The 144,179-nt window shown below is 36.1% G+C and overlaps 4 protein-coding genes, 1 long non-coding RNA gene and 1 other non-coding gene across 11 annotated transcripts; 5 read left to right on the forward strand and 1 right to left on the reverse strand.

Moving 5' to 3' along the window:
* The first annotated feature begins 24,902 nt into the window (after nucleotides 1–24,902).
* LOC111021960 (Cyclin/Brf1-like TBP-binding protein) lies at nucleotides 24,903–71,146 on the forward strand. 5 transcript variants are annotated; one of them, XM_022299097.2, is made up of 21 exons: nucleotides 24,903–25,162; nucleotides 28,699–28,759; nucleotides 28,923–29,030; nucleotides 29,176–29,257; nucleotides 29,462–29,537; nucleotides 29,670–29,755; nucleotides 29,853–29,929; nucleotides 43,208–43,264; nucleotides 43,358–43,470; nucleotides 47,828–47,922; nucleotides 47,999–48,085; nucleotides 48,951–49,031; nucleotides 50,744–50,917; nucleotides 51,001–51,147; nucleotides 57,440–57,515; nucleotides 57,621–57,736; nucleotides 64,246–64,326; nucleotides 65,956–66,093; nucleotides 68,012–68,101; nucleotides 68,555–68,608; nucleotides 70,539–71,146. In XM_022299097.2, the coding sequence occupies exons 3-21, from the start codon at nucleotides 28,969–28,971 to the stop codon at nucleotides 70,773–70,775; spliced, it is 1,929 nt and encodes a 642-aa protein (XP_022154789.1). In that variant the 5' UTR covers nucleotides 24,903–25,162; nucleotides 28,699–28,759; nucleotides 28,923–28,968; the 3' UTR covers nucleotides 70,776–71,146. The 5 variants fall into 5 exon arrangements, with proteins under 5 accessions (XP_022154789.1, XP_022154790.1, XP_022154791.1 ...); XM_088125017.1 differs by lacking the exon at nucleotides 24,903–25,162 and adding an exon at nucleotides 25,477–25,540; XM_022299098.2 differs by lacking the exon at nucleotides 28,699–28,759.
* A 4,013-nt stretch (nucleotides 71,147–75,159) lies between these two features.
* LOC111021963 (uncharacterized) lies at nucleotides 75,160–80,241 on the forward strand. 2 transcript variants are annotated; one of them, XR_002602913.2, is made up of 2 exons: nucleotides 75,160–76,489; nucleotides 76,656–80,241. It is a non-coding gene; the product is annotated as an uncharacterized LOC111021963 (long non-coding RNA). The 2 variants fall into 2 exon arrangements; XR_015791947.1 differs by having other exon boundaries at nucleotides 75,160–76,425.
* Nucleotides 80,242–84,844: 4,603 nt separating this feature from the next.
* On the reverse strand, nucleotides 84,845–85,669 carry LOC148210969 (uncharacterized). The gene has a single exon (XM_088125259.1). It carries the CDS (start codon nucleotides 85,562–85,564, stop codon nucleotides 84,845–84,847), a length of 720 nt encoding a protein of 239 aa, XP_087981385.1. The 5' UTR covers nucleotides 85,565–85,669.
* A 4,186-nt stretch (nucleotides 85,670–89,855) lies between these two features.
* LOC148210970 (small nucleolar RNA R71) lies at nucleotides 89,856–89,962 on the forward strand. The gene has a single exon (XR_015792057.1). It is a non-coding gene; the product is annotated as a small nucleolar RNA R71 (small nucleolar RNA).
* A 9,279-nt stretch (nucleotides 89,963–99,241) lies between these two features.
* LOC148210971 (uncharacterized) lies at nucleotides 99,242–99,727 on the forward strand. Its single transcript, XM_088125260.1, has one exon. The coding sequence runs from the start codon at nucleotides 99,242–99,244 to the stop codon at nucleotides 99,725–99,727; it is 486 nt and encodes a 161-aa protein (XP_087981386.1).
* Nucleotides 99,728–123,647: 23,920 nt separating this feature from the next.
* On the forward strand, nucleotides 123,648–127,230 carry LOC111021981 (histidine-containing phosphotransfer protein 1). Its single transcript, XM_088124686.1, has 6 exons — nucleotides 123,648–123,864; nucleotides 124,566–124,696; nucleotides 124,832–124,900; nucleotides 125,719–125,790; nucleotides 125,944–126,016; nucleotides 126,908–127,230. Exons 1-6 carry the CDS (start codon nucleotides 123,802–123,804, stop codon nucleotides 126,950–126,952), a joined length of 453 nt encoding a protein of 150 aa, XP_087980812.1. The 5' UTR covers nucleotides 123,648–123,801; the 3' UTR covers nucleotides 126,953–127,230.
* The last annotated feature ends 16,949 nt before the right edge of the window (nucleotides 127,231–144,179 follow it).

Consider the following 144,179-nt stretch of genomic DNA (forward strand, 5'->3'; position numbering starts at 1 on the left):
TTGGAGTATTTCGGCCTTGAGTATGGTGAGTTTTCTATTTACTCTCGATATTTGACCATATAAAGGTAATTCATCTAATTTTTTTTCTTTTTTTTGTTGAACCACTTATACGATTGGCCTCTAATTGTTAATGACTTCGTTGTCTATATGCTTGAGTTGTCGTGTATCAACTTTAGTAACATGTTTTTACTTTTTGTAATTTTGATTAGTAATAATTTTGTACTTGTGCCTTTTCATTTATGTTTTACTTTTCTTTTACCTTTTACTTTTGCTTTTACTTTATTAAAGTTGCTTTTCTTTAGTGTTTGTGGTATTTGTTTCCTTTTACTTTACATCAAACGAGGAGATTGTAAATGGATAACATGTCGGACAGGTTCCTATCCTGTCAACCAATCCTTATTTGCTACCCAAATCTATTCTCCGAACACTTAGGGACCAACCTAATTAAAGCCCAAAAGATGAGTCGCCACGAGATGGCTCATCTTGATATCATAACACTTAAAACTCACTCTAGGTGAAGCCCAAAACACGAGCTCACACAAAAACAACTCACCAACGATATCAAAACACTTAGACACGATCCTAAGTCAAGCCCAAATGATGAGTTCTTACGAGAGAGCTCACATCGGCATTAAAACACTTAGAGACTCCCATAAGTGAATCCCAAAGGACAAGCTTCCACGAGCAAGCTCACCACGACATTCAATCAATTTGATACCACACTAAGTGACGCCCAAAGGATAAACTCTCATGAAAGACCTTACCTTGACCTCGAAACATTTAACGACCACCTTAAATGAATCCTAAATAAAGCTCTCCCACGTAGAGCTCACATCGACTTCCAAACACTTAATAACCACATTAAGTGAAACTCATAGTACAAGCTTCGACGAGAGAGGTCACCTAAGTCATCTAAACACTTAGGGGCGAGGAGCACACTTTTGACATGAACTGAGGTGATCTCACCTTAGTCATGCAACAAGAACTTCAGGAAAAATGTCAGAGATTTAGCCTACATGTTGTCCAAGCTGACAACAAACTGGAGTTGCATTAAGTACATTTGTGCTTCATTTTGTTAAATACTATAAATAAATTACTAATTTGTTCAACAAGTATTCTTGGAGGCCAAGAAAAATTGGTGGTCATTAGATCTTACTTGTTGGATAAGGACAATTTGTGACCACTAGATCTTGTTGGTAAAGGACAATTTGTGACCACACAAATCCAAAGCCAATTTTGGCCATAGGATTTACTTGATAGCCAAGTGTATTTGCACTATAAATAGATGGATCCATGTTGGCAAACCATCACAAATCCAAGTAAGTATAGTGTGAGATAAATTGAAAGGCTTTGTGAGATAAAAGTTGGGAGAGTTTCTCCTTGTAAGATGTAGAGGTGATCATTGGTCGGTAGGTGTACGTTTGTTGGCTTTGTGATACTTAATCTCGTATTAATTAATTTAATTAATTAATCTTTTGATGATAACAAACCTAATTTGAGTTTTTGACATTTTTATTGTTTTAAAGTGTCCATAGTGTAGAACTTCAAACAATGAGTCTAACGATGTTGAATCATTTAAATCAGAGCTCAAACAAATAAGATATGACTGTGAACGAGTTGAAAGTACCCAAAGGATGACGTGGAAAATCATATGCTAACACATGGTGTATTGAATTATTCAAAATAATAAGGGAAAAAGAAATTAAAAAATGAAGAATTTTGAAAAAATGAAGAATTGAAAAAAAAAAGAAAAGAAAAAAACAAAGTTACCGTTGAAGGTTATTAAAAAGAAAAGATTCAAATCAATTTGATGAGAGGCTTAAACAACTTTTTTTAAAAAAATTAAAATTGTTGCTGTGAAATTGAGGAGCAAAACAAGACATCACCAGAACATAAATAACAAAATGGATATAATATAAAAATAGAAAATAAAATTTCTATTTATTTTCTTTATTTTCTCTTGAAATTTTTTCTTCACAAATTATGTGAATTAATGAACTAAAAATTGCTCAGGTAATTGGACAAACAGGAGGGGTAAGAAAATGAGCAGTAAAGATGGATAGCAACTAGACACATAGAGCATTGAAGATTAAACACATGAGAAATAGACAATGAAAGAAAATGGGCAGTAAAGATGGGTATATTTTGGGACACTAAAGACCCGTTTGGTAACGTTCTTGTTTCCTATTTCATGTTTTCCATTTTCAGTCTTTTGTTTCTTGTTTCTAATTTTTAAGAATTAGAAATATGAATATTTTTAGTAACCATTTCTTTTTCTAATTGCTTAGACAAAATAAAATACAAAAAAATAGGTTTGGTAACCGAGGTTCAAAATGTCAATGTCGTTGAAATGTCGAGATCCAAATTTTACGGAAAAGTCGATATCGATGGATATTTGGGAAAAAATCATGGAAATTGTGAAATTGATTGAAATTGTTTGAGTTAGTAAATAAAACTTTGATTGTAGCTTAATGAGGCTATAATTGATCATTTTTAATCATCATATGTAAAACTATGAGTAACTTACTCATAAAAATGTCAATGTCGATGGAAATGTTAGAACAAGATATGAAATATTAAAAGTTTCAAATATGATCCATACGCTAAATTTTCATTTAGTCCCTATAATTTAATTATATCATATATCATTCCTAAATTGTTTGTTAAGCACCTTAAAACTAGGGTTCAAAATGTTGAGCAACATGTTGACTTGCTCGACATTGACACAACCTTATCATTGACATGTCGACATGTCGACATATCTTTTTTTTTCTTTTTTCCTCTTCTTCTTTTAAGGTTATTTTATTTTCATCCTCTTCCTACTATACCACTACACTGTATAACTTCTCACAACCTCGATGATTGTAATCTTAGTCTGTTCAATGAAACATTCACATTTTAATACTATATAAAGTATAACTAATAAGATTTGGAATTTAATTTATTGATAATTTCTAATTCAATCTAGTCCTTAGTTACACAATTGAATAATATATGTGAAATATTAACATATATAAAGATTGAAATAATCTTACAATTTTTAAAAAATAAAATATTGTTATATACAAATACTGGTAAAACATGAAGTACAATAGGCAACTTAATTAATACTAAAAAGATGATTAGAGGATCTAGTGCACTATTTTGATAACTTTGATATAAATTACAATAGTTCTCCCAGGTCATTTTAGACTGAAAGTTTCTAAGGCAGTTGCTCAAATGAGTAGAATATGAAGCACATATGGATCCCATTGGTAGATAATTTGGATGAATGACACAATCACGAGGTTGAGGTGTTTGGAAATTGTGTAAATTTGATTGTAAAGTTAAATTGATGATTGATTTGAAAATGTTTTTGAAAAATGTGTAAATCCAAATTTAAAAAGAGAAGTAGGTAAAAAGTAAACGGGTACGAGTTAATTAGAATTTAGAAATGTGTTTGGAAACCGAGTCGGTAATTATGTCATTTCCAAATGAATCCTATTATTAAAAGAACAAAAGAAGTAGTCAAAAGCTTACTATTAAAGTTTACTTTACATATTCAAATAATTTTCATCAATCTTCATTAAAGGAAAAAATCTTTTTTTGATATTTCCATCGACATCGACATTTTAATAAGTAAAATGGTCATATTCTTACATTTAATGGTTAAAGGTGATCAATTATAGGCTAATTAAGCTACAATTCAAGTTTTATTTCCTAATTCAAAAAATTTCCATCAATTTCCACAATTTCCATTATTTTTACCGAAATATCCATCGACATCGACATGTCCATCGACATCGACATGTCCATCGACATCGACATGTCCATCGACATCGACATGTCCATCGACATGTCTGTAAAATAGGGACCTCGACATTTTCATCGACATCGACATTTTGAACATTGCTTAGTACCAATTAAAAGTTATAATTTATGAGATTTAACCACACTATAAGAATTTAATTGAAATTTGTAAAACTACAAGAAGCACATGAAATTAAGTCTCAATTAAAACAAAACGCAGATCATATGGACCAAATTAATAATTTTTAAAACTTCTTCGCTTGATCAATCTCACATCTACCTTTGCTGATTGATGACCAATAAAGTTATTATATAAATTTATATTTACCTGATAAAATACAAACATTATTTATCTATTACAAGCCAATATAATTTATAAAAAAAGATATAGAAATGTATTAACTTCCCGTTTTATACAAACAAGAGTTCTTATTTTATAAAGAAATAGATAGTTGCTGAAATTGAAATTTCCACATTGTAAAGAAGCATCCAACTAAGCCATCCACTACCCAACATCATTCATTCCAAAATCACAGAGATGTGTGGTGCCAATGAGTACAAATTACGGGCGACAACTGGAAGACATGTCGTCGACATGGTAGAAAACAAAATTTTCCCTTACTGATATGTTGACTTAATAGAACATTTGAAATAAAATAACTGTTATGGGTAGATAAGCTTATAGAGTAGATCAAGGATGGACCGATGATATAATAAGCCGAAAGTTAGAAGTCCAGTTGATAGCCAAAGTGTAAGGCCTGACTCGACAAGATCGAGCCACTCAGTCAACTGAGGCCGACCCCACCAGTTATGGGCAGTCAATCAAACTTCGGTGGTAGCTGGTTGACATCTTTCGAAGATGGGCCCGAACCCATCTTGATATGATAGGACTATGCAACGAACAATGACTCTTCTATCTGATATCCAGCTCATGACAATGTATTGAAAGCCCAGAGAATTAGGCTTCCCAGAAAGACGAGGATTCAACCCTTACAAATAGAAGGGGAGGCTGAACCCTAGAGGCATGAAAAAATAATCAATCATCAACTTTCAATCCTAACTTAAGCATCGGAGCCTGTGTGGCTAGCACCACATTGGTGTTTAATACTATTTTTTTTGTAGGTTGATGTCGAATCGCTTTTTTATTCATGAAGATTGGTTCAAATTTGATAAATCCCAAAAGTCCAAATTTCTGCATAAACAATTAGCATCGTCTCTTTCCAAGGAAAAAAAACAATATTTGGAGAACCCGCAGGAGGAGAATCCGACAAGAAAAGAAAAGCGTACACTTGGGAAGCTAGGGTTGATCCAGGCAACCATGAGATCTACCAAACTCGTCTGGCTGAGCAAGCATACAATATCGAGTTCTCAAAAGGTGAAGTAGCCAACTTGCGTCACCCGCATAACGATGCTTTGGTCATCACTCTAAAGATAGTCAATGCAAAGTTCATCAAATTCTGGTAGACGAAGGCAGTTTGCGAACATACTATCCTTAAACGCATACGAGGCTTTATGACTAAGTGACGGAAAATTGAAGAATAGCCCAACACCACTAGTCGGGTTCAACGTAAAACATGTCATCCCAAAAGGGAGCATAGAGCTTCCCGTGAAATTTGGCAACGGATCAAAGAGCATTACGAGGGTGTTCGAGTTCCTTGTTTTCAACTATGCCTCGTCCTTTAACGCAATATTGGGTAGACCAATTATCATAAGTTGAAGGCAATACCCTCCACATATGACTAATCAATGAAATTTCCAACACCTAGTTGGGTAGGTGAAGTTAAATGGGAGTAACAACGAGTGTCATGAGAATGCTACTACACCACCTTAAAAAGCAACAAAGCCAAGTGATCAACATTTGAAAATTTCTTTTTTCATGACATTAGCTAAGTTCCTTTTGCAGTTTGTTATTTAATGTTTGGTTAGGTTATATTTCGAGATAAGATAGATTTGCAGCATTTGAAATTTGATTGATCTTTCTTTTTACATTACTTGAGCAAAAAAAAAATTATAAAGAATACATTCCTTAAGTGGAGTGTTGAGTGAGAGAAGTTAATCAACGGTATGTTGGGTTTTATCTCCTAAAACTCATAGTTTGTAAATGCCAGATATACTTTTATCATTCAATAAAGTTATAATCAATAAGTATTTATTGATCCAATATAATATTCTTATTATATCCAAATCCAATAAACAAATGATCCTAGGTTGTTACATGAGACTAAAACTTTATGTAGAGACATAAATGTGGATCAAGTTTGAGTTAACAGTTTAAATGGTCTATAGTATAGGAATAAGGTTAGACGCCTTATTTTGGGGACACTATGGATGCAGCTCACTTTGTAGCTAGTACAAACGATGTGATCCTAATTCGTTCATGTGGAGACATGCGAATGGGGGCATCCCGTGCAAAGAGTTTGCATAAGACCGGCCCATGAGATAGTCACTTTTACTTTTTAACACCGTTTACTGCTAAAACTGACTATCTCGACTTTGATGGCCTAGGTAACTCGATCTTAATCCTTAGCTAACTATGAACTTCTGTTTACTTGGGATATCCTTCAATCTGTATGAGTGAGAGCAGCTCAACAGCACTGGCTCAGTAAACCTCCCATTTCAGGGGTAAGACCAGGTAGATAGCTAGGGACATTGTAACGCCCCCGAATTTTGATAACTTCCACGAGGAACATTAATAAACCTACTTGCTCCATACTTTCCCCAAGGCATAAAGGCCACTAAACGAACCTAAATAATTTAACATCTTATTTACTAATTCAGCTTTTTACTTGCCCAACTTAAACTGTGAACATTGCACTAGTCAAATGAACAAAACACTTGTCCTCCTTGAACAAGCGACACATAACTCTCCTATTTAAGTCAAAACAAAGCTGAATTGAGTAAACGACGATAGACAACAACCTAATCGATAGAAGCATAACCCTATAGACAAACAACCTACTCGATGAAGCATAACCCTATAGACAAACAACCTACTCGATAGAAGCATAACCCTGCAAGATGATAACAAAACAACTAAGCAAATAAATCCACCACTCTACCACTTCACCACTCTGATAAGCAAAACAGTGAATCCAAGCTTCAACCTTTCCAAGTTAGCAAACCCAATAACGTTAAACCTACTCCCTAAGCTTCTCAACGAAACCAAATGCCTAATCTTTACAGATGTCCAGACTTAAAAGAAAAATCATCTAAAACATTCTAATGACTACATGAACTTTACACAAATCCATGCTCAAAACAGAGGACATAAACTAATTCATCCAGAACTCCTAAAAACCTATTTTAGACAAGTGAAATCTAAACGAAAGCTAGCTATGGTCCTTCTTCTCGAGTCTCCTCCGCACCATCACCATCATCATGAACATGATCTTCACGTGAAAACAATAATTGCAAAGAGGGTGCGTATATAAAATACTTCGTAAGTAGCCCTCTCTAACTACACACAAACAACACATTCAGCATACAAGATTCGTTACAAAATATTAAACTGACAACAATGCATCAATAAATCATAACACTCATTAACCCACACATGCAATCAAAGTAACCCCGACTACAAGGCCCGCTAGTAGCCCTCACTAACTATACACAAACAGCATGCTCGTAATCGCAACTATCATCACAACGATAGATCATAACAGTTATCAATACACACACACAAGCATACCAGATATCAAGACTCACGTAACTTCGACCACACGGTCCGCTGATCTTTAGCTTCTTCAAGCTACTTCTAACTCATCACATTATGTTAGCCCTCCAAGTCTAACTCTTTGAATCGTATCGGCCCTTGACCTTTTGTACCCAAGGCCCCGAAACTTATCTATAGAAGCTTGGTGTTCGACTTTGACCTTTATACTTGCGTCTGAAACTCTGCATCGACCCTTAACCTTTTGTACCCAAAGCCTCGACGACTACTCGGCGTATTGTTCCTTGACAGCCACCATGTCAAGACCCAATACTCATCATCCAATGGTTTCATTATGCCGACCCCCAGCCTTTTGCACCTAGAGTCTCAACACTCATCTCTACCAAGACTGGCCTATCGACCCCCGACCTTTTGCACCCGGAGCCTCGACACCCAGTAGTGACGTAACAACCTCGACAATTTGCCTCTGAGTCCTCGAACTGTGCATCGACCCTTGACCTTTTGTACCCAAGGCCTCGACGACTACTCAACGTATTGGTCCTTGACCAGCACCACGTCAAGACCCAATACTCATCATCAAATAGACTCATCATGCCGACCCTCGACCATTTGTACCTGAAGCCTCGACACTCATCTCTACCAAGGTTGGTGTATCGACCTCGACCTTTTGCACTCGGAGCCTTGACACCCAATAGTGATGTATTAGTCCCAACCTTTTTCACTTGAGGCTCTATCATTCATCCAATATCCTTTTCGTAGCAAACCAACACCGACATCCCATTCCTAGTTGTCAATAAGGATTTTAGCACAAGTCATCACATCATGCTGGTCACAGCAATGAAATCCAACATGTTTATATCAAGTCAAACGTAACCACAATCAGTCTTTCCATAATATTAGGCATTCTACTCTCATGTTGAACAACAACACACAACTTTCCATCATGCTAAAAGATGCAGCAAACCCAACATATTTTAACTGATAAGTATAATACATGCATTATTCCCATAGATCATTCCATAACACTAACCCACAACAAGCCAGTACATATTATCAAACCCGGAATAGCCATAAAGAATCATCCAACATATCCCAGAAAATCGACACACCAGTCACACTCAGAAAACATAATATCCAACGGATGCCTCACAACATTCTAGCTAACCACAACTAATCTAGCTCAGTAGCAATAGTCAACAATTAAGAAAACCAAGTCCAACATTGACAAATATAAAAGGATCATTTTCAGAGTCAAGCGCAACAAGACATATGCAACGATTAATAAAAGTAGACATACAAGTTTAGAGTAATGAAAAACAACAACGGAAGGACTTATTCGATAATATCAACACACAATCACCCACTCACCCGCCCCTAGTACTACTTACAAACACGCCTAAAAGGTGCTAGCTCTTGTGTTGGGTCGACCCCTAGGCAACAAAATTAAAACCGCATGTTATAATTCAATCCCAACGATAATAAACAATTCAAAAAGGATGTTCAAGGAGGTCGTTACCCACTGAACTTTACTGAAACGATTGGGTCTTTGCTGGAACGATGTCGAATGGGTTCGACTCTATAAAAGCGACACCGAAGGGGTCCGAGCTTGCTGGTCCTACGTCGAAAAGGGATGGGTAATTCAAATCTAGTCCCGTTTGGGTGTGGGCAAGCGTCAAAAGTCACCAGAATGAAGAATAACACCACGACTTCAAGTTCACAATGATCTGTACAGGGATCTAAATAAGGCAATAACAATGTGTTCCATGTAATTTCATTTTCCAACTTCTTAATTCCACCTGCTAATGTTCAAAATTTTATTACACTAAAATGACAATCTGCAAATCGTGCAGTAAATACATCACTCGTCAGGGGTTTAAGATATTTAATGATCAATTGGGAAAATCCAACATATATTTCCAGCCTCCTTTGAGGACCCATCTTAGTACGTTGTGGTGGAGCAATTGGAACATATACTGCACATCAGAAAATTCGCAGATGGGAAATACTTGGCTCTTGGCCATAAACTAATTATAATGGAGAGTACTTATGATAGGTTGTTGGCCGGCCTAATGTGTGCAAATGACGCTACATGTAAAATAGCATGTCCCCGATACAGATGTAGGAAGCTTAGCTCTCATAAATGGTCAAGCAATTAACTGCAATCGTTTTATAAATGATTCGGCTAAACCATTTTGTGTATGAACGTGAGCTACAGGATGTTCAATACTTATCCCAATTACCATAAATAATTATTAAATGATTGGATGTAAATTCACCATCATTATCAAGACGAATGCTCTTAATTGTATAATCAGGAAATTGTGCTCTTAACTTAATTATTTGAGCAAGTAATCTTGCAAATGCTAGGTTTTGACTTGATATAAGCACACATATGACTATTTACTTGATAAGTCTATTAACACCATAAAATATAGGGGCGAGCATAAAAGGTCGAAAAATCGCTCCAATCGACCAAAACCGACCGAATCGACGTCGATCAGTCGGTTTGATAAAAGATACGGTCGGACTCGATTTTTCAAAAGAAAAAACCGAATCATGGTCAACCGGTTTAGTCGGAAAAATAATTTTCGACCGACCGACTGACCTTTACTTGTAAAATAAAAAAAAATGAAAAAGCAGACTGCATCTGCTTTGCTGCTACAGTGATTGCTGCTGATTTGATCATAATTGGCCTCAAGTTCTTGGAACCGAGTCAAGTTAAGATGAGAGCATTACCGTATGCTTAAACGCAATAAGTGTATGCAAACCTCGCATGGATACGCCCTCCGCGTGCGCGCCTACGCTCCATCGCACGCATTTCGTGCTCATGCACGCCCAACAAGATGCCGCAAGGCACAAGCCCCTACGCACGCGTGCCCCTGCCGTGCACGCAAACGTGCCGCAAGAACCTCATAGCACTCCATGTCGTGCATACCATCGCCTTGCTAACCTCACAATGCCCGACCCGTGCGCATGCTGCCTGCCACCCACGCCTGCACGTCATTGCTTGTCGCCCGCGCATGCACGCCAGCACCCCTACATGGAACCATGTCTGCCCGCGCGCCTCACGCTCAAGCGCTTGCGTACCCCTGCCACCACCAGCACCCACACCGACGCGTATCGCCTACCTATCAGCGTCCCTACCGTCCAGCGCCCAGTGTCTGCAGGCCCTCAGCGCGCCCGCCAACGCCCAGCGCTCCTGCCCACTGCCCATGTGCGCGCCCACCGTGCCAGCCTTTCCTCCGCGCATGCCAATGACCGCCCAGCCCTTACCTTGCTGCCTACTCCACCCATTTAAGGAAAAAATTTCCTTTTGATTTTGGTTTATTTGGTGGGATTTATTTTTGGATTTTATCTTTGATTTAATTGCTTAGTTATCATTTTTAAAATTCATCTTTAGGCAAGTTTAGCACTTTTTATGAATTTATCAAATTTCTTTTTAATTTTGTTATTTTCCTCTAAAGGCCATGAGTTTTAGCCTATAAATAGGCTTGTCCCCCCTCATTGTAAAATATCTTGGAATTATCATTAGAATAGAAAATTGAGAGTGTTTCTCACTCTTGCCTTGTGAAAACCCCCCTACCACCCCCCCCCCCCCAATTTTGAATCCCTTTGTGTGATTGAACTTAGGCTTTTGTATTTGACCCCTCGGAGCATGCTTGTTTTATTAGTCATCAAACTCGTGGAGTGTTTCCAGCCTCAAGCATAGTGAGTATTTTGTCTGCTCAAGGTAATGACTGCAAAGGTAATCCCTCTAACCCTTAGCCTTTTGGGTTGAACTATCTCTAAGATTGGATTGAAGTGGCTTGTGGCTCGAGTAGCTCAATAGTTGTCGCGTATCAGCAGCAGCCTGGGAAGCCAGCAACCATTAAATGGCCGCTGGTTTTTAGGGTACTTATAAAAAAAATTACATTTTTCTTCATTACTTTTAATTTTTAGGTACGTTTCTTTAACTTCCTTGTTTCACTTTCTTTCTCTCTCTTCTCCCTCCATCATTCTCCTCTCCCTCCATTTTTTGTCTGTTCTTCTCATTTCTTCCACTATTCTTTTTTGTCCTTTTTCCTACTTCTCAGCGGCCCAACACACTCCAAATCAAGAGATCTTCTTCATCTTCTCATTTTTTAGTTCCCACGATCCACAGCCTCGCCCCTTTCGTTTCACATCTCAACCTCACTGCATTCTTCATTTCGCAACCCCACGGCCCCCACCCCCTTCTGGTCAATCTTTTTTTTAATGTCGGTTTTACGACAGAATCGACCGACCAATTCGGTCGGATCAGTTCGGCGCAAGAACTATTAGAGAAATAGTCAATTTCCAACGTCAGGGTTAGCCAAAAACCGACCCCGACTGACCGATTAATAAGTTCTAAAAATGTAGGTGCTTCAGTTCTCATTCTAGGTATTGTGTGCGTTGTTGCACTTTTTGCCAAACATAAATATCCATTGCTCATTTTCGAGTCATCCAATATAAGAAAACTATCTATGCTTCTCCATTAAACAAAATAATTACAATAAGAAGAATAAAAGTAAAAAATTTGTAATACATAAAGTCAATCTTAGCTTAAAAAACAAAGATAGATGCTAAACAAAACAACATTAATTTTAGATATTCTCAAAATCAAATAAAGCACTGACTATTCCATAAATTATGCCGACATGTTCTTCAAGAGATTAAAAAAAAATCTGCCACATCTAAATTTGTCATGTTAGCAGGTCAAATATATCATCATTTTGATATGCAAGAATTGCTTCCACATTTTCCCCCTTTTCTTCTAGGGAAGCCTGATAGAGATCCACCAAGTGTTTTGACGTCGACAGATACGTGCCCAATACCCAGCCATTCCATATCGAAAGCATTTATGTTTAACACTTCTTGAACTCTAATCTTGTGGAGCTTTTCTTTTATGACCATTATTTCGTGTGGTTCTTTTGAAATTTGGATGATTATAATGACCACCACGAAAAGAATAATTATTTCTTCTCTACCGTGGTAACGCCCTCGACCACAACCTCGACCTCGACCCCGATTGTTAAAATAACAACATTCGCTTTAGGGAATGGTGTTGCTCCCGTTGGTCAAGATTCATGAATTTTCATGAATAGCTCATGCTCGACAACCAGAAAACATGATATGAGCTCAGAATACTTTTTAAAATCTTTCTCTAGATATTGCTGTTGTATGAGCATATTTGAGACATGAAAGATAGAAAATGTCTTCTCTAACATATTCGCATTAATAAATTTCTCTCTGCATAATGACAATTTCAAACTGATTTTGAATATTGCATAATTGTAATCACTTACTAATTTTAATTCTTGGAGCTTTAAGTGCACCCATTCATAATGAGATTTAGGAAAAATAACTATTTTTTGATGATCATGTCTCTCTTTTCAAATTCATCCATAAAACACGGGATCTTTTATTGTCAGATATTTCATTTTCAATCCGTTGTGGAGATGCGACGAAGGAAAATTATAACTTTTGTCTTTTCTTCACTCGTAGTTGTATTTCCTTCTTTAATAGTTTCTCTCAATTTCATGGCATCAAGATGAATCTCAGCATAAGTTCCCATGACAAATAATTATTGCAATTGACGTCAAGGGTATCAAACTCTGATTTGGTAAGACTTGTCATGGTAACACTATTTGATGTACTCAACCCTACCACAAGTGGCTAAGGCAACCTTTGTAAGAACAAACACCTCCTAAACACACACGACAACACCTAGTACACCCACAAAGAATCACCCAAAATGAAGAAGATAGGACTTACCTTGAAGGTCAAGGCTTTGGATAGAGAGAACTTATTCTATATCCAAAGTGAAACACTCCACAAGTTTGATGACCAACCTAAACTTACATGCTTCAAGGGTTTTGTGCAACTAGATCAAGATGCACCAAATGATCATGGTTTTGGGAGCAAAGAAGAAAGCTCAATGGCTATTTTCATTCATCAATAATCCAACCTCTCAAATGTACAAGAAGAAGCCTATAAGTAGGCAACTTGATTTTCCCTAAACCTAGACTAAACTAGTTACAATGGGGTATAACTAAGTTTCACAAATCGAGGGGGTTTCTCTAAATGGGCATCGAACGTGCATAAAACCCCATTATTGGGCCTAGGACCTATCAAATAAATTATACATGAAGTCCAAAAGAAGATTACAAAACTAGTTACATGAAAACACTTCTTTAAGACTCAAACCCTAAATAATCCCTAAATTGGAGCTCTCATGTTTGGTGTCTTCATGTTCCGTTGAAGTTCCTTTCTCCACTTGTTCTCCATCTTTATGAATCTTGATAGTTCTCATCATGTTGAAGTGGAAATCCTCTTCTTCATTGGTTGACCCTAATGCCATTATGTTCATTGCCCTAATGTCATGATGTGCATTGCTTAAAGCATATCACTATCACAAAGAAAATGTATGCACATTAGAAATTTAATATATACTAAGCATTGTAGAGACTAAGGTTGGAGAGAATCCAATGTGATGTATTCTCATTATTAAAGTCTATATATATAGACAAATATACAAGGTTGACTTAATCCTATAAGGAAGGTAAAGGACAAATTAATATTAATACAAGAATATACAAGAATATAAAATATACTAATATCTATACTCTAACACTCCCCCTCAAGTTGGTGCATATATATTAATCATGTCCAACTTGTTAGACAAACAATCTATTCGTGCTCCATTCAATGCTTTAGTAAATATATCTCCTAGCTGCTCTCCAGTCTTCACATACCTTGTAGCCACCAATCCTTGTTGTATTTTCTCACGTACATAATGACAATCAACTTCAATGTGTTTGGTTCGTTCATGAAATACTCGATTAAATGCAATATGAAGAGCTGCTTGATTATCACACCAAAGTTTCATTGAAGTGGTGATGCCAAATCCCAATTCAGTCAGAAGCTGATATATCCATACTAATTCACACACCGACTGTGCCATAGCTTTATATTCTGATTCAGCACTCGAACGCGACACCACGTTTTATTTCTTACTTTTCCAAGAAACTAAATTACCTCCGACAAATACACAATATCCTGAGGTTGATCTTCTATCTTCCTTAGAACTTGCCCAATCAACATCTGAAAACACATTCAATATTAAGATGACCATGATCTTTATATAACAAACCACGTCCAGGAACACCTTTCAAATAACATAGAATATGTTCCAATGTGATCCAATGGTCAGTCGTAGGAGAATTCATAAACTGGCTTATAATACTGACTGGATAAACTATGTCTGGCATCGTAACCGTAAGATAATTCAGCTTCCCTACTAATCTCCTATACTTCTCAGGATCTTTCAACAACTCCCCTTCCTTTATAAGTTGTAAATTAGGTATCATTTGGGTACTACGCGGCTTAGCAGCTAACTTTCCTGTTACAGTTAACAGGTCAAGTACAAATTTCCTCTGTGATAAGAGAATCCCCTTCTTGCTCCTTATTACCTCAATTCCTAAGAAATATTTCAGCACTCCCAAATCCTTCGTATGAAATTGACTATGAAGGAAAGTTTTGAGTGATAGGATGCCTGATGAATCATTACCAGTAATCACAATATCATCAACATATACAACCAGTAAGATAACACTAGACTCAGTTTGTTTATAGAAGACAGAATGGTCCGACTTACTCTTCTTCATTCCAAAGTTCTCAACCACCAGACTGAATTTTCCAAACCATTCTCGTGGACTTTGTTTCAACCCATATAAGGATTTACGAAGACGACATACCTTTCCATTCTCCCCCTGAGCAACAAAACCTGGTGGTTGCTCCATATACACTTCCTCTTGAAGATCACCATGGAGGAAGGCATTTTTAATATCAAGCTGATGTAACGTCCAATGGTGAATAGATGCCAAGGAAATGAATAACCTAACAGAAGCCAATTTAGCAGTCGGAGAAAAAGTATCACTATAAACAATTCCATAAGTCTGCACATATCCTTTAACAACAAGGCGAGCTTTCAAACGGGCAATGGATCCATCAGGATGAACTTTAACAGCAAACACCCATTTACAACTGATAGGTTTCTTTCCTGCAGGAAAAGACACTAAATCCCAAGTACCATTGTCATCTAAGGCAGTCATTTCCTCCAACATAGCAGCTCGCCAACCAGGATGAGACAAAGCTTCATGAACAGTTTTAGGAACAGATACAGACTCAAGGGATGCAAGAAACGAAAAGGTAGGTGAGGACAAATGGTTATATGAGACAAAAGAAGAAACAGGATAAGTACATTTACGCTTACCTTTTCTAAGAGCAATAGGAAGGTCATCACTTGTTCCTGGATCCTCGGACGAAGAAGCTGTTGGTATAGGGCATGAGTCCGTAGGAGGTTGCCGACGAGAATAAACTTGAGTAATGGTGGGAAGAGAAGGATCAAGCACATAGGAAGATGTATTGCTAGGAAGCTCTTCAGTAGAAGGAGAGACAATGAAATAGACAAGAATGTCATCATCTTCTTGTGACCTCTCCCCTGACTGGTACTCAAAGATGAAGAAAAAGGAGTATCTTCAAAGAATGTAACGTCGGGAGAGACAAAATATCTATTGAGATGAGGACAATAACATCGATACCTTTTTTGCACACGAGAATAACCAAGGAAAATGCATTTCAAGGACTTGGGGTCCAATTTGGGGAGCTGAGGGCGAACATCACGAACAAAATAGGTGCAACCAAATATTTTAAGTTTAATAGGAAATAAAGGTTGCATAGGACATAGAGTACGATAAGGTATCTCACCCTTAAGAACTGATGAAGGCATGCGATTAATCAGGAAGCAAGTCGTCGAAATAGCATCGGCCCAAAAGCATTTTGGAACATGCATTTGAAACATTAAGACCCGCTGTTTCGAGAAGATGTCTATTTTTTCTTTCTGCAACTCCATTTTGAGATGGAGTATCGACACTAGAGGATTGGTGAAGAATACCATATTCACTCAAATAAGAGTCAAGAGCTCCAGAAAAATATTTTTTAGCATCATCACTTCGTAGAACTTTAAGAGAGCCACCAAATTGAGTTCGAATTTCAGCATGAAAGTTACGAAAATGAGAAAGTAACTCAGAACGATGTTTCATTAAATATAACCAAGTTACGGGAAAAATCATCGACAAAGGTAATAAAGTATCGAAACCCACTTTTGGACTCAATAGGTCAAAGACCCCAAACATCAGAATGAACTAATTCAAAAAAGGTAGTAGCTCATTTATTGACTCTAGGATATAAACTAAGACGATGAAACTTAGCAAATTGACATGACTCACAATCTAAAGAATGCAAACTATGAAATTGAGGACGAAGACTCTTTAACACGGAGAGATATGGATGACCCAAACGACAAGATTCTTCGAAAGGAAAGGGTACTCAAGTGCAAATGGTAGTTGTAGGTATTTGTGTATCAAACGTGTAGAGGCCATTGGATTCATGTCCTTTACCAATAGTCTTCTTCGTCGTAAGATCCTGAAATAGGCAATAACCAGGGAAGAATAAGACACAACAATTGAAGAACGAGTGAGTTTACTAACAGAGATCAAATTAAAAGAAAATTTTGGTAAATTTAAGACAGATGTTAGGGAAAGAGATGTGGAAAGATGAACTATGCCAGAGCCAAGAACAGGAGAAGTGGTGCCATTTACTATGGTAACATCAGGCAAAGATGCAGATGGGGAGAAATTAGCAAATAAGTTAGGGTTACCTGATATATGATTTGTCACACCAGAGTCAATGACCCATTTTGATGCGGAGAAAATAAGACATTTACTGGTGTTACCTGACTCAGTGATGGCGGTAATCGGATTAAAGGACGATGCCGTCAATGACTCTTGATACTGTTGGAACTTAGCAAATTATTCCGCAGGAATTGTAACTAACTTGCCAGCATTATCAGAAGTAGATGCAACATGGGCAGACTGTGTTTTCTGACGTTTATTCAATAGCTTTCTAGATTCTCGTTTTGTATGACTAGGCTTATGGCAATAATTGCAAAAAATAATATCTCCTGAATTTGATTTTGGAGCACTAGAATTCCAATGTTGAGCATTTGAAGTCGTGGAATTCCCTTGGTAGGTATTACCTTTGTTTGCATTTGTACTACGTCCAACCAAAGCACTATTAGACTAAGATGACAAGACGGGTTGTGACTTATCAACTTGAAGTACTCAAGTGTATGCCTCCTCTAAAGCTGGAATTTCCGAACTAGAGAGTAATTGGTCTTTGGCCACATCAAATCTAGCTGGAAGACCAAGAAGAAAACCGATAACTGTTAGTTGTTCGCATTGAGCAAGCCGAACTTTTGGATCATTACTATCTGGGAGTAATGCATTAAACTCTGCATAAATTCGTTTGTGTTCCATAAAGTAATTTGTAAGAGATTGGTCACCAAACTCAGGTTGGTAGCAGCGCTTGCAGATTTCAAATATTCGACTAACATTTCCTTTTCCAGAATAAAGGAATTCTAAATATTTAAGCAACTCTTTAACATACTCACATTCATTAACCAAGCCAATAATGTCACCCTCGATCGAATTATTGATCTGCAGAACCAGTCGAGCATTATCCCACAACCAAGCTTTCTTGCTCTCATCCTTAGATGGATCATCAGTTATGTGATCGTCCATATCAATACTTCGCAAAAAAAGACGAACATTGATTTTCCATGAAAAATAGTTTGATCAATTCAACTTGTGTTCTGTGATTTTTTATATCATTGGGATCACCTCAGAAGTTACGATTGATTTCTTCTCAGCCATAACAAACAAGCGAACTTATTTGAACAAAACGATAGAACCAGACCAAACCACCTGAACCAAACAAAATAGATGAATCAAACTGCTGGAACCAAATCGGATTAGGTGTTTTCTGAAACCAGAAACCCTAAGTGCTACCCCACGACAACCAGAGAGGCGAAGGCGACAGGTGGCGACTAGCGGTGACTAAAGCACACGGCAATGGCGACGGCGATTAGCGGTGAGATGAAACCCACAAACAGCAATCAGAAAACAGCAACGCTGGCGAATCAGCAAACGGCAGCGGCGGTAGTAGTGAGTTGAGTTGGATAGCAATGAATAAAACCCTAAGAGACAAAACCCTAATGGGCACAAAAATTTTAGAAGAAACCTAGAGCTCTGATACCATGTAGAGACTAAAGTTGGAGAGAATCCAATGTGATGTATTCTCATTATTAAAGTCTATATATATAGACAAATATACAAGGTTGACCTAATCCTATAACGAGAAGGTAAAGGACAAATTAATATTAATACAAGAATATACAAGAATATAAAATATACTAATATCTATACTCTAACATGAAAAATAAAATATAACTTATTGGGAAAAGGAAAAACAAATAACCTAGTAAGGGTGTTCGAAAAACCCGACAACTCGACGAACCCAACCCAAACCATAAGGGTTGGGTTGGGTTAGATTAAAGCTCGGTTTGGGTTGGGTTGGTAAAATTCCAACCCGACCGCATCAGTTCGGGTTACGGGTTAGCCATTTAAAAAGTCAGGTCAACCCGACTCAACCTGTTATATATAATAAAATAGTTAGATTCAATCTCAATCCTTCATTTTGTTTTAATCCTAGTCATTCATTCCATTTGTAGTGTTTTTAACTTAACTTTTGTCTTCTTTTCTTCCACATTCAATCTCATCGAAGTCAAGCCTCTTATTCTCTCCTCTATTTTCTTTCGTCTCAAATCTACATCTCCCTTTTCAATCGCAATTGTAGCAACCGTGAATCTCGAAGAAGGTTCGCAGATCCGCCTGTCGTGAGCAGCCGTGAGCCGTCGTTAGTATAGCAAGTTCACTCGCCACGAGCAGATATGTTTGCCATGAACTATCACAGATCCGAAAAGCCATCACAGATCTGTCTGCCCATGAGTATAGCGGCAAACACATCCGTCGCCAGCCTGTAGTAGCAGTGATAAGCCTTGATTAAAGGCTAAAAAGAATAGATATGCATGTGTAATTGAGGGTTATTTAGGATGAAAATTGTATGATTATGCATCTATGTTAGCACAAATGTGCATATTTTGTTATTAAGGACTTGGGCATCTAGTTTTAGATAAATGAAGACTAATTTGTGTAAATATGTTTGTTTTGTAAGGAAAATTGAAAATTGATGATCACAATACTTCAGCCACATTCGATGCCCAGATTATCAAAACGTGAATAATCCATTTTGACAAAGTATTGGTCCAAGATTTGGTCTTACTTCCTACGATCTCTACAACAACTGGTGGTTACCAACTTCCCATGAAATTCTCAACATTTTGTTACCTCCCAAGCATATAAATTGAGCTTTCAAAGATCACTTCAACACACCTCATTTTTCCATATTTTTGTTCTTCCTTTCTGCTTTGTTATCAACTTTAGTTTTTTAGGTTTCTTTTCTAGCATTTAAGTTTCTTCAATTAAACTTTCTTTTGTTTATTTTATTGCAATTCAATTTGTTCAAATTTTGTATTTTCTTCCCAATTTTAATGAAAATGCATTATTTTGTTATCTTCTCTTGTTATTTCAATTCTTTTACTTCCATGGGTAGCTAAATTATTTCTTCAACCCTCTTACGAGTGGTTTAGTTTATCTATTTTAAATTACATCTATCAGTGAGCACGACATATTATGCTCTCTTTGCTTATCTTGATTGATACAATTTATCCAGTTAATTTTCTTGTTGGCCACTTGTTAAATCACATTAGTTTGATCTTAATTCTGAAAAGGTTAGAGTCAGCTGGATTTCATCAAGGTAAAACATGAAGTTACTTAGAAATAAAAACTAAAACAAGATCCTAGACATAGGCTCTTACCCGTTAAACGTAAGTTGAAGTTTGATTTAATTAGAATTCTAGAGCTTCATAGCATTTGTAAACGTTAGCCTAAACTTCTAAACAAACCAAAAGCGGTATGGAATATGAGTTGAACCAGTTTGAATAAATTGAGCATAATTACGAGCCCATTTGGTAGGTGTAATTCATCTTTTTAGAACTAAACTGTAGTTGGGGGGTTGGCTTTTAAATTCTATTATTTTCTTGTGTTTTTAAATTGTGTTCCCAACAAATTCACTAACTTTTATCTCAAACCTGATTGTTCATTCAAGCGGTTTACAAAATCAATTTTAAAAGAAAACTAGTCCCTGTGGAGGAGGTGCAACAAACAGATTCCTTACAGTAGTGTCGATCTGCTCGTCGCTAGTGAATTAAGATTTCAACTTTTCTGTAATTTTTTTTGTCCAAGTAAAGAAAAAATTATGGCAACCCAACAACTCAACTTGACCTAACCCAAAGATTGTTTGGTTGGGTTGGGTTGGCCATTTATTTTGGGCCCATCGGTTCTCATAGATGGCCAACCCAAAAATTCGGGTTGGTCCAAAAATGTCTCTAACCCGACCAACCCAACCCGTGAACACCCCTATAACCTACCTTTAGGACCTACATTTAGCGGGAAAAATGGCAGAAGCTCATGCTGATAATGTATTGTAAAATTATGGAGAAAAAAGGCACTACGAATACACGAGCAACGAGAGAATATGAGAGTTGACAAAATATAAAATTGAAATATAAAAATAGAATAGAATTTTGGAAATACAAAACTTGCTTAGAATTTCAAATTGGATTTTCCCGCCACTTTTTCATCAGAAAAGGAACTATGAATTGCCACTATTTATAGTAATTTGGACAACCATGAGGTGTACAATTGGACACTAACAATATGTAGAAAAGAGACACATTGAACAATTGGGATTAAGCATTTGGGGCATAGATCATTTTGACACTTAGGATACTAAGCAAATAGAAAATTAGACACATGGAGCCAAGGCATTAAGACACCCCTTTTGTTTACACTTAAGCTAGGGCATCTATTTTAATAATGCTTAAAACAATAATTTCATGGAAATAAAAGTGAGAAAAAGGATAATATTGAAAATTTGAATTATTTAAGTATTAAACTAGAAGGGAAAAGGCACCAATAAATGGTATTTGGTATTAATTACGTGAGAGAAAGGGTGAATGAAAATTTTGCCCAATGGTTAATAGCTCAAGATGAGATAAGATCAAGGTTAAAATATCGATGTCGACAGAATTGTCGAGGTATGGATTTTACGGAAGTCGATGGAAATAATGATGTCGATGGATATTTTAGAAAAGTCATGGAAATTGATGGAAATTGATGGAAATTGTATGAATTATTAAATGAAGTTTTAATTGTGATTTAATTAGGCAATAATTGATCATTTTTAATCATCAATATTTATCTAAAATATAATTAATATTTTATATAAAATGTTGATATTAACATAAATTTTGAGAAATCATGAAAGTTGATTAAAGTTGTTTTAATTAGCAGACTTTAATCGTGGTTCAATTAAGGTATAATTGACCATTTTAATTCATCATATCTGAAAATTTAATTAATACTCACATGAAATATCGATATTAACAGGAATTTGGAAAACAAAATCATGGAAAATATAAAAATATAGATAAAAATAAAAGAGCATTTAAGAAAATAACATAGAGTAAATAGGTAACTTTAAATATAATCTAAAATTTGAAATTTAAAAAGATAACATAACTATATCATGCAATTAAACTATATAAATAAAATAAAATGAAATGAAAGAAAATGTAAAGGTCACTAGTGAGTGGTGTTGTAAGGTACATCTGAGCAATAGTTATGGGAAGAAAGTGTGTAAAGCGTGAGAGGTTGTCCCACATCGAAAAACTAAATGAAAGAGGAGCACTAACTCCCTATTAAAGCTTCTCTTTCTTCTATTGTAAGCATGAATAGTAAGACTAAAAGTTGTATTGGCCTTTGTCATTTCGTGATGGCTCGTGTGAAGCAAAACAAGTTATGGGATCAATTGATTATGGCTTGTATGAAGTATAAAATTTTTAATTGGTAGTTCGATATTGTTCAACATGTCTTCGACTTCTCAATATTTTTAGAAACTGACGAGGGGAGAACAGAATTCCCCCCTTCTCTCATATGTTGAATACCTCGACATGATGTCATGTCTATAGACCCCTAAATTTGTCTAGTATTCAATTTCATATGAATTTTTGTTTATATTTTATAGTAAATTCTTTCCTTTTGTATGTTTTATCAAAAGAAAATAAAATTAAAAAGTATTTGGTTTAAATATCGATTTCCTCTTTTTTTTTTTTTCAAAATCAAATCCTTTTTTCTTAAGAAACGTAATAAAATCATTGGATTAAATGTGAATTTCCATATTTTCTCAAAATAAAATTTTTCAATAAAAATAAAATAAAATCTTTCTCATTTGAAAAAGTGTTAATTTGATTTAGCAAAACTAGGTAAAAATCAAATCTTTTAATTATTATTTGAAATCATAATATATTTTTTTCCTTTTTCAAAGATTCCACTAATTAATAAAAAAAATATATACTTTTGTTATTTGATTTAAATACTTGATATTTTCCTAAAAAAGTAAAGGGTTTGAATTCTATATATAAGAGCTGGGTGGCTAGGTTTTAGGTAATGGAAAAACACATCATAAATAGAGGTCTACTACTCTTTTTTTTTTTTTTGTTCTCTTAAGGTTTGCTTCCTTTTTTTCTCTCTTGGTTCATTACTTTATCGTTCTACCACAAATTCACTCTCACCATTTCCTAATCGTTCATCATAATCTATCACACGATATCTCACTCGCTCTCTACTTTTTCTTCTTCTTCTTTCTCTTCTACTCACCATAACTTCTTTTATCTTCTTCCATTCTGGTTATTACTTTTGTTTTATTTTCTTTATTTTTTGTCTCTTTATTCATTTTCTCTCAAAGTTTCCTTTATCACTATTTTCACAATTTTCTTCTTCATCATTTGACTAGCGACACATTTGAATAAGAAGGCAAAAATCGGAGTTTTGTTCTCAAGACGGTAAGTTTCCATGTTGTTAGGTAGAAAAATGTAGTAGAGAGAGATGAAAAAATGTGAATGGATTGGGTGGTAATTTTTTAAAGAGAGAAAAATAATGTAATTTTAGAGAGAGGGAAACGACAAAATTGCCATCAAGTTATCACCCTCATCATTGGACCAGCCCGATCTAGCCCAGTCTAAAGAAGCAAAGGCTCGAGCTCGGCTCGAGCCCAAACCCTACGGGCCTCAAACATTATTTGGGTCGGGCTTGGGCGGATCCAACCACTAAAACCTAGGTCTATAGCCCAATCCACGAACCTAAATCAATGGGTTAAAGTTGGATCGGGCTTGGATCGACCCTTTGGATTGAACTTGAATTAGCCCATATAATAAATTATTTTTTATATTTATTTAAAATATGTTTTTGAGTTTTAGAATTTGTGTTTTTATTTTATGCTTTTGTATTGTGTTTTTTACTTTCTAAAAAGTTATCATATCATATTTTTACAACTTAATTTATTTTTATTTTTAAAGAAATAAATTGTATTACTCTATTAATATAAATTTTTTTTAGAAGAATGAGAATGACTGGAAAAAAACGCTAAATACTAATTAATTATATATATATAATCATACTCGACTATATTGGATTGGATCTTTAGGTCGACCCAAACGGACCAGCACAATTTAAAAAACAAATATCCATATCCAATCCAATTTGTGGATGGATTGGACTGGGCCGGTCAAACGTTGACCTTGGGCCGGGCTTGGATCAGGCTTGAACTGGGTTTGGATCAAACCTGAACGGGGCTTGGACCGGCCTTTGGGCTTTGAGCCCGATGATGAGGTTGATCAAATTATAGACAAAAAAAAAAAATTGAATGGTAAAATACGGAGAAACTTAGTTTAAAATTAAAGTTTATCCGTATACACCTTTTATATATAAAATAGACGTTAAAAATTAGTTTAAAATATTATTAAAAGTAATAGAAATAAAATAATATAAATAAATTTTAAAAATGACATAATATAAATGGTGGATGTTCTTTTTTCTCTTTTTTAGAGAATAATTGGTTGAAATTTAGTTTTGAATATATGAAATTTAAATACACTTTTAAATCCACAAATATATGGAATCTAAAGAGTTTCGATACGAAAAGTTTTACCTTTTATTTTCTAAAAATCTAAAGATTTTATTTTTAATCATAATTAATTATAGAATTTTAAATGAGTTTAAATTTTAAAAGCTTTATAATTCTTCCCTTTTTTACAATTATAAAAGAGAACTATTTCATCATTTTTTGACAAAAAAATTATTTGAATTCTATTTTCTTTGTCCTAATTTTAGTTATTTTGTGTCATTTGCTTTTCATGTATTGGTAATCTGAAAAGCAGTTATCATGTTAGTAGTAAAATATTTTCTTTAAAAGAAATAAATATATTTTTAGAAAGTTTACATGGATATTTTTTTTATTTGTGTATTATTTTTTTTTAATTTTAAAAAATAGTGGTATTATATTGTTTTTTTTAATTTTAAAAAAATATGCTCAATTTTCCCGATTTCTCCTTCCTCCCCACCTTGCGCGCAACTCCCAATAACATCGCTTCCCTAGCCTAGATATTGTCGACGGCTGAGCCTCCGACGACGAACATACCCACCGGCGACGGCGACGGCGGGCGGCGAACACAGCCACGGCCAGCTACTTGTGACGTCGAATCGGCGCGACCTACGACAGGCCAAACCTACATATTCGAGCCCTCTCCTTGTGGCGGTCGAGACCTACGACGACTGGCCCAGTACTGTACGTTGTTTCTCTTTACTGAGTCAGTAAAAGCATTGTATCAATTAACTCTATAGTTTAACTGACTACGGGGATTGTGTGTTTTATAGTTAGTGTAAAATATGTTAATAGGTTTATGATAAAACTTAAGATCCAACCAAAAGCTTTTTTTTGTTATACCCACTATTTTCGTTGTTTTTTTTAATACATTAGCATACATAGTTTGAACAAAAAATTTCTTTGGACAATTTTTGAACATGTTACCCATCGCATTTTTTAAAATACTGAAAACATAAATTACAACTATGTTTTTCACAAAAAAAATTTCTCCAATTGGATAACAATGAAGAGTAACTGTAGTGATGTATGAAGAACGGTCATGAATACTGGAAATTAGAGGTAAGTATGCTCTCTCCTCTCTCCTCCTCTTCCTCTCAAGTCCCTCAGTTTAGGTTGCTGTATTGAAGATTGCTTAAGTATTGGTCATGTTCCAAACCTTGCCTGAATCGATTATTGTCGTGGGATTAGTTACTTCTTTAGCCTTTTAGTATTATTTATCATGGAAATTAACAGTTGCTGTGTTGGAAATAAGTATTATTGCTTTTGGATCGAAAACTAGTGGTTTTTCATGAAAGAGATGAGTTGTAAATTTTCTCTGCCAATGAAACGTCCTCTGATGGCTTGGTTTGAAGAACAGATGGTTGAACTAATGCAGTTACCATTGCACTACCATTTCTCGGTTCAGACAAGAGATGCAAATGGTAGGTACAGCGTACAGAATCCAAAAGCTTCGCTCTGGTTTTGGATTTCAGGCTGAACTGGCTGTTTGGCCAATCACTGGGGGTTTAAAGAGATTTCCAGTAGCGGCTGGTTTTAAAAAGAAGGGTTGGTTGGTTTTTTGGGATATGTTGAAGGACGACTTGTCAAGGAAAAAGGATTCTTTAGGGGCACAAAAAGTTCCTTCTCCTAATTTGTCTTTTTCTGAGGTTGTATCAGGGAAGAAAAAAGTGTTGGAATTAATCCCTCTTTTCAGAACAATGGGAGAAACAGTAGAATGACAGTTCACTGAAAAATCAAAATTCCTTTTGGATTAAAAAGGATTCCGAGGTGGTGGAGATTGACTGGGACAACTTAATGGTTGTTTCTAGGTGTAATGCCAATGCGCTTGACGATTGGAAATTAATTTCTGCTGCTGTAAAGAATGAGTTCTCTCAAAGTTTTTTGATTAATCCTTTCACGGAGGATGAAGCACTGTTGAAGTTCGAGGATAATAGATTGTTGGGAAGCCATATGAATGACTGGAGATGGAGAAGACTGGGTAACTTCCATGCTAAAATAGAAAAATGGGATTTCGTAAAGCATAGTAGAGAAGAGGTAGTCAAAGGATATGGTGGATGGATTAAACTTCATGGCCTACTGTTGAAACATTGGTCAAAGCAATCCTTTGAAGCATTATGCAAATATGTGTGGATTCCTGTCTACTTCCATTGCAATTTTAGATCCTCGTCTTAGTTCTTTTCAAATTCGGGTCTCCCTTATTACGAGATCAAAGTTTGTTGTGCATCGATTGAATTTATCAGACCTGAATATCAATAACTTTTCGAATTCCCTTGACCTGGAGAGAATTCAGTAAGTTTTGGAAGATGAACGATCCTTTATTTGAGCGGCACCTTAAATAAGGAGATGGAAAGAGTGCCTCCTTGCGAATTTAGAATACCAGGCGGCATAAATGAAGAAATTAGACAATTGGATGACCATTCGGATCCAATTGTAGAAAATATGGAAAGTCCTTTAGGGAGATTAACAGAAATAGCTGGCACAATTAATGAGAATTAGAAAGAGAAGCAGATGTATGTTTTAACTGTAACAACTCATAATCCGTTTATGAGGAAAGAGGGACTGAAAATTTGATTGGACAGTTGGTGGATGAAAATGTATTAGCCATTTCAAATAGCACTGGGCCCTCCCTTCTTTTAATCTTGATAAATTACCAAGGGGAAACTTTATCCCTACTTTACCTTTTTCGTATTCCAGATGGAAATTTGCACCAAGATCTTTTAACGGTCCTTGCTCCCAGCCAATAAATTTAAATGAAGCTTTCAATAAGGAGACAGAATCAATGAAGACAAAAAGGTGCAAGGTAAATGTAACTACATCCATTATTAATTCCCCTAATAATGAAGAACCCCTCTTTCACAAATAGTGACCTTTTAGATGAAAGAGAAATAAATCATAATGGGAAGAGAATTGCTCAAGCTTCTTTGGAGAATCCTCCTTTCTCGGTTTCTTTCAAGGAAAATATGACAAATAATGTGCAATACCCCTTTCCAGAGGATTAATTAACTCAACCAATATTTTTGCTAAAGAAAGGCACAAGGACATTGTTTTTTCTGATGACGAGGATTGTTTGAATGTTAGTATCAGCAGCCAAGATTCCTCTACAGACCAACATGAGTCCTGTCAGCATGCTTTGTCCTCACTCACATGCTTCCTAGTAAAGCAACTAGGAGGCCCCAGGCCCAAGATTCAGAATCTTGGGTCTGGGGCGTTACACGTTAGTGTTGAATGAATATATTGTTGACAGATTTCTTGTTGGTTGGATTGATTTATGGCTTTATAGCCTATTCCTTTCTTCCTAACATTCTAAAGGTAATGTGAAGAGTTTAAATAGGAGCCTTGGTTGGTACATGGTTTCATTATCCCTCTCGTTTTTCAAGGAGTTTTGGTTGGTGCATGGTTTCTTGTTTTCTTGGCCGCTGCATATCAAGGCCCTTTTTGGTTATCAAGGTGTGTTGGGCGGTTCAAGTTCTCTTGCTTATTTATTTCACCTTTATTACTTGGTCTCGGATGTTTATGAGGCTTATTAATGGAGATTTATTTGGGAATTCGAAAAGTCTCTCTTCAGACTTAATTTTTAATCCTTGATTTTCAGTTGGCTGATGATTCAGATTTAGATTTTTGTTTGCCTAAGAAGTTGAAACGTCAGATTAAGCCTTTGACTTATTATTTATATCCTTCTGTTTTTGTTGGAGGCATATTTGGTCTTTCATAACTCCGAACTTGTCAAGCTTTACAAAGAACGGGTTTTGTTGTTAGAAGAAGAGTGTGCTAGAAGAAGTTTAAAGAAGTTTGGAGATACAAGCTGCTCGAGTTAGAGCAAAAGCTATAATTCGAGTCACATTTTTCTAGGATCTCAAAGTCCTCTTTCCAGATGATAAGGTTGGAGTGCTCGGAGTGCTCAAAGTTGAAGGCTCTTCAAGATTATCTTGTTCCTTCCTCGCGTCTTGGTGGATCGTTTTGTTAAGCATGATCTTTTTGATGGTTCTCATGGTTCTTACTTTGATTGTATTGTTACTTGTTCAGACTATTTTTTATTTGGTTCTTCTTTTCTTTTTTCTCTCGCCCCTTCGGGAGTTTGTATCTTTCATCTTTTTCTCCTTTTCATATATCAATGAAAAGTTGTTTCTTTTTTTATGAAAAGTTGTTTCTTGTTCTAAAAAAAGAAAGAAAAACCATGTTTTTCGTTAAGTCCCTTGTTTTCACTTTCCTGTTTTCAGATCACCAACCAAACACATTATTAGAGATTTCGAATCAATAGGGATTAAAGTGCAGGGCCAAGTAAGTGATATCTCTCTTATAGGACATTGCATGTCGGTTTTCCGTATTACTTTGTCTTGGAGTTTTAAACTTTGTTTTTGGGAGCGTTAAGGGTGAGCGTAAGTCGTCCTTACTTCTTGATTTGCTTGAAACAATTGTGACTTCGTCCTTGTTCTTTTGCTAGTCTTTGCAGATTCAATTTGGAGCACTGTCCAACATCACATTACAATATGGTGTGGTGTAGTAATTGTGTAAAAAGTGTTGCTGGGTCTCGAGATGAAGCTGGTTTCCAGTAAGTATTTGTTTTTAAAATGTAATCTATAATAGTCAAGAAATTTGGAAAAATTGATTATTGATGTTGCTCGAGCTTATGATCTGAAAATGCATTCTTAGTTATCTGATATTGTTTTTTGGGTTTTTGTGTCTTTGTTTTATAGATACTGTGATATGTGTGGGAAGGTATTGGACTTTTACAATTTCTCTCAAGAACCTACTTTCTCAAAGGATTCAGCAGGGCAGGTATCTAAACTTTAGTTATTGTGCTAATTAAAGTCTCTTTCCTCTTCGCTCTTCCTTTCCCTATTTCATTTTTTTTGTCTCGTTGGTAATGTTGTAAGGGAAAAAAAACTGGCACGGTTATTGTTGATAAAATTGTCAACCCTCCCCTACAATGCACCAAAAATTGCTGCAATATTCATATTTGACGTCTGAATGAATTTGCAGAGTCAATTGTCGGGAAATTTTGTTAGATCTATTCAGAGTAATTTTTCTGCTTCTCGGGAAAGGACATTAAATAAAGGTATGCTTTATAATTTACTTTCACTTGTTATAATAATAAACATGTGCTGTACTTGTTGTATTAAACAATATAAACTACTTAGATTATTTAGAAATGGTCTGAGTATAGTTTCACATTCTTATCATATATCAGCTTTTGAAGATATGAGGTATATGAGGAATGGTTTAAATATGGGTGAGAGTGATGAAATAATTCGTGTAGCCGGGGCATTTTATAGAGTAAGTTTCTTTGTTTGAGCCTTACATATATGATGTTTATATGTGTGTATATATTTTTATTTTATTGATGTTTCTTCATCTTTATATCGCACTGAAGATTGCTTTAGAGAGAAATTTTACAAGGGGACGTAGTACAGAATTTGTGCAAGCGGCTTGCCTTTACATTGCTTGTCGGTATGAGATCTCCTTTTCCCCTAAATTACAATTATTTAAATTTATCACATTGTTCTTTTTTTTATTGTTGAATTGAGTGACGGTATAGGTTTGCTGACATAGGGCCATTCAAGAGTTTTCTTAGTAAACAATTACTCATTACCTCCTCAAGAAGCTTGTTAAGAAATGAAATGGCTATTCTTGAGTGTTATAATCTCATTGGGATCGTCCATTTGAATTCTCTTTTTCGATGATTTGTTTGATTGCTTTCTACAAAAAGTTAGTTTCTATTCATAATTATTGCCTACCATTTTATTTAATGCGCATGTGTCATTTTGTTTTTTTCCTTAGATAATTGTTAGTGTCCAAGTCAATTTATGCTCACCTTGCTAGTCTCACATTATAATTGTTTGTCTATACAATTAGTAACCTTGAATTTCGTAGGATCTAAACGTTCTAGATAGGTGGTTAGCAGTTACCACAGTTTGAACCCATGATCGAAAGACATTTGGATTTACAAAGTATCTCATTGATCATTTGACCAATGTGGTTATATAACTATGCCCACCCATGGCGTTGGGATGGATTGTCGATTTCTTTTGGGAGGACTGCTGGCGGGGGATAGTACTCTTTATTGTCTCTTTCCTAGTCTTTTATCACTTGTCCTCGTTTAAGTTTGTGCCCATTGCGAGAATTCTCGTTCTCACTGGAGATTCTTTGTCAACTAGTTTTTGTCACCAAATATCTGATTGTGAATCTTCGTATGCTTCTGTGCTCAAACCCTTTTGAGAAACTTTCCAACAAGTTGCTTAGAACGCCACTAACCATGATAAAAAGGAAAGGTGACAGTGTAGCACCTTGCCTTAAACCCCTCGAAGCGATTATTCTTTCTTTTGGTCTACCATTGTTGAAAATGGAATATTTGGTACCCCTAATGCATCCATTGATCCAACTGATCCATCTTTTGCCAAAGCCTATTTGAAAAAGGACCTCCTCGAGGAAATTCCAGTCAACTCTATCAAATGCCTTTTCAATGTCCAGCTTCATTCACCAGCCTTTCTTCCCATTGCACTTATAATCCTCCACAACCTCATTTGCAATCAAATGGGATCCAAAATCTATCTCCCTTCTACAAAGGTGCTTTGATTTTCTGAAATGGTGGAAGAAACTACCTTTTTGAGGCGTTCTGTTAGAACTTTTTCCAAGATTTTGTAGATTAAGGTTGTAAGACTTGCTGACTGAAGTCTTTAACCTTAACTGCACATTCTTTCTTAGGAAGGAAACACAAGAAGTTCTCTTTTAAGGCATGCATTAACATGTCCGTTTTTAAAGAATTCAGCAAAAAGCCGCAAAATATCCACTTTAAATGAGGCCAAAATTGCATTAAGAATTCTAAAGTAAAATCGTCAGGTCCAGGAGCTTTATTATTCGTTCTTCCCAAGGCTCTTCACTGCCTTCCAGATTTCATCTTCCTCGAATTCCTTTTTCAGCCAAGTACTATCTTGAGTTGAAATCGGTTGCCAATTAATATCGCTGAGGAGAATTAATATCTCCGAGGAGAATTATTCTCCTCACCATGGTAAAGAACATCAAAGAAGTTAATGTTTTTAGCTTCAATCTCTCTTGATTCAGTGTTTTCAAAGTGCAAGGCACACCTCAAGACGACAAGTCCTTTGATTGCCTCAAGGCGAGAGGCGACAAAAAGGTAAGGCCTGAGTGAAGCGAGGTGCACTAAATAAAATATTAAATAAATAATATTTATTAATGATTAATATGTAAAATAAATAAATATTCAATTTTAAAATATGAAAATTAAAAAATTAACTTAATTAATTGAGAAAAATATGAATATTCGAAATAAAGAAAAAAGTAGTAGAGAGAAAATTGTATTTAAGATAAATGGTAAAAAATAGTTCTCTAATACTAAGAACTAAATACAAATAGTTGTATTTATGGGAAACAACTGTATTTATAGTAAACGGCTATGTTTATGGGAAACACAAATACTACATGACGACTAGCTTATCATGCAAGCACATAGAAAAATGAGCTGTCAAACTTTTCTTTTTTAGTACTGCCTTCAAATTTTTCTTCTTCTCGTACTACGAAAAACGAAAAGACCCTTCTTCGACTTCTCCTCAAACTTTTCTACTTCAACTATACTTCTTTCTTTTCTTTCTTCTTCAATGTGTTCTGCTTCATTTTTTCTTCTTCCTTTAACTTTACCATCTCTCCCTTTAATTCTACTTTTCTCCTCTCCCCATCTTCTTCTTTTTTGAACCCTTTTGTTTATTCTCTCTTCATCTTCTTCTTTTTTAAACTCTTCATTCTCCCTTTGTTTATTTTCGTTGTCCGGTGGATTTTTATTAAGTTAAAATCATAAAAAAAAATGATGCACCTGCCTTCAACCAGGCTCTCGCCTCGCCATAAGACTAGGGCACGCCAAGGCGCATTGAGGCGCGCCAAGGCGAGCACCCAGTTGAAGACAATCGGCTTGTCACCACTCAAAGAGCACCCAGGCGAAATTGCTTCGCCCCTTGCCTTAGGCGCTCGCTTGGGTGTGCCTCGAAAACACTGCTTTGATTTATAAGTGAGACCTCTTTGCTGTTGATTAGCTCAGTGATTAAAGAGTTCCTTTTTCTTGCTGCAAGGTACTTGTGAAAGAAAGAAGTATTTTCATCTGCTTCCTTTAACCTACTTTTGGATCAAATTTCCTTTCTCAGTGAAATAAATACTTTGTTGATCATTTTTGAGATAACATCTCTTTTCCTTTTCTTCTGAGAGTCCATGTGATTCGTCCTTCTTGTCAAGTGATGAAATGGACTCTATAATTTGAAGCTCCATCTCTTCTCTTTTTCTTTCTGAAAATGCCATGATTTGAGAGGGAATTTTAAATTTTGCAACTTTGAGGATGAAGTGAAACCTGCCCACCCATACGATTTTTCTTCTGCTAGCTTCAACTCAACGAGACTTCTGCAATCTTTGTCAGATAGGCAAGAATCGAAGAATCGAAAGGGACTAGGGCCCCATTTAAAGTCTCCTGCTTCTAATAGAATAGGATAGTGGTTAGACGTCACTCATTCTGCCCTTGAAACTCTGGAATTAATAAAGAGGCTGCTCCATTCTTTTGTCACCAAAAACTGATCGATCAAAGACTGTTTGGAATCATTCCCCATCTTTGACCATGTAAATTTCCCATTTGCTAAGGGAATTTCCAGCAACTCAAGTTCATCGATAGTGCCATTAGATATCCTCATGCCTTTGGTTATTCTTCCTCCCGAGGATCTCTCAAACGACCATCTGATAATGTTAAAATCACTGCCTATACACCAAATCCTGCCACAATAAGAATAGATGTCACGTACTTCTCTCCATAAATGTTTTCTCTCAATAGTTTGTTGGACCATAGACATTAGTTAACCATATGTTATTCAAATTTGAGAAAGAGATTAATATTGAAATAGTGTACCTCCTTTAAGAACCTCCTTGACGGTGATTCTTGATTCGTCCCATAATGAGAATGCCTCCAGATTTGCCAATTGAATTGATATTGGTCCAGCCAATGTCTCTAGAACTCCATAAGGAATTAATTATTCTTCTATCAAGTTGCTGTGCCTTTGTTTCTTGGAGAAAGACAATCTCCGAGCAATGATTCTGGATGAAATTCTTTATCTTTAACCTCTTCGTGCTGCTTCCAATGCCTCTTACATTACATGTGAGTACCTTCATTTGGTTCAATTAGTAGGTACCAGATTAATACCTACTTCGTCGAAGAAAGAAGGAATTGCTGCTGCTCTTTCGTCATTGTAATGAGCTTCACATAAGCCTTGGACATACTCTAACACGTGACTGATCATCCAGGCCAATTTAATTTTCTAAGCATTCTGAAATAACTGGAGAATCCGCACTGCTGATACTAACCACAAAGTCCTCTTTGTTATTAGAAAATTTTGAGAGACTTCTCTGCTTGAAAATGCCTCATTGGTGGAATAAATTGGGCCTAAGTCAAGAGATGTTCGGGGAATTATACCGTTACCCTTTTGAGAATTATTTTTGAAGGGATCTTCTCTTTCATCATTAAGCCTCAAGTAAATTGGCTTGAATGGCACCGTCTGAAATAACCTTTTCCAAATTAGGTATGGCTGCTTAGTTACATCGTCTGGAATAATAAAACATACGAGGCTGCATTAAATGCTTGTCTTTCTTTGAGTCTAAGGAAAAAGAAAATACATTCCTTTTTTCCTTGATTGAAATCACTGAAGTGTTATTCCTACAATCAAGGGGAGCATTAATAAAATTGCTATCTGCATGAGTAACTCCATTAATGCTCAGTTCCTGCATGCCAGTTTTTAGAAAATCGTTCTCTTTAATTGCGTCTGCCTTGTCAGCAAGGAGAGAACCGTTAATGCTTGAGGGTTGCATGTCTTCCTTTTGAAAAATGATTTTATTACTGTTAGAAGGATGACACTCTGAATCAGTATAAATAATGGTCTCTGTTAAGGTAGACCCTTCGTCTTCCAAAATTGTTTGAACTCTCTCAATGTCTAATGAGTTCGAAAAGAACTCTATCTCTAACTTTATTTGTATAGCAATTCTTCTTGAAGCATGATAACGATCTACCTTGACAACCTCCTCTGCTGCTATCGTGAAAGAACCAAGCCTTGGATCATTGACCACGATTGAAGAGGGCAAGAAACCACACAAGTTCTTTTTAACTTGAATGATTGCCTTGGAGATGTCCAACATATTAAGGGTTTTTGAGGAAATACTTACCAGCCCTCTGTTGTATCTTCCAATTGCTTCAAAACTGTTCTTTTTCCAGAACTTGAAGGGTAAGTTCTTAAATTTAATCCACCTTCCATTTCCAAAAATTACTTCCTTTCTACTGTGTTTTTCAAAACTCCATCTTTCTAACTTTAGTTGGAACAACCCAACTTTACACCATTTTCTGTTCAAAATAAAGGGATTAAGAAATCTACCACTTTCAAACGTAACGAGGGCTTTATGAGGCATAAAAGGATTCCTCTTCACACACTCCTCCGAAAATTCTTTCATCAGAACCTTTGAAATTTTTGACCAAGTGTTTTCCACAAAACTTTTGGTTACAACCATTAAAGAATCCCAATCAGTTTCCGGAATCTCCCTTTCGTTTTTGACCCAATAAGTTGAACCAATGGCATTATTTGTAGCAACTAACTTTTCCTTCTGTTGACAAGCCTCATCCGTGACTTTTTCTTGAAACATCCTCTTTCGGATTGCCTAGAATTGCTTCTGATAGGAACCTCTTTTATTTATTTATTATTTTTAGTATGAAACAAATATTTCATTGATGGTATGAAATATACAAATATCACAACGACAATTACAAGAACGCCTTCCAACTTGTAATAAGGCTATTAAAGAGTAGCTATTGAAGAAGGAGTAGAAACATTTACACCAACCAAGAGCTAGTACAATAACTCTATCAAAAAAATTATCAAACGTGAGGGATTTACCATTGAAGACCCTGTTGTTCCTCTTAAACCATAGACTCCACAAAAAAGCCTGGACGAACTAAACCCGAAGAGTAGCTTTTTCTTTTCTGAATGGGTGACCCATCAGAAGACAATCAAGGAAGGAAAAGGGTTGATTGTGTAGGACTGTTTTCTGCCCAACTGCAGAGATTGATGAAGAGATGACCCTGTATCTCCGATGCCCCGAACCTTAAGTGACAACAATTTGGGGAGAGAGCAAAATGAGAGAGCTTTCTCTAAATTATCATGAGTGTTTATCGCTCAGTGACTAAGCTCTCAACAAAAAAAAAAACTTAACTTTCTCGAGGCATTTTCCTTGCCATAGACCAGTGTTTTCGAGGCGCACTCAGGCGACCGCCTAAGGTGAGGGGTGAGGTGATTTTGCCTGGGTGCAACTTGAGTGGTGCCAAGGCGATTGCCTTCAACCAGGCGCTCATCTTGGCGCGCCCTCGCCTTTTGGCGAGGCCAGCGCCTGGTTGAAGACAGGCACATCATTTTTTCTAAATGATTTTAACTTAATAAAAATTCACCGGACAACGAAAATAAACAAAAGGAGAATGAAGAGTTTAAAAAAGAAGAAGATGAAGAGAGAATAAACAAAAGGGTTCAAAAAAGAAGAAGATGGAGAGAGGAGAAAAGTAGAACTAAAGAGAGAGATAGAAAGAAGAAAAAATGAAGCAGAACATGTCGAAGAAGAAAGAAAAGAAAGAAGTATAGTTGAAGTAGAAAAGTTTGAGAAGTCGAATTAGGGTCTTTTAATTTTTTGTAGTATGAGAAGAAGAAAAATTTGAAGCCAGTACTAAAAAAGAAAAGTTTGAAGGCAGCTCATTTTTCAATGTGCTTGCATGATAAGCTAGTCGTCATGTAGTATTTGTGTTTCCCATAAACATAGCTGTTTACTATAAATACAGTTGTTTCCCATAAATACAACTATTTGTATTTAGTTCTTGGCATTAGAGAACTATTTTTTACCATTTATCTTAAATACAATTTTCTCTCTACTTCTTTCTTTATTTCGAATATTCAAATTTTTCTCAATTATTTAAGTTAATTTTTATTTGAGTATTATTTTTTTAATTTTCATATTTATTTATTTTACATATAAATCATTAATAAATATTATTTATTTAATATTTTATTTAGTGCGCCTTGCTTCACTCAGGCCTCGCCTTTTTGTCGCCTCTCGCCTTGGGGCGATTAAAGGGCTCGTCGCCTTGAGGTGCGCCTTGCGCCTTGAAAATACTGCCATAGACTAGGAAAAAGGATGGGGGCTAGGTGGGGTTCGTGGAGTTTAGGATTCTAATGTGAATTTTGTGGAGAAAGTTTTGGTGGCTTCAGGGGGCCACATCCATAAATCCTCAAGGTGCATCCAATCATTGATTTCCTTGTCCTTGAGAGGTCGGCAGAATTTGTAGTCCAAAGAGGAGGTAGATCTGGACCAATGGTATGTGATTTTAGCCTCCTTGTTCGTAGCTAATGCATAAAGGCACGGGAAGAGGCTGACCAAGGTTCCCTGTATAAGCCATCCCATCTGTCATTCCAGAAGCTGATCTGGCTTTTCTCCCCTACCCAGCAAATGGAAAAGTTCTTTATGAGGCTGGTTGGTTGAAAAATTGCAGTCCACGACCCTTTGTAAATGGAGAAATAGATGGCAGGCCAAGTAGCCTAGGAGGATCCTGTGTATTTGGTAGAAATGAATTTTCTCCAAAGCTGGTTGTATCCGGTTATGTAGCGCCATACCCACTTGGTGTTCTGAGCTTGATGTTCCAATTCCGAGGCCTCCTTCGTTGATAGGGAGTTGTGTACTATTCCAATTGATGAGATGAGGCTTGCCATTGGTGTTTGGCCCTTCCCACAAAAATCTCAATCCTTTAGAGAGGGAGGGACAACCAGATTTAGTATGTGGAATAGGTGCATCCAATCATTTATTTCCTTGTCGTTGAGAGTTCTGTGGAATCTGTAGTCCCAAGAGGAGGTAGATCTGGACCAATGGTTTATGCTTTTAGCCCCTTGTTCGTAGCTAATGCATAAAGGCACGGGAAGAGGCTGACCAGGGTTCCCTGTGTAAGCCATCTGTCATTCCAGAAGTTGATCTGGCTTCTCTCCCCCACCCGACAAATGAAAAATTCCTTTATGAGGCTTTGTAAATGGAGAAGCAGATGGTAGGCCAAGTAGCCTAGGAGGATCTTGTGAATTTGGTAGAAATGGATTTCCTCCGAAACTGGTTGTACTCGGTTATGTAGCGCCATACCCACTTGAATAGTAGAGCACGATTTTTGAGCTTGATGTTTCCAATTTCGAGGCCTCCTTCGTTGATAGGGAGCTGTGTACGGCTCCAATTGATGAGATGAGGCTTGCCATTCGTACTTGACCCTTCCCACAAAAAAGTCCCAGAAGATTTTGTCCATCTTCTGGGCTGCTTTGCCCGAAGCTTTGCAGAGGGAAAGGTAGTAGGTGGGTAAATTTGTAAGTACAGATTGGAGGATGGTGTGTCTTCCCCTTTAGATATGAAGATGTTGCTCCACTTGCATAGTCGGTCTGTAGATTTTCAATGATTAGCAGATAGAAAAGAAGATGATTGGTAGCCAGAAAGTTACTTTTCTAGGGTCACCGTTCAGTGGAAGACCCAAGTAAGTACTTGGCCATGATCCAGATCAGCACCCCATGCCTTAGTGATTTGGTCAGTGATATGTGGGCTAGTGGAGATGTCGAAAACACTGGATTTGTTGTAGTTTATGTTGAGTCTCGAGGCCCTCAAAGTACTTGATAACTTTTTAGAGATTTCTGATGCTAGAGGGATCCTTGTTGATAAATAGGAGGGTGTTTTCTGCAAAAAGGAGAGGGTTAATTTTAACCAAACCACACCTAGATACATAGATACATAACCTGAGCCGGCTAATGGGCGTTTGTGACCAAAATGAATAGAAAAGGGGATAGGGGATTCCCTTGTCTCAATCCTCTATTGGTTGTGTGGAGATGCATGCTTGTATCCATTTCCTCTAGATCAAGTTGAACCATGTCGAACACTTTCTCTAGATCAAGTTGGATCACTACACCTAGAGGTGAGTATCGATCGGTCGGGGACGGTTTTTGGCCAACCTCGTCACCGAAAACCGACCTAGTCGACTTTTTTTCTAAGGTACCTAGTGCCGACCTAACCGACTGGTACGGTCGGTCGGCATCATTGGAAAATCGATTTATTTTTTTTCAATTTTTTTACACCGATCGCTGCGCACAGAAGACGGAGAAGAGAGAGGATAAGGCTGCGACGATGCTACTCGGTGATGCGCACAGAAGAGAAGTGCTGCACGATGATGGAAACAAAAGAGAAATATTAGGGTGGCTGGTGGGGTTGCAACGTTGCGAACGGAAAAAAAAAGGAGAAGCTGAAAGGGTGAAATGAAATAGAGAAGGAGGTGGACGGAAGAATAAGAGGTTGAAGAAGAAGAAAGAAAGAAGAAGAGCGAAGGAAGAAGAAGGAGAAGAAAGATGAGGGAGTGGGCGACTGGACCTCGAAAAGACTTAAAGTTTTTGGGAGCTGTGAAAGAAAGTTAAATTTGGGGACTGTGAATGAAAGTCAAATTTGGGGGGCTGTGCAAATAAATGAATGTTTAGGGGCTCGGTGCGGCACAAAACCCTAAAGAAAAGGACAACAATAAATATAAATAATATATATATATATTTTTTTATGTTAGTGTATACCATCGGTCGGAATGGGAGATTAATTGATGCCGACCGACCGATAGGTTGGTTTTGGAATTCTAAAACCGACCACCGACCGATCCTCTTTGGAAACTGACCGACCGACTTCGGTTTGGTTGGTTTTGGTCGGTCGGATCGGTTGCGAGGAATCAATGACCTTCCAAATTTCGGGCTTTCCACTCATCAATGATCTCATTCTCTATAAGCGAGGAATCTAGAATTTGTCTCCCCTCTACAAAGGCATATTGGTGGTTGGTGATGGTGTGGGACAGTACCTTTTTAAGTCTTTCAGAGAGGACATGAGCAAGGATTTTGTAGGCGCATGGTATGAGGCTGATGCCTGTAATTATGCACTGTTTTTGGATCTTTCCATTTGGGGATGAGACAGATGTGAGTCTCATTAAGGGCTGCATTGATGATTCTGTTTTTAAAAAAACCTTGGAACATTGTCAAGATGTCGGTTTTGATACTGCTCCATGATTTTTTAAAAAAATTATGAACCCTCTGTTATGTATCTTATTCCCTTGCTCTTGACCATGCGATCGCATACTTCGTGACAAAAATTTCCTCTTCAACATCATTGGGGACTCTGAAACCTTTGTTTTTCTCTGAAAATGTACTCATGACATTAGTAACCGTATGATGCTGATTCACCTCGGGCCTCCCTTCACCCCTTTCTACACCGACCAACTTACTTCTCATAATCTCCTTCGTCTGGATTTAGTTCAACATAACCCAAAAATTCATCCAACCCTCCTTTCATAGTCACCAAGAACTACAACGTTCTTTCTTCCTCTAGTTTGAAGCCAGACGACTTGAATTTGTGGATGCAACAAGTACCAAATTCATTTCGAATTTCATGATGAAAATCAAGTGTCGATTGGTATATTGACTAGTTCAGGCATATGGCTCTCAAACCATAAAAGTTAAGCTGGATGAAGGGACAACAAGACCTTTGCCAAAAACGATCCACATCTGCCCATATACAGAAGAACTTATCGGCTACCTTGAAGCTACTAATTTCCATATTCCTCAGAATTAAAAATGAACACTTTTTTTTTTAACAAGAAACAAACTTTTTGTTGATAATATGAAAAGGAAGAAAAACAACCAAGCATAGAAACCAAAATACAAGTTAATAGACGATAACCGAAGCCCATGAAATATCAAAAAGCTAAAACTAAAGTACATATGTTGAAAAAAATATCATCAACAAAGCTTGCCAATCCTTCTGCTGAGGAGGATACCAAATCAACCGCTAAACACAAACTGACCGCAAGAATGAAGAGGTAAAGAATCTGACGTCTCTCTCTACCAAGAAAAGACAAGAAAACTAAAAGATCTCAACCCTCAAAACTGGTGCAAAGCGGAACCAACCAAAAAACTGTTGCCCTTAATTAAAGCCTACCTATTCGGTGAGTGGAACTATGGTAATATATACATCTTCAATATCTTTAAGAAAAACTTTGATTATTAGTGCAAGAAGTCTTTTGACTACCAATGGCTGTTCTTGAGAAGGAGAAAGCAAGGTATCCATTTTTCCAGAAGAGCGTAAATGGTCTTGATCTTCTGTAAAAAGTAAATTAAAATCTTATGTTAGGGAAACCTTTGATAAATCTTCATTAACAACCTCTTGATCTTCCAAATATCCTGCTGAATCCTTACTACTGACACTAACATTAAATTCTGCATCATCATCAGACAAAACATTATCTTTGAAGTGTTTATTTGACTGCTCACTTGTTGAATTATTGATACCATGGTTGAGAGGTGAATTATCCTTCGGATCCCTCCTCTTTCCTTTATTAACTTCGGTGAGTGCTTATTCTTTTTTTTTTTTTGATTAAAGAAATGGTAGGGAGGAATAAAATTCCTTGGCAGCAGTAAATCAAGACTAAAACTAGGGCTGCTATCAACCAGATCTCAATTTTCTTGGTTGCCTTATCACCTTCCAAAGGTTGAGATTCTTTACTTAGTTCATTTCCTTGATCAAATAAGAACATTCGGGCTGTCCTCTGGATTTTCATTCAAAACTTCAGATTCATCTTTTACCCTTGACGAGGCTCTTCATCTGACAGTAACAAATGAAGCCTTTGAACATCTATCACATTTGAAGATTTTTGCAACCAACGTCTTACTGAAAATCAAACTTTTTTTTTCTCATAACTCTCAACCTCCTTGACACGAACTACAAAGTTGTCGAACTGTGTGTTAATTTCTATTGATGCAAGTAAGAATCCACACGAGTTCTCTTCCATTCCACTTGAATCAGAGCTTTTGAGAAATTCAAGATAGTTAAGAGGAAATCTTCTTTAAACCATCAAGCTGAACTCCTATTACTCTTGTTCCAACAATTTAAAGGTAAGTCACAAATCCTTACCAAACCTCCGAAGTATTCGACCCGCATTCCACCACTTTCTTCCTACAATGATCTTCAAAACACCATCTTTCTAGCTTTATATAGAACTCTCATACCTTTCCCCCGAGTCATTAACCCACTCTGAGTTTAACAATCTTCCATCCTCAAACCTTAAAAGCTCTTTATCTACCATAAACTTAATCTGGTAGTCTTGAGAGAACTTTTCTTTTAGAAACACAGAAATATCCTTCAACCGTTGAAGGCACTAAATTTCAAGATGACCATGATGTTGTCCCAATCTATCTCAAAGACTTCTGAATCCCTTCTAACCCAATATTGCTTTAAAGGACTCTTATAGGAAACCTCCTTATTGAAAATGAACACTGATAAACTGAATAACAAACTCTTCAATCACGGCAAAGGAAACTTGATAAAACTCAATCTGCAAAATGAAACTAGGAAGCAAAAACTGGGGATGAAGGAAGACGAAGGAAAAAGATGAAAGAGGAGAGAGGAGAGAGCATTATTTACCGAGCTCCCATTGTTCGAGTTTTCTCCATTTGATGATATACTTTGTTCTGAGTAGTCAAGACAGTATGATTTAGCTTTGAAGATAACATGTTTTCTTTGGCCAGCTCGCTTTCTTTCATTGCCATATACCCAAATTTCAAACTGTTTTTCTAGTCTCTTAATCTAAATGCGACTCTCTCCCAAGCAGAATGATACCACATCTAAAATTTTATATATTTATTTCTATATCCTATAGAATTAATTGCCATTAAGGACGCGTTCTCCAAGCAGATTGATAAAATTTGTTTTTCTAGTCTCTTACTAAATGGAACTCTATCCCAAGCAGATCGATACCACATCTAGAATTTGATATATTATTTATATATCCTACAGAAATAATTGCTATTAAGGAAGCGTTTTCCAAGTTTACCCTCAATTTGGAAGTTGATTCGAACCCTTAAAAAGAGGATTTACAAACATTGCTCAACTTCAGTTTATTTTCCCTGAAAATAAGAGTTAAAAACATTACTCATTGGGCCTTCTTTTGGGATCTCTTTTTTCTTTAGGTTGTATCTATCTTTGTAATTTTTCATTTTATCGATGAAAATTTTGTTCCTAATGAAAAAGAAAAATAAGAGTCTCATAAGCAAATATTAGGTGATTAATCTTGACTCTATTTCTTCCCACAATATGTTAATCCTTCAGAAGCCTTTAATTTCCTTCTAGGCCTGGCCTTCCCATGAGGAAAAAATGGAAAAGATGTATTGGCGATGTATCCTTTAATCCAGTGTGTCGAAATCCTCTTGCTTCCCATGTTTTATCCAAAAACTGATAATCCACTCTATTGTTGGCTTTTTCCATATCTATTTTGATGACTTGACCCTTCTCTTTCTTTTTCCTATTTTCTTCTACCATTTCATTTGCTGTCAAACTTGCGTCAAGGATCCATCTTCTCATGATAAAGGTGTGTTTGTTTTTTGACGCTGTGTTGTGGAGAACATCCTAGAGTGTTTCTATTAAAAGACCTATCCTAAGTTCATGAAAGTGCATTTGTTTGTGAACACCCCTAGATGCGCATGCGCATGTATGTATTTGATGTGGACAAAAAATTTGATGAATGAACGATGTATGGTGCACTAATGTTTTTTTTTATATGATACGAGTATTTCATTGATGTATGGTGCACTAATGTCAAACTTGGATTTTGTTTTGTAGGGAAAAGAACAAGCCATATCTTCTAATTGACTTTTCAAATTATTTGCGAATAAATGTGTAAGGGGTTCTCTTCCTTCCTTGTATGCATGTTTATTGGTTGGTCTTTAAATTTATTTATAAGTACTTTTACACCTTTGAAGTTGTTTGCAGCTATGTGTTGGGCGCTGTATTTTTGCAACTTTGTAAAGTGCTAAGACTTGAAGAGCACCCTATTGTTCAAAAGCCTGTTGATCCTTCCCTTTTTATTGATAAATTTACTCAATGTAAGTATTTCATATTACTTGACTTGCAATTTCAAATCCCTTTTCTAGTGTTGTTCATGAAGAAGGATAGACTCTAATTGCTTTTGTATGTTCAAAAGAGAAGAATGCAGCATAATAAATAGAAGAAAACTATTGAATGCATAAAAGAAAATAAGCAATGGTAAAAACTATACAATGAAATAACCAAAATTGAAAAGAAAAGTTAGAATAAAGTAATCGGAGAGAGAATTGGTTAGCTTCCATGGGTGTGCTGCATACGGGTTGTATATATTGATTAAGAATAACTTGGTTTCGGTTTTTCAAATTTTAGACTTGATAGGCCATAGGGAGAATGTCAATAGTTTGGAACCGGTGGGGGTGTAGAATGAGTGTGATGACTTTCCTTTTTCTTTCTTTTTTTTTGAAATGTTTATCAATATCCACATGATTTGATTTTTTTTTTAATTTTATTTTTATACAAGATATGAACTTTTATTAAAAGAAACTACAAATGTTCAAAGAAAACAAACTCCAAAAAAGGAGCGAGAAAAAAGAAAAAGGAAATACAAATCTCTGAAAATAATTGCAAAACTTTAAAAGATTAGGGTCATGAAAAAGAGAAGAAACAATAATGCCAACCCTCCAAGAGAGAAAAAAGCCTCCAAGCTTTGCTCAGATAAAGGACAGTGAAAGAAAACTCTCCATCTAACCCACGAAGTACAAAAACCAAGAGATTGAAAAAAGCAAACACTCTCTGCAGAGATGAAAAAGTGAGAAAGATCTTCAATAATGTCGAGAGTGCCTTCCTTGACAAAGGAATAACATCTTGGTGAATGAAGAAACAACCCAAAACTCTCCAATTCAGAATCAATGCCGCAAAGGCTGACTAATGGCTCCTCATTGAAAACTGAAAACTTGTCTCTAAAACCACTTTAACAGCAATACATTCGTTGAATGAAAAATGTATTTAGAAAGATTAATCTCCTCCGAGAAGTCATGAAAGATCCCAATAACAAAAGTATTGTCCACCTCTGTACCATCTTTGAAATAACTGCATTCAACATAAACACTTCCCACCTTTGAATCATTTTTTAAATAGTTACAGATGAGGAGAAGAACCCATGAAAACTCCTTACCAAAAGCATTAGCTCAACTTTGATGTTTTTTCTTTTTAACAAGAAACAACTTTCCATTGATATATGAAAAGGAGACAAAGTTCAAGAATCCTAACTCCCAAAGGAGCGAGAGAAAAAAGAGAAGGCAAAAACATCGAATAAATTTTTTGGCTTGGGTCCTTCTTATGGGCAAGGTCAATACTATGGATACTCTTTAGAAGAAACCGCCTTCAATGATGTTACAGCCTTCGATATGTTCTTTGTGTAAAGCAAATGGGGAGTCACAAGGGCATGTTTTCTTTTCTTGCCCCTATGCGGCAAAATGTTGGAGGTCTTTCTTTTCATTGTTCAAAATGTAATGGGTTTGGGATTTGGAAGTCTCCCATAATATTCTTCAGATTCTTTAGGTTTTGTGGATCAATTCAAAAGCCAATCTCCTTTGGATCAATGATTTTAAAGCTATCATCTCTCAATTGTGGTTCGAGAGAAATCAGAGAATCTTTTAAAGTAAAAGTCGCTCTTCTCTGGATTGTTTATGAATCGCAAAGTTCAAAGCTTCTCAATGGTGTGTTTTTTCTGATATCTTTTTCTCTTACTCTCCTAGTATGCTATGTATAAATTGAGAGGCATTTATAACTCCCCCTAGTGGTGTCTTTTAACTTTTGTTGATTTTACTGTGTTTGTCTCTTTTATTTTTCTTCACTCCTCACGGAGTTTGTATCTTTGAACAATTTTGTTCATTTTCATTAATCAATGAAAAGTTCGTATCTCGTTAAAAAAAAAAACATCAAATAGGCTCAATATGGAGCATTAAGAATAATAAAAGCCAATGAAATATTAAACTAACTACAAAACAAAACTATTCACCAAGATGTGAGGACTCAATTAGAAGATTCTTTAGCTTAAGAATCGCCAACGTTATCTCCTAGAAATAGATCTTTGAGATCCTGAGAGAACTTGACACGAATTTCAGCTAATTCTCGAGCCTGAGTAGCTTCTATTTCCAAAACTTTGATAAGAGTACACTACGACGTTTAACTTCAGTAACCCTGGTCTCTTTAAAGAATTGGAAAAGATCTTCATTTTCACCCCTATGGAAAGAATTACCACTTTTCCCATCGAAATCATGGAATATAGATTTTAAACTCTTTTCAAGAATGAAGAACATACAACAGCAGTTTTGATATAAAAAAGACTTTAAAATATCTCATCTGTAGAAATTAAAAATAGTTTGGAAGTTGGTGGTTTGAGAATATTGAAGGACTTATTCAATAAATTGGAAGATTCTCCAACCTCCTTTTGCATGAATACCTGATTTTGAGTCTCATTTTAAAGCTTTTAGTTTTAGGCAAAGGAGAGATTCCATGAAAGATAATTGTATGGGAAGATCAACCGATCTACAAGAGGGGGCTCATGCGTGTGTTGGGTGTCACAATCGCACTTTTCAAAGGACTCACAAAGCGATTGTGCGGCACTTGTTCTTGCCCACGAACAAGTCAGCCAACGAAAATCTGATAGCCGGCGGCACCACGGCTATATATCGCAACCTCCACCCCCGTTCTTGAGAAAACGGTTTTGGAAAACGGGTTTTAGAGAAAAAAGGTTTGGAAAGCGTTTGAAGACATTTTAGAAAGCTTGTTGTATGCTTAAATGCAAGAGAATAGATTAGCGGCAAGACAAGATATAACACAAGGTAGGAGGGAGACTAGGTGTACCCCCTTAAGGTAGATTATAAAGCATTTTGCCTTTGGCGGCGTGAACATGCAAAGTGGCAAGGAGTCACTCGCCACCAAAAGTACAATGAAAAGTAAATAACATGCAAAAGTAAATACATGACATAAAAGTAGGAGGGAAGAGGCTATCATGGGCATGCGGCCATGAGCGACATGCACTGGACGAGCATGACCATGACATTGGGCATCCTTGAACTTTTGCTCCTTATTCCACATGATTTGTGTCTCATAGTGGGATGTTTTGTAATACTGATGCATTTTAGTAGTCTGTAATAGGAATGCCATTCGAGTAGTTAGGAATATGATTAGGGTATTAAGGTATATTAGTCATTAGCCAAGGGATTGGTTATAAATAAAGGGGGCGGGAGGAGATGGAAATTGGCAATAGTTTAGTTGGTTACTTGGGAGTTATTATAGTTCTTCCATCTTTTATCTTTCAATAAAGGGCTCGAGTATCTCAAGAGAGGGAGTGTCCAAATACCTCAGATTACTTGGGAGTTATTATAGTTCTTCCATCTTTTATCTTTCAATATCATTTTAGTTGTTAGGTTTCTATTAGTCTCTTCTCTAGGGATTTTTGGTTGAAGTATCTTTCTAGCCAAATTCCTTTATATATTTCTTGCTTCTTCAAGGTGCAGTAATTGTAGGTAAACCATCCATCTACTGTGGACTGTATCCAATCCACGTTAGGAACCACATATTATTTTTGTTAGATTTTTTAAATGTAAGTTTTCTCAAATGTCATTTTTAGATACTAAGAATTTTATGACAACTTACATATTTTAATCTCTAGTTTGCCAATGACATGATATTGTTTTGTTCCGACAGATAAAATTCTTTTGGTAATCTTAATTCCATTCTAACAATGTTTGAACTTTGAAATCATTTTAGGGCTTAAGATTGATAGAAATAAGAGTTTCCTATGCGATATTAACTATGAGGCTTCTAAGCTCGAGAGATGTGCTTCAATAGTGGGTTGTGAGATTAGCTCCACTCCTAGTAACTATTTGGGTCTTCCTGTGGGAACAGTCTTAATTGCTTGTCCTCTGGAACTTGGTGGTGGAAAAGATACATCAATGTCTACCCTCACGGAAAATGGCTCTCTTTTGTAGGAGGAGATTGACACATATTCAGTTTGTTTTGAGTGGCTTCTTGTCTTTATTTAGGATCTCTTCTTCCTTGACTATAAGGATTGAGAAGCTGATGAGAGTTTTCGTTCCAAAAGGTGTTCAAAAGGTTTGAAAAGTTCTATTTTTGTGTTGAAGAAGCTAGCTAGAGTACACAACCTCATTTCTTGTCCAGAGAGTTTTGCTTCTCCAGAGAATTAAGGAGAATAATGGTTCAAAGTGGTAATCCGTTGAGAAATCTAGGTGGGGAGAGACATAAGAATCAGCCAATTTGATGTTAACATATATGATTTATATATAAGAACTACTTTTATCTTTTACTAGTTACTATAAATTATTGGCTTGAATTTTATAGGGTTGATTTGATGTAACATTTAGAACTGAAGAACAAAATGATTCTCAGGTTTGCTTGGAGGAACAAAGGAGGATGGAATGAAAAAGGAGGTTTCTAGAACTGCATTGAAGATTATAACCAGCATGAAGCGTGATTGGATGCAGGTCTGGTCATTAGAACTGCCATATTATCTATCAACTTCTTTTTGAAGTTGATTTTAAGTAATAAAGGTTCTTGCAGACAGGGAGAAAGCCTAGTGGGCTATGTGGTGCGGCTTTATACATATCTGCACTTTCTCATGGTGTCAAGTGTTCCAAGTCAGACATCGTAAGTAAAGTTAATTCTCTAAGTTTGAAATTACAATGTTAATGTTAATGTTAATGTTTTACTTAAAAGATTACCAAGTAGATTGTTCCATTCTTTCTTCTTCTGTATCTGATAAGGAAAGAATATGCCTTATCTTTTGTTGATAGCTTGGTTTCTTATAAAAAAACATTTTGTTGTAGTATTTATTAGTACTATTGTCCATCCATGTCAATCTCGTCCAATGTTATTTTTATTTAAAAAATTTCTTATAAATATCAACATTGATTGGGATGTTGATGCCTTGAATTTATAGAGGTGGGTATGGATATTTTAAAAGAAATCATGCAAGTGGAAGCAAAATTTGTGTACTTTTATGTTATAGGAACATTGTTAATACGTTGAATTTATCAATTTCTGTCATTGGTTGTACCCCTTTGATTCTAATCTTTCTTTCAACAATTCTTATGACTTAATCATAATTCCTTTCATAAACTGCTGCTCATTTCATTAATTTTTTGATGTTTACTTTATGTCCTTTGGTATTCAAAGTCTGAAAACTTCTCTAATTACGTCCTTATAGTTTTGATGACCGGTTGGAGATCCATCTTTAACCTTTGGCTTATGTGCAATCTCACTTTAGTGAAAATTTTTCTCTTATAAAACCAAATAGATAGGATATAATAATAGAAGTGTTTGGACTTAGGCTGTTAGGTTAGGGTGGTTTTAATCTTGTCAATATATTCTCAACAATGCCTTTAGACATGCTGGATATGCAATTAGAGGGCACAAATTATTTATTACCACTAATCTCAAATGTAAAATAAAAGTAGGTTAATTAACATTGTGATTTCTTCTGATTTTTATATATCATTTGTTGCAAAACCAGATAAAGATCGTGCATATTTGTGATGCAACATTGACGAAGCGGTTAATTGAGTTTGAGAATACAGAATCTGGGAGCTTAACGGTAAGTCAATTACAATCACTGGTATATTACTGGCTTTTTATTTGAACAATATACAAATTTTTCATTGATAAATTGAAAAAAAAAAATATTTATTCAAGGATACAAACTCTGAAAGGAATGAAAGCAAATGAAAAATAAAAAGACAAAAAATCTAAGAAGATGTTACAAAAGCATCCCAGAGTGAACAAATGATACTAGGGGAACAATTCTCAAATACAATAGAAAGAGAATGCTATTGAGAGACTTTAAACTTAGCTAGATCGAAGCACTCGAGCCATTCTTTACTCTTGTCTTCGAATGGTCTTTGATTTTTTCAAATCAAATTTATGATAAAATGGGTTTGACCACGTTAATCTAAATTAATCGGGCCTTCGAAGAAAGATACATGCCATAAAATAATTGCAGCAAGTTACTTTTAGAATCTTCTGAGAATACCCATTGGATGTTGAAGAGATGGAATAAAGACCACCAAAAATTCAAAGAATATAAGCATTGAAAAAACAAATGGCCTCGACTTCCACAATTGGCAGAACATAAAACACAAATCGAGGGCTGAAGAGAAGATTTAGGGAGTTTCCTTTGGAGAACATCTGAAGTGTTATTGGTGTATTAGCCCTTTTTTTTTTTCTTTTTAATATGGAACTTAGAGAAACTTCATTCCAAAAAGAGCAAAAGACAACCTAAAGACTGGGGTGGAGATCACACCCAAAAGAAGCTAAAGCAAAGCCTTCCCATCCTACAAAACCATGAGGAAGCTATAATTACAAAAATTCTTTTTGTGGTTTGCACACCACCGGGGATATATGCTGTACATTGTTCCTCAAAAAATCCTTTGTAAAAGAACTAAAAGAATCCTCAATGTTCCTTTCTTTCCAAATCAATCACAAAATAACCCTAAAAACACAGTTCCACAGAATTTTTGCTTTGTTTTTATGCCTCATACCCAACATACCTTCAGAATTCCAGTCATCTATATTGTTTGGGAGGCTAGTCGAATCATTAAAGATCTGAAAAATACGATACCACAGGTCCACAACTTCCGTGCTAATTGAAAATGGAGGAAAAGGTGACCTAAAGGCTCCATAGATTCGTAGCACATTCTGCAAATGGGTGGGGAAGAGACCAATCGGGAAACTTCCTTTGGATGGACCAGGACCATTGTTAAAAGGAACAAGATTAAGTTACAGTCTGCAATGAACGAATTAAACTCCCATTTGACTTCTCTGAGAGCCATCTCACCACATTATAGTCTACACCAACACACCATTTCTCATAACGTAAACTGAATAAATCCTACGTCTCCCTCCCAAAGCTAGATCTCTCATGATGAGAAGAAGGGCCATAAACACCTGTAAACTAGACTTTGAATAAAGAATTAAAAGAGAATAGGATTATGATAGAGTATGTCCCCACGAGTGCGTTCGCTACCTCTATGCTATCCTCTTCTCACATGGTCAAAACTCCTCTGGAAGAGCCTTCAGCATTGAGGGACACCCACTCTACTTGGTTCGGGAATATCTTCCATCTGGAAATGAAAATATTTTAGAGTGAAAAGAATGTTAGAGTTGGTTGTATTGCCAAACATATTTCTCCAGATGCCAATTGAAATTATAATCACGAGTCCATATTTTAAGATCATAGATTTTTTCTGCATGTGCTCTCATTTCCAAACTAGGGTATTGATAGGACTCCTTTATTATCTCATTGTTTAGATGGAGGAATTTATTCTCATGGGAGACAAGGTCAAGGAAAGCAGTTCTTTTATTGAGCGCCCTGCTGGGACCAAGAATGGCCTGAATCCATCAGGTGATGAAGTACTCTGCGTGCATAAGAATGATTGCAAAAAGCCGTATGCTCTTGGTCTTTGTAAAAGTTGTTATGATGATGTGAGTCTTTCTTCTTTTTTACCTTGCTGAATAAACGTGAAACTTTAATTGTGGTTTTTGTAAGATCTATCCAACTTGTGCAGTTTGTTGAACTTTCTGGAGGCCTCGATGGTGGATCAAATCCTCCAGCATTTCAGTGTGCTGAGAAAGAGAGAACAGAAACGGAGGAAGACGCTAATGACTCTAGTGCTATTGGCACACTTTCACAAGGACTAAATCCATGTAACAATGTAATGTCTTCTTCAACAAAAATTTCTAATTCCGTTTCTTTTAGTTTTCGTACTAATTGAAATCAAGAATTGTGATGGTTTTCTTATTTGTTAAGTTTCATTGACAGTCATTAGCATGGTTTTGATCAATTATAAACTATTAAAGCTTAAACTGTTTTAGGCTTATGTAAATTTTGGTAAATAAATTATTTTGAAAAAGTTTGCTGGAATAGATTAATCCTATCCTAATAACTTAAGCTTTTGAGACTAACAGCATTTAATTGTAGTGCCAATCAATTAATAATTTCTTTAGTTTAAAATTGATGGGCCGGATGTTAGACCTAGTTGTTGAAAGTTTAAGTCTGTAAGATTGTTGGTGGGCTTTAATTGTAAATACATTGCACCTGATTTGCCACTAAAGATACCTAAATATAAGTTTGAAAGAGAGTGGTGCATCAATATCAAGTGACCCAAGGAATGGGGGCCGGGGCATGCATCAGACGTAGTTTAGAGGTGGCACGTGAAGGTCTAAGTGAAGGGTGAGTTTGAGAGTTCAATTGGTGAGTTTTTGTCTTTTGCTTCCTTTGCTGACAGATGTTCCTTTTCGAGGGGAGGGGGATGGATATTCGAGTTTGGTCCCTTGGCCCTTCCAAGGGGTTTTCATGTTGTTCTCTTTTCCATTTATTAAGTTCTTCTTCTATTCCCCATTCAGCACCGTTATTTGCCTCTATTTGGAAGGTTAAAGTTCCAAAAAAAATTAAATTCTTTAGGTGGTAGGTCTTACGTGAGAAAGTCGATACCTTGGATCGTATTTAAAGGTGTGTGATTTGCAGAGTTGCCTTGGAGGATCTAGACCACATGTGGTCTTGTCAGTTTGTGTGGGATTTATGACATCGTTTTTTTTTTAGTTCTTTGAGGTGTTGTCAACTCGTAATAGGGATTGTCAGGCGATATTGGAGGAGGTAGTGTTGTATCCTCTTCTGGGATAGGGAAGTTTTTTGTGGCAGACTTGTTTTCTCACTACTTTACGTGGAATTTGGTTGGAGAGAAACAATAAAATTTTTAGGGGCGGAGAGATCCATGCAGTATGTTTGAGAGCTTATTAGGTTTAATACTTCTCAGTGGGTCGATTTCTAAGAGTTTTTGTAATTGTGTTATTATTTTGAATTGGAGCCCCTATTTCTAGAGGGTGTTTTGTGGTCGAGCTGTTGTATATTTTTTCATTTCTCTCGACGAAAGTTTGGTTTCTTATCCAGAAAAAAAAGATAATAGAATAGTTGAATTGGTTGTGTACTTTAAGACTTGTTTATTTGAAGCTAGTTTAGCCATCTACCATGAATTTGTTGACAAGGATGTTAATTGAATATGTGACGGATTGTGTCACAATTGCACTCGAAGAGAGTGGATTGTGCCCCCTACGAGAAGTAAGCAAGTCAAGCTGGCACTGCCTGTATGAGCTTGACATAAGGGCCGAAAAGAAGTTTCTCAATGTGACTTATGGGGTAGTGCATTAGCAGCCTGAGAGTAGAAAGTCAAAATTGGGGTATTATAATTGAATGGTATTAATGGTGTGTTTATGGGTGCACCAATGTGACAATTGAGAAAAAATCAATCTTACTCAAGCATGGATTTGGCAGGACAAGAATGAGAGAATTTTTGTAGGGTTAGAGAGGTTGGGAAGTGGTAGGCTCTTGCCAAGTTTAATGCCTTTATTTGAGCGTATGTTTCTAATGAGCCAATTGGAGCTCTTTTTATTATTACTATTTTTATCTTGTAGCAATAGACCAGCACACTAGGTATTTTTTTTGGATTGGAGCCAATAGCAATTTTTTTTTTCAATTAAATCTCCATGCATATCTATAATTGGGCGATGTTTTTGTAGTTCCCTTGGCTTAGTGGAATAACTCATCTACCCTTTTATGCATCTTCTCTTGAGACGATGAAAGTTAAGCTTCGTATCGAAGAAACTAACAAAAATACATTAAAAATGATAAATTCAATTTTTTGAATTGTCTCGGTAGTGAAATGATTTAAATAATAGTTAAAACGCAGAATAGAAGTATGGTCTATTTCTATTGTACAAATAAAGTGTTTGACAAAATATATTATATCTCCTTAAGTTAATATATTCATCATTGTAAATGGAGTCACTTAAGTTAAGTTTGGGTAGAAGGTTGCTCTGTTCTCTTTTCCTCTCCTTTTTGTTCTTCGTTTGGTAAGAATTCTTCAGATTTTAACAGATTCTTAGTTATCCCAGTGTTTACTAAGAATGGAAGTTTGTAGTTGCCGTATTGATAGTAATTTCTTCTGCATTTGGAGTGGAAATGGTTTGTTTATGCTGGAGGATGTGGAGCAGAAGGTTCAGGTTCCACTGCACCCTTCTCAATTTCTTTGGTTTGAAAACCATATGGTTGAGATCAATCATTTGCCAATCCCAACTTATTTTTATTATCAGATTCGTGATGCTCTTGGCCAGCGTCGTCTGCAGAAATTTAAAAACAACCAATTGTGGTTTTTGAAATTGGTTCTTTGGCTAGCTACAGGAGGAAGAAAGATTATTATTATTTCAGCTCGTCTCATGCGGAAGGTGGGCCATGCTGAAGACGTTCACTGTAAGGACTACAGAAGCTTAGGCCTTGAAACTGGTAAATAACATTTGGCCTAAGGGCAATGTTGATGTCAGAGGAAAGGAGGTTGAGATGCCGAAGGAGCAGGGGCTTAACAAAAGGAAGGTTTTGTTAGATCAGAGCAATGCTTTCTTGAAGGAAGAAAGATATTTTGCAGAAGTAGTAAAAGGAAAGGGGAAGATGACTTTTGCTGATCCTTCGCTTTCTCCACAAATGATCTTACGAACAAAAGTCCAAGGAGTATAATTCGCTCAAATGATGAAGAAGACTTTAATGTCAGTCTTAGCAGCCCAGATATTTCCCCTTCTCGAGATGTTCTATACTCCAATATTGTAGATCTTTCAGATGATTAGTTTGAGGAAAGTTTACACAATCTATTTAACTTAGATAATGAGCATCCAAGGACCCCCAGTGGAGCAGCCAGCATTGAATTTGGAAGAGAAATTCATTTCCAAAATTGATATCTCCCCTTTTCCGAAGCTGTTGGGCTTTCTTTAGTTTCAATTTAGAATTTCTAATGAAATTTTTTATCATGGATTGTCCGTGGTCGGTACTGTTACAAGAAGAGGCTGAAAATTAAGGATTTCTTCTCCAATCACTGTCCTGATATTGTTCTTCAAGAATCTAAGTTGTAGTAGTTAGATAGTAAGATCATTAATTCTTGTGGAGCTCTCAGGATATTGGTTGGGCACAGTTTCATTTAGTTGGCAGTTCTAGTGGCCTAACCTTCTCTTGTTCCTTTTCTAATCTGCAGGATTTGTGTATTTCAAAAATCTTTGGTTCTACTAATTACAAAGATGGGAAGTTGTTGTGATCAGAATTTTGTAATATTGCAGGATTCTCCAATAAACTTTGGTATTTGGGAGGTGATTTCAACGTCACTGGTTGTGTTTCATACCATTCCTCTTATGGTAGGCAGTCCAAGGCTATGAAGATATTTTATGACATAATAGAAGCGTTGGATATCCTGGAATCTCCATTATCTAATGGTAACTATACTTGGTCATAGATGGGAAATGATAGTTCTCATTCGTTGTTGGTCATATTTTTTGTTTCTTCAGAATGAGACAACATATTTCCTTATTTTTGAGTTCAAAGAGTTGAAAGAATATTCTCATATCACTTTCCAATCTTTCTGCATTCAAAAGGAATATGAAGTTGTGGAAACAGATTGGGATAATGCCATGGTTATTTCAAGGTTTTGTGCTTAGGATAGCTGGAAGGCAATCGTTGCCTCCCTCAAAAGTTTCTTCTCAGAAAATTGCCAAGTCAACCCTTTCTTAGCAGATAAGGCTTTATTTAGATTCGAAAGTGGAAGACCCTTGAACTCTGATTGACTCAATGATAAATGGCGCAAGTTAGATAGATTTCACGTGAAGATGGAGAGGTGGGATCTTGAAAAACACGGCAGGAATGAAATGACAGTTTGTTTTGGTGGCTGGGTGAAAATCTGCGACTTACCTTTAGAGCTTTGAAACACAAATTGCTTCAAGGCCATAAACCCATCTTGGAGGTTTGAAGAAAATCTCTCTAGCAACACTAAATTTGTTAGATTGTTCAGCAGCTTTCATTCAAATAGAGAAGAATGACTGCAGCTTTATTCTGGCTTCTATTGAGATTACTACGAAACGTGGATTGTTTGTGGTAAACGTGGTTGCCATAAATGAAGCTACCAAGCCGTCTTTTCCCTGCGTTAAGCTTTCAAATCCTTTGGATATCCAAAGATTGAAAGAAGCCTTGGCAAAGAGTTTCAATTTGGCAACGTTTCTAATAAGGTTAGCTTGGAAAAGCAGATTGCATCTGTCCCCCCTCATCTACTGAAAACGCACTAGTTGGCCCAAACATTGTGCCGAGTCAGTTGAGCACCCCTATGGTCAGAAAAGAAATGGGCATTGATCAAGAAGTGGGCATTATTGGCCCTACTGTTTTTCAAGAGCTAAATGTAGAAGCTATTTTGAACCAAAAGTCAAAGGGCAACCCATTTCCACCGGGTATGAAGAATACTGAACGATTAATTCAACCCTTTCCTTTGTACTATTCTCGTAGAAAGCCTAATACTAATTTTGGAAAGGAACTTGCAAAGCCCTCGATAGCTGAAGGGGTTCAAGTTAACTTGAATAAGGCTTTCTTTGAGGAACGAGAAGTAGTTAGTAAAGATAGTACGGATAAGTTAAATATTCTGTCCGTTGGCACTATCCACTCCACTAACGAAGGTTCGCCTCTTAGATCATCTTCCTTAGAATTCTCGGATTATGATCTTGAAGATGAGGATGATGCAATCAGTATTAGTAGTTTAGACTCTTTTCCAAGGTCAAACATCTCAATTGAGGACTTTTCTGAACATTCCTTTGTGGACGATTTTCAATCTTTATTTAATGAACAAAAAGATGATGAGAAACCCGTTCTCCCACAGCAAACAACCATTCCTTCCTTTTTTGAAGAAATGGGGATTCCTTTTGTCCCAATTGAGTCCGTTCTCTGAGTTTTAAGTTGTTCGGAATGTTGGAATGTTCTCAATTTTGCCTTCCGCAGATTTCAAAGCTTTGCAGTTTTAGTTCGGTTGGTTGGTTGATGAGGTATTCAAAGTTTTTCTCCAGCGTGTGGTTTGACATTTAGTGGTTTATGTTTGGAGGTTTTTGAAGACGGCCTTGAGGCTTAGTATTTGGTGTTTTCTCCTTATTAGCATTTCGGCTGTGGTTTGTTCTTGTGCCCTAACTTCTACTTGGTTCTTTTTGGAGTTTGATATCTTCGCTCTTGGTGCTAAGAAAGGTTTATCCCTCGTGCGGTTGTTGACCCTGGAATTAGTTTGATTTCCCAAGTTCGGCAGCAAGCAGTTTTTCTAAGTTCTGTTTTAGAATGCTTTTATCTCTTTTGAGCTTGTATTGCTCGTGTTGCGATATTTATTCGTTATTTTTCTATTGTTCTCTCTTTTCTTTTTTTTTCATACCCTTAGGAGTTTTGTATCTTGAACATTTTTCCTTTTCATATATCAATGGAAAGTTGTTTCTTTTTCAAAAAAAAAACAAAAAAAAAAGAAATATTATTTGGGGTCCTTGCCCTCTTAGATTTTTCATCTCCTGGTTAAAGGATAAAAAATGCATCAGTCAAGCTGTTGGAAAAAATTCTTATGGTTGGGCAGGTTGTCTATTCTTTTCCAAGCTTCGAAATTTGAAATATGATCTTAAACAATGGCACAATCAGAATGCGCACGGCTGTGGAAGTTAAGGTAGTTTCTGGATTTATGGCTTGAAAGAAACCATCGGGTATTCGAGGATTCTCTTTGTTCAGCCCGAGATTGCTTCAATTTTGCCAAATTCAAGGCTTCTCACTGGTGTGGTCTTTCTGATGTTTTCTCTTCCTTTACTCCTAATTTGATTTGTATGAATTTGGAGGCCCTATAACTCATTTCTAGTTTTGTTCTTCTTCTTTCTATTTTTCTGTTTTCACTCGCTCGGAGGTTTGTATCCTTGAACAATTTTGTTCCTTTTTATCTATCAATGAAAAGTTTGTATCTTGTTAAAAAAAAATGGAGTAACTTTAGTTCTGATCTTTAAATGATGAATGTAACTTGTACCATTGATGTTATAGAAACCAGATACTTCGGAGATATAGTCATTGAGTTTATGTCTTCATATACCTTCCTTTTCTTTTGTTTACATCTCTCTTTGACGTTTTTCTTTTAATAGATTGAAAGAGAATTGGACAATGAACAGGCAGATGCACCAAAAACGGTGTGTTCTACAAAAGAAGCTGAAGCACAGGGTAAGATTCAAAGCCTTAACCTCATGATCCATTAAGAATTGTTGTTGAATATTTCTATAATCCTTTTCTTGCAGTCGAGTGTTAAAAAGTTTGATGATGTTTCAGGAGCTGCAGATGAGCCAGGAGGAATTGATGATGGTGCTAATAAATTTGGAGCTGATGCTCTAGGAACCAGTGCTTCTGATGAATTAGACAATTGGTCTGATATCGATGATATTGAGGTTTCTTTTTATTTTTATGTTTTTTTTAGTTTATTTCACTATTAATTTTGCATAAAAAATTTGGAAAAAATTTACTATAAAATATGGACCAAAAAAGTGAGATGTAATTTTTTTCCTAGAGGATGAGTCTCCCATTTATGGCAGCTCTGATTTATTATTCATTGCACTTAATACCTAGCACTGTATGTGCAATCTAGAAGGAACTGCATGAAGAAAATGCACCTGCCGTTGTTGGGGTATTATAGGTTCACTTTACATTTTAATTCTTCATTTGGAGCTCAGGTGTACCTGTTTCAGTATAGTTAAAGGAAAGTCTGGATAAATTGTTAGGTAATGATCTAACTTGGGGTTCGCATTGGAGTTCATCAACTGTGTTATTGTATTATTGTATTCTGGGGCAAGTTGATCTAGAGAATTGCACAAAAGTCTAATGTAATTCTTTCTCTAGGAAATGGAGAGAAAATTAACCTCCATTTGAGGTGTATTATTAGTTAATTTTACTAATTTATCATGGCTATTTCTGCTGCTATTCCTACCCCTGCAGCATTTTTTCCCTTTTCCTCTCCTTCAACTCCTCTCCCTCCTAGACTAATCTTAGTTTTTATGTTAAAAAAACTTACTGTTCCTTTCTCTCCAAAGGAGCCAAAGCAAGGCCCCGATCGCATAATTCCAAAGCACATACCTCCACTGAAATTATCCAAAAACAAGTCATCTATTTTTTGAGGGACGCAAAAGGAGAAACCCAACTCTGACCAAACAAATAACCAGACCTTAAAAGTGCTGGGGCAGTGTAAAAAGATGTGATCCATCAATTCTTCACTACTGTTGCACAGACCACACGCTTGGGGAACGAGCCCAACGTGGAAATTCTTCTCTGTAATCTCACTGTTTTCACACTTCTGTAAAATAAAAGGACCACAGAAAACCTTGAATTTCTTAGGAACTTTAAAATTCCACGTATAGGTGACCATTGTAGCCTTCAATTTGGCCGAAATTCCAAAAAAGCCTCCATAATACTCTTACTTTATCCTTTAACCACTAGCTTGAAATTATTCTACAAGCCCATCCTTCCCCTTTTTAGGAGTTTACCAAGAAAAATCGAATAGGTTGAAGATGGTACTCCAACCTTAAGGCCCCCAAGGGGCAGGCCCATTGGCAAGGTTTGGGATTTCTTGGTAATACTGACTCAGAGATCTCAAGTTTGAAGCCTCCAGGCAAGCTTAATACAAAAATCCTTGATGTCTCTCGGGTCTGAGCCTTGAGGCAACTGCAGGGGCCCTTAGGTATAAGGGAGCAAAGCTCGGACTCTCAGTTATTTAAAAAAAAGATATTCCAACCTCAAGTAGAAGGCCAGTGGAGGAGAGGTGGCTATTGAGCTTTGCACTATTCTTCCGCATCACGTGAGGCAATAAAGCTAGTTTAGGATTTCTTACTTTGAACTTTATCCCTAGTATAGATGCTAAGAACAACAGAAAACATTTTGTCATCTTGGGACTGTTGCCTTTTCATATCAACATGCTAAGTGTCTCAACCCTACTGTTAGAGCGTGGGTTGAGACCCTCACCAAGTGAGCAAGCATGGGCAACATGCCATCGGGCCATGTTGAGGGCTGTGTCGTGATACGATCAAGGAGGATGGTGCAGCATGTAACACATCATATAGATTTGCTCAAGAGTGCTAGGAGAAGGCATATGCAGAATGCAAGGTGATGTTAGTGGTGTTGGTGACAAGCTTAATGGAGGCTAGTTGGGTCCCCGGGCCATGACTCCAAAAGTGGGGGTTCCATCTAGAGTTTGGACGAGTGACTTTGGAGTTAGATGTATATTAATGAGATATGCAAGCACGTCAAATTTCGTGGCAAGCAGAGTTTAGACGTATGCTCTACGTTGGCAAGTGACTCCTCGTCACCTTGCATCTGCCACATACACGCCTGCAGCCTAAGATTGCCTTAGAATGGCTACTATATGAGGAGGCATGGTGTTGGCTTTCCACCACCCTTAGGCCATGTCAAGGCCTAAGTGAGCCACTACATGGCACGTGTGTCATGGCGTTGCGAGTGTCTGCAAGAGCAGTGTCTTGGGTGACTTCCTTGGAGAAATGGAAACTCAAGGACAATGTCGAGTGGCATGGGTGTGCCGGCATTTTGCCTCGTCCCATGGATCGGAGGCGCACCATGAGGCCTTTCTCTAGGATGGTATGCTCGAGTGAGATGGCACGAGCGCAAGAGTCGTCATGTCTCGATAGTGTCTTGATGATTGAATGTCCGGAAGGTCCTGATCATAAGTATGAACCCATGGGTCAATTATCGGTAAGCATGCTTGAGCAAGCAACGAAACCCGATGACATCCTGATGCTTGGGGTGGCATCTTAAAGTATCGGTGGGCACCCGATAAGTGCAAAAAAGCTAGTCTTGGCCCAATAAGCGGCTAGACTTATCCCAATTGGCAAGTTTAGTCATTCCTTGCTCGAATCTCGACATGAATCATCTTGGTAGTACTCGATAAGGCCGTGTAGCCCATTATTAACTAGTTTCTTGGCAGGAATGGTCTTAGAGGCCCGATAAGTTAGTTTTAACAGAGTTAAGCGGTTGAAATCTCCCGGTAGTACCCGGTAAGCGTTTTAAGCTAGTTCTGGCCTCGTTAAAGGTTAGAACTCATTTCGGTAATGTCCTGGCTCAGTGTAAGAAAGGGACGGTCGAGTGACCGAGAACCAAGATGTTATGAAATGAAGCGCCAAAGCGTTTAGAGGGGCGTTGGCCTAACGTAGAGGCAAGGTTGAGCCGTGAGACTTGGCCTAAAGCAGAGGCAAGTTGGCTAGCGTGGCATAAGAGTTGAAATGCACGAACAGGCGATGTGCATTGCCGAGAGTAAGTCAAGATACATGCATAGTTGCGAACACCCATTTGAGACTTGTTAGAGTATATAGATTAGTATATTTTATATTCTTGTATTAATATTAATTTGTCATTTACCTTCTCCTTATAGGATTAGGTCAACCTTGTATATTTATCTATATATATAGACTTTAATAATGAGAATATAGAACATGGGATTCTCTCCAATCTTAGTCTCTACATGGTATCAGAGCTCTAGGTTTCTTGCCCATTAGGGTTTTGTGCCCGCTAGGGTTTTGTGCCCGTTAGGGTTTTGATGCCCATTAGGGTTTTGTGCCCATTAGGGTTTTGATGCCCGTTAAGGTTTTGTCCCCGTTAGGGGTTTTGTGCCCGTTAGGGTTGTGATGCCCATTAGGGTTTTGATGCCCATTAGGGTTTTGTGCCTTAGGGTTTTGTTCATTGCTATCCAACACAAATCACCGCCGCCGACCACCGCCGCCGCCGCTGTTGACTTGCCAGCTGTTTTCCGATTGTTGTTCATGGGTTTCATCTCGCCGCCAAACGCCATCATTGTGTGCTTTTGTCACCGCCAGTCGCCACCCATCGCCTTCGCCCCTCGGGTTGTCATGGGGTAGCACTTAGGGTTTCTGGTTTCAGACTACACGTGATCCAGTTCAAGTGGTCCAGTTCAACCGGTTTGGTATCAATTGGTTTGGTTCATCCGATTCAAGTTCGGTTCGGTCTGGTTCGTCACATTTCGGTTCGGTTTGGTTGATTTATACCGGTTTTGGTTAGATTTGGTTTGGTCTGGTTTTGTCGTTTTGTTCAAATAAGTTCGTTTGTTTATTATGGCCGAGAAGAAATCAATCGTAACTTCTGAGGTGATCCCAATGATATAAAAAAAAATCACAAAACACAAGTTGAATAGATTATTTGTCTAACAAGTTGGGCATCATTAACATATATGCACCAACTTGAGGGGGAGTGTTAGAGTATATAGATTAGTATATTTTATATTCTTGTATTAATATTAATTTGTCATTTACCTTCTCCTTATAGGATTAGGTCAACCTTGTATATTTATCTATATATATAGACTTTAATAATGAGAATATAGAACATGGGATTCTCTCCAATCTTAGTCTCTACAAGACTAAGCTAACGATGAGCGAAAAGATGCTCATGTGTGTAGGTAGTTTCGGTGAATGTTCAAGACGTCATCGTGATGCAAAAAATAGCAAAGTTTAGTTGAGGAAGAAAGAACCTTGCCTAAGGTCCGACAAAGCCACAAAGTGCGCGAAAAGTGTATTGGGCTAGAGTTCCCCGTAAGGCTTGCCATGATTGAGCTAAGATCATGGTGCCTCATGGTTGAAAAAAGTATGACTATGACACTAAGCATCTGATCTAAAATGGAGGAACTAGAATGTAGGGCTTGGCTAGCTAATTTTATTGAATAAATAGAAATACTAGCTAGGCCAGGGATCCATGTAACACTATCATGATCTTTCATATTCACCATTTGAGGCATAGACTAAATTTGTCCGTTCTTCCACCTTTCTATCCATAACCACTCTCCTAAGTTGAAGATTCCAAACCATAAATATCACAAAATCCACTTCTATAGGAGTGAATTTCAACAAATATGAGATAGGTCTGAAACATAGCAATTTTATCTCAGCTGCGGTAGTGAATCTCTTCCTGTGTCATACCTTGTTACCCATCAGAGATAAGCCTTCAATCCTCGACTTTGATTATAGACAAGATTAGAGTTTATCTTAGGAATCATCAACTTGCCTCTCTTGTCCCCTGTATTGCTTGAAAGGTGGAACTACTGCACATTCGCACTCGTACTACCCTCTTTCACTCTGTTTCCCTAGTACCCTGTATTGCCTGCTATTCTCCCTGTGCAAGTGTAACACACTCATGGTCTTGGTTCTCATCACACTAATCTACTTTATCATGGGCTCTCTCCAAATCTATCCCGGGGATGGAGCCTTTCAAATTTTTGCTAAGATATTCATCAACTAACTCATCCAAGAACATTGTTTAATCTATTTGCCACCGTGTTTCTCTGTTTGTCTTCTTCGTTCTCTAAGCCGCTTTGGTTTATTGGGATACCATTTCATGTCCTATAGCCTAGGGGGTTTGGGCATAGGTAGCTTAAGGCTCCGTAATAAGACCATTGTGAGTAAATATGATCTGCAGCCCTTTGAATGGGTCTTTGCTTGTGGGTCTAAAGGTACTCAAAAACCCCGTGGAATACTATTTCTTCAAGTTTCCTCTTTTTCTTTCAATTTGTAAAATGCTCTATTGTAGATGAATCTGATTGGGTAACAAGCATCTTTATGCTTTGTTCCCTAGTTTGTATCATATTTCTAATAAGAGGTTGCATTTTATGGCATCTGTTATGTCTTCCTCAATCTTTTATTGGATAAGGAGACAGTGAAAGTGTTTGCTCTTCTTTCTCTTTTGGGTAATGTACAGAGAGGTTAGGGGAGGAGGGATGCTCGTTTCTAGCCCCCAACCCCACTGGGGGCTTTTTTTGTAGCTCTCTGTTTCAATGTTCCCCTTCGTCCCCTCTTGATGTCCGTTATTTCTCCTCTCTTTAGAAGGTTAAGAACCCAAAGAATAAATTATTTGTATAGTAGGTTTTGCATAGGAAAGCTAACACCTTAGATCGTATTCAGAGGCCTTATTGGGCCAACGGTAGTGCAACCTCTGCAAACATGTTGGAGGACCTTGATCATACTCTTTGAGGGCTCCTTTTTGCTTTGGCTTTTGGGATCTTATGGGCTCATAAATAGAAACTATTATTCTATGATGGAGGAGGTTCCCTATTTTATTCCCTTTCGTGATAGAGTTCTTTGGTAGGCTTGTCCCTTTTTTTTCGTTTTTTGTTTTGTTGTTTTGTTTTATTTTGTTTTTTTGTTTTTTTCTGTTTTGTGGGGTTTATAGCTTGAGAGGAATGGTATAATTTTTAGAGGGTTGGAGAGGCCTTGAGAAGAGCTGTGGGAGATTGTTAGGTTTAATATCTCTTTGTGAGTTGCGATTACTAAACCGTTTTGTAATTACTAGTTAGTTTTTATTCTTTTCGATTGGACTCCTTTTAAGGGGCTGATGTTTTGTATTTCCTTGTATTTTCTTTCATGTTTATCAATGAAAGCTTCGTTTCTCATTTTTAAAAAATGTAATCTATTTTGGTACGGGCCTTGGAGTGGGCGTGGGTGCCCTTGGGTATAGGGGAGCAAAGCTCCGACTCTCAGTTATCAAAAAAAAAAAAATTGAACTTGGTCAACAAATTTCATAAGGGAAATTCAAGGGCCTTTGTATCGGGATGCCTTATTGGGTTGGCAAGAACCCCATTTGTCTGATTCATATTTAGAAAAAATAACGCTTCTCCAAGAGCTTTTTCCTCAGTGATACATCTCTCCAAATCCACTTGGAAAGCAGACACCTACCTATTTTGTGTTAAGAAAAAGTAAATTAAGGGCAATTGAAAGGCTTGTCTGATTGCACGTAATTGTTTAGTGAAGAAACAAGGGGAAGAGAAGGGTTTTTCTACTTGGAAGTATGCTTCATTAAATGATTGATCGATCATATATCTTAATTTTTCCAGTGCTTTGTCTTCATTTATAGACTTGATGTATAACCACTGAGATGTCAAGATGTTGCATAGGTTGATGGCTATCTTCACAATGAGGAGGAGAAGCATTACAAAAAGATAATTTGGGAAGAGATGAACCGGGAGTATCTTGAGGTACATATTTCCATTCTATTTTCCACCCTCATAAAAACTTCTTCTTTTTCTGTCTTTCTCACTTTTCTTTCTTTAATCTTTGTCCCTTTTTTTCCTCTTATCTTTTCCTTAACTTTCTTCTTTTTCTTCTTTCTGTATCAACTTCTCTTCTTTTATTTTCTTTTTTCCCCCTTGTTCCATTCTAATTTTTTTCCCCAACAATACTAGACTTCTACTAACGAAATAAACAACCAAACATGATGCAAGTACAAAAAACATTCTAAAATAAAAACTTAATCCACTAAAACCCTCCTTTGAAGACAGCTTGATAATTCTCCCTAGAAACTCAAACTCCAAAATGAAACATAAAAGATAAACAAGAGATACTTGGAAACATCCCTGCATTAGTGAAAAATATTCCCTACTCTTCTTTTTCTTTTTTTGTCTATCTTCACTCTTTCTTTGTCTGTATTTTTCCTCTCTTTTTTCATTCATACATTTCTTCTTTCCTTTTCTTCTCTCTTTTTTCCCCTTTTTTCCTCTCTACATTTCCCCCCCTCTTTTTCCTTTATTCTTCCATTTAAACTTTTACTTGCTACTACTCACTTCTTCCGTTTTTTACTTGCTGCTACTATCTTCTGTCCTCTGTGTGTGTGTGTGTTTTATATTCCTCTTTTTTATTTTCCCACATTCCTCTTTTTCATCTCATTTTTCTCTTTTTTCATTTTTCATTTTTTTTTCCTTTTTATATTTTCAACCACCAGCTACCTTCTGCTTCTCTGACCTAATTACACTGCCTTTCTGCATCAAATATTTCATTCTTCCAACTCACAGGACTAGGCATCTGGACAAGATTTCTTCTCTTTTTCTACATACAATTTCTGCACTAATTACCAATCAAAGATCAAGGGAATAATATCTGTTATTTTCAAAAACACCAAAAAAAGAAAAACCACTATAAAACCAATAACTCAAACTAAAGGGCCCTCAAGACCTACTTGTTGAAAGTTACTTTAGATTGTAAATAAGAGATCCCAAACCAAGTGAATATCTAGAGGTTAAAAACTCTCAAAAACCTTTGAAAAGATCGCACCATGACATTGAGAAAAGTTTTAATTGATCACCTTGGCATAGTGTTTTAAACCACTTCTAATAATGATTTCAAATTGTTTACAACTCAACAATTAAAAAAACCTAAGAAAAGCCAAAATTTTTAAAAAGAGCACACATTATTTTTGTGAAGAACATGTGATTCACATCTTCTCCAGCTTTTACACATAAGATGCACACATTGGGTCTCAAACACATAAAAGGACGCTTTCCTTTTAACCGTATTTGAATTTCCATTAAGCACAACCCATAAAAGAGTATTTATCTTTCTCGAAGTTTTAGATTTCCATTGGGAATTTACTAAATCTTTTGACACCAACTGTCCCTCACCACATTTGCCAAATGACTTTACAGTAAAATCCCCTGAATCATCCAAAGTTCATTTCCGCCAATTGCTTTTCCTAGACAAACTCTTCTTATCCACTAATATAATCATAGAAAATTTTCTCATATACAGCAACGTTTATGGAGTAACTTTATGCCTTGCGGTGCTATAATTATTGCAATTGTTGATAACTCAACTCTGTTATACTTGCATAGGAACAAGCAGCTAAGGAGGCAGCAATAGCTGCTGCAAAAAATGCTTATGAGGCAAGTTTTGAAAATTGTAACGCAGATTTGCAGGCAGCAAAGGAACTTGCAGATGCTGCCGCAGCCGCTGTAGCAAAATCTAGAAAGGTTTTCGTCGAGACCTTCTTTTTGCTCACTTTTGCCATTCACTTATGCATCTTTGTACTCTGGATAGATTTTATTCTTTATACAGCAGAGGAAATTGCATCCTATTTCTCTTGTAATTTATTGTTGTTAATATAATTGTTTTCTGTTGAATATACATTTATGCACACACATACATACACACACTTAAAAGAAATGTAAACATTACTTTTTTTATTATCTATGGACTTGATATCTTACAAAAAAAATGTCTTTGTATATGTGCTTTTGTTTCATTTGTCTCGATGAAAAGTTCGGTTTCTTATAAAAGAAAAATAAAAAATCTTTGTTTTTTCATGAATTATAGATCCTTGATTTCTCTCTAATGATGAGTTATTAGATTCTTTCATTCTCTCCCTTTCCCCTTCTACGCCCCTGTCATTCTTGTTTCTCCATCCCAATCAAACATGGTCTCTGAAGTGTGCGAAACAACTTTAACCATGTCTGAATGTCATGAAGCATGGAAGTGGAATGTGTCTACTGTTGCTTGATTCTTGCTGAGATTTCATTTTCTTTCTCTCTTTCTCTCTTTTCTTTTTTTCATTTGATGAAGAGGTTTTCTTGTTTATACTGGGGAAGATTAGAGACAATTTAGATTTCTACAACGTTAGACATTGGCATTTTTTCCGTACATGCCATTGACATTTCATGGCTAGTTCTCAGCTTTGGCAGCCAAAGTCTTTCACCCTAATTGTAATAACCATGTAAATATTGCTCGCTAGTGTAAAGCTCAATCATCTAGGCAAAGTAGAGACATAGTCTCCTTGTCATCCTCAGGCAGTGGAAAGCTCTTTTCGCTTCGCTTTTTCTTTCACTCCTTCGAGAGAGGAGTTTGTATAATTTTCTGTTCCTTTTCATTAATCAATGAAAAGTTCTTTTCTTGTTAAAAAAAAAAAATCTGTTGAAGAGCACTGATTTCTCTCCAAGTTTCCAGCAGGAGAGACAGATAGTCCCGTAAAGCTAACTTTTCAAGAATTTAGACCGAGCATTTTATGAACTTTGATTTTCAGTCTGGCTCATACTTTTTTAGTATTATCTTTTTCTATTTCGTAATGTGTAGTGTGTTTTAAAATAATTTTATTTTTTTAATCAATTAATCAGTTTTTCTTTTTTTTTTATATGAATAATATTTGGTTTAACCGATCTTTATTGTGAGCAAGGATTAGCTTAATAAGTTCCAAACGTCCATACTGAGAAGAACAGAAATTGAATGTTAGATCAAACTACAGTAGACTCATGAGTGAAGAAGCTCAAGCATTGGGGGATGTTTCTTTTGCAAGTCTCTCTTCCCCTCCTTTTTTCTTAATGATTCTAGGAATAAAGGGTTGTTTTCACTTAGACAACTCTTAGTTTGATGCATGGCAAGTTCGCTCCTTATATTTTAAAATTTATTATTTATACTCAGCTCATGTGATTTAATTATTTATAAAATATACCTTTCTTACTGATAATATATATCTAATTGCGGTTATCAGTTATCACTGGAGAATTTTTGCAAATAGAAGTCTCATCGGGTGGTGTTTGTTTGATCTCCTTTGTCTCTCTGACCTTGGAAAGACAGCTAGCCTTCTCTTTTACAAGTCTATATTTTTCGTCATTTTGTCCTTGGGCTGGACAAGTTGTCCTGTTTTCTTTCTTTTAAATCTTATGTGTCCAATTGCAGTGTTTCTTATCAAAATAATACTAACAGAAAGCACCTAAAGCAACATAATTGCTAAATATGTAATTTTGTAAGCTCAGTTGTCTTAATATATCTTTGAGTCCTTATTGGTGTTAAAGAGATGTTTTGACCATCACATTTACATCCATACAGTCGGCCAAAATTCTTGTGTAAATTAACCTTCCAGAAATTTTATTTTCAATTCATGATTCTTATTTGCAGGAAAGACAACGGAAAAGAGCTGCAGAAGCTAAAAATGCTTCTCCTGCTCAAACAGCTGCAGAAGCCACTCGACAAATGTTAAATAAGAAGGTACTACTTGAAACTATGAGATTCATTTTTAAGTTTTTAGTCCTAAATAAAGCTGATCAGAACATTGACAGACTTTGTTTTGGTTGCTGTATCCTCACTCCTTGCCATGCATCAACTTCAAATTTTATGCCTTATTATAAAATTATTGTACTAATCAATCTCTATATTTAGCCGATTGTTATCAGCACTTTTATGTGTCTAATATTGTTTGTTTTGAAGTTTGTTTGTCTTATCATTTAGTTTTGGATGTTTTATATTATGGCATATGCACCATATTCTAAAGCTATTCTGCTAGTTAATCTCTAGATTAATTGATTGTTTATTCTGCACCTGTACATATATTTTATTATGTTAGCCTATTTTAAGTTGTTAACGTCTAGTATTGATCATAGTACTCTGTTTAATTCATTGTGGTGATTGAAATTGGTGTTTACTTTGCCTGTTTCTGTGCAGAGACTCAGCTCGAAAATCAACTATGATGTGCTGGATAAACTTTTTGACGAATCTGTACGTCTCCGTTGCACCTTTATATTCATTCCATATGTATATTTTGTCACTTAATACTGTTTTCTTCCTGAATGAAAAATATGAACAAGGTTTTATCTAAGTATAAAAAAGTATAAAAAAAACTGCAAACATGGGGTTTTCTCAATCACAGTTCCATCTATTACATGTGCCATCGTGTGTTTTTTCCTATTTTATGGGGTCTTTGGCTTGAGAGAAATGTTAGAATTTTCAGAGGGTCGAGGGGTCTTGGAAGAGGTATGGGATGTGGTTAGGTTCAACTCTTCCCTTTGGACTTCCGTCTCTTAGCCATTTTGTAATTATCAGTTGTGCTTTATTCTTTTGGATTGAAGTCTTTACCTGCACGGTTAGGTTTAGGACTCCTTTTGTGTGGTTGATTTTTTTATGCCCCTGACCCTTATATCTCTTTCATCTTTCTTAATATTAAATTAAAATTTAAAAAATTGTAATAAGAATTAACAAAGCGTAAAAATACCTCCCAATTTTTTTGCATGGGAAGAATTATGGATATTGGGAAATTATAATAATCTCCAAATAATTCGAGGTACTTGGACCCTCCTCACTCGAGATCATTAAAGCCTAAATCATAGTAAACAACTGCCTACCTTCATCCTTTCTCCCTCACATATTTATAATATTATTAAGGTATTAAGGATATATTAGTAATTAGTTAGGGAGGTTGTTAGGGGATCTATTATAAATATGTGAGGGAGAAAGGATGAAGGTAATATCCTTAATACCTTAATAATATTTATAATTTTATCTTAGTAGAATTCCTATTACTTTGACTACATGATTTTGCATAAGAGAAATTTTCACTTCTATATTCATAGTGTCAGCGAGATAGGACTTGAAAATGCATCGAAAATTTGTTAGCAGCTGAGGTATATCTGAAACTTAGGTTAGAAAACAGACGATTGACCAAGCTTCCTCCAAGAAAACATTATAGACAATACTTGAAGAGTATTCTTTCTGTAAAGGAAACCAAACTTTTTATTGATGGCTGGGAAGTTAGTAGTTACTATAAAAGAGTATCTAAACCCGGTATAAGGAGTCTAACTAATTCCCCCCATATTAGGAAATTATCCCGGAGGGAATAATTACAAAACGAAGAAGATGACAAACAGTTGGGAGATGCTTTACATTTAGCTAAATTCAGTCTCTCATATTACTCCGAAACTTTGTCTTCAAAGAAGTTTTTGATTCCTTTAAAACCAAATGCACGTGACAGTCTCTCCAAACTTGTGCCACAAAGTTGGAACAGTTTTATTTTTGGTACAATTGCCTATCATCCATGAAAGATTCAAGTGTCTTCTCATACTCCCATGGACTTGTACTTCTACCACCCTCTGAGAACCCGAATGCCATCCAAACCTATGTTTACTATAGGCTCTACTAACCATGAAATATGAGAGTTTTGCATCTATCAATCTTCTTCAAAATGTTTCGAATTATAGGTACCACTAATTATCCTTTTGTCTATTACCTCATAAAGTGCAGCTCTAGATAAAACATTGGAAGGAAAATTTAGTCGCGTTGCTAATCTTCAACCCTGAAATTTTTAGGAAAAATATACTAAACAAATCAAATTTTCAATCATAGGTTTATCATCTGTAAAAGAGAATGGTATCATTTTATGCAAACAGAATTTCCTTTCTTCTCTATTAAAATATATTTGTTATCCCATGATGGCCACCTATCTTAGGAATTAGTAATTCCTGTGTTTCTCGACACCAAATGTTATAGGGTCAGACGGTTGTCCCGTGCGATTAGTTGAGATGCGCGTAAGCTGGCCCTGACACTCACGGATATAAAAAAAAAATGTATATATATATTTGTTATCTGATGTTTAAGAATTATTTCCATCTCTGTTTTCATTCAAAACATTTGTGTGTATTCATGGACATTGCAGGCTGCTACGGAGCCTTTGACTAAAAAGAAACGTGAAGAACTCTCGAAAAATACCGACGAGACTCCAAATACAGCAGAAAAAGAGTTTGAATCCAAGGAGAAGCACAGACATGGTGACTTAGAGCAGGAAGATGATTATGATGGTGATGGAACATATGGTTCTGGTCTCTATTACGAGAATATGGAAGAAGAGACATACAACTATGATCATGATTATGGCTATGACGAATATGATTGATATCGATATCTAGTATCGTGGCAATTCATACTCAGCCCTTCAGGATTTTGAGCTCGTTTTTGCTGTCAATAGTTAGTTATGGCTAATCTTATATTTATTTTGCGTGCTCTTTTTTTATTTTCCTTTTTCTTTTTATAGTATAGGATTACAAACCTAGGGGTTAGGATTCAAATTTCCAGCCTCTAGATTATTACTATTGATGCCTTAACTATTGAGCTATGTTCATAATAAACGTTAGGTATGTAATTTATCTTGATTTTCTCGTCCGACAAAGTCATTTGTAGCCCTTTGTTGATGTGAGCTTTGACCACCATTATGTTTTTGACAAGTGGGAGATAGGATAGTAGAAAGGGAAGGAGAGAACATTTTTTTCTTTTTTCAAAAAATAAATAGTTGTGAAGTAGTTAGAAGATTTACGTCGACGAGTCAGGAAGTATTATCAATTGTCTATTGTAAATATTTTGAGTTATCATATATTATTATTCATTTAAGAAACTAACATTAATTTCTCAGAACCGAAGAATTTATTACTGGTTCCCCAACATCATCTTATTGTACTGGTTTTCCAGCATAATCTACGTGAAATCAATAGAAATGGCAGCTAAAAAATAATTTTGGAGGTAACAAAATCAAAATACATTTATACTTTTTGGTTTTTTTTTTTGGGGGATTTGAGATTGAACATTCTATCTCTAGAGAATTGAACAACATGCTTTAACTAAGCTATATTCATGGCATAAGTTAATGAGTGATGTATTAAGACTATAATTAATCAATAGATTAGTTAATGATGTTTTCCTCAAAAAAAAAATAATTAATTAATTAATGATGTATTGAGATTATTATTAATAAATATCAAGGTTAATAATTTATTCCTATTATTTTAAGTTGATCAGTTGATCAAAGATTTATCGATTTAGAATCGTTATGACAATTATCATTTAAATTTCATATTCATAATTGTTTGAGGCAATTACATATGACAATAAATCTGTATTTTCAAATATAGTAGAAGGTTTTAAATCTTACAATGAGTAGTAGCATAATTTATATCAAAGGAAACTTAGATATAGTAGAGGGTTTAATTTTTACTTAGGGGCATAAATTTTTATCTGTCATTTAATTGCATCAATTTATTACATTTTTTTTTAAAATAAGTGTATACTTTAATAAATTAATTTATTACAATAAAATAATTTAGTACATTATTAGAGAAATTTTAATATTATTTTATCAATTGTAAAATTAATTTAAATATTGTAACTGATTTTAATTAATTATTTTTAATAGAATAAAGTAAATAAGTAGATTAAAAGAAAAACAATTTATTGAAAAGGGAGAAGAGCGTGACAAAAAATCCATAGACAAACTCATCTAAATGTAAAGGCAAGGAAGACTCTCGTAGGAGTAATAATCGATGTATAAGAATACCTGATTCTCAAGCAAAATATTAAAAATTGTGTACCAAACGGGTTTAGCTTGCCTTTGTCAATTCCCACCCAACAAAACTTCCAACCAACAAAACTTCCAACCGAACACCTTCTTTCAGGTTTAGGAATTTGTACGGTCTATTTAGGAATCATAATTACGAAAAAGGAAGGAAAAGTATAAAATTTACATTTTTGTCATGAAATCATCCTAATTAGATGATACCCATAACATAAATTGCTAATATATCCATAAAATTCATTCCAATATTAAATAATTATTAAAATATAGAATTTGTAAATTGGGAGGAAATCTCTTAAATTGTGCTAATTACACGTTCCAAAACTAAAAAATTTCAAAACCCCTAAATTTTCTAAACCTCCTTCTCCCTCGATTTTCTTTCCTTCCTCCGACCGACGGGCTTCCTTCCTCTAAAACCTCCGTTCATCTTCTCCGACATTCGGCGTTGTCTCCCTTCCTCTCTGGCGGCTCCGATTTTCTTTGTCGCAGAGCATTCCATCTCCGACGGTTCCTATTCTCGGTTAGTTTATGCTATATTTAGGTTTCAATTTTAGACATATTTGAGGTTCATTTCTTGCTCTCTGGATCTATTGCTGCCACCAAAGATTAGTTGGCATATACGAGTATATATTTCTCATCTCGTTTGTTTAAAATATTGTATATGTGAGGATATATAGTATAGTGTTTAGAGTAGGATATATATTATAACTCAAGTTTTATATATATGGATATATGATCATGGTGATTTAAAACTAAGAATCTGTTGTATATATTAATGATTTACATCTTGGCATTTTATATATACCAGTGAATCTATCCTTTAAACTCCTCCTGTAACCAAAATTTAAAAAATTAGAAATTGAGCGTACAAACCACCCTCACTGGAGAAGGTATTTGGTTTTTATCCTCCCAGCCAATCCAAAACTCTAGTAATCACAGTTTCGATATTACATTGTTCTTGCTAACTAGAAGCCTTTTAGCTAAATGTGTCCAACCCCTTGTGATGCTGTCTTGTATCTTTTCTCTGCTTGCATGTTCTTCATTGTTTGAATATAATTTGTTACTTATCTAAGACAAGATATTGGAATTGGCATGCTTGACGAATAGTTGACTTTTTTGGAACATCAAATCTACTTTTCGGGACATCCGCGGCTTTTCCCTCTCTTTTCTTTTTGTGAATTTATTTCGGGCATGTAACTATGAATACTGCAAAATATCCCGCAAATTATATTTTCATATTTACTTCGATGTATAGATAAACTGTGTTTTTCTTCTCCTTTCAATATTGGCGTCGATGAATACGTGCTTCCCGTTAATTATCTTCTGTTAAAGGATAAATAACACCAAAAAATAAATAATAATTAGACATTTGGACCTCAAACACAGAAGAAATAAGACATTGGCAAAATTAATCAGCATCTAAACCTCATAAAATTGATTTGGTTAAAACAAAAACACAATAAAACAATGTGAACGGTAGTGGAAATATTCAAACAATATGGATATGAATGAACGAACTTTACTTGTTGAAATATTAAAGCAATCAAATAAGAAACTAAAACCCAAATAATGGGTATAAAGAAAAACCGTACCAGTAGGGTATGAATGAAGGAACAACTATGAATGAACGAAATGTACCAGTAGTAGAAATGAGGATGATGAGAAGATGTCGTGCCCACAGTAATTAATATTTGGATATTTTTTAATTAATAATTTTGGTAAATAAAAAAATCAATCTTTTTGAATGAGTTAAATAAGGTGTTGAATGAGTGAATTAAGAGATTTGAATTGAAAATTAATATGGTAGACACAATCATTAAAGATTATGATATTAATTTATGGAATTAAATCTTTTATATTTCAAAAAAAGCAAATAACTATAATAAATGTAAATGTAATAAATATGGATAAATTCGAAATTAAAATAAAATCATACCAAGGGTAAAATTAAAGAATTTTAGGCATTCATGTAAATAAGTTTCTAAAACAGCGATAAAGAAAAATATTCTTTCTAACTAAAAACATAAATTAATTTGGTAGACTAAGTTCTTTTATTATTTATTATTTAAAATAAAAGATTTTGGAGTTAAAAAGAGATTTTATTTTTTGGGGTGCAACAATGCTGATGTGAGAATTCAAACATCTAACCTTTAGAACAATTATGTATACCTCAATTGAGTTACGCTGAGCTCCTCAGGTTGACGAGATTAAAAGTGACTTTAAATCTAAGTTAAAAATTTTCTTGTTCGTAGTTTTACTGAGAAACACACGCATTTGACAACTAGTTATGTTTTTTTGTTTCCCATTTATTAAAAACATTCCAAAAATTGTATAAAAATTGTGGAAACAACGAAATTAAGTTTCTTGTTTCTCCATTTCGTTTCTAATTTTATTCAAAACATAAATAAAATTATTACCTGAAATTATGATCGAAAAAATATCATATTTTAGTTTTTCATTGAAAAAATGAGATAAAAAAGAAAACAAAGAAATTCAATCATAAAAAAAAAATGTAAATCAGCCTTCTTAGCTTGCAAAAGGTAAAGAACCACGAAGGGTTACTAAATTCAATTATCTTTTTCTTTATTAAAAAAGAGAAAACAAAATACAAGAAAGGCCCTAATCGCTATTTTCTTTTAATTTTCAGGAAACATTTACATATATTAAAAATAAATACATTAGTTTTATATCTCTCTCATATTAGACAAATATTTCAGATAATTGTTTCTAATTTCCAAAATCATGTCATTTAACATTATTTATCGGATGGTTTGTTACAATCTCTCTTTCGATATCTAAAAATAATATATATATTTTTTTAGTACATAAAAATTATATATCTTTATTACATTTTGCCATCGGCACACAAGATATTATTACACTCATCGTATATTTTGTTATTGTTAGTTTCAGTTAGTTAAATGCCCAAATCTCTCTGTAAAGGTTCAGTTAGTTAGAAGCCCCAAGTCTGTCGGTTCTCTATTTAAAGAGGAGTCTTGTACATTACATTCATGAGAATTCTAAAATGGTAGTAGATGTAACTTTCATCTTCCGTTGACCTTTTTTCTTTTTCTCTTTTTCCGCCCTTTGTCTTATTCTCCTTTTGGCATGTTTCTCTTTCTCCGTCTGCCATGAATCCCACTGGTTCTACACCTGTTGATCCCTTGGCTCCCATGGATCATTCTACTCCAGTTGATTCTCCCGATCTTCCTTCTTCGTCTACTCAGATTAACAATGCTGCTGTTGCAAATCCTGTTACTCAAGTCCTGACGGAGGATAATTATACTTCTTCGAGTAGATCTATGTTGATTCCGTTATCTGTCAAAAATAAGCTAGGTTTTATCGACGATACGATTACCAAATTAAACCTACTGGCGATTTACTTTCTGCTTGGATACGCAACAATCATGTGATCATTGCTTGGATCCTAAATTCAGTGTCTAAGGAGATTTCGACAAGCATTCTTTTTACTAAATCCGCTCGAGATATATGGCAGGATCTCAAGGAGCGTTTTCAAAAGAGCAACGAGCCTCGAATATATCAACTGAAGCGCGATGTTGCCAACCTTCATCAAGATCAACAGTCGATTACTCTCTATTTTACAAAACTCAAGACTACTTGGGATGAGTTGAACCAGTATCGTCCAGTATGAACTTGTTTGTGTACTTGCGGTGGTGCTAAGTCTGCATCTGAATTTCTTCAGTTCGAATATGATAGAATTTTCTTATAGGACTTAATGAGTCCTATGCATCCACTCATACTCAAATATTGCTGATGGATCCTCCTCCTCTTGTGAACAAAGCGTTTTCGCTTGTACATCAAGAAGAATAGCAGCGTGCAATTGGTACCATGTCTGTACCTCTTAATGCTTCTTCAAATGTGCAGTCGTCCTTTGCTCTCACTGTCCAGAATTCCTCTGCTTCTGGCAAGGCTGTTAAGTCTCATGTGTCTTTTAAGTCGAGCCTAGATCTGTCTACACTCACTATGGCCTCCCGGATACAAGTCGCAAGGTCAATGTAATTCTGTTAATTCTCAGAATAAATGGGCTAATTCGGTTTCTTCTCCAAATGTTTCACAAATTTCTCCATGGATGACAAGCTCGAGGTCTTCCTCTGGTAGTCCATCAGTGTCAACACTTGCTAACTTTGCTGCAATCTCAACGTGCATCTAAGGCTCTCGTTGATACAAAGACTTTCATATGGCAAGTATCCCTGAATCTTGGATTTTAGATTCTGGTGCTTCTGTGCACATTTGCCATTCGAGGAGTATGTTTGCTACCTTTCATCGTATTTCTCCTATCACTGTCACTTTGCTTAACAAGTCTCAATTTGGTCGAGTTCTCTAGTTCTATTCGGCTGTCTGATGATATTACTCTGCATAATGTGTCCTATATATACCTGATTTTCATTTCAACCTTGCGTGTTATTGCAGGACATTCCCAACATTTCAATCATATTTTCTAATGAGGCATGTGTTATTCAGGACAAATTCACTTCGGGGATGATTGTCAAGGGTAGCTTGAAGAATGACTTGTTTCTCTTTGGTGTATTACCACAACCACATATTGTGTGTCTCTCATCCTTTACTGTTTCTGCTGATACTTGGCATTATCGTTTAGGACATCTTGCTTACAGTTGTTTAAATGCCTTTAAAGATGTTTTGTCTTTTGCTACATGCTCATATTCTCTTTTTTATTCATGTACAGTTTGTCCTTTAGCCAAGCAGAAATGTTTGTCTTTTCATTCTAATAAAACAATATATGCTAGGCCGTTTGATCTTATACATGCTGATGTTTGGGTCCCTTTACCCATCCGATGCATAATGGATATTGTTTTTTCTTTAACTATTGTGGATGATTGAACTCGTTACACTTGGATATTTCTTCTCAAACATAAGTCTGACGTTATCACTGTTGTTCCTCATTTTTTTTACCTATGTGGAGACTCAGTTTAATGTTAGTATTAAGAATTTTCGGTATGACAACACCCCTGAACTACATTTTAAGGATTTTTTTTTGTCCAAGGGAGTTGTTCATCAATTTTCTTGTGTCGGGAGGCCTGAACAAAACTCTGTGGAAGAAAGGAAGCACCAACATATCCTTAATGTGGCTAGAGCTCTTTATTTTCAATCTTGGATTCCCATTTCTTTCTGCGGTGAATGCATTTTGACTGCTGTCTTCCTCATAAATAGGACTCCTTCTCCTGTTTTGGCTTGGAAGTCCCCTTATTCTTGTCTTTACAAGCATGACCATAATTATTCTACCATTCGAGTTTTTGGCTCTCCTTGTTATGCCTCTACGTTTACTGCACATTGTACTCAGTTTGAGCCTCGTACTTATCAAGTTGTGTTTATATTGGTTATCCTCCGAGAATGAAATGCTACAAGCTCTATGATATTCAACATAATTGGTTCTTTGTTTCAAGGGATGTTGTTTTTCGTGAAGGAACTTTTCCTTTCCTTCGTTCACCTTCAATTGGTGTGTTGTCTGGCCCGTTTCCAGAGTTGGTCTTGCACAGGGCTTTTGATTTTCAAGGGGATGTTGTTCCTTCTATGGTTCCTACCACAGTTGTTTTTTATAATGCTCCTGCGGCGCCTATGGATTCTGTTGTTGTTCCTATGGCTATTATGGATTCTATTGACATCAATAATATTCATACTGCTATTGGTTCAGTTGATGTTGATCCCCTTGCTCCTAGTCCATCTATTGTTGCTAATACTAGTGTGGCTGCACCTGATACTTTTACTACTATTGTTCAGCAAGCTAGTATTTGAAGGACTACTCGGACTACTAAGCCTCCCTCTTATTTACGGGATTATCATTGTGCAGTTTTGTAGCATTCTATTTCTACTTCTGTGTTCACTAAACATCATTTGTAGCAACATGTGGATTATTCTAGACTGTTTTTCAGTCATCGCTTGTTTGCTCTCAATGTTTCCGCCGCTTATGAGCATCTCTTTTATCATGAGGCGGTGGTTCACCCACAATAGTGTGAGGCTATGGCTGCTGAACTCTGAGCAATGGAAGTGAATAACACTTAGTCAGTAGTTTCACTACCGCCTTTCCAACATACTATTGGTTGTCGTTAGGTTTACAAAATCAAGTATCATTCAAATGACAATATTGAGCGGTACAAGGCTCGTTTGGTTGCCAAGGGATATACGCAACCAGAAGGTTAGATTTTGTTTAAACCTTTTCTTCTGTTGCTAAAATGGTCACCATTAAGGTCTTTTTAACATTTGTTGTATCTAATGCTTGGCCATTGGTACTGTTGGATGTAAATAACACCTTTCCGCATGGGGACTTGTTTGAAGAAGTATATATAGATTTACCTTTAGGCTATCGTCCTCCTACTGTGGCTATTCGACAGGGGGAATGTTTAGTCTGTCGCCTAACAAGTCTATATACGGGTTAAACAAGCCTCTAGGCAATGGTTTGCCAAGTTCTCCTCTACTTTGCTTCTTATAGGATTTCATCAATCAAAATCTGATTATTCCTTATTTGTCAGAGGCAGTGGTTCAACTTTTATTGCTTATTGCTTTATTAGTCTACGTGGATGACATAATCATTGTTGGGGCTAATCTTGATGATATTAAGGCGTTGCTCAGTGATCGTTTTAAGCTTAAGTATCTTGGATCTCTTCAGTTTTTCCTTGGCTTAGGAATCGCTCGTACTTCTCGGGGTATATGTTTGTCTCAACGACATTACAAACTGTCTTTGTTGGAAGAGGTTGGATCACTCGGTTGCAAGCCGACTTCTGCTCCTGTGGATTCATCTATCAAACTTCATGCTTCTTATGGTGATCTCTGTTAGTTAACTCAAAGCTACAAATACAAAGTTTGAATGTTAGTTTTGAATTGGTTTGGTCAAAGACCTAGTTTTTAGGAAGTTGTTGACATTCCTTTTTTAGCTGTAGTCAAGTCTAAGTTCCTATTCTTATGGGTTAGTTGAGTAGCTAATTATGTGGAGATAGTTATGTTTATTTTTAGTATCATAGTATGTATTTATATGGAGCACTAATGAATGAAATTATTACTTCCCCCACTTTCTTATTTCTCTCTCAATAAGTACATCAACAATCTCTCATATGATCCTACAGTTTATCGTTGCTTAGTCGGTCGTTTGTTATATCTCACTATACCCAGACCGGATATAACTTTTGCTCTGAATCGCCTAAGTCAATTTGTTTCTAAGCCTTATACTTCACATCTGAAAGCTACTCATTTTTTGCTTCGGTATCTTAAAGGCTCACTTGATCAGGGTATTTTTTTTATCAACATCTAATTCTTTTCGACTTCAGGCTTTTGTTGATGCTGACTGGGGATCTTGCCTTGGCACTCGATGCTCCACTACTGGCTTCTATGTGTTTTTGGGTTCGTCTTCGATTTCTTAGAAGTCAAAGAAACAAGTCACAATATCTCATTCATTAGTAGAAGTGGAATATAGAGCGATGGCAGCTGCTACTTGCGAATTGATTTGGATTTCTAATATGCTTTCTGATCTGCAAGTTAAATTTTCTCGTCATGTCTTTTTTTTGTGAAAATCTTGCAGCCATTTATACTGCCTCGAATCCCATATTTCACGAGCGGACAAAATACATTGAGCTGATGTTTGCCTCCCATTCGTGATCGGGTTCAAGATGGCTTTCTTCGTTTGCCTCCCATTCGGTCTGCATCGATCACAATTAGCTGATGTTTTTACAAAGCCAATTTCTGCTGCTGTCTTACTTACCTTATTGTCCAAGATGGGTTACTGGACTTCCATCATCCATCTTGAGGGGGAGTATTAGACTCATTGTATATTTTGTTATTTTGGTTTGTTATTATACATAACTGCTTGTTAGTTTTAGTTAGTTAAATGCCCAAATCTCCCGGTATAGTTTCAGTTAGTTAAATGCCCCAAATCTCTTTGTAGTTCAGTTAGTTAGAAGCCCTAAGTCTCTCTGTGTTCGTTCTCTATTTAAAGTAGTCTTGTACATTACATTCATGAGAAAAACATAGAATTATCATTTTCTCTACAGTTTCAATTCTAAAACAGTACTTTTTCTACATGGGTCGCATAACAACTTTGTTCAAGCTGCCATTATGAGCTTAGCTCAGCGAGATTAGATCACCAAATCCTCCCATTTTTTGTATAAAAAAATCTATGTTTAAGCTAAATGAAAAAAGAATTGTATAATATATAAATAAGTTAAATTTCCTTTTGATTCTTAAATTCTAAGTTTGTTTAATTTTGGTCTCGAACTATTAAAACATCTATTTTAGATTAAAAAATTTTTAAAAAGTAACCATTTTAATTTTTAGTTTTCAAAAAATCTATTTTAATTTATTATATTAAGAGAAAAAAACTAAAATTAACCATCCTGTTTTTCCGGTTGTTTTTCTTTTTGTTTTTTTTTTTAAATTAAAAATACTCATTAACATATGAGTGATTTTGAAATCGTTGTAAACATTTTTTTGTCTCAAGTACCATTGTATAGAAATATTATTAGTCAGAATTCATTGCTGTAGAAGGAAGAGCTTGGAATGATGAGACATAATCTATTGTTGTAGGAGAGAACTTGGAAGAATGAGAGAGCGTCCACCTTTGAGTAACATTGTTAATCAAATCAATTGGTCGTTGTAAAACGTATAACTTAAAAGAATGAGAGATCACCTACCTTGAGAAATATAGCAATCAAATCAAATTGGTTAACAAAAATTAATGTTGCTAAGTATAAAATAATCGATTTCACAAATAATTAAAATTCAAATCTAACTAAATACTAAAATTTAATTGGTGGAGATATAAAATCAAATATGGTAAATCCCTTTTGGTTGTGTTTTCAAATGAGAAGGGACCAAAAATATATTTAACGGCAAAGTTGTTGTTTAACCGTCCAATCTCGAAGACACGTCACTATATCAACAAGTATCCAGAGGAAGTCATCCAAGTACTAGGTCGGATAATAACTGAGTTGAACATTTAGCCGAGATGGGTGACTAGCTGAACGGTTTACTCAACTATTTACGTCATGACAGTCTAACTGCTTTCCCACTCAACCCAGGGTGGGAATCGTTTTATTCAAATGGGGAGCCAAACTCCTCAACGGTTATTTTTTTCCTTTCTTTATAAACACCATAAGACAAATGGAGATGGTACGCAAAAAAACTGATTACGATATACATTTCTATTATTTTTAGCAAAGAGACTGACTAGATCGTCGGAGTGCAAACTTGTTTTTGCAGGTTCTAATCCTAAAGTATTCTTGAGGATCTATTGTGATTATTGATTTTTTCAGTAAGAACAATCAGCGTTGTCTGTGGGAAAATTGAAGTTTCTTCAAACTTTGAATCAACAACAAGCTTTATAATCAACCAGTAAAGTGATGGCGGATGAAGGAATGTCTCAGCAATCATTCACTAGCAGCCGCACTCAGAATACAGTGCGCACTCCGACCCGTGGACGAGGGAGGCCAACGTTGATGCAAGGCAGTGGAGGAAAAAGGAACGCCACACGACCTAGCTCCTTAAGTACTGCTCGGCAAATGGGCAAAGAGTTAATGAGACTACGTGCAGAGCTCAATGAAGTCCGATCGGAGTTAAGTGGAGTCGTGTTGCGCCTCCGCTTATTAGCAAGAGGGACGAGTGCAAGTGCACACTGTCACAAGTAATAATCTGGAAATATTCCAAGTTCGTCTCCACAGGGACTAGTTTTCTTTTAAAATTGATTTTGCAAAATGTTGGAATGAGCAATCGAGTTTGGGAATAAAAATAATTGATTGGTTGAAATGCACGTTTTATAATTTAATGAAATAGAATTTTGAAACCAACCCTCATACTACTGACTAGTTTGAAGAGAAATGAATTACACCTATCAGAATCTCACACTAAATTTACTCTCTAATTGCAAACTAGTTCAACTCCTATTCCATGCCGCTTTTGGTTTGTTTAGAAGATTAGGCCAGTATTTAAAACATGTTTGTAAAATACTAGAAGAATCCTAAGTAATTAAAACTCCAACTTACGTTTAATGGGCAAGAGAGCCTATGTCTAGAATCTTGTTTAAGTTCTTATCTCTAAGTAACTTCCCATTTTATCTTGATGAACTCCGTTGACTCTAACCTTTTCAGAATTAAACTCAACTGTTGTAATTTAAACAAGTGGCCAGCAAGTAAAATCAACTAGATTAATTAACTCAATCAAGATAAGCAATTTGAGCGTAACCGCCGTGCTATCTGATAGATGTAATTAAAATAATGGGAACTAAGTCATTCGTAAGAGGGTTGGAAAAGCAAATTAGCTACTCATAAAAACAGGAAAAATAGAAATAATAAGAAGTGGATTGAAATAAAATATCATATTAAGTTTTAGAAGTAATTACAATAGCTAAATTAAAATCGAGAACCAAAATCTAAAGAAAATGACAACAACAAAAAGGAATTGCAATAAAAATAATTCAAGGAATGTTGAGCAAAATTAAAGACAAAACAAATTCTAAAAACGTAAATTCTAGAGAGGAAACAAGCTGGAATTTTAAATGTCAAGTGAGCTCCCCCTTTGAAGCTTGATGGAACTTGGTATTTATAAGCTAAACCTTGCAAGTTGGTGGAGAAAATCTTGGGTATTTGAGTGGAGGAGCTACAATGGGGCTTAACAGCATTTGGTTGCACGGATCAAGGGATGGGTTGAGATTTCTTCCAACTGCCCGGTCAACAAAAGCCTTTATTTGTAGGTGGAGAATGCGCCAGGCGCATTGCTGAAGTTGTTGGAGTGTTGGCGATGTGCCAGACGCATCGCTGCTAGCTTTAAGATAGCCTCTGTGTCATATGCAGCAGGTGCATTGCTGCTTTTTCCTTCCTTTTTCCCCTATAAAACATATATATTTCCTCATAATTCCATCTATTTATCCAAAACCAAGTGTACAAGTTTTTCCTAAGAAATAGTCCCATTTATATCGGATTCAATGCATGAAACACACGTATTTAATTTCAGAAGACACTAAACATGCACAATTTGTAAACACTTTTTCCTAAAATTCAAGACTTATCACACCCCCAAACTTGAGACTTTGCTTGTCCCCAAGCAAGAACAACAACTATCAAATCAATAATAAGCATGCAAAATTCAAGAATAAACCAAACATCAAGTAGAGCCGAGTAATTTGCTCATATGGTGTCTCAGGAGGAACGTCAAAGCCCTAATCCCTACTACTTTTCTCAAGCAAAATCATGATAAGGTCACCTTTGTTTAAAAGATAAAAGCTTTTCAAATTCTTCTATTGTCTAACTCAAAAAACTTTTTCAAATCCAGTAGAGACTATGCACACTCCCTTTAATGAAAATTTTCTAGCACAAAAATGACTCGAAAACAGGACAGTCACTTAAGGGATTCTCTATGCTGGCAACCAATCCGAGCTTGTCGATTAGTGAGTTGCACAAAGGCAAACTAGATCAAAGTTGCTACCATAAAATTATGAGTATCCCTAAGTGAGAATTTTTTTGCAAACAGAGTGGGAACTGAGTTAAGGCAAGCTTCCTTACTTTTCTTCTCTCATTAAGTTCTCTTGCCACATATTTTCTCCTTTCACGCTTTTGTCTTTCCACTCTTATTTTCATTTTGCTTTTCTTTGCAAAAATTTCTATCACTTTTTCCTTTTTTTCTTTTGCCACTTTTTTCTTCGTTTTTCCACACTTTTTCTTACCTTTCTTATTTTATTTTATTTTTTTTCACTGCATTCTATTAGGCTTGCTTACGCTACTCCCCCAAACTTGAGGGAAGCGACTCCACCAAACTTGAAGGAGACAGTGTCCTCACTGGTTTTAAGTGTGAAAAAATTTTAGTGGTGCGTAAAATTTTTATACCATTAAAGGACAAGGATCCTCTTAAAAGATGTAAAAAGTTTAAAGGTTAAAGCTAAAGAAGCAGAAGTTAGTTTATCTTAAAACGACGTGGCAAATGAGTCATAGCTTGACCTAAATAGTAGAAAACAAAGCTCATGCATATTCCTAATTATCATCATCGACATGAAAAAGGAACAAGAACCTACTCAAAGATGGCAAATCTAAGACTTCTCATGCTTAAAATTAGTTAGACAATTGTGCATTCACTTGAAGATTCACAAGAACAAAAATCTGGCAGCAAGTTTTATTATTTCCATGCATGTCAATGCTAGCTCGGAGCAACACATCATAATATCCATGACTTGATAGCATGCTTTCAAAAGACAAAATCAACTAACTACCTAAGTCCTAACATGCGCATCTACTAATTTATTAACAGAAATAGAACATGCATTGAATTAAATAATACTGGAGGTCACAAAAAACTCCCTGAATCATTTTCTTCATTGTTTGTAACATCACGATGTGGTTGAAGATGGTGGAAAGTAGACATGGTTGTGTCGTCTAGCACCAAGGCAAGTTCTTAGAAAAATTTCCTCTTTTCATCTTAACCTCTCACATTTAAGCATGTTATTGTTCCTGCAAAATTATTCAAACTAAATAATCAAATTAAAAAAAAAACTAAACAAACAATGCGTGAATAAAGAAAGAAAAATAAAATAAATAAAATACAAGACAAATCCCTCTTTTAGTTCTCAAAACCAAGGCGAGGGTCGCTTATTCGCTGAAATCCCCTCCCTATCACGGTGGTTCTATTTTTAAAGGCTGAATTGACTTTCTCTTTTCTTTCTTCAAAGCAGTTGTCGTTATGATGCCTTCCTTTTCTGCTTCTTCTAACTCTGCCTCTATTTTTGCATTTAACAAATCATCTAACTCATAACAAGTAATTCCCTTATCAATGCTAATTACTGTACACTCTTCCATATCGTCCGGATATTTCATTGCATCCAGCATATTGAATGTCACCTTCTGATTATCAACGCGCATCGTGAGTTCTCCTTTTTTAACGTCAATTAGAGTTTCTCCTGTAGCTAGGAATGGGCGTCCGAGAATGATAGGCACATCCTTGTCAGCTTCACAGTCTAAAATAATAAAGTCAGCAGGAAAAATAAATTTATCAACCTTTACTAAGACATCTTCTATTTTTCCTTCTGGTTTGGTGATCGATCTATCTGCTAACTGGAGTGTGACGGTGGTAGGACTAGCTTTCCCTATTTCTAATTTCTGAAAAATGGACAAAGGCATGAGATTTATGCTAGCCCCTAAATCACATAGTGCTCTCCCTACATCTTTACCTCCTATTAAACAAGGGATTATAAAGCTGCCAGGATCTTTAAGCTTAGGGGGCATTTTGCTTTTAAAAACATTACCACTACATTCTGTCAAAGCTACTGTCTCATACTCTCCTAACTTTTTCTTCCTAGTTATTATGTCTTTTAAGAACTTTGTATAAGTAGGCATTTGCTCAAGAGCTTCAACAAAGGGTATGTTAATGTGCAGTTGTTTCAAGATGTCTAGGAACTTACGAAAATTATTGTCCTGATTTTTCCTTACTAGACGTTGGGGGAAGGGAGGTGGAGGTCTAGAGTTACTTACACTTACCTCTGGTTCTACTATTTTGTCATGTACAGCCTGTGTGTCTTTCTCTCTCGAAGGGCTAGGGGAAGATTCATCTGGCATTCGAGGTCCTTCATATGTTAGTCCACTCCTTGTTGCAATGGAGTTGCAATGCTCTTTTCCTATTCCTCTTGGCTCTTCTGTACTACTCGGTAATGAACCCCGGGGTCTTGTCCTTACCTCATTCGCAAGTTGTCCCAATTGCATCTCTAAATTTCTTACTGTAACGTCATTTCTGTCATGTAATCCTTCACATCCTTCATGTCCTTCATGGTAGCATCAGTCTTAGTCATTAATTCCTTCATTGTGGCATCATTCTTGGTTATGAATTCCTTCATTAAAATCTCCATGTTACTCAAGTTTTGTTGTGTCGGCTGCACATAATTTTTCTGTTGGTTGTATTGATGTGGAGTTGGTGGAAAAGCCAGTGAATTTGAAAATCCAGGTGGGGTATAAGCTTGCTTGTACTGTTGATTCTGTCCCGTACCACTAGAACTTCCTTGTCCACTCCATGAGAAATTAGGATGCTGCTTCCATCCCGGATTGTATGTGTTCGAATAAGGATTGAATTTTTGTTGATTCATTTGACCTACATAATACATAGAAGAAGGGTTAGAAGGGCAATTTTCAGATGGATGTAGATCTCCACAATAATAACAAGTAGATTCAGCTATTTGGTAAACAGGAGAAGGATTGGTTGTTGTTGGGGCTGATGCAGCAGCCGCATTGTTCTTTTCCATATTCTTCAACATTTGAGTGATGGTGTCAATTTGTTTTTGCATAGAGGTCATATTATCTAAGGCTAGCACGCAAGCTGGATCTGCTCGTTTTGATTTGGTCCTTGATTTCTCCGAGCACTATTGATCATTGTGTTCAGATAGCTGGTCCAGAATCTCCACTATTTCGTTGAAAGATTTTGATGTAAATTTCCCATTTGCGGCCCCATTAAGCATCATCTTAGTCGGTATATCGCAACCTCTAAAGAAATGTTCAATTTGTACGCACACTGGGATTCCAATATTTGGACAATTTCTTATTAGATCTTTGAAACGTTCCCAAGCAACGTTTACCACCTCATTCTCCTTTTGTCTGAATGAGATAATCTCTTCCCGAACATCTGCATTCTTTGTCGGTGGGAAGTACTTAACAAGAAATTTATCCACCATATCGCTCCATGTGGTGATGGTGTCTGACGGGAAAGCGTTCAGCCATGCTGTTGCTTGGCCTGAAACGGAAAAAGGGAATAATGTGAGTCTTAATGCATCATCAGAGATTCCAGGTAATCTAAAAGTGTTAGCAACTTTAATAAAAGATTTAAGGTGAGAGCGTGGATCTTCATGTTCAAGCCCCCCCAACTGGCCAATAGTGTTTAACATTTGAAGCATCATTGGCTTAAATTCAAATTGGGCATCTGCTGGAATTGGATTCATAATGCTAGAGTTCAGGTCCTCTAATATTGTGGCTGCATAATCTCGCATTGGACGGTCTCTTTGGTCAGCCACGTGAATTGGGTTCGGCACTACATTTTCTGCCATTTTGTTGAAGTGCTCACGTTCTTTCTCTTTTTGGATTTTTGCTTGCTATTTTTTTCAGTCTCTGTTCACGTCTTAACCTCTTGCAGGTTTTCTCGATCTCTGGATAGTAAGGTAACAAATATGAATTTGTGCTCATACACTGATACTCACTTTTGAGGTTGCATAGGGGGATATTTTAAGAACAGAAACGGTGGAGTGATTGTACACAAAAACAATTCACAAAGAATAAATTAAAATGAAAATAAAGTCCCCGGCAACGGCGCCAAAAACTTGTTGCGCCTCCGCTTATTAGCAAGAGGGACGAGTGCAAGTGCACACTGTCACAAGTAATAATCTGGAAATATTCCAAGTTCGTCTCCACAGGGGCTAGTTTTCTTTTAAAATTGATTTTGCAAATTGTTGGAATGAGCAATCGAGTTTGGGAATAAAAATAATTGATTGGTTGAAATGCACGTTTTATAATTTAATGAAATAGAATTTTGAAACCAACCCTCATACTACTGACTAGTTTGAAGAGAAATGAATTACACCTATCAGAATCTCACACTAAATTTACTCTCTAATTGCAAACTAGTTCAACTCCTATTTCATACCACTTTTGGTTTGTTTAGAAGATTAGGCCAGTATTTAAAACATGTCTGTAAAATACTAGAAGAATCCTAAGTAATAAAAACTCCAACTTACGTTTAATGGGTAAGGGAGCCTATGTCTAGGATCTTGTTTAAGTTCTTATGTCTAAGTAACTTCCCATTTTATCTTGATGAACTCCGTTGACTCTAACATTTTCAGAATTAAACTCAACTGTTGTGATTTAAACAAGTGGCCAGCAAGTAAAATCAACTAGATTAATTAACTCAATCAAGATAAGCAATTTGAGCATAACTGTCGTGCTATCTGATAGATGTAATTAAAATAATGGGAACTAAGTCATTCGTAAGAGGGTTGGAAAAGCAAATTAGCTACTCATAAAAACATGAAAAATAGAAATAATAAGAAGTGGATTGAAATAAAATATCATATTAAGTTTAAGAAGTAATTACAATAGCTAAATTAAAATCGAGAACCAAAATCTAAAGAAAATGATAACAACAAAAAGGAATTGCAATAAAAATAATTCAAGGAATGTTGAGCAAAATTAAAGACAAAACAAATTCTAGAAACGTAAATTCTAGAGAGGAAACAAGCTGGAATTTTAAATGTCAAGTGAGCTCCCCCTTTGAAGCTTGATGGAACTTGGTATTTATAAGCTAAACCTTGCAAGTTGGTGGAGAAAATCTTGGGTATTTGAGTGGAGGAGCTACAATGGGGCTTAACAGCATTTGGTTGCACGGATCAAGGGATGGGTTGGGATTTCTTCCAACTGTCCGGTCAAAAAAAGCCCTTATTTGTAGGTGGAGAATGCACCAAGCACATTGCTGAAGTTGTTGGAGTGTTGGCGATGCGCCAGACGCATCGCTGCTAGCTTTAAGATAGCCTCTGTGTCATATGCAGCAGGTGCATTGCTGCTTTTTCCTTCCTTTTTCCCCTATAAAACATATATATTTCCTCATAATTCCATCTATTTATCCAAGACCAAGTGTACAAGTCTTTCCTAAGAAATAGTCTCATTTATACCAGATTCAATGCATGAAACACACGTATGTAATTTCAGAAGAACTAAACATGCCCAATTTGTAAACACTTTTTCCTAAAATTCAAGACTTATCAGTCGCCCAGTTGAGGGCCGAGATAGCCAATTGACTGCGGCCTTGCGTTCTTTCCCTTCTCGTTTTGGTAATTCAGTATGGTCTGGAAAAGAACCTTGTGGTCTATTCTTCAATTCATTGGCGAGTTGTCCCAATTGGGTCTCGAAATTCCTCATTGATGCCGCTTGGGATTGTATCACTGCGTCGGTTCGGGCCATGTACTCCTTCATCATATTCTCAAGATTTGAGTTGTTATTTTGAACTAGTGGAGTCTGTGTTCTCTGATTGTACTGCTGTTGCGGTGGCGGGATGTATTGCTGTGTAGGTGGAACATAGGGCTGCTTGTTCTGCTGGCTCTGCCCTTGATTAAAACCGCTCGAACCTCCTTGACCTCCCCATGAAAAATTAGGGTGGTGCCTCCAACCAGGGTTGTAGGTGTTCGAATATGGGTTAAAGTTCATATTGTTCCCATGTCCTACATAAAAAACGGAAGCAGGGTTATGTGGACAATTATCATAAATATGGTTTTCACTGCAAAATGAACAAATGAGATCGTTGACTTGGCAAACAGGGGCAGGAGTGCAATAATCTGACTGCACAGGTTGTATCGGCGTGGCTAATGGATTTTTTATTCCCAACGCCATCTCTTTCAGCCTCTGGTTCATTGTAACCATCTCTTTTTGCATCGAGGTCGCAATGTCCAGAGCCAAAACTCCAGCTGAATCTTGCTTCTTTGGTGCTGCCCTAGATCTTTGCGAACACCATAGTTCGTTGTGTGAAGCTAAGTCATTTAGGATGTCGACTATCTCGTTGAATGTCTTCTTTGTAAAGGCTTCGTTGGCAGCATTGTTTAGCATCATCTTAGTAGGATGATCTAAACCTCTAAAGAAATGTTCTATCTGGATGCATGCCAGCAAGCCATGGTTCGGACATTTCCTGATTAGTTCTTTAAATCTTTCCCACGCCTCGTGAACAGGTTAACGATCATACTGTCTAAAGGAGATGATCTCCTCTCTGATATCAGCGTGGCGAGTAGGTGGGAAGAATTTTGTTAAGAACTTCTCCACTAACGACCCCCATGTGGTGATGGATCCCGGTGGAAATGCATTGAGCCATGCTCTAGCTTGGTCTTTCAAAGAAAATGGAAAAAGTGTTAATCTAAGAGCATCGTCTGTTATACCAGGTAATCGAAATGCATTTGCAATTTGAATGAATGATTTCAGATGATCATGTGGATCCTCATGTTCCTGCCCTCCAAAATGTCCAATTGTCTGCAACATTTGGAACATCATTGGTTTAAGCTCAAAGTTTGCGTGGGCTGGAATAGGGTTGACTATCCCTGAATCAAAATTCTGAAAAGCTGTGGCGGCATATTCTCGCATTGCCACGTCTCTGTTGTCCGCCATCTGGATATGGTTGAATTCATTATTTCTTGTGTGATCCCTCATATTACCGTTAACAGCAGGTGGATCAACTGGATCACGAGGTGGAATATCTGCTATTGATGTGCTTGTACTCTCTACCTCACTTTCAGGACTGATTTCACCTTCTCTCTCTTTTTTGCTTTTCTAGTTGTTTTCGAAGTCTTTGCTCCTTTCGAGTTTTTCGAAGGGTCCGCTCAATCTCAGGGTCAAGGGGTAGAAGAAAAGATCTTGTGCTCATGTACTTTAACTTACCCTTGTGGGATAAACGACTAAAAATATAGAACAAAAATGGTGGATGGAAATTACACCCAACAACAATTCACAAAAATAAAAACTAATAGAATTTGAAAATAATTTTAAAACTAAAGTCCCCGGCAACGGCGCCAAAAACTTGACTGAGGTTATGCTGAACGCACGCACTAAGCATGGTAACAATTCTATAGATGCAAGCGCACACCTGTCAGAGTAATATAAAATGGATGGAGTATCCAAGTATCGATCCTCAAGGACTTCTAAATAATTTCCAAACTCTAAAGTTTTAATAAATAGTGAACGTTGAAATGAGTGATTCTTGTAAAATGGGAAGTGGTCACAAATAATGGTTTTGGATTTTGGATTTGGTTTTATAATGGTAAAACCTAGCCCGAATTATTTCAAGTTAGCCAACAAAGAATCAAGGATACGCTAAGGACGATATGCATTTTACTTTAGGAACCAACGACTACGCTTTTCACTTGACTTATGTCTAAGCAAGTTCAAAGTCCTAAGACATTCCCTAATATGTCTATTATGAGAGATATCTTAGTTTTAGGATGGAAATAGTCGCAACCTCGGGTTAAGGTCCTATGTCTAGGCTACTTAACCGGAACCCTTATGTCTAAGGTGCTCCTCTTCTCGGTTTAACCACTAAACAATGCAAATAAGCAACCTTTTCAGTATTGACTTGTTAAGACTTACATTGGCCTTCTCTAAATCCTAACTTTTTGGGAAAACATGTTGAGCAATGAGTGGAAAGCAAAAACACTACTTCTTAGCAACCATTTTTAGAAATAAAAGGCTAACTATCCATAACCGGGCTACAGACGGGAATTTAGAAAGACATATTGAATAAAATACAGCAAGTGAAATGGTTGAAATTGAAATGCATGTGTGAAAAACAAAAGTTAACTAACGGAGAGTTTTGCTCGGGATTGAGAGCTTTGCTCTTCTCTTTCAAGCAAGGGGGAGTGTCACGTGCTCTTTCCTCCAAAAACACAATTCTGTTAACTAAAAAGAAAGTAAAGGCAAAGTAAAGATAAGCTAAGTGCTGGATTTTTATAAATTTGAATAGGTAGAAAATAACTAAGTAACAACGGAAACAAAACAAAGCTCAATAAAGGAATGTAAAGTGCTCGGGATTTAAAAACTGAAAGCAACTAATGAAAGCAACTCAAAAGTACTTAGAAAGCAACAAAGAAACACTAAGAATGATCAAGAGAAGGAAGCAAGGCTTGATGAATTTGGTGGAGAAGTTGCTGGAATTTATTGCTGTGCCGAATTGGTTAGGTAGGTCCTAAAACGCTGGTGGATCACCCATTTCTAACTCCTTTGACTGACTAAATCGTGCTCAAACTGATAGTGGAACACTTCTTCTACACGTATGCATCGGTTGGAACCACCAAAACGCATTGGAAGACGCGTTTCATTAAGGGCAAAGTTGGAAGAAAACCAGGTTTTCTGCAGCCTACCAGGCTCCTGGCGCCTCTAATGATAGTTTTTCCGTCTTTTTGCTTCTTTTGATTAATTTGCACTCCCAAATGGTCCTAAAATGTCATAAATACAATATAAGCCAACCACAAACCATCATATATGAATTTTGCATGAATTGGAACTCAAACCTTCTTTTTACGCATGTAAACAAGCATAATCACACCCCCAAACTTAACTTTTTGCTTGTCCTCAAGCAAAACTTAGCAACTTTAATCAGCTTTCTAACACATGGACAAGGTAAAGCAAAAGCAACCGAGATGTTCAATCATAATTTGTCTAAGGGAAAAGATGTCAAAGCCTACCATTCTATTGCCTTTGTAAGCTTAGTCATTATAAACCAAGTTTGAAATGATAAAAACTTTCTCTTTCAAAATCCTTTTTCCTTTTAAAAACAGAAAACATTTTCAACTACCCCTAAGGAATCTGCACACTCCCTTTTTACATTGAGACTTTTACATCTGAAAGACCGGCTACTAGCCCCTGAGGTTTCCACACACTAACATCGGTTTCAACCACAGCTACTCGTAGAAAGACTTTGAAACTAACAGCTAGGTCATAAGACGACGACAATGAGAAACACGAAGTCACTTATCACCATCCTTACTGCTATTTTCAAAATCAACACCCAACCTAAAACTAAATGGGTGTCTACAGTAGGACTCGGAAATCATAAATACATTTTCTTTAACTCTCATTGTTTTTACCACTCTTTTCTTTCTAACACAAGTATTTTCCCCACTCTTATTTTCTCTCAACAAGACTTTTTTTACTCTTTTGCAACTTTTGTCTATTTTTTTTTAAGCTAAGTGCTTTTCAACACTTTCTTTCTTTCCAACTGACTCTTTTTCAAAAGAAAATAGCATGATTTTTCAAATATAAATAACACTTTATCTTTCTGAAACAATGACTGACACAACGACTGTCCCCCCCAAACTTAAGAGAGACAGTGTCCTCACTGGGAAAAGACTTTTGCATCTGATGAAAAAGGCTTAACAGTAAAAAGGACAAGGACTTCCTATATAGGGGCAAAGAAAAAGCTTAAAGTCTGTAAAGATCAAAAAGACATAAAAGAAAATGAGTTTATCACATAAACGAAGGAAATAGCTCAAAGCTTAGCCAGACATAGAACAGAAAACTCAACAATCTCTTAGAATCATCATTGACATGAAATCACATGCACAGCACAGATGCATCAAAGTAGGCATGTGAAAAGCTAAACTAAGGTTAAGTGAAGCCATACTTTAAGTGATCAGAAGATAAACGATACTAATTTATACATGCTTCAACTGAGCTCGAAACATAAGCAATACAAAAAACATGCGTAGTAAGGCTAGAATATGTAAACGACGTCATTAACCAAAAGAATAATACACAAAAAATAGCAAAGAAGGAACCTCCCCTTCATGAAGTTGGAGGTTGTGGACTAGGATCAGTGTCGGTACTGGAAGATGGATGACCAAGGATAGCAGCTAGCGCTGGAGGCCATGAAGGTAAAACCGCAAAATCCAATGAAGCCCTCAAGTTGTATATATGTTGCACGACTTCTCGAACCTGATCTCGCAGTTGTTGGTTCTACGCTCGGAGACGACAGATCTCCGATGTAGGAGACGTCCCAGTATCTTCCCTTCTTTGTAGCGCATGGGCGATAACTCTCCGAATATTCTTCTCTTCTACAACTGGGGCATCTCTCTTAATTTGATCCGCAGGGAGCTGCACACCTTGTCGCAAGCATAAAGAAGTGACCAAGCGTGGGTGATAAAGCTTACCACGTATCCGGTGGGTACACTCATGGATACTGGTATTGATCAATTCTCCATAATTCACATCTATGCCCTTTAGCATGGCATAAACCAGCAGTGCCCTATCTTGGGTGACATGCTCATCATGCTCCATTGGCAGAATTCTGTTTTTGACTATATATAACCATCCTGCAGCAGCTAGTGAAACATCCTCAGGTTTTAGTCGTACCTTGCCATGAGTAGTCAAATCCCAAGTGGCAGAGGGCTTCCCAACACATTCTAGAGCCTCACCGAGGTGTTCTAGAGTCGGAGTCACTAACATCTTATTGCCCACAGCATCTCTGATATTCTTAATGTTGAAGGTGTAGTTGATTTGAGTGGCATCAAACCTTATTTCCTTCCCACGAACTATAGGGGAGGTTCACATGTTATAACTGACTTGAGACCGAACCTCTAGCTGTTACATTTATTTTTAAGCAAATCTGAATTTATTCTTAAATCCTCGCATTACTGTTGGTTGTTGTTTCGTGTATGCTAGCTTCTATATTGACTCGGAAGGGCTTGTGGGTGCAGACTTGTTTGCTTGTGATTAGCGCCTTTCTATAGTTATAGGGATACTGAGGAATGAGGTCCCCTAATCATGCCTATAGCTTGGGTTTATTGCTTGGGTATTTAGCAACGGGAGTTGTATTTACTCATGTTTGGGGTGTCTCAGAAGGAAACCGAGTCGAGCTGGACACTAATAAATGTTAGCTACACTAGAGGATAGGTTGATAACATGTTAAAGTATGCTGAATCTCCCTCGCCATCTTCATATCTTTTAATCCCCTATTATCGCTTTCTGTGTTGCTACTTCCTTATGTCGATAACCTTGAAACTATTGTCTCTTGCAACGTTCTGTCATCCTGTTATTCCTTTATTTTAATTCTTCTAGATAATATTCATACTCAACTCTGTGCATTTTTATTTGTTGGTATCTGCTTTTATCGTTAAAATATAAACCAAAAATCCCTGTGGATACGATCTCGTTATGTACTACAACAAACTATTCGTCTATACTTGCACATGTTGTTGACATAGTTGTGTGAACCCTGGGAGTGTTTCAAACGATTATTGCAGAGGTGTCCTCACCATGGGTTTCCAAGATGCATACAGATAGAGACATATTACAAAGGTCTGGATGATGTCACACGCCTAGTGATTGACGCGTCTGCAAATGAGGCTTTGCTAGCAAAACCCTATGCTGAAGCATTCAATATTTTGGAAAGAATATCATCAAACAATCACTCATGGTCTGATCCCAGAGCTGTTCAAGGAAAATCAAGTAAGGGGCTAGTTGAGTCAGAATCATACACTGCATTGAATTCAAAGATTGAGAATCTAACGGACGTGGTAATGAGAAGTATGACGCAGCAAAGTTCAGTTGGAGCATCAGCTGGTACGGCTAATGTCAATCAAATTCAAGGGATTTCATGTTCTTTTTGTGTGGGAGATCACCACTACAACAACTGCCCTGGAAATCCGGAGTCAGTTTATTATTTGAGGAACCCACATAATAATATAAACAATTCGTATTCGAATACGTACAATCCTGGTTGGAGGAATCACCCCAATTTTAGTTGGAGTGACAATCAAGGAGGACACAATGTGGGAACATCCAATGCTCCAACATTTCAGCAGAAGGTAAGTTATCCTCCTGGTTTTGCGAATCAAGCACAGATGGTAACACAGAGGCAATCAGAAGGATCATTTGCATCATTGAAAAAGCTGATGAAGCAATACATGGCCAATAATGATGCCACTATGCAAAGCCAAGCTACATCATTAAGGAACTTAGAATTGCAAGTAGGCCAGTTAGCTACGGATTTGAAGAGCAGATCGATTGGAGCATTACCTAGCGACACAGAAGTGCCAAAAAGATACGGTAAAGAACAATGCAAGGTCCTCACTTTGCGAAGTGGGAAAGCATTACCTCCGGCACACCCGAGTGCTCCAGCATTGATTAAGGAACATACTCAAGTTGACCAAGAAGAAACTCAGTCAGAACAGGACAATGAGCCAACAGAAGTAGTTGTGTCTACTCCACCAGAGCAGACAGCTGAACGACCAAAGGAGAGTCAGAACACATCCAGTCAACCAGTTAATCTAGTAATTGCAAGAACACCTGAGACAGGGTCTACACATAATAGAGTGCCCGAGAAAAGAAAGCAGGCGGAGCATGACAATGCTCCAGCAGAATATAGGTTAGCACCACCATATCCTAAACGGTTGCAGAAAAATGAGTAGGATGTCAATTTAAGAAGTTCTTAGACGTCTTGAAGCAACTGCACGTGAACATACCGTTGGTGGAAGCTTTAGAGCAATTGTCGAATTATGTGAGGTTCCTGAAAGAGATAATCATAAAGAAGAGAATGTTGGGAGAGTATGAGACCGTAACAATGACTAAGGCTTGCAGCACCATACTCACGAGCAAAATTCCTGCAAAGATGAAAGATCCTGGGAGTTTTACCATACCAGTTTCAATTAGAGGACAACAGATAGAAGTTGCCTTATGCGATCTGGGCACCAGCATCAATCTCATGTCTTTATCAATTTACAACAAGTTGGGCATTGGGGAAGCAAGGCCCACAATCGTGACACTGCAGCTGGCAGATCGATCTATTACGCATCTAGAGGGAAAAATTGAAGACGTTTTGGTACAAGTAGATAAATTTATTTTCCCTGCCGACTTCTTTATTTTGGATTATGATGCAGATAAAGAGGTTCCTATTATTCTTGGAAGACCATTCCTCGCAACTGGGAGAGCTTTGGTAGATTTCCACAAAGGCGAGCTCACAACGCGTGTACAGGATCAAGAAGTGAAATTCTCAGTACATGACTCCATAAAATTCCGTGATGAATCAGAAGAATGCTCAGTATTAAAGATATTGGATGAAGCATTAATGGAGGAGTTGGAAACAGAAGCCATGCTGGAGCATCTAGAAGAAGTTGACGCCGAAAGTGTTGCCGACGCGTTTGAAGAGGAGCTAGAAGATGTGCAATCAGAATGCATGAACACCAATAAAGGATTTGTGAAGAAAATGTATGAGTCCCTAGACCTCACAAACCCGGAGCTTAGATTACCAAAGCCATCTATTGAAGATCCGCCAGTACTGGAGCTTAAAGCATTGCCGCAGCGTCTGAAATATGCTTACTTGGGTTTATCAGAGACATTGCCAATCATTATAGCAGCGGACTTACCCTTGGAAAAGGAGCAGATGCTGTTGAATGTACTTGAGGCACATAAGAGAGCAATTAGATGGATTATTGTGGATATCAAGGGAATAAGCCTCAATTTTTGTATGAATAAGATAGTGCTAGAGGAGGATTGCAAGAACTCTATAAAGCCCCAGCGTAGACTCAATCCGGCTATGAAGGAGGTGGTAAAGAAAGAAATTATCAAGTGGTTGGATGCAGGGATCATATATCCGATCTTAGATAGCGAGTGGGTAAGTCCAGTGTAGTGTGTGCCCAAGAAAAGAGGTATGACTGTAGTGGAGAACAGAAAGAGTGAGTTGATACCCATAAGGACAGTATCTGGATGGCATATATGTATGGATTATCGCAAGTTGAACAAAGCCACAAAGAAGGATGGCAGGCTAGCAGGCTTCATCGATGGCGTAAATGTATCTCCCCTTCATCGATCAAATTCTAGACAGGCTGGCAGGTCAGGAGTATTACTGTTTTTTAGATGGCTACAGTGGCTATAATCATACTACAATCGCTCCTCAAGACCAGCAAAAGACGACTTTTACTTGTCCCTACGGAACGTTCGCTTTCAGGTGAATGCCATTTGGGTTGTGTAATGCCCCAGCAACGTTCCAGAGGTGCATGATGGCCATCTTTTCTGACCTGATGGAATCAGTAGTTGAGGTGTTTATGGATGATTTTTCAGTCTTTGGAAAGTCATTTGCAGAATGTTTGGATAATTTGAAGAGGGTGCTGCAAAGATGTGAAGAAACAAACTTAGTCCTGAATTGGGAGAAGTGTCACTTTATGGTACAAGAAGGAATTGTACTAGGGCACAGAGTCTCCAGAAAGGGCATAGAAGTGGACAAAGCAAAGATTGAAGCAATAGAGAAATTGCCCCCACCTGTGAATGTCAAGGGCATTCGCAGTTTCTTGGGGCACGCCAATTTCTATCGCAGTTTCATAAAGGACTTTTCAAAAATCTCTAAACCTCTTTGTTCTTTTCTTGAGATTGATAAAGAATTTAACTTCACATCTGACTATTTGTAGGCCTTTGATACACTGAAGTATGCTCTCACCCGTGCTCCGATAATGACAGCTCCAGACTGGAACCAGCCTTTTTAATTAATGTGCGATCTTAGCGCTATGCTGTGGGAGCAGTTCTCGCTCAACGCAGAGGGAAGCTACTGCATTCGATCTATTATGCCAGCAAAACTTTGATCGAGGCACATATTAACTACACCACCACGAAGAAAGAATTATTAGCAGTGGTGTTTGCCTTTGAAAAATTCAGAGCGTATATGTAGGGTCAAAGGTTATTGTTTACACGGACCATGCTGCTTTGAAATATTTACTGACGAAGAAGGATGCTAAAATAAGGCTTATCCGCTGGATTTTACTACTGTAAGAATTCGATATAGAGATTAAGGACAAGAAAGGAACAGAAATTTTGGTTGCTGACCCCTTGTCCAGGTTGCCTACTCTGGAATGCTCCAAGAATGAGACAGAAATTAGAGGGACCTTCTCAGATGATCAAGTATTGGCTATTAGAGTTCTGAATGAAGATGAAGAACCATGGATGGTTTGCAGATCTAGCTAACTATATTGCCAGTGGAATTCTACCAACGGACATGAACAAGCAACAGCTCAAAAGGTTTTTGTATGAGAGTAAGTTTTATTTGTAGGATGACTCATATCTCTATAGGATTGGCCAAGATAAAGTGATCAAAGAGTTGGAAATATTTCCAAGAGGTTAGAGATGCCTCTCACATACATCTTAGAGGTGGAGCTTTTTGATGTATGGGGCATGGACTTCATGAGACCATTCCCTCCATCCAGAAACCTCTTTATTTTATTGGCAGTCGATTATGTGTCAAAGTGGGTCGAAGTAGTGGCATGTGCCAATAGTGACGCCAAAGTGGTAGCAAAGTTTCTCCACAAGCAAATATTCACGTGATTTAGTACACCAAGAGCTGTGATCAGTGACGAGGGCTCCCACTTCATCAACAAAGCTATAGGATCTCTCCTTGCTAAGTATAAAATCAGACACAAAGTATCCACAGCTTACCACCCCTAGTCAAATGGGCAAGCTGAGATATCTAATAGAGAGATCAAGAGCATATTGGAAAAAGTGGTTAACACAAATCCAAGAGATTGAGCGATGAAGTTAGATGACGCCTTATGGGCTTATCGCACAGCATTCAAGACACCTCTGGGCACATCTCCTTACAAATTAGTTTTTGGGAAACCTTGCCATCTTCCATTGGAGCTGGAGCATAAGACCTTTTGGGCTGTGAAAAAGTTGAACTTGGATTATTCTACTGCTGGAGATGTTCGTTGCTTACAATTGCTAGAGCTTGAAGAATTATGTAGAGACGCGTATAAGAATGCGAAATTATACAATGAAAAGATGAAGCGCTGGCACGATGCGAAAATCAATCCTAGAATATTTGAGAAAGGGCAACAAGTGTTGCTTTTTAATTCGAGACTCAAACTTTTTCCAAGGAAACTCAAATCGAGATGGTCAGGTCCATTTTTGGTCTCGCATATATTTCCCCATGGTGTACTTAAAGTACAAGAGATGGATTCGGGAAGAGAATTCACAGTGAACAGGCAAAGGCTCATCTTTATGGAGGAAGCGTGGTGAGAGATGTTGGAGCTCACCACTTCGTCACGGACTGAGAAACCAACAACGGAATAAAAGGAGCAGGATTTAATGATCAGTTGACTTATTGTTCCCCAGCTTTGAATTTAGAAATTTAGACGTTTAATTGTTTTTCTGCCATTTTGAATTTTGAATTTTAATTAGCTTTCATTTTGGTTTTTAGGGGGGAAATAATTACAAATCTGGTTGAACGGACAGCTTTCAAAATGGGCATGCAGTGAAAATGGCGTGACGTCGCTGACACGAAAGGATAGGGCAAGTGAGAGCGTCAGGACGTGGCAGACATGTAGAAAGGTATTTAAAGCAAATTTCGGCTTCCAATGACAGGAGGTAAGTAAAATTTTCAAATTTTTTGGAATAAATCAAAATTGCTAGAGATTTGAGGGGATTTTATTTTTCGTTTTGGGGGGAAAATTGTATTTCTATTAATTGAAGAAAATCGTGGGGAGATATTATCTTTAATGGGCCACAACAGATTTCTGTTTTCCTTTAAGACCCACGTCTTCCTCTTTCTTCTCTCCCCACTCTGCGCCATAACCGCACCTCCCCCTCTCTTTTTAAATTCCCAAAACCCTCTTCTTCTTCTCAAACCCTAGATCAAAATACCTAGAATCAAGCACAGAGCGAATAGGAAGGGAGGAAGCTCGAGCTTTCGACAAGCTCTGGGTCGAGTGGGAACCTCAAGGAAGCTGCTGAAACCATCCCGCCGGAGGAGAATGAGGAGCAGAGTCCCTCCAGCTCAAAGCACACTCCGGCCAAAGCTGCGATACCACCTCCGCCTCCCCCTGTCGCCAGCCTTTAGGTAATCGTCGCCGACCTGATTGTCTCTTCTTCCCAAGCCCCGCCTGATAAACCCTTGACTGCTGGCAAAGACCAAGAAAAGCTCACCGCCTCGCCTCCTCTCACTCAAAACCCTCCCGTCGTTACTAATAATCCACCGCCTCCGGTCACCCTTCCACAAACTCCACAAACTACGACCACCCTCATTCAACTACCAACATCCCTCCACCCATCCTTGTCGAAGAAATACATCCGCCTGTCCCTTCAAAATCCGTGCCCACTGATGGACCGGCCTTGCGAACGCGAAAGACCAAGCGGCCAGCCCAGTCTGTCTAAAGCCCTAGCCCAGCCAAAAAGATTAAAACACCAAAAGTGCCTCAACCGCACCCTGCCAAAGCTAAAGCCATGAAATATGCCTCTGCGTCTGAAAGGAAGCGTCGCACCCGGATGGTCGCTATTCCCCAGCTTCCTCCAACACTGAGCTCTTCCAAACGTATCACTGTGGTCCCTAGGGGCCAGGCGGCCTTCCAGAAATTCGTTGATCCAGAGGCGAAGGCAAGCTATCGAGCGATCAAGGCAAGGGACTTGTACCTGGAGAAATGGTTTTTTGAGGTGGAGATGCTCCTGTTTGTGAAGGAGGGAGCCGCGCGTTTAAAGTGGGAGCATTTCTGTGCTCCCCCTATGCCTGTTTTGCCGAAGCTCGTGAGGGAATTCTACACCAACTTTGACCCTGACAGAATGGGACACACCACGGTACGGGAGGTGGAAATCGACTGGACGCCGGAGAGGATCAACAAGCTACTGAAGCTGCCCAACAATCCAGAGGCTGAGTTCAACTTGATGATCCAGCAGCCTTCAATGCGGGAGCTTGAAAGTGCCCTACATCTGGTAGGCATTGAGGGTGCTACGTGGCAAATGACGAACAAGGGTGCACGCTCGCTGAAATTTGGCCAACTTACGGGGGAAGCCAACGTTTGGCTCTACTTCGTTAAGAGTCGGGTCATGCCTACCACGCATGATTCATCTGTTACGAACGACAAAGCCTTTCTGTTGGCCTGCATTTTGGAAGGTCGTTCCATAGACGTCGGACAACTCATCCACCGGGAGATCATGCAGTGCGCAACAAAGAAAATAGGCCGTCTGTTTTTCCCAAGCCTTATCACCAAACTCTGCCTTCGCAGAGATGTGCCAATCTTGGATGGCGAATAGCCCCTCAAGGACAAGTTGGTGATAGATAGGAATACGATGGAAAGGCTGATGAACAAGGACCCCACTCGCCGCGGAGCTGTGCAGAATGTGACCATCAATAAAATGATGGCCCAACTCGCAAAAATGCAAAAGTAGTTCTCACGAATGGAGGAAGCGCAGTTCGCATTCGCTGAAAAGGCTAAGAAAAGATATGCGACTATCCTGGCAACGCTGGAGCATTTCAAAGCAGCAGCCCCTTCCATCCGTGTGCCGGCCCGTCTAAAATAATTGCTGGAGCAGTCAGGAAGCTCTGAAGAGGAAGATCAGCCTATGGGCGACTCTTCAGAGGAAGAAGATAGTGAAGAAGAAAGTTTCGTTTGACCCATAAAAGGAGGTCCCTGTCCTTTTGTCTTGACCAAAACTAAACGCCCTCCTGTTATTTACACATTTTAGTTAGGTTTCAATTTTTGCATTTAAATTCTTGTCTTTGTTTTTAATGATTAGTAGTTTAATTTTAATTCTAGTTGTTGTCTTTTATTTTGTCAGTAAGATTATGACCCCTCCCCCACAGAAACTAAATGAAAGTAAGAAGTTAGCAAATCTAGTGTTCTCAACATCTGTCTTTTGCCTTGCCCCGTATGTAGAGTCTTGATGCCAGAGCCTGCTAGTGCGCAGTTTTTCTATTGATGCTTGAGCATTTTGATGAGCGGTAGCTTTCTTTTGTTCATCTTCTGGTTCATGTTTGCCTACCTATGCCCTAACATCCCTCTCGTAGTACTAACCCCAAGTAGCGCTTACCTTAGGCGGGAATTTCAATGGCCTCTCTATCCAAAGCCAACCCTTATCTTTGTATAGCTAGCCTGGGCCTCTTCTTTTAGATCCCCTTAGATGATAGCATTAACCCTACACACTCATGTCTATACCGTGATAGCGAACATCCTTGTATTTATCATTGTACTTTCGCTTTAAGTTTAGGGGTATGCTAGAGCTTTACATTCTAGATGTCCTTCGTCGCATTGAGGACAATGCAACCTCTTAAGTTTGGGGGAGTGAATCTTTAGTTCCTATATCTCTATCAGCAATTGTACAGAACCATAAATCTTTCTAATCCTATAATTCAGCCCCTTAAAAAATCATCAATAAAGGAGGGGCGAGCAGCCCGCATCCAGAGCATTAAGAGACTGCAAAATTAGGAAAGGCTAGTAGCCTATGGTTAAGAAGCCCAAGTTGGTAGTGCAAAGTTTAAAGGTTTAGGCTAGTGAAAGGGGCTTGAGAAAGGATTCCCTAGGAGAAGTTAAGCTTGACGTTAGGAAGTAGAAGGAAGCTAGAGTTGGGCAGAAAATAGCGTCTTCCAGAGTGTGAACAAATTTAGCCTGCTTTCATTTCTTTGCTTCAGCTGAAGTACTATAGTAGAGTATGTAAGTTCTAGCATTACTGATCAAAGTAAAGGTTTGAGGCATAGGGCTGAATGTTTGAAGTGCAGGTTTCTAACATTCTTCTTTTGTTTTCTGAGCTAAAATGCATGTTCTTGCTTGGGGACAAGCAACATTGTAAGTTTGGGGGTGTGATCTCTCTAAAAGAGAGTTATTCTGGTGATTATTTGGGTGAAAATGTGCATTAAAATGTCAAAGTGTGTCGGTTTTAGGTTGTAACTAGCATGAATAGTGTTTAATTGCAAATTCTTAGCTAAATATCCTTAGTCTTGAGAACTTTGGCCAAAAACAACATAAACTCTCATATTTGTGGTTCATTTCCACAGGTTTTTAAAGAAGAGCTAAGAAGAGAAGGAAGTGCTGAACCAGAGAAGAAAAGTCAAAGCATTTTCAAGTCAGAGCATATAAAAGCTGGAGCATAGTGATGCCAGAGCATGAGTGTCCGTACAGTTAATTCAAAAACATGGGATTCACTTATGTCCGTACAATCCCCAGTCGGGTGCCCTAAAAATGGGACCTGATATTTAAAGGGAATGTTGCCCTAGCCGACAGACACGCGGATCCCAAGGAAGACAAAAATTGAGAGCTGAAAAGACCAAGGAACGGAATACACCCATTTTCGGAAAAAGAGCTGACGCCATAAAGGGGAAGTTCGCCTGCTGGAACGAGCTGACTACTTTTTCTTCTCTGTCATTTAACCATTTTTCTACTATGGGTTGTATTTCTTCTTCTTCCATTTTGTTTTCTTCACCCATTATGAGTTAAACCCCATTTTGGGGGCGGTTCACACGCTGTAATTTACTTGAGACCGAATCTCTAGCTGCTACATTTATTTTTAAGCAAATCTGAATTTATTTCTTAAATCTTCGCGTTACTGTTGACCGCTGTTTCATTTATGCTAGCTTCTATATTGACCCGGAAGGGCTTGTGGGTGCTGACTTGTTTTGCTTGTGATTAGCGCTTTTCTATAACTATAGGGATACTCAAGAATGGGGTTCCCTAATCATGTCTATAGCTTGGGTTTATTGCTTGGGTATTTAGCAACGGAAGTTGTATTTACTCATGTTTGGGGTGTCTCGAAAGGGAACTGAGTCGAGCTGGACACTAATAAATGTTAGCTACGCTAAAGGATAGGTTAATAACGTTTTAAAGTATGTTGAATCTCCCCCGCCATCTTCATATCTTTTAATCCCCCATTATCGCTTTCTGTGCTGCTACTTCCTTGTGTCGATAACCTTAAAACTATTGTCTCTTGCAACGTTCTGTCGTTCTGTCGTCCTGTTATTCCTTTATTTTAATTCTTCTAGATAATATTCATACTCAACTCTTTGCATTTTTATTTGTTGGTATATGCTTTTATCGTTAAAATATAAACCAAAAGTCCTGTGGATATGATCTCATTACGTACTACAACTGACTATTCGTGTATATTTGCACGTGTTGTCGACATAGTTGTGTGGATGCAACACGCAGCCAGAATGACATTCACGTCGGCTATAAATACTCCAGACCTAGTTCATTCCTTCGCCATTCAGCCAACTCAGACTCCTAGTGAAGCAATTCAGCGAGCACGTCAATATATGCATGCAGAGGATGTGCTCCGAGCAAAACATGTCCAGCATCAAATAGTAATATCGAGGCACGCACAAGCTCGGGCGCAGAGCTCACAGTCGAAAAATGGCTATTCAAGCCGTGACCACGAACCAAGAAAGTCAGCTCACGATAACCGATCGCGACAAGAGCGGACGGTACGAGTTCACGATCGCCGCTTAAGGGAATTCGACCGTTACACCCCTCTCAATGTTCCGCTCTCATAAATTTTGGCCAATATTGAAAATAGTGATCTGCATACAATGTTGGAGAAACCAAATAAGATGAAGTCGAGTTTCGGACAAAAAAAGTAAAACAAATATTGTATGTTTCACAGGGACCATGGACATGATACTTCGTAGTGCTATAACTTGAGAGACCGGATTGAGAATCTAATCAGGCGAGGTCATCTGAAAAAATACGTAGGAAAGAAGGACTCATGCTCTTCTCAAGGAAAAAGGAAGTTCAACCGATCAGATCGTGATGATCAGGACAAGTCTCCTACGTCTAAGAGGAGAGAAACGGACGGAAAGAGGCCAGTGGTGATTAACACCATTTTCGGTGGCCCAAGCGGAGGACATTCAGGCAACAAGAGGAAAGCCCTCATCAGAGAAACCAGTCATGAAGTCAACACTTCATATATCCAACCAACAGTGAAAATTTATTTTTCTTCAACCGACTTGGAAGGAGTTCATTTACCACACAATGATGCATTAGTGGTTTCACCAATAATTGATAATGTACAGGTCCGGCGAGTTCTTGTTGATGGAGGGGCGTCTACCAATATACTTTCACTCTCAACCTATCTAGCCCTAGGTTGGGAAAAGTCACAATTGAAGCAATGTCCCACACCCCTAGTCGGTTTTTCAGGGGAATCATTCGTGGCAGAGGGTTGCACCGACCTACCAGTAATCATTGGTGAAGGCGATAGCAAAGTTCGAAAAATAACTGAGTTCGTCGTTGTGGATGGCGCATTGGCATATAATGCAATTCTAGGGCGACCATATATCCACGAGCTGCAAGCTGTCCCGTCCACTTATCACCAAATGATGAAATACCTAACCACTAATGGTGTTGGTATCATTAAAGGCGAGCAGAAAGCTTCACGAGAATGTTATACCACAGCAATAAAAGGTACCCGAACTTGTGCAGTGGTCTTTGGGAATTCATCTGTCGAGATGACCTCAGGTGATGATGTGGCCCACTTTGGGAACATCAAAGCAAGAACTCGAGCAAATTCAGCTGGGGTTGGATGAGAAGTCGGTTTGCATTAGAATGGGGCTGAAAGATCCAATCTGGGGAAAACTTGTTAATTTTTTGCAAACAAATTCTGATGTATTTGCATGGTACCATGAGAACATGCCAGGAATAGACCCTAACATAATTGTTCATAGGCTAAATATTGATCTGAATTGTAAGCCGATTAAACAAAAGGTCGACTTGTCGACGCTGCTCGTAGTGCTGTAATTTCTGAGGAGGTTAATAAGTTTCTCAAGGCTGAATTCATTAAAGAAATTTACTACCCTGCGTGGCTCTCTAATGTTGTGATGGTAAAAAATCCAAATGGGAAGTGGAGAATGTGTATCGACTTTACTAATCTTAATAAAGCATGTCCGAAAGATAGTTTCCCCCTTCCCCGAATTGACCAACTTGTTGACGCAACAGCGGGCCATGAGTTACTAACTTTCATGGATGCTTACTCGGGTTACAACCAAATAAAAATGTATGTACCTGACCAGGAACATACAACCTTTGTAACAGATCAGGGTCTTTATTGCTATAAAGTGATGCCCTTTGGTCTTAAGAATGCTGGGGCCACATATCAACGGTTGGTTAATATGGTGTTCAGTAAACAGATAGGTTGCAATATAGAAGTTTACGTGGACGATATGTTAGTTAAGAGCATTACCGCTGAACAAAACATAGTCGATTTAGCATAAGCCTTTGAGGTGCTAAGGCATTACCAAATGAAACTAAATTCGACCAAGTGTGTGTTTGGCGTTTTTTCGGTAAAATTCCTGGGATTTATGATTAATCGCAAAGAAATTGAAGCTAACTCGGATAAAATTAAGGTCATGCTAAAGATGGAGTCTCCCAAAACTTTGAAGCAATTGCAATGTCTAAACGGCCGAATAGCTGCATTAAATCAGTTTGTTTCCCAGTCAACTGACAAATGCCTTGTTAGGTTTTATGTCCTAAAACTCATAGTTTGTAAATGCCATATATATTTTATCATTCAAAAAAATTGCTTTTGAAGGTTATAATCAATAAGTAGTTATTGATCCAATAAAATGTTCTTACTAGATCTAAATCTAATAAACTAAGGATCCTAGACTGTTACATGAGACTTAAACTTTATGTAGAGACATAAATATGGATCAAGTTTGAGTTAACAGTCTAAATGGTCTATGGTATAGGAATAAGGTTAGACGCCTTATGTTGGGGATACTATGGATGTGGCCCACTTTGTAGCTAGTACAAACGATGTGATCCTAATTTGTTCAGGTGAAGACATGCTAGTGGGGGCGTCTTGTGCAAAGAGTTTGCATAAGAACGGACAATGAGATAGTCAATTTTACTTTATAACATTGTTTACTGTCTGAAACTGACTATCTCGACTTTGATGGCCTAGGTAACTCGATCTTAATCCTAAGCTACTATGAACTTCTATTTACTCGGGATTATCCTAAGATATGCATGAGTGAGAGCAGCTCAACAATGCTGGCTCAATAAGCCTCCCATTTCAGGGGTAAGATCAGGTAGATAGCTAAGGACCTAAGGTGCAAGAAGGAATTCACTTCTACCCAATTTTGAGATAGTAGAGAGGTTGTTCTCTTAAAGACTGAATCCACGTCTTGAACAATTGGCGCCGCCCTCATCAAAAGGTTTGAGAGGATTTTTTGATTTGATAGTTGGACTACAAATCATTGTTCATTAGAGGATCAGTAGGACTTAAGAAACAAGAGGTAATTACAAGGGTAAAACAATATTTTGACCCAGCTGTTATTACGAACAACCTGTGAAGGGTCGACTTACCGATCATGGTTATATCAAATGGACATAATATACCTACAGTGAGGAAAGTGCAGCTACGGGCTTTAGTGGAGTGACCCAGTAGTTAACGAATGTTGGTTAACTAGGTTAAAGAGTTTAACCAGTTAATCTCAGATCGTTGAAGCTCATGATCTGTAGGTCCATAAGGTCCCCTAGCTAGCTCATATAGGAATAAACTTGGAATAATTTGAAGGAATAACTCGAATCGTACGAATTAGGTTAATCATATGAGATATGATTAAGTAATTGATATATGATATCAATTGAGAAATTTGGTCAAAATATTTAAATTATTTAAATAGGATTTAAATATTAAAATTATTAATGCGGATTCATAATCGGAGGCATGGATTTCGTCAAATAGTCGGATTTCGAAAAAAGTCAAATAGTTGACTTCGACTAGTGAAAGTCAAAGGTTGACTAAGAAGATTAAAATAATGTTTTTAACCAAGTTGGTGAAAAATTCCACTAACTTGATGAGTGGAACATTTAAATAATCTCAAAAAATCCACTTTTTGACACTTAACCATGGCATGCATGAGTGGAATGTGTGTTGTAAGCTTTTGGTGAACTGTTGGGACTTTCTCTACCTTTAAAAAAATTAGAGACTTGTGCAAGCGCACATGGTCACAAGTAATACTCGAAAGTAATCCAAGGTCGAATCCTCAGAGACTTGTTGCTTTTCAAAACCGTTTTTAAGAAGTGAACAATTCAAATATGCAATTGTGATTTAGGAAGAAAAATGTGATGAAATGTTGTCGTTTGGGGTTTTAACTAACAAGCAATTTAATAAAACTCAACCTCCTTGTCTCCTACCTTGGTTTTGATGAAAAACATGGAAAACACACTATGTTGGGAAAAAGCACCAGGCGCAATTCTTAGCTTTTCTTGGGATTTGAGTTCTACTCTTTCACTACCACTTTTGGTTGCTACAGAGGCTAGGGTAACCTACAATCATATTCCTATGTGTGATTACAATCCTAGAGAATATCTACCAATTTATTTGCATTATGGGTTAGAGGGTCTATGCGTAGGACCATGTTTTATGTGCTTATTCCTAAGTCACATCTCATATTGGTTTCCTATTATTTTACCTAACTCACCTTTCCCAAGGTTGGGCTTTGGTGTATAAATCAAGTTCCTACTGGCCAAATGGAAAAAAGACGTAAAGAGAAGTTTTTAGAAACTAACCCAAAAAAGTGTCAGGTGCAATCTCGCCAAAATCCCGAGCATGTTGAAAATCAAATCATTTGACTAAGGCATTCCACAAGGAGGTTGATAACTAATTTAGAACATAATTAAATAAAATTAAATGCACGAAAACATAAAGAAAGTATTTTTCATTGAATTTAAATGAATAAATAAGCCGTATAAGGAGTTCTAGCTTGACCCTCTTCTCTCCCGAGCGTGAGGGGAGTTGAAACTCACTAAATAACTTTAAAAGAATAGAGTGAACAAATAACGGAAGTAAGAACTTGAATTAAAAGCAATATGAAAGCTAAAAGCGTGAAAAATAAAGAAATGAACAATAGAACATGAATATAAACCCTAGAAACATGTTCTACAACTAGAGAGCATCTAAAAGAAGATTAAAATGAAACTTGGAAGGGATGATTTGCTGAGGGATGGATGGCTTCCTTTTATAGCACCATAGGTTGGTTGAAACTCCCCTCCATTTTAGATGCAAAAAGGTTGAGATTCACCTAACCACCTCACTTGGACTTGGACTCACGGCTTTGAACATGTGGGAAATGTCCTCCTTACCCTTCATTCAAAACGTGCATTTTGACAAATTGTCCTCCAAAAATGCGCCGGGCGCAATTCTGCAAAAAACAGAATTCTGTTATTTTCTTCCAACTTTGACCGCATTTATCTCATATTTTTCCTAAAGTACCATAGTTTGACTTTTATGTAGAAATAATCTATGTATGTTCTCTTTAAGAATATGTGGTCCTTTTTGGCAAATAATAATGGGAAAGGGGTAAAAAATGTGGTCAAACAGGGCTACCGACACATGTTTCTACAGTAAAAAGTCAACCCTAACATGAACTTAGACATGCATTACACTTAGTCATGACATGCATGAGTGGAGTATGTGTTGTAAGTTTTTGGTGAACTTAGACATGCATTTTGACACTTAGTCATGCCATGCACGAGTATAATATGTGTTGTAAGCTTTTGGTGAACTTTGACATGCCAGAGTTGCATGTAATTTGCCTATTTAAGAAGGTCTTTATTCAAACATTTAAAAACTCTTGGAACCTTTGACCATTTGATGTTTTTGAAAAAATTTATATAACTCCTTTTAGCTCCATATTTCTCTTAAATTTTCGTTCTCTAAAAAGAGTCCCACCACTCTATTCCAAGCCTTGAGAATAGCTAGGAAAACCTCTTGGTGGTCCTCATTGGAGCTACTTGAAGAAATTTGAAGAGCTACAAAGATATGTAATTTTCTCTACCTTTCTCTAAGCATCATAATGTATGATCATGCATGTTTAATCATAGGTTGTAATATGCATCTATTCCAAGCCTTGAGAATAGCTAGGAAAACCTCTTGGTGGTCTTCATTGGAGCTACTTGAAGAAATTTGAAGAGCTACAAAGGTATGTAATTTTCTCTACCTTTCTCTAAGCATCATAATGTATGATCATGCATGTTTAATCATAGGTTGTAATATGCATCTAGATTGTTATTTCGATCCATACTCGCTTCCGCTGCGCATGTATGTATATTTTCCATCATGCATGCCATTCTTTAAAATCCTGCAAACTAAGGGGAAGTTTGAATGGACGAATGAATGTGAACAAGCATTTGTTAAGCTAAAAGAATATTTGAGTTCAACACCTTTGTTATCAAAACCAGAGCATGGTGACTGCTTGTATCTGTACTTGGCAGTTTCAGATACAGCACTCAGTTCAATCTTGATAAGAAATAATGGAGGAACACAAAGTCCAGTGTACTATACGAGTAAGTCAATGACAAGCGCAGAAACTAGATATCCGAGTATCGAAAAGCTAGTTTTAGCTCTAGTTAATTCAGCTCGACGATTGCTGCCCTATTTTCAAGCACACAAGATCGTCGTTTTAACTAATTTTCCTTTACAGCAAGTCTTTCAAAAGTCAGAGACATCGGGAAGGTTGATGAAATGAGCTATGGAACTAAGTGAGTATGACATAAGCTTTGAACCGTGTGTGTCTATGAAGGGACAAGCAATAGCTGATTTTGTGGCTGAAATGACACCCAGTAATCTAGTGAAGAGCTCGAAGCAACAATGGACTTTATATGTTGATGGATCTTCAAACGAAAAAGGATGTGGAGTAGGAATTCTCCTCCAGTCACTAGAAGGAACTCGTTTCGAGTACGCATTGGGATTTGGTTTCAGAACATCAAACAATGAAGCAGAGTACGAGGCATTATTAGCTGGCCTCCGACTAGCCCAGAGTATGGGTGCAAATTGTTTTTTAATTTTAACTGATTCTCAACTTATAGTCAACCAAATTATGGAAGAGTTCCAAGCAACGGACGAGAAAATGGCCAAGTATTTGAAAAAAGCAAAAGAAAATCTGGCTAAATTTAAAGATTTTATAATTTGCCAGGTCCCAGATCAGAGAACTCGAATGTGGATGCTCTGGCTAGATTAGCCGCTGCATTTAAGACGGACCTGACCCGCACAGTACCAATTGAAGTGCTGAGCTCACCATCAATTGATCAAGGAGAGCACTGATCGGTTAAGGCGTGACCTCGGTGCTGGATGGATACATTAATTGAATTTCTTAAAGGAATTCAACCGGATGATTAAAGTAAAGTAAAGAAACTGCGGCGTCAGGCTGCTCATTATTTACTTCAGGGGGAGGTATTGTATAAGCGTGGATATTAACTACTCTTACTAAAATGCCTAACACCAGATGAGGCAGACTACGTGATTAGAAAGGTACATGAAGGATTCTGCGGAGATCACATTGGGGCACGGACTCTAATGTCGAAGATCATACGACAAGGTTACTATTGGCCGACTATCAACAAAGACACAAAGTCGTTCATACAAAAATGTGACAAATGCTAGAGATATGCTGATTTAATCAAACAACCACCTGAGAATCTGACGCCGATCTCTAGTCCATGGCCATTCGCGCAGTGGGGGATCGATCTTATTGGACCACTCCCTCCTGGGAAAGGCCAAGTAAGATTCGTAATAATAGCAACTGATTACTTCACTAAATGGGCTGAAGCAGAACCTTAAGCTGCCATCACGGAAGCAAAAGTAAGGAATTTTGTTTGGCGAAACCTAATTTGTTGATTTAGAATCCCACAAGCAATAATCTCAGATAATGGGAAGCAGTTCGACAATGAAAAATTTAATACGTTCTGTACAAGACTTGGAATTAAGCATGTTACATCTTCTCTTGCTCACCCGCAAGCAAATGGGCAGGTAGAAGCGGTTAATAAGATTATAAAATGTGGATGACAAAGTATTATAATGCCCGGGTAAAGAAGCGGTGCTTTAAACCAGGAGATCTCGTGTTGAAAAAGGTTCTCCAAAAAACTAGGGCTTTAGAGCCGAACTAGATTGGTCCATTCAAAATCAAAGATGTTGTCCGAACAAGAACATATCAATTAGTCGATTTAAATGGTAAACAGTTCGCCCACTACTGGAACGCAGAACATCTCAAGCTGTATTATCAATAAATTTGTAATTTGTACAGTCTTCAAGCCCTATTCAAATTAGAGGCTATCATGTGATTCTAAAACATGTTCATTATGTAAACCATGTTCTTTGCACTTGGACTTCCAGTGTTTATTGTACTGTTTATGCGACTAATATCGATTAACCTCAAAAGAAAAAAAAACGTTGCGCACAAATAGAAATGAGGCGACACTTCCCATTTAAACAAAATGTATTTCAGAGTGTGTACCGAAATCATACATCAAAATAAAAAGGAAATGGGAAATCAAAGCGATTGTTAAACTAATTTAGCTTTCTTCTCTTATCCATGCTGAGTTGACGTTCCAAGGACCTCATTTTCCTCTCCGTTTCACGAACTTCTTCCTCCATGGCCGCCTTCTCTCCCTCCCAACTTTCTTTCTCCTCCTTCAAAGCTTGGCACTCGAGTTCAAACCTCAAAGATTGGACAGTTGACTCTTGCAGTTCATTTACAAGTCGAGCAACTTCCCGTTTCAGTTTGAGAGCCTTTGTTTCAACCCTCCGAAGCTCAAAGCGGGAAGGAGGAGCGATGTAGCGAGGCAGACGGCTGGATGAGAGATGCTCACCTTCAGAAATAGGTGGGAGAGTAGAGGATGGTGAGAGAGGTGAAGAAGAGGATGAAAAGGAATCCCCTGAGTCATCGGAGGAAATCTCCATGAAAGTGGTAAGAGAGTCGTTCACTTCTTCAGACATCTTGATGTTAGTGAAAATATCCGGGTGAAAACCAAAGTGAGGAAGAGGTCACTTAAATGGACTCTATGAAGGAGGTTGAAGCGACTATTAGCTTTGCGACCTCATCACTGAAATGAAAGCGCAAAGAAATTGCTTGGGGTTAATTAACTGATGGGAATTCGAAAAGCGCCTGTCGAATCTTAATGGCAATTGTGTAGAATAAATCAACGTATCTTACTTGGAATATGAAATGGGAGTTGAGAATTTATTCGGTAATAGAAAATTGAAACGGCGTCAAGCGAGATTCAATGAAGAATGCGATAATTAAATCTTCAAATATTTAGTGTAGCGGTCAAGTTCGGTGAAGTCGTAACAGAAAGCAAATGTACACACAAACGTCTTTAATTAAAAAAAGAAAAATATGTATAAAAATTATGCAAAGTCGAGATTTACGACTTCGGAAAGGACAGTGAGTTCATTTTGTATCTATTCGGCAGAACAAGGGAAAGTATTAACTTCCCTCGCTTCAGCTTCGCCTTGAGGTTCCAGCTTAGAAGCTTTAGCCTGGGGCTCCAGGTTAGTGCCACCAACCAGAGGAGGGGAAGTGCTTGCTCCTGCGACCGGGTTTGATCGGTTGGTCTGATCGACTGATCTCTTCATAGCTAGTTCCCAGTCACGGTCAAACATAAAAACAAGCTGATCCGAGTTGACCTTCTGGGCAAAGTTCTTCAACCACTCGACTGCATAGTTGAGACCGCAATACTCCAAGTCCTTCTCCGACTCTTTGAAGTCTGGAAATTGAGACATGATTTCGTAGAGAAAGTCGAAATCGTCAAGTTGAGCCTCAGTGTTGGCAAGTCTGGACTCGACATCAGCGAGCTTTGATATAGACTCAGCAACTACTTTCTCGGACTCGTGAAATTTGGATTCAATGTTGGGCAAATGTGACTCTGTCCGACTCAGTTTGGATTTGGTATCCGCGAGCTCACTCTAAGCCAATCTCTTTTTCTCGACCTCTGCATTTAGAATGTTCTCTATAGAAATCCTTAGATCGGAAAGCTCACCCTTTAATTGTGCGATGAGGGGCTTGATCTAATTGGCCTCGGCAGTCAACTCAGAAACTTCATCTCGCAAGCAACAATTTTCTTCCTTTAATTTGGTTTGCTCTAACTTATACTTGTTATTCTCAACGATGCATTTCTCTGAAGCAGCAAGAACATTAAGAGTTTCGAGCTTTAAAGTCTTGAATTCCTCTTTTTCCTTGATTAGAGCTTCTCGATCTCTCCTAAGCTCTTCAAGAAGGGGACCGTATTCCGCCAGTTGAGCAGAACATGAAGCAACTTTTTTAGTGGCTTCGGCAAGCTTGATTTTGTTCTTTCGGCTAGCGGAGTCACGGTGAGAAAGCTGAGCCCCAACAGAAGCCATTCCACGATAAGAAAGAGCAAAAGCCTGAAAATAAGTATAATTATTTAAAAGATGTGGACCATATCGATTTTTTTTTTAATTAAAGATTACCTTCATAATACAAGTGGAAATTTCGGAGAAGAGTTCGTGAGAAAATGAAAGTCTGACACACCGAGCATGTTTTTCCAAGTCGCAAGTAAAAGTAAGATAGAGTTTGTTAGTAAGAGATAAAATATTCTCATTATTAAGGTCTGTTAAAAATGAGGAATTCCGACAGTAGGAATTGGAGGACTCTTAGAAATCTCGAAAGAAGCTTCCCTGGTGTTTGATGGTCCAGCGATAAAAGTTGTATTATCACCTAAAGGAGAGCGAGATTAGACTTCATCAATCTCCTAAAGGGAAATACCAGGTTCATCCCCCAGACCACCAAAATTAGTTCCTTCGTGAACTCTGAAGGTTGGGTCGATGGGGATAACATGTTCAGTTTAGAGACCACCGGAGCTAGCTCCAGGCAGGGGCTGTGCTGAAACAAAAGTGTCAAGGTTAGCATCAGGGCACAATTTTCTTTTCCTTTGAAGTTGATCACCAGCACCATCATTCTGCGAAGAATGATTAAAGGAAGCCTCATGTTCGTTCACTTCAATGACGGGAAGAACAGTCTTTCGTTTGAGAATTTTCCTCGGAGCCGTCAATCTAGGAGGTGGAGGCGGCTCATGTTCTAGCCCTACAGACCTGGTCTCAGGTACGGACTGGGCTTGAGTATCATGAGTAGCCTTACGTCTTTTTTCTGGGAGGGGAGACTTGGTGACTACATTCTCTCCATCAGCAGAATCAGTTAAACCTTCCCCAAGTGGGACGTCGCGGCACCGGCTGCTATTGAACCTAGATGGTCGTAGGTTCATTTCCTCTACAAGGTTGATAAAAAACAAAATGAGAAATTGTGAGTGGAAGAGGAAAGAAGGAAACTATGGAGGTTTAACCTTCTGTAAGTTCAGCCGCAAGCCCACAGTTCCTCAAGTTTCAATTGGACAAGAGGTCAGGGCTATAACGATCCCTGGCTGAAAGAGTGGCACAACCGGTTACAACTGATCTGGTTTCTTTGGTCAATTCTGGCGGAGGGTCGATCAACACTGCAGAAACAACAAATTAGTCGGTAGAAGAGCCCAGTTAAAAAAAAAAAAAAAAAAAAAAAAAGAGGAAATAAAGAGTCCACAGGCATAAACCTACCTAATCTACTGAATTCCATAAAGACCTTATAGTAAGAGGCTTCTTCGCTAGTCGTCATTAACTAATTTCCCAAAACATAAAACCACCTTTGTTTCCAATTCTTTATGGATGTAGGGTCATTCACAATTGAAGAGAAGTACTTCTCCATTACCGACCCATTGACTAATTTGGCAATACCGGGAAAACAACTTAAATAAAATTGACCAGGGTCTTTGGACGATTTCTTGATGGTATGGATGGCGAGCATTTGTTTGACAGACAAGACGCAAGTTCTATCCTCACAGAATCTCCACCATAGATACCAAAAGCCCATTAGGGTGCTCCATCCATTAGGTGTTAGCTGAGAAGGAGCAAAGTTGAACATTAAGAAAGAATTGGGTAAAAAGATGTAAAGTTAACCTAACCACGTATTCAAACATTTGAGGATAAAAACTGACACACCTGAGCGGAGGCTTGTCGATTGTTTCACTTGCCACAGGAATCCTTAACTCGATGTCATTCGAGATGGAGTAGTTATATCTAAGAATTCCTAACAACTCTTTAGGACAATTGGGAATACGAATAATCAAAGCATTCACTGCTAACATCCGGTGACTCACTACGCTTACGGCAGCGGGACTTTCTACTTTTTATCGGGGGTTTTCTAGGGGTATTTGAGAAGTTGAAGCCCTATGAGAACTAACGTCAAACGATTTGGTCCTAGCCATTTACAGAGCTTAAGCGACGAAAAGAAGTTAATTCAGACATGAGGACTATTAAAATGCAAAGCAAAAGTGAAAGGGGCGCCTAACCTCGTAAATCTGTGATAATCGAAATCTCCTGCCCTAGCTGTTTAACCAAGTTCCCTGAATGATTTCGAACGCGTGAGCAAGAAGTTGTACTGGGGCATTATAAATACTTAACGGAAGACGGAATTAGTTCGGAATTGAGGGGAAAAAGATGAGTTCGGTTTTGCACCCCCTGAGTCGAATTAGGTACTACTTCAAGAAGTTCAAATAAAATCCTAGAATCTTCTCGAAGTAGGGGGCCATTGTTTAACCCTCAAATCTCGAAGACACGTCACTATATTAACTTAATTACAGGGGAAAGTATCCAGAGGAAGTCATCCAAGTACTAGGTCGGATAATAATCGAGCTGAACATTCAGCCGAGCTGGGTAACTAGCTGAACGGTTTACTCCACTATTTACATCATGACAATCTAACTGCTTTCCCACTCAACCTGCAGATTCCCTATTTCTACGAGGTGGGAACCGTTTTATTCAAATGGGGAGTCAAACTCCTCAACGATTACTTTTTCCTTTCTTTATAAATACCATAAGACAAATGGAGATGGTACACAAAAAAAACTTATTACCATATACATTTCTATTATTTTTAGCATAGAGACTGACTAGATCGTTAGAGTGCTAACTTGTTTTTACAAGTTCTAATCCTAGAGTGTTCTCGAGGATCTATTGTGATTATCAATTTTTTCGATAAGAATAATTGGAAAATCATCAATTTTTTAGATCTCCTCAAAATTAGTTTAACTCGCAAAATATGATATTATTGGCCATTTATTAAAACGGGTACCAAAATATAGCCAACAACCTAAATTTCTCCAAAAAAAAAAAAAAAAAAAAAACCTTTTATTTTGTGTTTTGAAAAGAGAGAGAAAAAGGCCAAAATGAGACATCAAATCAGGAATGTCAATCATGGATGAGTGATTGAAGAAGCAATTGATGGGTGCACATTCATTCATATTATGGCTTTGGATGCCATAAACCATAGTTTGTTTGCTCACTCTTGCAGCCTACAAATTGCAAGCCCACTTCTCCCACATTAATTTTATGTCTTCATTTCATGAAAACAAAAAAACTGCAACCTCACTCTTCCACTCATTATTGGCATCCAAGAAAGTGTTGGTCCCCCTCAATTTTTAAGTATATCGTTCATATAATTGATATAACTTATACGAAATATATCAGTGATATACTTAATATTAAATATGTATAGTATATTAAATATGTATCAATGCGATGATTTTTCCCGTTACAGAAAACGGTTCATTTTAGGGGAATAATAGAATTTGTCATTTTTTTGGCGGGACCTCTATTTTTTTAATTATATTTACAAATTAGAAAATTGGTTTCTATACTTATCACTAACTATTAAGTTTGTGCTATATTTGCTTGCAGCCGTAAAGATGATGAGAAAAATGTCATAAAAAATGCCCTTAAGAATATCAAAAGCCCTTCATTTGATGTCCTTTTTATAGGTATCTTGGGATGTCCCTAAATGTCATTTTCGTATTGTTACACGATGAAACAAATTGATATTTAACGGTCAATCAAGATAATCATTATCAATTTCAGATTCTGTATTTTTACTTTTGAATACAACAAATGTGGAGACAAGGGATTGAACCTCTGACCTCTAAGAAAAGGAGCAAGGTGTGTCTTAACCATTGAGCTATGCTCATGTTGAAATATTTCAATGTCAAAGTTAGCTTTTGCACAGTGCCATGTAAAATTGTCATTATTATTTCAACTGAATAATCAATATCAATGACCACACGTATATCGACACGTACGTTCATAAAAATACAAGTGGGTCGTCATAGTACAGCGATAACACCTCGACATAGTGACATATATATAAATTATATGTGAATGATGGAAGAAGACAAAGTTTTTGAAATAACTGAGGAGTGAAGTAGATGTCCCATGTTACTATGGGACCAATCATAATATCTAAATATCATTGCCAAAGGAGTTGCTTGTCTTCTACCTTTCACACAAAATTATAGTTCCAACTTCAGTTATATCTTTTATGGAGGGGCATCTAACCTACATTATACAAAATTATTTCGGGTAATGGTTTTTGAAAAAAGTGATTTTTTTAAATAAAACCATTTTTTCTACAAACAATATTAGAAGAATTACTAATTTAGAATTTGTGTTCAGTGATTTTAGATAACTACTACCGCTGAGTGCATAAAAAAGATTTGTAGTGTTTGGTGATATATAAAAGAATATTTTTTAAAAAAATTGGATTACTTTGAAAACAGTTTTTGAAAAAACAATTGAAGGATGATTATCGTCCAAAAAGTTGTTTTTAAAATGATTAGTGATATGTTTGGGATGACTTTTGGAAAAAGTGATTTAAAAATAAAATTACTTTTGAAAGAAATATTGATTTAGAGTGTGTTTATTATCGTTCCCTCCGGAATGATTTTAGATAACTAAAAAGTTTTTTTCTTTGCCAAAAATTCTTTATAGTGTTTTATAATAAATAAAAAAATATTTAAAAAATCAAAATTAATCTAAAAATCATTTTTTAATGAATACTCGAGAGATGATTATGCAAAAAGTTACTTTAAAGTGATTGAGACTCTTATAATTTAAACATTTAAGAGATATAAAGAAGTGCTAAATAATAAAATATACCAAACTAACTTAACACTTTAACTACAAAGAAAAATGCAAAAAAAAGTTTTTTTTTTTTTTAAACGAGTACTTAAATGAAAAGATATATGTCAAACTTACCCTTCGTTTAAAGTTGTAAACTTTTTTTTCACCTTAAAAATACTATCTATAAAATGCTTTTAATTTGTAGTTAATTACAAATTTTAAAAAAATATTTTTATAATAAATTTGTTTGATTACACTACATTCAAAAGTGGAGTTTGATTTTAGGTTTTAAAAGTCACGTTAATGGAGCAAGTGGCTCAAAGTCGTAAAAGATGATGATGCAAAACATAGTAAAGACACTTTCGTATAGTTTGAGAATGTAAATATAGTTCCATAATTCAAAATGATAAAGGTAATTAATATATAAATAAAGTCAATATCTCAATTAATATAGGTGACAAAATGCACCTAAAGCTTTTAAAAAGAGTTACATTACCAATAAAGGGAGGATAAAGTTTGAATCTATCGCATAGAGCGGGACATACTTAATTAAATTGTGACCATTTAAATTATTATTAAAATCTGAGCCTAGTTCAACTAGTTGAGACATACATCTCTTCAATTAAAAGGTCGTGAGTTCAACTCTCTATCACTATATGTTGTTGTACTAAAAAAAATTATTGGGACCATACATAAGTAAATGTGTTTGGTCATAGCAAAACTTTAATAATCTCATCAATATTCAACTCATCCCAAAATATATTATTAAAGATGTATATAAAAAATGAATAAAGTAAGTAATATATATTTTTTAAAAATAGTCATATGAATATCTTTGGTTAAAAACCACATTTGATTGCTTTACTTTTATTGAAATAATAATTTAGTCCAAAATTTTAGTATGCAACAATTTATTCCCTTTGGTTTAAAAGTGTGTAACAATTTATTCCCTTTAGTTTAAAAGTGTGTAACGATTTAGTTCAAAAATTTTAGTATATAATAATTTAATTCCTTAGTTTAAAATCTATAACAATTTAATGACCTTTACGATAAAAACTCCCGTTAAAGTGTAATAAGGGTTTGATATGATAGCTACTTGGATCCCATGTGTACAAAGATAATGACGTACGGTCACGTATGCATAAAAGAAAATGACAAGTTGGTGGAATCTAAGAGAGATTTGCCACATTAAACCAACATTAAACTATACTGTAATAAGTTTTTTTATATGACTGAAAACTAAATTAATTACGTACTAAAATTTAGAAACTAAATCCTTAACAAATTCTACGATTAAACTATACATACTTAAAGTCATAAATTAAATAATTACTTCAATAAAAGAAAGTATAAGGATCAAATTTGTTTTTTCAAAGTAACGAACTATTCGAGAACACAATAAGAGAGTGATTTGTCTCGTTTGTCCCGACTTTTCTGGGTTTTGGACACGTGTAAAAGCCCTCCAAACTTTATACCAACCAAAGCATTACTCTTTTTTTTCTCTCTCGGTCTCTTTTGATATTGGAGGTTGGTAGACTTTGAACATCACCAATAATTAGGGCTAAAGCAAAAGGAAAAATAGTTATAAATAAAAGTTGAAGATTACTCACATGCCCTGTTTATAGAGAGTAAAGCCAAAGAATAGATGCTCTTGATGTCCCATTTGGGCAGCTCACACTCAATTGTCCAATCAAATAATGCCACCACCACATGTAAAAACAACTTCATTAAAGGCAATCAATAATATACAATAATATATCCACATGTGGTTGAGAATATATTCACCAAATGTGACCAAAAGATATATGTTTGTGTGTATCCAAAGAATAATATATAGATGAGCTAAGATAAGGTTAGATAAGCCTTTTTTTTTTTTTTTGGAGTTAAGTTCTGTCTATTACTGATTTTTCTTTGTTTGGACTCTCACTTTTTTGAAATTCAAGATAAATTTAAAAAAAAATTAAAAACACATTATTAAAAATTATATGTATAAGTTTAGCTTTTTAAATTTGATTAGAGTTTTAAAAACATTTGTCCTTCTAAAAAAATGGACCAAAAGATCACAGAGAAATTGTTGTTAGTAAATAAACTTGAATTAAAAAAAGAAAACCTAAACCAAAATCATTACCAAAATGGTCTTAAATTTTAGGTTTAAATACTATTTGGATCACTAATTCTGGTTCATTTTGTTAATGATCTCACATTGAAAAGAGAATGAACCTTACATAGGTTTATAGCTACTCCTCTTATTGCTAATTGGTTTTGAGATGGAACCTCATGAATGTTAATATGGTATCAGAGCCCAAAACGCTCAAACGAGCAACCGGTCCAAAAATGGGATCCGGCCAAGATCGATGAGCCAAAAGAGCCACGATCTTGATGGGGCACGTTAAGTGGTTTTGAGATGGAACCTCATGAATGTTAATACATTTTGCACCATGTACTTTTCAAAACGTTAGTTTTGGTCCTTGTATTTTTTTAAAAAAGTGACTATTTTGGTCCCTATTTACAAAATTTTAACACAAAGTTTATATACAATAGAAACTCTTTAATATAAATGATTATATTTCAAGAAATTTAGTTAGCGTAACATCATGCTAGTAAAAAAAATGAGACAAAATTGTCACTGTTTAAAAGTACAGAGACTAAAACGAACATTTTGAAAAGTTCAAGGACTAAAATGAACAAAAATACAGGGACCGAAATAGACATTTTGAAAATACATAGACTAAAATTAACAAATGTTAAAATTACAGGGACATAAATATTTAAACCTAAATTTTTAACTATTCTATTTAAACTCGTGAACGATGAAAATTCTAGTCTCTGACTTTGTCTTCGAATCGTAAGTTTCAGCCCGTTCCCAACTTGCCTCGCTCTCAGGTTGGCCCTTAGTGGGTATATGGTCCTGTCTCGCCCATGGTGCGGTCAGCTATGATATACTAAACTTCTTCTTGTTCAGTTTTCGGGATCTCGAAAAGGCGTGGAAACACAGAAAAACTCTGGAATGGAAATGGAAAAGAGATGTAACTCCAATTTCTTCGAAAATAGGGCTAATATTTACCATTTTTTTTTAGTACAACAATTGTGGGGATGAAATATCAAACCTCTGACCTAGAGAGAGACTTTGAGAGAAGGACTTAAATGCCTTAATTACTGAGAGCTAAGTTCATATTGATGTCTAATATTTACAGATTGATGTTATATTCTTCTCTATCTAAATCCTTACTGGTTATAAGACCTCGGTTTCTACGATAAAAAGTCGAAAAGTTGCTTTTGAAAAAAACTCCAAAAACAACCACCTAGACTAACAAAAATGTGTCTATTTCAACTTTCTTCACATCTAAATAGCAAATTTGAAGCATTTCCTTCAATTTGTTTCTCTTCTAACTATGAAAAGTCAATGGAATTATATTGGTCATCAATTGTTAGAATATAGAACAGCAACAAAAGTGGAGAGAACTCAAGACTTGGACAGATAAAACAGAAGAAAATGCTCAAATCAACAGTTTAATTAACAAACTTCAGAGAGAGAGAGAGACAGTGGATATACATGGAATGAGTTTATTGGACAGTGTGAATAAGTTTTTCTTTGAAAATTTTGTGACCTTCTATTGGCTCATAATTGATGAGTTGTTAGAGGTGTAAAAAGAAAAAAGGAATGATTGCAGTTGTCAAAAACTTAATTTATTGCAAATGATGTTTTCCTTGACTAGTTAATAAGAATCTTTTTAACTGCCACTAATAAATATTTTTTTGAAACAAATATTTTTTTTCTCTCTTTACTTTTGTATTTTCCTCCTAAAAAATTTAATGTTGGTAAGCATTTCTATTTTTATTTCTCGTTTCAAATTTTTTAAAAACATAAGTGTTTTGATAATTTTTATCTATTTTTTTTTCTCATTTATAAAAACTGTAGGATAGAAATTTTGGAAATAACAAAATCAAAGGTCTTGTTTCTAATTACTATTTTCTTATTTATAAAAAATGTAGTCCCACAATTGTGTAGAAATTTTGAAAATAACAAAATTAAAGGTCTTGTTTCTGAGTTCTATTTCCTTTTTTTTCAAAATATAGATAAAAGCATTATTTTACTATTTTCTATTTTTAAAATTCATAATAAATATCAAAAAATAAATATCTCACAATATTTAAATATCAAAACTTCTACTTTTTTTTTTAAGAAATAGGTAAACAAAATGTTCTCGTATCTTTTTTAAATAAAAATAATAATAAACAAGAAACAGTTATCAAACATATTTTTGTTTTTCTTCTTGATTTGAAAGGAAGAAACAAAAAATAACAACATTATCAAATAAATCTTAACCATAGTATTTTTAGAATAATGTTAAAAGGAAAAAAAGGGAAAAACAAAATCAACAATCCAATGAAGTGAAGCAATTAAAGACTGTGCCTCTCCTCTCTCTCTTTGCCTTTATTATTATTGGTATAAAGTCCATTCCCCACTCCATTGGAATCTCAAACTTTTCAAAGCTTTTTTCTTTTCCTATTTTGCAGCTCTTTTGAGCATAAAATTCTGCTCCTTCTCCTCTCTTCGCAGAAAAACTGCCCTTTTGAACCAAAGAGAGAGAGAGAAGAGAGCTTCTTCAATAATGGAAGGTGTAATTCATTTGCAGAGGCAACTGCTTGACTACACAAACTCACTCTTCAAAGAGGTTAGATATATCAAATACAAACTTTTTGCTCATCTTTTTTCCTTTCTTTCGTTTTGCTCCACTCCGCTCGGTAACTAAGTTAAAGCCACCTAGGAGCAACGACAAATGAGAGGAAAACTACAAAATCTTACGCATTATTTATGTATTTTATTCTATGAATTACAACCAAGCTTTTCCAATAACTAAAGATTCCGTTTGATAATCATTTCGTATTTGATTTTTTCGTTTTCAAAATCTAAGTCAAATTTTGAAAACTACTAGTTTTTAGAAATTTTTTTTTGTTTTCAGAATTTGTCCAATGATCCAAATGTTTTTCTAAGAAACGTGAAAAAGGTATAAAATAAACTGCGAAAAATCACAAGTATACAAACAAGGCCTAAACAGGCAAAGTCTAGACAAAATCTTGTAAGACTTAATCAAGTACAGACCGTTGTTAAAAAGTTGAAGGCTACATTTTTTTCCTTTTTAATTTAAGTAGAGAATCTCTACTCTCTCATTTTACCCATTATTCTTCTAGAATAGTTGTCAATATTATGAATCACACGACAAGAATTTATAATAGACATGGACTACTCTTCTAATTGTCAATTGGTTTTTAGATACAACGTCATGAATATTGATATATATGAACTACTTCCCTTAGGTGACCAACCGTCAATAAAAATATTATAAATTTTTTTTTTTTTCATTCTTTGTTCTAGGGATATTTGGATGATCAGTTTACACAGCTTCAGAGCTTGCAAGATGAGAGCAATCCAGAGTTTGTGGTGGAAGTGGTTTCTCTATTCTTTGAAGATTCTCAAAGGCTCATCAATGAACTGGCTAAAGCTCTGTATGCACTTTTATTTGGACTCAACAAATTAATTATTGTATATTTTTATAATATATTACTCTATTTTTTTTTCTTTTTTGTTTTTGGAGATTAAAAGAATCTTTCATTTAATTTAATTTCCCCTCTCCCCCACAGTCAGCAGCAATGTATTGATTTCAAGAAAGTGGATGCTCATGTTCACCAGTTGAAAGGCAGCAGCTCGAGGTTAGTTGTTCAACGTTGATTTGGCTTAAAATGTCAATGTTGATGAATATTTCAAAACAAATTTGTCAAATTATGACAAGGCGTAAATATTGATATATTAATACTCTAATAGTGAGTTTAGAGATGACTTCGAAAAAGTGTGAAAGTATTTTTTCGGTAAGTACTTTTTGAAGTATTAAATAAGTGCGCTTTTTGATGTTCTAGAATTTTCAAAATTGGCTTTTATTTTGATTATTTAACCAATCGTTATAAAAAAAAATTTCAAATTAAACACTTATTTGAGTTGATGTAACATCCTCGTATTAGTCCATGAAGTTTCATATTTGTTTCATTTCTTTCAGTTTTTTCTTTTTTATCTCTTTGACGAATTTCGTTTTATGTTTTTTTTTTTAAACTTTATAGAAAAAAATTATTTTCCTTCATGTTGCTAAATCTCTTTTCATATTTAACCAAACATTTTGGTGACGTAAAGTTAATTAGTGTTCCAACTTCTGTTTATCAAATTTAGAAATAGATAATTTAAAGATTTTTTTTTAATACAACAATTTGAGGATAATAGGAGATCGAACCTCCGACTTCGAAGGAAGGAATACATGTTAATTAAGGTTAATTAATGCTCAATTATGCTCATGGGGATCTTTTTAATTAAAAAATACCATGTTTATGTAAGTGGGTTCAGAGATTAACTAAAACAAAGTAATTTAAATTTATAAAGACCAAACCCTAATGAACATGAAAATGATGGAATTAATATAAAATGGTATATAAATACCTTTTAATTATTTATTTATTTGTTATTGAATAAAAAAAAAACACAGCATTGGAGCACACAAAGTGCAGAGGGCTTGTATTGCATTCCGAAGCAACTGTGAGGAGCAGAACATTGAAGGGTCAGTTTTTTTTTTTTTTCTTTTCTTTTCTTCCTTCCTTCTTTCCATAAGGATCCCTTTGAAAATTATTTTAAACATAATTTTTTTTTCAAATTAAATACTTATTGGAGTTGCTGTGATACTATAAATATAAATATATTTAACACAACGCAGGTGCTTAAAAAGTCTGCAACAAGTGAAGGAGGAGTTTGCTTTAGTGAAGATCAAGTTGGAGACTCTCTTCAAGGTTTTTTATTTATTCATTTATTATTATTATGCTTGATGAAGCTTTTTTTTTTTTTTTTTTAAGATTAACCTATTCTAAAAAATTATTGGTTCATAACCTTTTTTTTTTCCGAGAGTATTAATTTCAAAATTTTGAAAAATAATAAAAAAAGGTAAATAAATAATTAATAAAAAAATATTATATTTTGAAGACTCAAAACTAAAAATTAAAACTGTTTTAATAATTTTGTTTAGTACACTTATATTTAAATATCAACCTATGTAATGATTTGACATGACATGATAATACGTAGCATAAGATAATAGACCACCGATTACTTGTTTGTTCAATAACATCTCACTATTAATATAACAGTATCGATATCGATAAAAATGTAAAGGTCTCGATTTCATGAAAATGATGATGGAAATATCGATATTGATGGATATTTATGAAAATGTTATAAAAAGAAAAAAAATGGTAAAAAATATTTAAATTAACAAATAAGCATTTCATTCTTTCTAAATAAGATTAAAATCATGAATATGAATATAATGTATATTTTGTTGATATTTTTCATATTTTGTCAATTTTGTTGCAATATTATGGAAATGTCGATTTACCCTTCAAGTAAATATCGAACTCATAGACACATGGAAATATAAAAGAAAAGGTCTAACATGTATCAACAAATATATGATACCCTGGTATATAGGTTTATTAAAATGAAAATCGAAAGTTTAAGCAGGACATAATAAAAAAAAAAGTTTAAAGCTTGACGAACAAATATAAATACAACCATCATAATTGAAAAACAAATTTGTAATTTAAAATAATATTTTTAGAATAAAAAAAAAGCAAAATTGGTATCTTATTTTATATATTGGTTTGTTTTTGGGTATTTGAGTGCAGCTAGAGCAACAGATTTTGGGTGCCCATGACTCACACTCGATGTAGCCAACAACAAAATTTCACAATGGGGTTTTGAAGTACTTGTAAATAATTTTTCTAATTTGCTAGCTTTTCTTTTCTTTACTTTTTTTCCCTGTATTTCTTTTTTTTTTCTTTTTTCCTAAAAAGATAACGAACCTAACCTCAGGTTGTGTTGGTTGCATTGGATAATGTCTTTAAAATTTTCAAATTTTAGAAATTTTAAATAAATTTTAGTTCAGTTGCTGTGATACTATCAATATATGTAAAATAAAAGTGACGGTTTAATCCCTGGTTTACATGTAGTTTAGATTAATATTTTGGGACAATAGTTATTTAGACGTGCGATATTTATAGGGTCTAAATGTGTTCCATTTATATTTTCACATACTCGAATGCTTACTAAATTAAGTCAATCCATAATGGTTAGTTAGGACTAAATAGTTGAGTTATGCATATTTCTTTTAGTTCAACAATATTGTGGGTATGAGGATCGAACTATATATGTGTTATCTCTACTGAACTATGTTTGAATTGACATTGTCCATTAGTTGTTTGGCACATCACATTAATTCAGCTAAATTTTATCTATATAATTGTCATGTCACACATAAACATTATATTTATTATAACATTATATTAATTATATTAATAATAAAAACCAAACAAAAATATAATTTAGCCAATTTGAACATGGTTCAAATATTTTTTTTTTTCAACCAACATACTTCAACTAATTAAGGTATATATTCTCAATAAAAATATTAAAAGTTCCCATCCCTACTTATAAAACTAGGAAAAGTACCTAATAAAAAAAAAAACAAAAACATAATTTAAAGTTCGGAGCCATAACTGGAACAATTTAAGAATTACAAATAATTGAATGGTACAATAAATATGGTCAAAATAAGAACTTTTCAGAGGTCATGTGATTATTCCACACTAAGTCCTTACATTATCCAATAATAATTTAAATCCACCGACCAATGTGTCATAGGGAAACTAAAAACAATTGTCCCATAGTTTTTTAAAACTTTTTTTCTTTTTTAAATGAGATTCAATTCTTAAAAAATTAAGCTTAATTATTAATAATTCAATTATATTCTTTTAACCTATTTGTTAAAGCACGTTTTAAATCCTACTCAAAGTATTTAAATTTTATTTTTTTCATGAACTTGTTCTATTTCTATTTATCGATACTTTCAAAATGTTTACTTATTTCATGAACTTTACGAAATTTTCAAAAGTTTTATTTTATTTTTTAAATTTTAAAAATAATTATTTTGGTCATTGAAATTATTTTGTCATCTAATATTCAATTTACCCCATAAATCATCTGAACCAATCCTTGTTGAACACATATTCAAGGTCGCGTTATTCATTTGTTAGAATTGTTTTAATTTAAAAAAATAAAGAAAAAATAGGAACTGAAATAGACATTCTAAAAATTAATTTAGGGACTAAAACAGACACGTTTTCAAAGTTTATGGACTAAAATAGAATAATTTTGAAAGTTTAAGGACTAAAATAAAATTTAAACCATTTAAAAATAAAAGAATGATTCTTTAGAGGTTGTTTATTTTTTCTGTGTAGATACCGATGTACAAAATTTTAAAGGTCTTGCATCATTGATAGCCACATTTATTTTTAGGTAAATTGATAAGGATGTTTGTGATATAAAATGTACGTTGATTATTAAAAAATGTTGCTTTAAAATTATATATTTATGATAATAAATATTATTAATAATAATTACTTCAAAATATTAAAAATAAATGGAGATATTATATAATTTAATTGAATTTTATTTTACATGTAAATGTAGTTTATAAATATACTTAATTGCATAAAGTTAGTTATTAGTCAATTAGTATATTAATTATAAAATAAAAATAAAAATAAAGAATATTAATGAAAGTAAATATATAAAAAATGGAAAGACAAAAATGTAGAGGGATGATGTCCTTGACATAAGGATCTTGGAAACCCATTTTCAAAAGGGAATCAAAATATGTTAAATATCTTATGTATGGATATCTTAGGATATCCGAGCATTTTAAAATACCGCGGTATCTTTGTTAAGAATCTCAAATTGAAAAAAGAAGAAACCTAACAAGGGTTTATAATATAAGCGGATTACTCCTATTATTGTCAATTGGTTTTGAGATGAAACTCTATGAATATTAATATGGTACCAGAGCCCAAAAATCTCAAATGAGCATTCGATCAAAAAATAGAATCCGACCAAAAAAGTCATGATCTTGAGGGAGCACATTAAGGACCTCACAAAAGTTTATAATAGACATGGACTACTTCTCTCATTATCGATTGGTCTTAAGATGAAATCCATGATATTAATATTTACCCTCTAACATTAAGAAGTAACAACTCAAAATGGGTTGATTTTTATTATAATTCTTTTGGAGTCTCCAAATAACGATAGGGAATTGGATTATTGGCACAAAGGACAACATTTTTGGACTCTCCAAAGTCTTAATTCAAGTGAATGCTATTAGCCAACAAAAAACACAATCTTTGTTGCTATTGCTAAGTTTAGTGTTTTGTAAGTAGAGACAAATACATAAGATGTCATATAATTTAATATAATTGGCACATGATGTTGTTGACATTATTGGAATTGGCAAACTTATCCATACATTATTAGTAGTAAGTAGGATAGTATTTATTACATGGAGAGAGAAGAAGAAGCAATTTATAGTTAAAGGGGGATTGACTTTGGTGATGAGGAATCTGATGGAGATAAGGACAAGAGATTAAAAAAAGGAAAAAAAAAAAAGTGGTTTTTTGATTCTTTTTGGGAGAAAGACAACATATGCACACCACAAGACAAGACAACCAGTACTATATTTTAGATGACATTAAGCTGTCAGTTCATTGAATGTGAAAAAGAAACTCAGCTTGGATTTTGAATTTGGATTTTGATCTTTTTAACTTTAAATTAAACTTCAGTCCAACGTTCAAAAGTATGGGACTGGTTCTTGATTGAATTTTTAATTTTGTGTCTAATAGATTCATGTATATTAAATGTAGATGACATTTTTTAAAATTCATATACTAATTAGACGCAAAAAATTCAACTTCGTGTCTTATTGAATCTCGACCTTTAAATTTTATATATAATAGATTCGTAATTTAAAAGTGGTTGAATATGATAGGAATTTACTAGACACAATTAAAAAATTTATTTGACATTTTATAAACTTCAATGATATACTAGCTTCTAGTTTCATAACCATTTCTTTCTTTGGTTTTTCACAATTTAAAATACCTAAAATCTATTAAATAATAAAATAATATTTCCATTCTCTACTGTGTCTGTATTCTAAAACTTATTTTTTTAAAATTATTCTGTCAAATAGGATTTTTACATTGAAAACGTTTCTGTCTGTCTTCTGGGAAAATTACATCCACTAACTCACAAAAACTTATAGTTACAAAAATTAAACACTTTTTTTTTCTTTTTGTGTGATGATTTTATAATTTTGACCTTATATAACATAGTAAGGAATTTGGTCAATTTGAACTCCAAGGCATATGGTAGACGTGTGTGAAAAGCTTAGTAAGGGCACATTTGATAACGTTTCCGTTATTTATGTTTCCTCTTTTTAATAAAGAAAAGCATAATTGGATGGCTCTCGATACTCTATTTGAGTCAAGAATGATAAAACAATACTTTTATTTATATTTTGGAATAAATTGGAAACGAGAACCAGAAACAGGTTATTTCTGTTGATTTCAAAATTTATATACAATTTTGAGAATGTTTCTAAAGAAAACAAAAAACAAAAACAAAAAAAACATAATAAAATACTTAGATTTCTTAATAAAATTGGTAATAGAAAACAAGAAACAGAAGTATCACCAAATGAATCACTTCAGTAAAAAATTTGTTACGTTGCCAAGGAAGGAGAGGGAGAAAAAAATAATAATAGTGAACATTTTACGAGGGGGGAAGGAAAAGAAGAGAGACCAAAACATCAAAGCAGTAATATCCAACCAATAAATATTGGATATGGATACGTAGATTCTCACGTTTCTATGTTTATTCTGCATGAATGTAAACGATTATCAATATTATAGAGTTTCATCTCAAAATCAATTTGCTTTGAGATGAAACCTATGAATATTAATATGGTATTAGAGCCCAAAAGAGCTGACATCCAAAATAGACGTCACATCTTGATATTAATATTCACAAGGTTTATCTCAAAACTAATTGGTTTCCAAAAGCTCAACTTGATTTCCAACCTATAGAAGATTCTAACCGGCAGGAATTCTACAAATGAACAAGTTTGCTAGCAAAAGATCTTCTGATCGTCAATAAAAGATCTATTGATCAACAGTTACGAACGTCGTAATTGCAAAACCAGATTTCCAAAACCTCCTTTTATAAAAGATATGGAGTCCACCTTTTCAAAGGGCATGCACCCTCTTGCATTCAACCTAACTCAATTTGGCACCAATTCGAACTAAGCATTAACTTAAATTTCGGAGCATACGTCATCGAGTATCGCACAAGTGCAAGGTTCTGTACCAACTAAGTCCATGTCAGAGGGCTTGCTAATATGTCATACAAAAGACTTAATCGTGAATTAACAATTATGAGTTTTATTTTTATTTATATTTATTTTTAGGGTATTACCATTCAAACCAAATATTAGGATTTTGAATCTATGGCCTTTGATGATTATTGCTAGTATATAATCTCCAACGTTGAGTTATAATCACGTCAAATAATTATTTGAAAGTAAGTTGAGGCTTCAGTTTTAGAGTTTATTTAATTTTTTTTGAAATTTTATAAATAATAAATATATTTATAAGACTTTATTGGGAGCTGAGTGATGTGTTTTCGTGAAAATATTAGTATTTAATGAATGACATTTCTCATGCATAATTTTGTAATAAATATCTAAAAATTGTAGAAAAAGAGTTAGTCTATTCAATTTGAATATACAGTATTTCCATCCTTGGATTCTTTTACATATTTCAATTTTATTAAGTGAAATTTGATTAGATGCCTATGTGGAATTCTAATTTTTTAAATAGGAAGAACAAAATCTAAATTTTCCTGGAATTTTTTTAAGCTATTATTGATATATTGTTAATGTCACAAAAAAATTAATAAAATGTTCTTGAAAATAATAAGAATACACAATTCTTTCTATTCATTTAATTAAAAATTGGAATTTCGGAATATTTATTTGATATTATATTTTTATTTAATAAAACTGAGAGAGTTGAATAATGCAGCTTTGTGAAGATTTCAACTAAAGTTTTGACACATTTTTTTATAAATATTATATATTTTTAAAATATGAAACAAATTTTAATAAATTTGTATGACTATCAAACAGTAAAAGCGTTAATTATTGAAGATCAATTATTCGATCGTTGTTGGACTAAAAAAAATAAATTTGTATCACTCAGGAAAGTAAAATACTTCCATTATTTGGGTGTGTAATTATTAGTTCCAATATATTATGAAAGTAAATGATGGTAGCTTCATTATTTTTATCTAGCAATTTATTTCATACAGTTTTGAAGATAACATGGGACAAAATGGAAAATTGTTAAACCAATAACATATTTTTTAAAAAAAATTAATTTTATAAATGACTATTTTCTCTAGAGGGCAAATTCCACCGAACTCAACGATTACCTTCCTTAAACTTTCATGTGTAAAAATTAAATCAACTTTTATAAATAAAAAAAATTAAACCCCTAGACTTTAAAAATGAGAGATAATATCTTTAGAGAACTGTTTTAGAAACTTATTTACATAAATGTCTAAAATTCTTTAATTTTACACTTTTGCATTTCTGCAGGTAGGATTTTATTTTAATTCCGAATTTACCTCCATTTATTGCATTTTCATTTATTATAGTTATTCGCTTTTTTTAAAAAATATAAAAGATTTAATTCCATAAATTAATATCATAACCCTTTAATTAATTATTGTGGTCTCATATTAATTTTCAATTCAAATCCTTAATTCACTCCTTCAACACCTATCATAATCCTTTAATTATTGTGGTCTCATATTAATTTTCAATTCAAATCCTTAATTCACTCCTTCAACGCCTTATTTAACTCATTCAAAAAGATTGATTTTCTTTATTTACCAATATTATTAATTAAAAAATATCCAAATCTTAATTATTGTGGGCACAACATCATCCTCATTTCTACTACTGGTACAATTTGTTCTCCTTCATTCATACCCTACCGGTACGGTTCTTCTTTATACCAATTATTTGGGTTTTAGTTTCTTGTTTTTGTTTTAATGAAATCAATTTTATGAGGTTTAGATGCTGATTAATTTTGCCAATGTCTTATTTCCTCTGTGTTTGAGGTCCAAATGTCTAATTATTATTTATTTTTTGGTGTTATTTATCCTTTAACAGAAGATAATTAACGGGAAGCACGTATTCATCGACGCCAATATTGAAAGGAGAAGAAAAACACTGTTTATCTACACATCGAAGGAAATATGAAAATATAATTTGCGGGGTATTTTGCAGTATTCATAGTTACAAGTCCGAATATAAATTGACAAAAAGAAAAAAGAGAGAAGGAAAAGCCGCGGATGTCCCGCAAAGTAGATTTGATGTTCCAAAAAAGTCAACTATTCGTCAAGCATGCCAATTCCAATATCTTGTCTTAGATAAGTAACAAATTATATTCAAACAATGAAGAATATGCGAGCAGAGAAAAGATACAAGACAGCACTGCTGAGTTTAGGCAGCTAGTGTTATGGAACTCGTGCAGTCGGAGGTCCCCGGGGTTGTCTCGTTCCTGCTTTTAGGAGCAAGCTACCTTACTTAAGTAACTCGTATTTGAGTAAGATTTGAAATCCCGAGTAGCTATGCTTGTCTCCTATGAGACTAGATATCCTGAGTAGGTGTGGGCTCTTCTTTATTAACTTATTAATGTGTTCGAAGCTGGACTATCAGTGGCTTTCTTCCCGACTGCTAATGTGTCAATGTGATTTTCGCATCACAAAGGGTTGGAGACATTTAGCTAAAAGGCTTCAGTTAGCCAGAACAATGTAATATCGAAAGTCCTCTGTGATTACTAGGGTTTTGGATTGGTTGGGGGGATAAAAACCAAATACCTTCTCCAGTGAAAGTGGTCTGTATGCTCGATTTCTAATTTTTTAAATTTTGGTTACAAGAAATAGGAGAAGTTTAAAGGATAGATTCACTGGTATATATAAAAAGTCAAGATGTAAATCACTAACGGTATATATCCAACAAATTCTTAGTTTTAAATCACCATAAGTATATATCCGAATATATAAAACTTGAGTTATAATATATATCCTACTCTAAACACTATACTATATATCCTCACATATACAATATTTTAAACAAACGAGATCAAAAATATATACTCGTATATGCCAACTAATCTTTGGCGACAGCAATAGAACCAGAGAGCAAGAAATGAACCTCGAATATGTCTAAAATTGAAATCTAAATATAGCATAAACTACTCGAGAATAGGAACCGTCGAAGATGGAATGCTCTGCAACAAAGAAAATTAGAGCCGCCGAAGGGAAGGGAGACAACGTCGAATGTCAGAGAAGATGAATGGAAATTTCAGAGGAAGGAAGCCCATCGATCGAAGGAAGGAAAGAAAATCGAAGAAGAAGGAAGTTTCGAAAATTTAGGGGTGTTAGGATTTTTAGGTGTAATTAACACAATTTAACTATTCAAAGTTTACTAAACAAAGCACCAATTAATTTACCTTTCTCCTGCCCCTTTAAATCCCATTTCTAATACTTGCTCACTTATTTGTCTAATCTTTTTTATCAATTCATAATTCAAAGATGCCAATAAGAATCAATTGGCCAAATAAATTACCCATTTACAAACATTAACAAATCTAATTTTTCTTTTCTTTTTTTTTTAACCTACATAGTTCTTGTTGTTTATTATCTTAAAAAAATAGTTCTTGTTGTTTATTATCTTAAAAAACCATATAATGACATTTTGACATTACTTGTCCCTTCAAATGTAAAATGCCATAGAGTCAATTCATAAAATAACCTCCAAAATCTGTAGAGTCTATTCCAAAGCAAGAACTTGGGCCCTGTATAGGAAAATATAAATATTGTACAGCAATAAACTATTCATTTTTCCACTTTATTTTCCCTTTTTTTTCATTTTTCTTTGAAGAATGAATAATAATATTACACAGCATTGGTAAGAACCTGACCACACAAATCATTTGAACTATGAATTTCAATTTACAGTATATACAAAAGAGAGGGGAAAGAGGAAACCAGGCATCAGTCCCACCAGTGCTACTATCAATAACATAATCACTTCTATCTGTCAGTAGAATTGTCCTTGTTGAAACCCAACCAACAACCTCAACTTTATCAATCATGACACGACGCATGCTCTATCATCAGGACCACGACGACCAGCAGACTGTTACGGTCCAATATTACGATGCATTATGACATGCCGAGGAACGTTATCCTGCAACAGGAATTTGAGGTAGTAAAGTTGGATGCTGTAAAAAGGAACCTCATATACCTTTTGAAATGAGTAAAAGCAAAACAAACATGAAAAATAAACGTCACGATTCAAAATTTAACCCGTAATCTAACAAACCCATTATTTATATATAGATGTGCACTTAATTTAAGCGTATATGGCATATGTATTCAATTAATCATTATGCCAACTCTTGCGTGCCCAACTAATTGCAAAGTTACCATGTCTGTTCTTTCGAAAAGTATATATATTTTGATATCTGTGCGTGAGTGGGTCCACTTGTGCATACCTTGAATTTTTAATTTTGTAATTTGTTAACTCAATTCATTAGTTAGATTAGTCTGCTAGAGCCATTTCAACAGACAGCAGATTTTGCTTCCACAAGGTACGCTAGAAATAAGAATAATGTGTTAAAAAACCTTCACCCAATTTGTACCTTCCTCGGAGAAAGAAAATACACCGCCAAGCATGTCATCAGGGTCTCCATCTTCCTCACATTTCTCCCTGTAACGGGGACTACCGCTACTGTCTACGTCGTCGGTTACAGCATCTGCTGGGTCACGGCAGTTACTAAGACCCGTTGCTTTACAATATTCCTCTTGAAAGAATGGTTCATAATCAAATGAGTCACGCATTGGTTCCTCGTCAAGAATGTTCATACTCAAGTCAGAACGGGTGGAACTTGTATTTGAGCCCTCACTCGCCCCTCCACGTTTTGATGACTGAACCGCTTTTAAAATAGTTCTATCAGTGGAGAGTGAGCCACTTGTTACAGTTGATGGGCTGTTAGTAAAATCACTGCCTTCAACTGGGGAAAGTCCAGTGCTAGATTGTTTAGAAGAAACCGAGGACCGCTCCTGGAAAGAGTTCTCTTTCATTACTGGCGAGGATAAAACAGATCCATCCTTTTCTTTCATCTTAAGGTCACCCACAGACTTGGCAATGGGTGGATAAGAAATACCTGAAATGATGATTAGAAAATAAGAGAAAAATGAAGACGCTGGAATATAATGAATTAATAAACATGAAAATCAAGTGCTTATTATAATAACCATCTGAATTTTCCTCCAAGCCAGGTGAATCCAACTTTGAATCTGAAATGATATCACCTTCTGAATACTTCATTCCAGCACCATGAGAATCTGAAGTTGGGTTAGAGCCTTTTGCTCCAGCATGGCTCCTGCAAAACACAATCAAGAACACGAACTTTCAGCACCCAATGAAGTGTCTTCGCAATTCAATAAATAATGTGGAATCGCATGTCATCCAGGATAAGCAATTAAGTATTGAGCGAGCGTCAATTACACAACACAGATCTACATCTACTCACATGAACCATTCTCTTAAAGACATTCTGCGAGAAATGGACACATCAACAGCAAAAGGTTTATGAAAATAACAGAAACAAATGGATTAGACATTGACAATAGCCCTAAAAGAAAAATAAGCACCAATTAAACACACAAAGTATCAAAATAAATCTTCTGAAACATGCATAGACGAAGTACAGAGTTTGCAAAGACTTGACCAATCTTGTAAGGACAAAGAGGAACAGGCTATGGAGTGCAGGCTGGGATGTGACTTCCATTCTTTGTAGTTTGTATTTGGAAAGGAATAAATGAAACTTTTAGGAAAAACTAGTATTATTAGTGACAAATGGAAGAATAAGATTCATTTTAATGTTTCATTCTTTGGGTTTTAAGAAGATTTCACTTTCATTTTTAACATTTGGGGTCTACTCCTAAATCGTTGTTCCTTATGTCATGCTGGTATATTTTTGTTGCACCTATCCTCCCAGGTATCTCAATTTTTAACTTGAAATAAGATCTTACTTACTATTAGTGTTAAAAGAAAACCCCAAATGTCATAGCGTGTTTCAGCCTCGTATTTGAAGTTAATTTTTCTTTTCCCTTTTACTTTCACCTACAAAGTATTGCTCTATCGAGATAAGGGAATTCATATAGCTTCCCCATGGGCCTTGTGAAAGACTTTGGATGGGATGTACAACTGATACCTTACAGGGTAGTGACAGGAGAAATTTCTGATATCTTTTGCATAATTCTGGTAAATGTTGCTAGTAACATGGGCTACCTTTAAAGCTTGGAAAATTTACAATTTTCTTAGGAGGAATAAGAAACATGCTTCATAGAATAATTACAAAGTCAATGGAGATTGGGTAATCCACCCGAAACGAGAAATATGGAGCTTATAGATCCTTGTCCCTAGTTTTATATTCTTTGATTAATGGAAATTTCTAGTTTCTAACAAAAAATATTAATAATAATAATAAATAAATACCTAGATGTCTCTCTAATTTCTACTGTATACAAAGGGAAGTCGAGAACAATCCTTTTGTGAAATTGTACAGTATACAGCCCCCTGATGGAGCGCCCTTCACAAAAAGATTATTTTATTATCACGGCATTTCTTTTTTATTAACTTCAAGTTGGAAAGAGCTTATTAATAGTTTCATCCCAGCAAGGGAGTTCCCCTGAGCCCATAGGTTCTTCTCTTTCATTTTTATAATAACCTTTTTCTTATTAGGAAACAAAAAACAAAAAACAAAAAACAATAGTCCCCCCAAGAAATTGGTCCAAATGATAAATTGCTCCATCCCCTCATCCCTTCTTACTTCTCTCAATAAACATCCAGGCAAACTAAAAAATCTGAAAAGGTTAACAAAATGCAAGAAAAGGAAGAACAAGTAGTTAATGTCTTCAGTAGGTACTACACATACTGCAATCTCTAAGAATGCACCGACAGAAGAATTGTTTATTATTCAGGTACTTTTGCTTTGCATATCATGTTGGCAAATTACAAACATGGTCTTGTACTAAAAGGTGCAGCAAATTAGAATTTAAAAGAGTATAAACCTGAAAAATTGATTGGGGGAGAGAGGGAATGATATCATTAATCTATGCTAGGAGAGAATTCTAGAATCCCCTTATCACTTAGATTCTTAAAAATAATATAAAAATATTTAAAGAAACCAAACACCTAAGAAGAGAGGAGCCAGGGAAGAACACTGGGATGCCAAAGTGCCAGTCTTTTTTATCTTTCCTGTGTTAGTACTTCATCAGAAGAAGAAAAAAGAAATCAAGAGTTCAGATGAATTTCAGGAAACAATGACATTAGTTGCTCTCTCTCACCACAAGCCTAAAATCCCTTCCGCTGTCCTGAATTCATCATTTTGAGTCTCATTTAATGCTATCTTTTGTAAACAATAATCATTCAATGACTGCCAAAATCTCCCTGCTTTTCATGATGCCAAAAGACAGATTGTTGACCTATAAGACAAGTGACTTCTCGATCAAATTTTTTGTTCACTGCATGTGTCGAATCAAAAAATTATCTTCATTTATCCCCAAAAAGTTTGTACATCTCTCCTCAATAAAATCCGAATTGAGGATGTCTTTTCCGCAACCTAGGGTATTGGAATAGTGGCAAGAGGCTTGGGTATTGACACCCACGATTGAGCCCTTGTGTGTCTAGAATTGGGGATGTGTTTTCCAATAACACCAAAGTTCAAGGAAATTAAACTTCCCGTATTTAATGCATTCGTGCCCTTTCTTCGAGAATAGAAATGAGGATACTGATGTTATCCCTCCAAATAAAGAACGGACGTCCATTCAGATCCACCCCTCTCTCTCTCGGCTCTATTAGGTCAACCAATGAAGGATCAAAGAAAATCCAGGTGGATTCTTTTTTTCGGACAATGAGAATGATTTGAATTTGAGTATAAGCAGTCAAGACTCTGCACCTTTTTTGGAAGATCATTTGTCATGCCCTGAAGATCTTTCGGATCACTCTTTTGCAGAAGATTTTACTAATCTCTTTGGATTGCACAATGAATAGTTGGACTTCCCTTCTGATTTGGACCAAGGAAAGGGTGTAGATTTACCTTCAGATGTTAAATCCCCAAGTACAGAAAAGGAGATATCAATTCCTCCATTTTTTGCGGCCGTAGGGATCACTCTTGTCCCCATTCGAAGTTCTTCTTGATATTTCGTTCTTCGGGATTCACAATCAACTTTTTGCAGCAGTCATTTTTTATGGAAAGTTTCTCTAGTCTTGCAGTAGGGTTTGAAGTTAGAGTTCCAAAGTCGCTGGTCTTCAATGTTCCAAGGGTTGATTTTTGGTGTTGCTTTTGTAAGGCTTCATCAGACGATGAATCGAGTTTATTTATTTGATAATTTCAGTAAGGCAGGTTTGTAGAAAATTTTGGCGTTTGGATCAGTGGTTATCCGAGAGATGATATCTTGGTTGCTTTCTTTGGCGGTTCAGTTGGTCTTTTTGGAGAAAGTGTTGCTTTTGGGGGTAACACTTTTTCTTAGAGTGGAAGAAATCAGATTCTTGTTTTTATTTTGTTCTGCGATTATGCCTTGTTGGTATCAAGCAGGAAATTCCTCCTAGTTTGGAGTCAGATGAAATTTTTCTCGGTTGCAGTGAAGTGGATGGAGTCCTCTTTTTGTGTCGTTGTCTCAAGGAAAAAGCAAGTCATTGGTGGATAGATTCTGTCTAGCCAAGTTTAAAGCATCCCTTTTAGTTTTCTAGCTTTTCATCCTTTTTGTTATGTTGTTTTGGGTGGCCTTTATTGCTCCCGTTTAATTCTTGTTCGCTTTAAGTGCTATCTTTAAGAAGCTTGTCTCTTTTTGTTTTTCTCTCTCGCTCCTTCGGTAGTTTGTATTTTTGAACAATTTTTGTTCCTTTTCATACTTTCATATGAAAAGTTCGTATCTTGTTCAAAAAAAAAGAAATGAGGATATGCAGCATTGAATGAATTCTTTATCTCCATAATGCTTTAGGGCAATGGGGAGAAATTCCCTGAATGATTCTTGCAAGGGAAGTTCAACCAATTTTCAAAAGGGGGCTCATGCCTGGGTTGGGCATTTATTGAAACCTTGTGTGCCATCTTTTCCTTAACTAAAATCTCTCCTACCACCCAGTGATTATCTTTTTCCTCATCTATCACAATAAACGATACATTTTCTTAAATTTTTGCACCATCTTCTGCTGGAAATTTTTGCCGTCTGAAAATACAAAAGATGAAGTTCAACTGATGTTTCTTGCCTTGATGGATGCTAGCTGCAGACTGAATTGAGACATTCATTTACTCGGATGAAGAAACTACCCAGGTAAGGATCTTGAATTTCAATTTCAGCTGGAAGGAGGCAAGAATTCTGTTAAACTTCAATCCAAACCGTACTACAATCCAACATATTCAACGTTTTGGAAGAACAATTGACTTAGCCTCCCAAATAACTTCCAGTAGCTTCGAAACAACTACAAGTTCAATATCTTAGTGGTAACTTTTGAGGACAACTCTTTAGACTTTCATGTTTGTGGAGTAATTTACAGCTTACTACTTCTAGGTGGTGCTACAGTTTCAGCAAAATTCTTTTGTAATTACTCCCTTTGCTCTATCCTTCAAAATTGGAAGGCTTGCATGTTTTAGTTTCCTTGGGAAGAGGTTTTCTCTACCCCTTGCCCTTAGGCGGTTCTTTTTGTGATTAATACATATCTCTTTTGTTTCTTATCAAAAGAAAAAGGTGATGAATATTAATCCATCCACCATACCCCCAACGAACTCAAGTTTGGAAGCCCTTTCTTTAGGCTAGCTTCCTTTTTCTGGGCTGTTGTTTTTGTATGCCCTTGTCTTTGTTTTTGTTTTCATTTGTCTAAATGAAAAGTTTGGTTTCTTATTAAAAAAAAAAAAAAAAGGATTTCAAATGGCAAAGATCTATTGAAGTCCTTTCTTTAGGCTAGCTTCCTTTTTCTGGGCTGTTGTTTTTGTATGTCCTTGTCTTTGTTTTTGTTTTGTCTAAATGAAAAGTTTGGTTTCTTATCCCAAAAAAAAAAAGATTTCAAATGGCAAAGATCTATTTTCATCCATTTCCCACTAATTTCAAGCCCCTTTAGCATTCTTCCATTATCCTTTTTGAGTAAGACTTTGTCAGCCATAAAGGGATTAATGGAACATTCAACTTCAAACTAGTTCTTTAAAGCAATGGATATTTCTTCCCAATTATCATGCGCATTAAGTCTAGAAATAACCATCGAAGAATTCCAATCCAATTCAACCCCTTTTTTCTTTCTTTTTGACCTAATATGATTGTTGAATGTCCTGTTTTCTATTTTGACTTGGGTTGTGTTCCCTGGAAAGATATTTCTTCATTTCCATTTTTGCTTTTTTTTTTTTTTTTTGAAGAAACAAATTATTGATGATATGAAATTAGATACAAAAAAGGGATGGGGGAACCCGTGAAGGGATCACAAAAAAGCTCTCCAATTGGATAGCAAGGAAGCATAACTATAACGATGAAAAAATGAGGAAATTTTACACCAAGAGATAACCAAAAGAAACTATAGATTCAAAAGTGTGGTGAGGAGGGTGTTCCTTGTCTTGGAAGGTCCTACAGTTTCATTCCATCCAAAGGGACCAAAGCAGTTATTTCTCCTTTGTGAAGGGATGTCCTGTGAGGGTGAGGGCCAATAGTGAGTGCATATCTGAAGGGAGAGCTACCAGCCAGTCAAAGAGAGGGAGGATTTTGCTCCAAAAGCTGTTGGCGATATCGCAAGAGACGAACACATGCCCGATGGACTCAATGCTTTGTTTACATAAGGCGCACCAGTGTGGAGAGATAGCCATGTATGGTATCCTTCTTTGAAGCTTTTCATGAGTATTTAAGGTAGAAATGCTTGTCTCCCAAAGAAAAAAAATTATTTTCTTTGGGTAATGGTCTTTCCAAATGGTGCTGTACATAGAAGTGTCTTCGGGGGAAGAAGGTGGCTTTTGTAAGTCCCTGAGAAGAGAGCTGGTGGAAAAAATACCATGCGGTTCCAATCTCCAAATAGGTCGATCCATGTCATTGTTGATCCTACAGAAAGAGAGGGTGTGAAGGAGGGATGCTAATTCCACAATCTCTGCATCCTTTAAATTCCTTCTAAACCGAATATCCCATGAATTTGATTCAGTGGACCATAAATCCTTTACATCTACTGTTTTCTTGCTGTACAGTATATAAAGAAGAGGATAGATGGTGTTTAAAGGCTCATTTGACAGCCAAACATCTTTCCAAAAAGAGGTGGTAGAATCATTGCCCACTTTATAGGTTAATCGGTCAAGGACCAATGCTTTTTGCTTGATAATGTCCTTCCAAGGCCCAAGGCTTGTTCTGTTGGATGATGATAAGGGAAAGCGCAAATCTGTGAGGCCATATGTGGCAATAATAACTTCTCTCCAAAGAGCACTTTCTTCAACTTGAAATCTCCAGATCCATTTAGCAAGGAGGACTCTGTTTTTGTCTTTGATGGAGAAAAGACCCAACCCTCCTTCCTCTGTGGGTTTTTGGACTTGGTCCCACCTCACCAAACTTTGACCCATCTCGAATTGGTACTCCTCCAAAGGAAAATTCGGATAAGTCTCTCACGTTCTTTGGCCACCTTATACAGGATAGCAAAGATGGAAAGGTAATAGATTGGGAGATTGAATGATGTGGCTTGTATGAGTGCAAGTCTACCACCTTTGGAAATACGTGTGTTCTCCCCAGAGCTAAGCCTTTTTCTCACTTTTTCTAGAATGGGGTCCCAAAAAGAAGATGAATTCTGCTGGCCAATGAGAGGGAGGCCGAGATAGGTACTGGGCCAAGATCCGAAAATCTGCTAGCTATACTATCCATAACCAATTCCTCCATGTTGATGCCAAAAATTTGAGTCTTTTGGAGGTTTGAGTTCAAGCCAGATGCTTCTTCAAAAAGTTTGATGACAGTAAAGAGATTGGTAATGTGATTGTCTTCGGGAGATGAGAAGAGGATAGTTTCATCAGCAAATTGCAACTAAAAGGAACATCCCTAAGTAGAAGGAGCAAACTTCCAAAGACTCCCTCTCCATCAAAGACTGACTGAGGCCCAAGGAAATATACGACCCAATCCCCCTTAACTCCAGCAGGGGGGCCATAAAATGCAGCCTTATGTCAGATAAGTGATACTGATACAGATGAGGGAATAACGAACAAAGAGATTTATCAACCCACCCAATGGTCCTCCCAGAAGTAGGTTAATTTATTCCTAGACAGTCATTTTAGTCAAGAGATTTTGTTCAGTAAGTTGGTTTGGTAGTAGAAGAAGTTATTGGTGTAAACCAATGGAAAACTAGATTGAATCAGAATACAGATGGGGCTGGCTTTTAATAATGAGCCAACCAACTTTTACAACAGTAAACTTGTTGTAAAAAGGTTGTTAAGTATTGTAATTAACCAATTAAACTAACTAAAACAGATGTAAAATAAAGTATTCTAATTGTACAAGGTTAGCTACACCAGTTCTACTCTATAATCTGTCTTCTTCAAATTTAAGGATACGCTGAGTTCTTATTCTTTTATTAACTAATTATCAATAAAAGGTTCTCTCTTTCTTTTCCATTAAAAGAATAAACTTTATAAGCTGCGGATTCTGAAATTAATAAGCAATTTGAATTAACTTCAAGCATACAAGAGTAATTTTGAGGCTACTAGCTAGTCAAACAATAAATGAAACAGACCGATTAGGATAAAATAGGTGCTTCTCCTTCAAAATTGACACTAGTGCACGAGTATAACTGAGTTTGTAAAATGTCTTAACAATAAAGAGCATTGGATATAATTTCAACTGGCTAAAGGTCTGAATTTGTCATACTCTATAGTTCTCAATGTGTGGGAAGAAAGAGGTGAATCATAAAAGAGAAAAATC

This window comes from Momordica charantia (genome assembly GCF_013281855.1).
Source record: "Momordica charantia cultivar OHB3-1 chromosome 6 unlocalized genomic scaffold, Mcharantia_2.0 BLBB01000006.1, whole genome shotgun sequence".
Classification (NCBI taxonomy): domain Eukaryota; kingdom Viridiplantae; phylum Streptophyta; class Magnoliopsida; order Cucurbitales; family Cucurbitaceae; genus Momordica; species Momordica charantia.

Bases quoted from the DNA above. Each gene is read 5' to 3' on its own strand.
- LOC111021960 (XM_022299097.2), top strand. From the start codon at position 28,969: ATGGTGTGGTGTAGTAATTGTGTAAAAAGTGTTGCTGGGTCTCGAGAT. The intron at 29,756-29,852 runs GTAAGTTTCTTT...ATCGCACTGAAG, and splicing joins TAGCCGGGGCATTTTATAGA to ATTGCTTTAGAGAGAAATTT. The intron at 43,471-47,827 runs GTAAGTATTTCA...AATGATTCTCAG, and splicing joins TATTGATAAATTTACTCAAT to GTTTGCTTGGAGGAACAAAG.
- LOC148210969 (XM_088125259.1), bottom strand. From the start codon at position 85,564: ATGCCTACTTATACAAAGTTCTTAAAAGACATAATAACTAGGAAGAAA.
- LOC148210971 (XM_088125260.1), top strand. From the start codon at position 99,242: ATGAAGTTAGATGACGCCTTATGGGCTTATCGCACAGCATTCAAGACA.
- LOC111021981 (XM_088124686.1), top strand. From the start codon at position 123,802: ATGGAAGGTGTAATTCATTTGCAGAGGCAACTGCTTGACTACACAAAC. The intron at 124,697-124,831 runs GTATGCACTTTT...TCTCCCCCACAG, and splicing joins AATGAACTGGCTAAAGCTCT to TCAGCAGCAATGTATTGATT. The intron at 124,901-125,718 runs GTTAGTTGTTCA...AAAAAAACACAG, and splicing joins TTGAAAGGCAGCAGCTCGAG to CATTGGAGCACACAAAGTGC.